The 115,395-nt window shown below is 33.9% G+C and overlaps 16 protein-coding genes and 1 pseudogene across 25 annotated transcripts; 9 read left to right on the forward strand and 8 right to left on the reverse strand.

Moving 5' to 3' along the window:
- Positions 1–6,993: 6,993 nt before the first annotated feature.
- LOC18035797 (probable cadmium/zinc-transporting ATPase HMA1, chloroplastic) lies at positions 6,994–14,879 on the reverse strand. Its single transcript, XM_006425927.2, has 13 exons — positions 14,197–14,879; positions 13,541–13,691; positions 13,277–13,461; positions 12,984–13,130; positions 12,584–12,779; positions 12,167–12,279; positions 11,761–12,002; positions 10,588–10,693; positions 9,346–9,510; positions 8,818–9,034; positions 8,167–8,354; positions 7,996–8,082; positions 6,994–7,695 (listed from the first exon to the last, which is right to left on the reverse strand). Exons 1-13 carry the CDS (start codon positions 14,644–14,646, stop codon positions 7,516–7,518), a joined length of 2,427 nt encoding a protein of 808 aa, XP_006425990.1. The 5' UTR covers positions 14,647–14,879; the 3' UTR covers positions 6,994–7,515.
- Positions 14,880–16,071: 1,192 nt separating this feature from the next.
- LOC18035803 (protein MRG1) lies at positions 16,072–23,555 on the reverse strand. Of its 3 annotated transcripts, none has more exons than XM_024180316.1 (11): positions 23,210–23,555; positions 22,261–22,314; positions 22,048–22,061; positions 21,073–21,261; positions 20,739–20,774; positions 19,943–19,983; positions 19,250–19,351; positions 19,001–19,080; positions 16,832–17,001; positions 16,549–16,633; positions 16,072–16,444 (listed from the first exon to the last, which is right to left on the reverse strand). In XM_024180316.1, the coding sequence occupies exons 1-11, from the start codon at positions 23,311–23,313 to the stop codon at positions 16,354–16,356; spliced, it is 966 nt and encodes a 321-aa protein (XP_024036084.1). In that variant the 5' UTR covers positions 23,314–23,555; the 3' UTR covers positions 16,072–16,353. The 3 variants fall into 3 exon arrangements, with proteins under 3 accessions (XP_024036084.1, XP_006425992.1, XP_024036085.1); XM_006425929.2 differs by having other exon boundaries at positions 21,073–21,218; positions 23,210–23,554; XM_024180317.1 differs by lacking the exon at positions 23,210–23,555 and having other exon boundaries at positions 21,073–21,218; positions 22,206–22,310.
- Positions 23,556–26,568: 3,013 nt separating this feature from the next.
- Positions 26,569–26,913, reverse strand: LOC18035804 (precursor of CEP16). The gene has a single exon (XM_006425930.2). It carries the CDS (start codon positions 26,911–26,913, stop codon positions 26,569–26,571), a length of 345 nt encoding a protein of 114 aa, XP_006425993.2.
- Positions 26,914–30,464: 3,551 nt separating this feature from the next.
- Positions 30,465–32,494, forward strand: LOC18035805 (UDP-glycosyltransferase 84B2). Its single transcript, XM_024180420.1, is given in 3 exon segments — positions 30,465–30,527; positions 30,529–31,066; positions 31,674–32,494. Coding segments are annotated over 3 exon segments (1,422 nt in total).
- A 5,416-nt stretch (positions 32,495–37,910) lies between these two features.
- Positions 37,911–40,497, reverse strand: LOC112096757 (annotated as a pseudogene).
- Positions 40,498–40,559: 62 nt separating this feature from the next.
- Positions 40,560–42,022, forward strand: LOC112096758 (PKS-NRPS hybrid synthetase CHGG_01239-like). Its single transcript, XM_024180421.1, has 4 exons — positions 40,560–40,667; positions 40,754–40,840; positions 40,935–41,903; positions 42,005–42,022. Exons 1-4 carry the CDS (start codon positions 40,623–40,625, stop codon positions 42,020–42,022), a joined length of 1,119 nt encoding a protein of 372 aa, XP_024036189.1. The 5' UTR covers positions 40,560–40,622.
- A 47-nt stretch (positions 42,023–42,069) lies between these two features.
- On the forward strand, positions 42,070–43,067 carry LOC112096847. The gene is made up of 2 exons (XM_024180969.1): positions 42,070–42,118; positions 42,199–43,067. Exons 1-2 carry the CDS (start codon positions 42,090–42,092, stop codon positions 43,064–43,066), a joined length of 897 nt encoding a protein of 298 aa, XP_024036737.1. The 5' UTR covers positions 42,070–42,089; the 3' UTR covers position 43,067.
- Positions 43,068–45,394: 2,327 nt separating this feature from the next.
- On the forward strand, positions 45,395–46,436 carry LOC18035819. The gene is made up of 4 exons (XM_006425934.2): positions 45,395–45,729; positions 45,835–45,939; positions 46,062–46,205; positions 46,290–46,436. Exons 1-4 carry the CDS (start codon positions 45,481–45,483, stop codon positions 46,329–46,331), a joined length of 540 nt encoding a protein of 179 aa, XP_006425997.1. The 5' UTR covers positions 45,395–45,480; the 3' UTR covers positions 46,332–46,436.
- A 192-nt stretch (positions 46,437–46,628) lies between these two features.
- Positions 46,629–48,578, reverse strand: LOC18035820 (cytochrome P450 81E8). Its single transcript, XM_006425935.2, has 2 exons — positions 47,522–48,578; positions 46,629–47,415 (listed from the first exon to the last, which is right to left on the reverse strand). The coding sequence occupies exons 1-2, from the start codon at positions 48,455–48,457 to the stop codon at positions 46,795–46,797; spliced, it is 1,557 nt and encodes a 518-aa protein (XP_006425998.1). The 5' UTR covers positions 48,458–48,578; the 3' UTR covers positions 46,629–46,794.
- A 4,334-nt stretch (positions 48,579–52,912) lies between these two features.
- On the forward strand, positions 52,913–54,665 carry LOC18035827 (cytochrome P450 81E8). The gene is made up of 2 exons (XM_006425936.2): positions 52,913–53,890; positions 54,029–54,665. Exons 1-2 carry the CDS (start codon positions 52,994–52,996, stop codon positions 54,653–54,655), a joined length of 1,524 nt encoding a protein of 507 aa, XP_006425999.2. The 5' UTR covers positions 52,913–52,993; the 3' UTR covers positions 54,656–54,665.
- Positions 54,666–56,222: 1,557 nt separating this feature from the next.
- Positions 56,223–58,887, reverse strand: LOC18035834 (cytochrome P450 81E8). Its single transcript, XM_006425937.2, has 2 exons — positions 57,942–58,887; positions 56,223–57,011 (listed from the first exon to the last, which is right to left on the reverse strand). The coding sequence occupies exons 1-2, from the start codon at positions 58,839–58,841 to the stop codon at positions 56,394–56,396; spliced, it is 1,518 nt and encodes a 505-aa protein (XP_006426000.1). The 5' UTR covers positions 58,842–58,887; the 3' UTR covers positions 56,223–56,393.
- Positions 58,888–66,252: 7,365 nt separating this feature from the next.
- Positions 66,253–75,386, forward strand: LOC18035836 (WD40 repeat-containing protein HOS15). 6 transcript variants are annotated; one of them, XM_006425943.2, is made up of 15 exons: positions 66,255–66,591; positions 66,913–67,062; positions 67,577–67,717; positions 67,838–68,194; positions 68,963–69,057; positions 69,161–69,207; positions 69,994–70,144; positions 71,154–71,217; positions 71,715–71,873; positions 71,969–72,090; positions 72,956–73,030; positions 73,239–73,292; positions 73,398–73,471; positions 74,541–74,615; positions 74,881–75,386. In XM_006425943.2, the coding sequence occupies exons 3-15, from the start codon at positions 67,702–67,704 to the stop codon at positions 75,098–75,100; spliced, it is 1,509 nt and encodes a 502-aa protein (XP_006426006.1). In that variant the 5' UTR covers positions 66,255–66,591; positions 66,913–67,062; positions 67,577–67,701; the 3' UTR covers positions 75,101–75,386. The 6 variants fall into 6 exon arrangements, with proteins under 6 accessions (XP_024035948.1, XP_006426006.1, XP_006426005.1 ...); XM_006425942.2 differs by lacking the exon at positions 66,913–67,062 and having other exon boundaries at positions 67,577–67,722; positions 67,846–68,194; XM_006425946.2 differs by lacking the exon at positions 66,913–67,062.
- Positions 75,387–75,676: 290 nt separating this feature from the next.
- Positions 75,677–77,649, reverse strand: LOC18035842 (pentatricopeptide repeat-containing protein ELI1, chloroplastic). The gene has a single exon (XM_006425948.2). The coding sequence runs from the start codon at positions 77,571–77,573 to the stop codon at positions 75,705–75,707; it is 1,869 nt and encodes a 622-aa protein (XP_006426011.1). The 5' UTR covers positions 77,574–77,649; the 3' UTR covers positions 75,677–75,704.
- Positions 77,650–77,776: 127 nt separating this feature from the next.
- On the forward strand, positions 77,777–81,868 carry LOC18035888. Of its 3 annotated transcripts, XR_002904638.1 has the most exons (8): positions 77,868–77,882; positions 77,964–78,054; positions 78,170–78,214; positions 79,454–79,551; positions 79,850–80,101; positions 80,184–80,783; positions 80,880–80,989; positions 81,564–81,868. XR_002904638.1 is itself a non-coding variant. In XM_024180708.1 (5 exons), exons 2-5 carry the CDS (start codon positions 78,001–78,003, stop codon positions 79,926–79,928), a joined length of 276 nt encoding a protein of 91 aa, XP_024036476.1. In that variant the 5' UTR covers positions 77,777–77,882; positions 77,964–78,000; the 3' UTR covers positions 79,929–80,177. The 3 variants fall into 3 exon arrangements, 1 of the variants encoding a protein (XP_024036476.1); XR_002904637.1 differs by lacking the exons at positions 80,880–80,989; positions 81,564–81,868 and having other exon boundaries at positions 77,777–77,882; positions 80,184–80,679; XM_024180708.1 differs by lacking the exons at positions 80,184–80,783; positions 80,880–80,989; positions 81,564–81,868 and having other exon boundaries at positions 77,777–77,882; positions 79,850–80,177.
- Positions 81,869–88,080: 6,212 nt separating this feature from the next.
- LOC18035890 (zinc finger protein 7) lies at positions 88,081–88,743 on the forward strand. Its single transcript, XM_006425951.2, has one exon. It carries the CDS (start codon positions 88,084–88,086, stop codon positions 88,693–88,695), a length of 612 nt encoding a protein of 203 aa, XP_006426014.1. The 5' UTR covers positions 88,081–88,083; the 3' UTR covers positions 88,696–88,743.
- Positions 88,744–99,667: 10,924 nt separating this feature from the next.
- Positions 99,668–102,231, forward strand: LOC18035901 (probable indole-3-acetic acid-amido synthetase GH3.1). Its single transcript, XM_006425952.2, has 3 exons — positions 99,668–100,071; positions 100,170–100,271; positions 100,408–102,231. Exons 1-3 carry the CDS (start codon positions 99,752–99,754, stop codon positions 101,780–101,782), a joined length of 1,797 nt encoding a protein of 598 aa, XP_006426015.1. The 5' UTR covers positions 99,668–99,751; the 3' UTR covers positions 101,783–102,231.
- Positions 102,232–103,859: 1,628 nt separating this feature from the next.
- Positions 103,860–106,352, reverse strand: LOC112096839. Its single transcript, XM_024180905.1, has 9 exons — positions 106,247–106,352; positions 106,090–106,160; positions 105,966–106,014; positions 105,809–105,870; positions 105,615–105,714; positions 105,473–105,520; positions 105,176–105,324; positions 104,871–105,063; positions 103,860–103,876 (listed from the first exon to the last, which is right to left on the reverse strand). Exons 2-9 carry the CDS (start codon positions 106,158–106,160, stop codon positions 103,871–103,873), a joined length of 678 nt encoding a protein of 225 aa, XP_024036673.1. The 5' UTR covers positions 106,247–106,352; the 3' UTR covers positions 103,860–103,870.
- Positions 106,353–115,395: the final 9,043 nt, after the last annotated feature.

Raw genomic sequence — 115,395 nt, forward strand, 5'->3', positions numbered from 1 at the left:
ATCATGTATTAACTCCTATTTCTTCTGCTTTTCCGCCATCTGTGTTCAGTAGGAGGAACAAAAACTACAACCCGGAAATAGGAAACTTAAGGACTGATTGTTAAGGGCTTCAAGGTCAACTCTGTGCAATTCAGGAAACATTTATTCACTAACTCAAGTATGCATTGTGTTATGCCCCATACCAAACTCAATCCGAAGATATAAACGACCCACATTTTAAAACACGTCTTAATCTCAATAGGATAAAGCAATGCAATTTTTAATTCTTGTCAAACTCAAATCCTACCAGATAATAGATAAAATTTTTCCAACTTAATTATATTTTTGATTATTTTCTCTTGTATAAAGAAGTCACCACTCAAACATACAGTATCAATAAAGGTACAAGTATAAAAGAGATGCGGAGAAATAGTCACACCAAAAGAGGGGATACTAGATACAATATTTTTCAAGCATTTTCTTTTACTCTCTTTCTTTATCTCTCTTGTTATTCATTTGTTATTATGTCGCTTTCGATTTTTGACTTTAAGTATCGGAGGGTCTATGCCTGTAACCCCTAGCGACCCCTGATGAGTTATTATTTTATAGGATTCCGATCATCAAACTCTTTATTTCTAAATATATTAAACTTTCTTACAGTATGTTATCTAAATAAAAAAAAAAAAATCTTTTACAACCCTTATTGTCGACCTAAATTTTAGTACCAACACATGAATTTTACCTCAATTTATACAAGCAATTGACCAATCCAACATATAAGGATCTACCACTCACTATTAAATAGCTACAGTCAACAGCAAAAAGAATTGGATTAAGGAGAAGAAATGTCGTTACAAATGCGCAGCTGGTGTTCTCTTTCTGCAATAAGGCGAGCCTGTCGCCACAACCCCGCCGAGTCCATTACTTTGACTCAGAGTGCCTGATCTTGTAGACTGAGATGTTATAAGAAAAGTAAATATCAAATTAATTCAAGAACAATGGCTTGGTTTCGTACTATTCTTTCTTATAAAATGGCAAGTCATAGAGACAAATAAATGCAATCCTAAATCTTTTATTTTCAGTTTGCCATTCAGTATCAGCCAATAACGAGTCTGCTCAAGATCATCAGCCACCAAGTTACCAAAGCAACGGCTATGATGTCTTATTATAACACACAACCAACCAGCCCATAAAAAACTAGTTAATAACTAATAGACAACGGTCGCTTCAATGCCGTCCAGCATCTAAATTAATCACGAGCGTGAGTTAAAATGAAAAAAGCTCAAAAAGATTGTCGTCGGGATTTTATATGGTACAATTTCCTCTGCAACGCAGCACAGTTTACAAATAAAAATAAAAATCAAACTTTAAAACGAAATACCTGAGCACACTTGGAGGCATGGTAGGAGTTAATTGGCTAATCAAAAGTTATTACAATTTCGCAAAATTTCACAAATTTCAATAGGAGATTTTTGAATTAATTGATCGTTTAAGCTTTAAATAATAACAAACCAATCTGAAATTAGAAAATACGAGTAACTCTACAACGCTTTTATATAATACATATATACGTACATATATGGTACCATGGATGCATACGGATTACAGAGAGCGTGAATCATGGGATGGCGAAGGTAAAGGCATCAATATTATTATTAGGTAATATCATGCCATAACGAATCCCCATGATAGATGCTGTCTTTTTCGATAAACTGAAAATTATTCTAAAAATAATAAACAAAACCGAAAGCGGCAATTGCGTTATAGCTGGCAACACTCCTCTCGCTCCACCATGTGGCATCCCCAATCCATCGACAGTCGTTCATCTCGGTGAGGAAGCCAAAAAAAAATTATTTCCTCTCTTTAATTCAAAGCGTGGGGCACATAACGGTGACGTATGGATCTGCCACGTAAGGCGAAAACGACAAAATGCCGGTGGGGGCCGCTTCAACTAATATGATTACGTGGTGAGATGCCGGAGCTTGTGTGAACTAATAAGATGGAGCTTCCCAACTAATAAGGCTTATTCAACATGTGGTTCAAATTGCACCTGCTCACTTCGCGACAACTCGTGCTTCGCGTGCAGTAAAATTGGGGATATTAATAAGTCAGGAGAGAGAAGTGAGGAGATCGCTGGCCGGTGCAGGGCTTTTCGGCCTCATTTTCAATTTCACCCTTTTGCAATTTTTTTTTCTTCAAATAAATGTCTTTTTCTGCGACGATGTGACAATGAAAACAAGAATTAATTTTGATTTCAATTAATGAGAGGATGGTGGAAAAAAAAAAAAAACATGGGTGTGTAATTTAATAATTTAAAAAAATTTACTTGTTATCATTAAAATGAATAATCTTATGCTCGAGAATTTTTGAAAATTGATTAAAAGTTATTGTGCATGATTCTTAATAAACGACGTTCATTTTTTTAATAAATGAAGCAATGAATGAAGAACTTCATTGCTGGAATCGTACAATTTATCACTGCCATTTAATTTTTTTTGGGGAAGATATTTGTAGACTTGTATTTGTGGGATCTGCGTTCTCTCAAATACCAAGAAATTAAAAACATCGGTCCAATTAAAAACAAGGATCAATAAAGAAAATAATAACTTTTTTAAAAATATATAATGTGATGGATATTTTGAAAAATGATTTATTTTTTGTGGAACATTTTGCATGCCGGCAAATTACGGAATTTTCTGCCAAGGATCGAGTGAGTGACAGCCCAGAAAAAGATAAATGCCAGGAAAACATCCTAGAGTAGAGTAGAGTAGAGTAGAGGCTATGTAATGATGTGGACAATCACGTGAGTTAAATAAAGTAAATCTGTCACCGTACTTCCCTAGCTTCCTCCGGGATTAGTCCAACTAGGCAACTACCCATGCGGTACTTATTCTGAATATTGCTCTCACGTATCTCGTTAAGGCAATTACCACTTTCCATTTAAGGAGACTCGACCTTCGGATGAAAGTCACGTGCGTCGAATAAATCTATTACTTCATGTATATATAAAACAGCTGACCCTACGTCCACGTCTATGTAAACTTTGAAGTTAATTTTTGTTACAATGTGTGATTTGCTTTTAAATAATAGTCACTCGATCGTTTAATTGTCTATTAAGTACTATAAGAAATCAAATTTATTTTTATTTGTTTAAAACATTTAAGTAATTAAACCAACTAATAACATGCACCTATAGTCACTAGATTTTAAAATAAAGAAATATATCAATAATGATACCACACATTATAGATTAGTCTTTATTATGTTATCCCTTGGCACAAGTGAGACATTTGAAAAATTATAAATAAGTAGATATGTTCTATGTAATGAATAAATAAATAATGCTCTAAGTTGAAGAGGTTGGTGTCACACCCCAATTTACATAAGTTCGTCTATTAGATTAGACTACAAAAGTTGCCGCTACATATATTATTATTATTATTATTATTATTACAGACGTTTAATTAATTTTTGTATTTTCAAATTGAGCCTCTGGATAAGAAGGTACGTCGCCAGTCCCCTACCTTTGAACCGTATTTTGAAGCCTTCCATCCATCATTCTCATAAATTAGAATCATTAAAAAAGGCAGAAGAGCGGACACGTACCCCCTGCACTTTTCAAAAAAATCTGCTTCGCACCCAAATTTATTGCGAGCAAAATCTCGTGGATTGGCATGGCAGTGCCTACCACTACCAAACAGAAAGCTGTCGTCAAACGACCTTTTTTTTTATAAATAAAAATAAAAATAAAAATAAAATAAAACAATGAGAGAAAAACTAACAGATGTACAAAACAAAACAGACTGGTATTAGGTAATTGGTTATGAAACTACGAGTACTAACTAACAGCTACAGTGCTGTCTTTCATATCTTCTCTACGGGTTTATTATGAATTTTTTAACATCATTTTCTAATTCTTAAAAATTTAATTTTTAAGTTTTATTTACTCTTAAAATTTGGACCAGGAAAATCCGGCGGCCTGTGCATGGAGATCGGAAGCGACAAATATTATCTGGTTAGGAGAACGAATAGTGGCTGCCACGTGTCGGTGAAGATTCTTTAAGGGTGGTGTCAGGTTTACAGGCTGTACTTGACCAGTCATGCAGTAATATTACAGTCAAGTCCCGGAGTTTGCCTAAATTTTATGTAAACCACATACCAAATCATTCAGTTAAATTCCTCATGTTTGAAAATATCTCGCGAGCCCACCGGCACCCAAAATTGGGCAGAGTAGTTATATTCCTCTCATGATACAATTGATTTACGTTATACCTAATAAACATTTAATTGTAAATATACCAGTAAAAATAAACGTTACTTCCTCAATATAGCGAAAGACAAAATTTTCAATAATTATTTGCAGAAATTTTGAGAAAATCTTTTGTAAAACGGTTGGATTGACACAATCACTTACGTTGTATTAAGAAATAGTAAAAATAGACAAATTTCATTTTCATCCACACATAACTATGGGTGATAATTCATGTCGTTGTGACAAGTCAAATTTAATCTATTATGAATAAGACACATTTACTAATTGTGTCAAAAAATCAAAACGCTAATATTATTTATTTATTAACACATTTAATGTCAAAAAGTAATTTAAAATATATTAATAGTATTCTTAAATATGTTGACATGACAAAAGTACCAAATACATTTATGGCATAAATAATTGATTTAGGGCTAAATATAGACATTAGTTATTCTTTCAATAATATTATTATATATTAATTGATATTTATGTCAAAATGAGTTAACATTTAGGCGATGGCACGGATATGGTACGATAACAACTTATATTGTTAATCTATTTAGTAATAGTGTTTATTTAAGTCAACCCAAATTTGGAAAAATTATGTCAAATCTCATCATGTAATCATGTCACGATCTATATTGCTACATCTACTCACGACCATTAACATTTCATTTTCTTGCGCTCCAAAAACTTTCATCAATTTCCCTTGAAATTTGATTAAAACGTAGACTTTGCTAGTTTTGAAACTTGTACTGCGTTCTTTCTTTCTTTTTTTTTTTTTAATTTTTTAAATTTATACAAAATAGTTCACCTAGATGCTAATCCAAGTTAAATTTCAAAATGATGAGGCAAAAGCCAAAAGCAATCACCGCTCCACCTCCGTAACACACTAACTTCTTAGCAAAGTGAGCAGTGATTGGATGGGGGAGCGGACGCTCCTTGTCCTACACGTCACGAAGGAGTGGGTAAGGGGAAATACTAAGGAAAATGCAGTGGAGATTCTTAACGGCCGAACCGACAACGCTACTGAGAATCACTGGAACTCGACGTTAAAACGTTAGTGCTCTTCGATAATGGGAACTGTTATGGGTGGGAAAATCAAAGTTTATTTAGCTAAGTTGTATTGTTTGGTTGCCGAGAAAAGTTCTGATTGAAGTAAAAATCAGTAAGTCTCATTAACAATGAATCTGATTACAAGGCGTTTTATATCTACATCTGGAATATTCTATACACGCCAAATGCATGAGCTTAAGTAACATAATCGTGCTAACGAACTGAGCTGAATAACAAACCTATAACTAACTCGCTGACTTGTACTGCCACATCACCATCCTTAGCTAACTGAAGAGTATATTCCCTGCATATTCCTTAACAGGGAATCCTGTGGGGATTTGGGAGAAAATTGTCCGCCGTTGAAAGGATCGATGACCGATGTATCGGGTGTGCCCGTGGCCGTCACTACGGGAGTTTGTATATATATGAATATGAGGCCCGGTAGTCCATCGGGCTCTGACGTCAGCGATTCTAGCGCGCCTGGTTTGTCATCGAATAATAGTTATAATAGTAGTAATATATACAAACCTGTGGCGAGATCTGGCGGTACCAATGTTAACGTTAATGTGCTGCCCGAGACCGAGAGCGAGACGACGTCGTGGTCCGACGATCTTGTAACTTCACTGTGTCTGTCCCTTCCGGGCGCTGACAAAGTCAATGAGTGAACTTGGGGAGGAAATTCAGAAGCAGCTCCAGTGAGTAATGAAAGTGGGCCGCCGAAGGGACTAGTGGATGGTAAGACAGAATGTGAGGACTTACGTGGCGGCGCTCGAACAGCAGAGAGGTGGCGCGTGCTTTCCGTGGATTTCTAGGAATGTTGGTGTCTAGATCGAGGATGGGTTAGTTAGTAATTAGTTGATGAAGTGATGAGGCAGACAGTGCGAGGGAGAAAACTGAACTCTATTTTATGCTATTTCATTTGTGAATAATTTATGAATGTACAAAATAGGGAGATGGAGTTGGAGATGAGTAAATGAGTGATTGATGGTGGTCTTATGCTAAGTTTCGTATACATTTTTAACTAACAGTTTATTTAAGTTGATTTTTTGTAAGTTGAGTTTTCACAAAAAAAAAAAAAAAAAAAAATTGGTTATTTAGGGGTTAACCAAAATTTTTTATTAAAAATTGTAAAATTATTTTAAGAGACAAATTTTTTAAAATTATTTATTGAAAAGAATAAAATAATATTATCAAATAAGTAAATAATATTTTAAATATTTTAATATTTAAAATAATTTAACCTCTATTATCAAAATTTTAAAATTTGAGTTATTACCTTTATTTAATTTTTAAATTTCTATTAAAAAATTTAAAAAAGAATTTATGAAATTAAATAAATACTTAATTGTCATTACACAAACCATATCAAAGAGGTACTTAGCTTTACATAGAAGAAAAAGAATAAATAGACCAAAAAGGTTGAAATTTCTATGGATCTATGGACTTCCTTCCTTTGAATAATTTATAGATCAGGACATAAACATGCAAGTTATGTCCTGTTAATTAATTCAACTTGCCTTAAAGTTCTAATTTCTAAATGGCGTGTACATTTTTGCGTATTCCTCCTTTTCATTGTTAAAAGTTATTTTATTTTGCATTTTTATCATGTTTCCCAATCGGGGACGATGATATGCACCAATAAAAAATCACAAATCGGAGTCAAAACAATACAGAAAAAGTACCAATAGAAGTCTCATTCTCTTTCATTAATGGGTTTAAATAAAGACACAAAGATCTGAATTAGTTTGTTTATTGGAGCCGATGGCATTCCATATGGGAAAGTAATGACATCCTGATGAAATAGTTGCAACGTACATAAGTGTGAAACAGAATAAAATACCAATTTTTCATTTGACCACATCTGCGAGCAGCTGATTAACTAAAGGTAGTGGTTGCTTGCTTGGCGGTAGAAGTTACTTCGAAGATGGTAGGCGTTAGTTGATCCTGATGTCATGGTTGTTACGGTATATCGGTTAATGGCACGTTTATTAACAAGAGGCACCAAGTCCCGACATATTAACTTGAATGGAAAAACGTTTTATTAGATCGTTGTAGTCAACTTGTTCCTAATAAGATAGATCCTGTGCATATTTGGATTTCGAGACCTCTTTTATACACGATCGGTAAAACATATCGGATCATCCAGAGCTTGCTTATGCATGAAGTAGCTACATAATGATTGGAGTAGAGAAGAGGAGCAGAGGAGGATTACAAAGGGCGTTTAGTTACAAAGATGCAGCCGGCATGGTATTTGATCTAGCATCCTTTTTCTGCAGCACAGAATGCTTAGATTTAAATTGGTTGATGAGATGTTGTATATCCTGTCGCCAGGACCACGACGGGTCATTTAGAGCACGTACTGAATTGAGGCAAACAACAAGAGTGCCGCCTTCATGTAAAAGAACCTGCACGTAGGCCAAGAAAGATTAACCAGAGAGCTATAAGTTTTGGTCAGGAGAGAAACGAACTTGAAAAGGAAAATTGCCTTCGTGATCAAATAAGGAAAAAAAACATAAGTTTTAGGGAGACCATGGTGGATGCATCTTCTTTACATGATAACACTCTCGCTTCAATCAACCATTTTCATGAAAACTTTTAACCATATTACATAATCGAGGGTCTTTTTTGGTGATCAGTTTAACCAAACCACCTCAATAATTTTAAGGAAAGAGGTCCCGAAAGCTAATCATTAGATCGATTCATACCGTCAACCAAAGGGGTAAAAATCCCAAGACCGATGGAAGAGATGCCAAAATTATACAGGATAAAGCAAGGGCTACATTCTGCTTGACCTGCAAGCACACGTTCTCAAAAGATCAATAATATGAAGGGCAGAAATTACTAAAAGACTCAGCAAGCCATTTGTTAGCAAATACCAGCGAAGTTGTTTGGCGAGACTTGGCAACACAGAATGGGACACCAGAGATATTGTTCCGCAGGAGCAAGACATCTGCAACAGCTATAGCAGTTGCACTAGCCCGTTGAGCAAGAACAATTCCCACAGTTGCAGCTGCGAGTGCTGGCGCATCATTAATGCCTTCACCAACCATGATCAAACCTCCTCCTGCAGCAAAATCCAAATTTTTTTGAGAAAAAACATTTTGGGTTCCATAAATTATAGGACAACATATTAAAATCGCAAAGTAACATCTAGTTGATTTCTCCAATAAATAAATAAAAAATCCAATGGAACATAACAGGAAACCTAGTGGTCAAACTATAGCAGTATATATTTTTTGATTTGAGCTTCAGTACCCTAAGCATGTGATTCCATCTGACAAAAGCCTGGTAGAGCTGGAGATTAGTATAAGCAAAAAATAATACATATAAGTGCACAAGTACTAAGAGGGGAAAGAAGGTGGTGGTCTTTCTTCATCTGTGTTTCTGTTAGTTTCAGTAACTACTAAATGAAACAATACAAAATTAGCTTAATGAATGCTTATTTACATGCTATTATGAGTTCTAGGTAGCCAAAACATAGAGACAATATAATGATCTCGAACCATGATTAAAGCTTAGGAGCTCACCCATATCCCTGGAGGTCCTCTTCACATGATTGAGCTTATCCTCAGGCTTCAGGCTGCAGTAAACTTCATTGATGCCAACAGCATTTGCTACTCTCTGCGCACTAGACTCATGGTCACCAGTTAACATCATCACACGTAATCTTGCATGATCTTTTAATTCTGCTATAACATCTGAAACTCCTGGGCGAGGCCTATCCTCGAGGTGAATCAATGTTACCTATGCAGAGTTGGAGGCAAACATAATCTCAACTCCGGACGTCAAGTGATTCATGAGATACATGACTTCTCATGACCTTTGTAATGATGGGGTATTATGTAGAAATTAAATAAATAAATAAATAATTAGGGAGCATCTACAAATTTAAGCATTTGTATCATATCGATACTTAAATAAGTTGGCACAATTATACAGAAAATTAAATGCAGCACTAAAATTAGGATCACACATTAACTAGAAAAGTTTCTCCATCAGCAAACGTAAACGTAAACAAAATGAGGGAACTAAATTAGCATAAGGGCGAACCACACCTTTTCATTAACAGAAAGAGCAGCATGAACAAAGCCCCTTCCATAAGAAGAACCATTCACAGCTTCCTTGATCTTTCTTGATTCATCTTCAGATTTACAGAGAGAAGTTATAAAATCTACAGAACCCAGAGATGCTTTCAATTCTTTACCCCCTTCAGTTCCTGACTATAACAAAGTACAAAAGATTGTAAATCCAAATTATCATCAGAGCAAATATTGGGGGAAATATAACAATTCCCAGCATGAACTTTTTGATAACATACATATAAAAATTTTTGTTGGTATAAGAGTGCATGGGGTTCATATTAATTACAAACTTCATGTTATAAATTAAAAAATGACAACTCAATTAAATAACATGTATTCAGTTAAAACCAACAGCATTGTCCTTCTAGGATACGCAATATACAAATATTCTTTTATTTGTACAGATTCTTGCGCACAACAGACCTCAGTGATCCATCCCATCTCCTGAAGAACAACCAAATAAAACAACACTGGTTTTGAAGTGAAATATCTGGATATCTCCATTTATGTATTAAGGGTAAATTTCGGATTACTTCCATTGTGAAATGACAATATTCAAAATATCCCCCAAACTATTACAAGCCTCAACTTACCTCTATTTTTTTTAAAAGATAAAGGAAAAATGGGGCACATTGATGCAATTTTTTTGTTTTCTTAACAAAAATGGGGGGTAAGTTAAGGTTAACATAGTTTAGGGTGTATTTTGAAGATTGTGATTTCATGAGGGGGTAATCTGAATTACTTACATTGATAAATTCAGGGAGATTGAATTTAGTGATCTACATGAATACGGAAGTACAAGAGAATGTATATATTTATGTAAAGGAATGGGAAAGATTAAGGAAAAAAAAAGGCTTAAATGATATTTTTGCAGAGATTTTATATTTTACAATAAAGACTCTAAAAGCTTCCTGTCAAACTATAAGATGTTTTCTCAGTCAAATAAATAGACTCAAGTCATAATTAAAGAGATGAAAAACTTACATTGAGAGCTGTAAGTTTCAGTCTCTAATTTGAATGTATAATTACCTTCTCATAGTTTGGGACAAAATTAACCAAAAAGAAGACAAAGAATATTATTGGAACCAGTAGCACCATTCTAATACAAGATTCAAATAAGTTAGAAGGTTGTTTACATTGTTCAGCCAAGATAATCATATATTGCTTATTGAGCAAACATGGGTTAAGGTACCATCAGAATATATTTTTTAGTACCTCAATGCCATTTACAGTTGCTGTGAGACCTCGACCAGGAAAATACTCAAAACGGTCAATTGATACAGAAGGAAGGTCCTTGCCTATACTATGGTCAACCACAGCTCTGCATGAAACAAATGAAGACTGGTAAATTAGTTTGATATGAAAGCTAAAGACTGAAAACATCTAAAATAATAGCCTAAAAAACAATTACGAAATTCCAATTGAATGGAAGACAGATGGATTCATTCAGCACCAATATAAAGCTCATTACATCACATGGTAACAAGGGAAAACAAGAAAATTCTAAAGATTTGATTCCCACACCCGACTTCATCAAATTTACCACACAACATCACCAAATATAAATTGTCCACTCATAAATGGTGGAAAATTAGTTAGACATTCATTCATAGACAATCAAATTTTAAGTCTTTGACATACTAAACAACCAAAGTTAAAATATGTTGAGCCAGAAAAATGTTTAACTCAACCTGTGGGAAAAGTGTTTTCCTAAAAGTTTAAACTGTAGAATTGTTGTAACATTCTTACCAACCTTATAATCTAACAAAGCTCCAACAGCTGGATTGTGCAAAGAGTAATCATATGGACAGAATCAAATACTTGAGCAAATTCAAACTTGAGAATCAGATGATGAGAACATGAATGACCAGTTGCAAGATGATCAAGAACTTCAAAACCACATATTTGATGTTGGTACCATGCATGGTGGAAAGTTCACATTGGCACTTCCATTATAAAAGATTGCAAACCAAGCAATCACCGAAGACTAACTGTATGTGTAAATCATTTTTAATCTAGTTCATAGTAAAAATCACCACAGATGCTATTTCCCAGTAAGATTTTGTATCATGTAGATGGAGAAGGACAAGCATGCAAGTCCTTTCTTTTAATTTAATTAGATTAGTAGGGCTAAGAGTGAGGAAGGACATGAATAACAGAGATGAGTTGAAGACTAGATTGCATTCAAGCACACAAGTCTCCATCCGTTTCGCACTAAGCATTTAGAATGGCAGATGATGTACACAGAAAGCTTTCTGCGCACTTGTCATGCAACTAGTAATGCTGGAAGCTAAGTATTTACAAAGAGTTATCATTCAAGCCACATCATAGGAATAGATTATTCAGGTAGACACTATACATGGAATGCATACTTCTGTGAAAAAGTACCTTCCAATAGGGTGGGTAGTACCCTTTTCCATGGCGGCTGCTACTGCAAGGGCTTCTTTTTCACAATTGGGAATGCAACAGGAGATGTCATGTGTCTTCTTGCTTCGAATCCAATGCCCATAAATTGGTTCAATTGCTTTGAACATAAGGCCCCCAGTTGTTAATGTTCCAGTTTTGTCAAATGCAATAGTGTGGCAAGATGCTAAAGCATCTAATACTTGTCCACCTTTAAGCAGTATCCCCTGTAAAAAGGATTGTGTCATGGCCACATAAGAGGTTCATCTCACCTGTGGAACTTAAACCCAACCACAACTTTTTGAGTAACCTCACTCCACCCTCCAAATGCACAACCCAAAAAAACAAAAAGAAGAGAGAGGCTTAATTATGGCAGTTGAATGATAGGTACCTTTCTTGCACAGGAGCTAATTGCAGTAGCATAGGCCAAGGGAGCTACAGCCAAGGCACATGGTGATGCAGCCACCATGAGCCCCAATGCTCTGTAGACTGATCCTCTGCATGCTACATGATTAAACAAGAGTCAAACAACACTGAAGATAAAAATGTCCAAAATGCCAAATTTTAGTGATATGCTTGAAACCTCTTAGGACATTGGTGAGAAACAGAAGCACCCAGCTATGATAAAGATGGAAGACCAGACCCTTTTTCAGACAAGAAGTATGCATTTATAAAGCTAAAAACATCCTTGTTAAATAGTTCAACCAGACGTAAGGCTCATAATTGCGATAATTGCACAATTAAAATGCTAGATAATTGAAAGAACTGAAGAATATACATAAAAATTTGAGCTCTTTCACTAGATTACCTGAAGTGCCGATAAATGACCACTTGAAAAGAAATGGCCCAATAAGAGCAATAGCCAGTGATAAAACAACTACCACCTTACTGTATTGCTCACCAAATTCATCCAACCACCTTTCAAGCTTCGGCTTGTTCAATTGTGCTTCCTCAGTCAATTGCACAATTCTATTAAGTGTGGACTCTTTCCATGTCTTTGTTGCCTGACAGAAATTTGGAAGGAAATTTTAAAGATGTGTAACCTGAGAACATAAATAAGCACCAACGGCCAAAAAGGATAGAAGAAGAAAAACAACAAGAGCTTTGACTGTTGTGCACTCAAGGGTTTCACAAGAGGTTGGAAAACAAGAACTTCTTTCCACACATCTGCCTCTGGAAGAAGTATGAAGCTAAGAAAATAAATATACCTTCAGGATCATTCTACCATCCAAATTCCTTGCACCACCAGGAATCCTGTCTCCAACCTTAGCCTCTAGTGGCTTGACTTCCCCAGTCAAGTGTTCAATAGTAATTGTTGCAGTACCTTGATAAACTTCACAATCAACAGGCACAGCCTGAATACAGTTCCAGACCAAATGAAGTTTCCATAATTTAGTATATGATTGAAAAGGTTAAAAACTTTCAATTAGAATAGCACAAAGTGATGCTGAAAAGTGCTCTCGTACGGGAGAAAAATGTAATCGTTTCTGTTATCACAGACCTCGCCAGCGCCAACCAAAATATATGAGCCAACTTCCACATCATGCACGGGTACACTTCTATATGCTAAATCAGAGACATCTGGTAGGTTGTCATCATCAACATTTAGCACAAGGACAGAATCTGGATAATTTTCTTTCAGCTCCTTAACATCTACCATTGCGCGGCTAGTGAAAAACTCTTCAGCTGCACAAGTGATAAATTAGTGTACGAAGCATAACTTAGCCTTGAAATATTTGACAATCCCCTAGTTTGAAAAGCTTACCAATGTGGGCCAGATTGAACATTGCAAGAAGTAATCCTCCTTCCAAGGAGTTTCCCATAAATATTGATGCAAAGGCTGCAAAAGCCATTAGCACATGAATGTTTACTTTCCCACCAGCAATATCAGTTAGAGCATCAAGGGATGCTGAGACCTGAGAGGAATCCAATAAAGTATATGGAACAATGAAAATGGTGACAATCAGGTCCTGAACAAAATATGTGACATTCCACAAATCCTGATATAGTTCATTGTAGATAAAGTAAAAATTCTAAAAAACAGAATGAGATTGGAGGAAATATACAAAAGAACTATAGAAGGAATTTTCTAGAGTGTACTCCCAAATGCAACCTAAGAATGTGATTGATCGCAAAAAAAGGAGCACAGGCACACATGATCAATTTCCAGATTCAAAAGCTCATACACCTGAATTATCATTATTAGCACAATGAAGTCCATATAATAATAAACTTGTGCTTACGTTTGTTGGCAGCACAGACAATAAAGCAACGTTATATACTACTATAAGTAAATACTCAGCATAATTATAATTCATGATCAAATACAAATAAAAATAAATTTCAAGTAAGTCCTAATATCTAAATCTAAGTTCCAATTTCCAAAAACATATGAATAATAATAATAATAATAATGCTTACGCCAACAAGAGGAAAAGCAACGGCGAGAAATGCATTTTGTAGAGGCTTAATCGCTGGTTTCGGTAACAAATAAGGACAAGCAGCAGCAGCTAGAAACAGTGCCGCGGCACAGCAACAAAGCTGCAGGTGCTCTCTCAAAAAATTCGCCAAATCTAACCATCTAGTTGCTTTAGCAAATTTAATAACCGCTTTCTGTGGTCCGCTCAGCTCCGAACAATCATTGTGACGGTGATGATGATGATGATCGTGATAGTGGTGCTGGTGATTAATGTGAGGATGAGATAGGCAATTAACTGGTCGGTAATTGAGAGGTTTAAAATTGAAGCGAATTACGGGATGAGTGAAGCTAAGAGTTGGTTTGAGTGAGTTGACTCGTTTGAGTCGTATGGAGCGAGTCGGAGACGGGAAACTCGCGACGTGGATGGTTGAATGAAGAAGAGTTGTTTCCATTGTTATAGAAATTGATGGTGGTATTCAGGTCATTAGCATAGTAGTAGTAGTAAACAAAGCTATTTAATTCGAAATGGAATGGAGGCCAAGGCCGTGGTGCTCACTGCTCTCTTCTTATTGTGTCTGCGTAGTATTTTGTCAATGACTGTTGCGTTTGTGCGTGCTCAAGAGTCAGGGCTCAAGCTTTGGTTGTAGTTGGAGAGAATGATTACACATTATGAGCTCATTTTTGGGCCTGCTTTGTTGCTTGTCTTATATGGCTGCCATTACATTCAATTAAATACTGTGATTGTACTGAATTAATTTTAATTGAATTATATTAAATTATATAATATTATATTATATTTAGTATAATATCATATTAAAATATTTAAGAGTAATAATTAAAATTAATTTAAAAATAATTAATAAGAACATTAGCTATATAGTAAATTAGTGATTGGGCAGTCATAATTATAATAAATAAATATAAATTAATAACACGATTTAATTATTTAATTATTTTTTTTCAGATATATTTTATTTTATCAAAAAGTTAGCAAAAAGAGAGACGAGCCACGAGGCGCTAGAACACCTACGCGCTGATCCTTTTCTGGTAAGCTCCGATGGGGCAAAGATGGAGAAACCAGCAAACAGCCTTGACTGTTTACTAGACATTGTTCCAGCTTTTCACCCTCTGCAATCCTACCTCACAATTCTCAAGGTTGAAGGGAAGTTCATTTTAGTTGGCGTTGCTTCAAAGCCCCTACAATTTGATTCAGCGTACCTAATTCTTTGTACGTTATTGGTAATTTTCATTCCAGTTAAGCTACACAAAATTTGGTTAAATAAATGTTGCTAATTAGGGAAGAAAACAGTAACGGGAAGTTATGTCGGAAGCATGGAAAAGTCGCAGGAATTACTGGGTTTTTGGGGACAGAAGGGTTTGACGTCAGTGTTAGAGTTGGTTAAAATTGATTACGAAAGCGGGGCATTTGAGAAGATGGAAAGAAATGATACGAGGTGTAGGTTCGTGCTGGACGTCGGTGGCAGCAGCAGCAACCTTGGATGATGCGGTTGTCTATAAAACAAGGGCAATTTCACTTCTAAAATAATTTCGAATTTTGGCTTTTCAGTTTTCATTATGCTGAAATAATCTCGATTCATGTCACAAGTTGACAACGGGGTTCCTTCCTGAGTTTTGCTTTTACTCACTTTTTCAGTTGCAGGTAAGTGTTTGCTTGTCCTGAAATTCATCTCCAGTGTGAGTAACTGAATATGGGCATATTGCAATATCAGTTCAGTTTGTTTGTGGTTGCCAATGAAGTCCCAAACATTTGTAAAGAACAAAGGTTTATATATAAAGAACAGGGAAATTCTCTCTTACACTTAAACGTGTGAGAAGAATCGGTTATCTCACGAAATGTCAAAATGCCAAGAGAGGGATAAGCACCAGGAGGCTTCACATTGAATCTAACATCAACTAATCAACAAGGTTTGTAATAAGAAAACATTTGGCTATTGCAATCAAATCTTTTCACGATACAAATAAATCTCACTCACCGTCTGAAAGAGAGAAAGAATAACAGATTCTATAGTTACAACAATTGGACGCCGTATTCTCTGGGTTGTTGACGCCAAGATGGTCATGAAGCTCTATGACTGACTCCACCATCTAATATCGGCAACAATGAGTGTGCAGATGGCAGAGAAGATTCTGCAGAAACATTACTCATCTTTTCCTTTGCCTTTACCTTCAGAAACTCTCGACCCATCGTAAGCAGAAAGAAAGAAAGTACTCTGATTTTTCTGCATAAACCTGCAATATATTGAGCATAAACACATAATATAGTTATATCTCAAGCAATGAAAGACACCAATTGAGCATTTAGGTAACGAGTCTAATGAGTGAGGATTCAATACTTGAGAAAGTCAATCATTTTCTGCTGCAAGCGGATAAGTGTTTCATCTTCGATGTTGACATATGCCAATAGCTCAGGCAACTTAACTGCAAACGTGTGGAAAACTATAACATTAAGTAACTCACATTTAAACAAAGTTAGTTTCATGCCGTGGATAGCATTAAGTTATTTAGATAATCTATGTAGTTCAAAATCTCACAATCTATATAGTTTCATGCCGTGGATAGAATTACATGTAAAACAGCATATTTATGACACTCAAACTGCTCCAAAAGCATACTTACCAAAGAGGCGTAGCAAATGTTCAGCACCATAAATGGTTGATGGAGAAACATTATCCACAACTAAATCATGATACTGTTGGCGCTCTTTCTTGTAAAGGAGCATCACAGGCAATGCTTTGTCGAAGTAACATCTAATGCCTTTCAAGATTTCTCCAATTGAATCAGTCATCCTGAAAGAAAATATGATCCATGTGACCATTAAAAGTGTAATCTTCAGAATTATATACTGGAGCGTTAAAAGTGACGACTTGATTTCAACTTATTCAGTACAGCCAAAACTCAGAAAATAAGTTCATAACACTAAACTTGTGGACACATCTGCAGGCAGTTTACATGAGTAAGCCCAAGAAAACAATTAATGCCTCGGCAACAAAATTATCTGTTCATTTGAATCGAAATGTTTGTGTTTATGTGAGTGCATAGAGTGAGAGGACAACACCAAACTCTGCTCAGGGAAGAGGACAGCAGCATCCTCATAAAATCAGTATTAAATATACAATACCCTTATCTTGATTTCAATTCAGAAATATTCCATTCAATTTAAAATTTGTACAGGCTGACTCTCAATAAGCTGAGGAACCCAGATTCAACCATTTAAATCCATGGATAGGGGCTCCATGTCTTTTCATTTCTCTTAAGAAAATTAATCCAAATAAGCTTCAATTCTAAACATAAGGAAGAAAACAGTAAAAAATAGCGTTGATATATTCACTATGAGAAGGAAGCCAAGTTCTAACTCCAGCAGTAAAGAACAGAATTGATATATACTAAAATCATTTTTCATTAATAAAGCTTCCGTACCATTGAGGTTCACCCAATGTGTGTGTGCGTATCCTTCTCTACAGTGGATGCCCTCATTTTTTTTTTTTTTATGCAGACACACTTTTAAGCCATACGGTTTAATAAAGTTAGATTTTAATGGTATTAAAACGCATGATTTTATATTGCATTAAAAAATAACTCTATTAGATTACACGGTTTAACAGAGTGTCCGCATTAAGAAAAAAACGAAAACGAGGGTGTCCAATAAAAAATACTCTCAATTTTACACTCATTAATATCCATTGGATTTAGTTGAATCAATGGATGAGATTTACTGAAATTAAATATCCAAGAATTTTTTTATATTTCCTCTCTCCATGTGGAGCCCACCCCAAATCTTTTCCCCTCTTGTATTTTCTCTCTCCCTTCACGTGCTCTCTCCACTTCCCTTCTCTTGTTTTTTATAATCTCTACTTTTTTTTTTGTTTTTTTCCCCCTCAGCTACAAAATTTCTTTACTCTCTCCAAATTCATCTCCAGCTCTTTGTTTCATCTATTTTCTCTCTCCGCATACAATTGAAAGCGCAAAATCGCCAATTGAAAGCTCAAGACCGATAACAGTGATTTGACTTGTTCCATTGAGAGATTTGGTAATCGGTGCCAGTGGTTGGATTTGAGCAATTTGGAAGCAACGTTGTTGAGCTTATCAGTTGATAGAATCAAACACGTCAACAAAACTCCACAAGATTGCAAAAATCAAATTGACTTCTTGTCATCCAATGAGTCACACCTTGATAGGCTCTTACTTTTCACCCACTGCACCACCTTTCTGTTTTTGGGTTTCTGGAAGAGATTAAAAGAAACAAGAGTAGAGTGTTGGGGGGTAGGTAAAGAGCACTTGAAGGGAGAGAGAAAATACAAGACAAGAAAGATTTGGGGTGGGGTCACATGGAAAGAGAAAATATAAAAAATTTAGAATATTTAATTTCAGTAAATTTCATCCATTGATTCAACTTAAATCCAATGGATATTAATGTGTAAAATTGAGAGTATTTTTACGGGCCTGCTGACCCACGTGTATGTGTGTGTGTGTGTGTGTGTGTGTAAATGAACCTCTGAGCCCAAAGAATCAAAAGCCTAAGCTGGACGTATTTTCAATATCTTAAAAGATTTTTAGTAAGAAGTTAAAGATGATTCTATTCTCTATACAATTGAAAGAGATGAACACTTTTTATATCTGGATCCAGCAAGCAAGAAAAGAATTACCTTGTCAACAAAAAGATACTGGGTAAATTTGAATCATATCCATGTCACAGTTGGAAACAGATTATGAAATCAACAACTGTACAAATGACAAGCACAGGCACAAAATAATAAAACTACTGTATAGACTACTAGTAAAACTTACATGCCATCCTTCTTTGACCTGTATTGAAGGTACTTCGTCAAAATATCATCAACATTTGGCAAACGTGGAAGTTTAACAAGCTGCAGAAAAAAGGGTAATCTATCAGCAAAATTTATCACAGAATCAGATATATGTATTTTAAACTCAGCTGTTAAGAAAGCTTTCAACTTCCAAGACTTTATATCAATGTTCAAGCACCATTAACATAAGGAAAACAGAAACTTTTTCAACAGTCTGTAACAGACATACCTTGTCCTGCTGATTAACAAATTCCCAATCGTCAACAAGCTGCTTCTTTAGTGTAGAAGGGATTTGGATCTTGACAAGCTTTTCTACAGATACGTTGTCCTTCTAACAAATATAAAATCACACTTAGCCCAACAATACAAGAAAGCACTCTCAAATGGAGCATTTTTGTATGCAGACACATCTTTTGCCAGATTCAACTTAAGTTGAGCAGTGTGACAAAAATACAAGTAGCTGAGTAATTTAATTTTGAACAAGGAAAATCGCATTGCATTCCTTATCATAAATATCCCTATTTGTATTCTGAAGCCTATAATCACATTTGAACTTACAACATATAGATAACCATATCCAAGGGAAGTTAAAAAAATAATATATATAGCAACCGATAGAGGTAGCAGGTGCGAACTGGTGCATCAGATGAACATCCAGAAACTAAGACACAACTGATTCGAGATGCTACATTTAAGCATATAGAAACTAGAACTCAATTTATGCATCACTTTTAACCTCACAGCTTATGTAGAACTACTATACATACTGTGGATTGAAAGGAGTTCAATAAAAGTTAATCATAAAATAATAGTAAATAGGACAGCAGCTCAAATGCTGCAGTTGGCCATAGAAGCAATGGATTCAATAAGTGTCTTCAGAAAACAAAAAGATATATATTAAAGCATTATCTACAAACCAGACCTCTGTGCCTGAGTCACTCTTTCGCTTCTTCCCTTTTGCCACTGCCACAAAATTAGCTTATGTTACAACTAAAGTTCAGAGTCCTCCTATAGCATGTCATTTTCATATTGATAAACAAAAACAAACTTCAAAGCAAGCAAAAGGTAGATATACGGCCGTGCTTCAGCATCCTGTGAAATTTCAGTTTGTTTCAAAATGCATTTAGCGGAAAAGAGACTATATTCTTATCAAGAAAAGAGAAGAGACTATATTGAGTGCCAAATATTACAGAGAATGCTGAAAAATTTTCAGACATTATGGATCTCTCAAGGCTGAAGGATTATAATGGTGAATTGCTTGTAATCCCAACATCTTCAAATAATCTTGTCCCACAGAATGACATAGCACTCCAAAACCTTTGTTGACCACTATATTGAGTGCCAAATATTAATCTGAAGTTAGCATTGAAACTGAACTCATAACAAACATAAAAGCAAAGTATGTTATAATTATCAGTGAAGTCCTGACAACAAACTTAACTAGGTTTTCATGGCTCCAATCAGAATTTGACATCGTGAAATTAATAAGATTAGACACATATATCCATCTCCCCATTGAAGGTTGTTTTTTATTTTAATTATTAAAAGAAATACATTATGAGAATATTATCATGTAAATGATATAGTGTAAGGCAATTGCTTCACACGCATGCATCATGGCAAAATGAGTATCACAAAAATAACTTCAGTAAGATCTCCAATGAATGGTACAGATGACGAGATATTTTAAAACTAAGGGAGAAAAGAAAAGTTGATACCATAGCTTTTGATGTCCTCTTTCTCCACCTTCACATCTACAACATCATAATCAATATAAGCAGTCAATAACTAGCATAAAAGGCACCAAATATTAATTGGTCCGACACTTGAAACTCCCAAAAAACTAAAGTAACAGAAAAGATAATTGAAATAAATTATAAAATATTGAGAAAGGAAAGTCTAGATGAACCTATATTCAATTAGTGTGATGCCATAGAAAAGATAAGCTTGGCCATCTGACACCATATCTAAACATAATATCTAAAGAATGAACTTAGACTTCCAATTGAATGGATTTTTTAAGCGTAAGAGATAAAAAGGCTTTAAGCTAACCGGTAGAACTTTTTTGCTTAGTCTGAGCTGACCGTCCAGACTTTGAACTCCTGTCTGCACCTTGTTTTTTTTGAAGGGCTTGCTGCTTCATGACATTCTCTTCAGTATGTTTCAGCAACCGGTCCACACCTACCCACTCGTCCCAACTGTTGGCAAGATGTCCAAGCGATAGTAATGATTTCTGTATCCCTTTCCGAAAAGGGCAATAAAAATTAATGAAAGCAAATTTTCCTGGTCTCACTGGGAAAAGATTTTTCTCTGAAATAAAATTTCTCATTGTAGTTCCATCCAAGTAGAATTGCCTCATGTCCATACAATGAACTTTATTATAAAATTTTTTTTTTTTTTTGGAAAGGAACTTCTATTGTAAATTTTAGTAATGGGCAAAGTGTATCAGAGAAATATTAGCACATGTACCAGCAGCTGTAGCTCCTCCCAAGCCATCAAAATGAAACTTTCAAAAAGACAAGGAACCAATTTCATATGTTTAACTGATTAAGGAGAGCCAGTAAATAATTAAATGTTGAAAGAATAAAACTGGTGTGACTGAATTTCTCAATTTATTTAATTAAAAAAAATGGATACAAGAAGATGTGATCCATCATGATAGCATGGTTTTGGTAAGTTTGCAAGGTGCAGTTTCATTTAATAGCATTTACCACTTCTAAATCGCATATGAAGATGCAATCTAGAAATGTTTAACCACCAGATCAGGTTAATGTGAAGAACTGACAGTTGATGAAGAAAAGAGAAGCAATTACATTGAGTGTTTCTGCCTAAAAGAGTGCACTTTTGAAACAGTGCAGTCTGTATCATACAGATTGTTAAAGCACTAAATATTTCGGTAATGTTATAGTGAGGAAGAAAGCAAAGGAGAGAAGATGACCTCCAAATCAAGCACTCTGTTGCTCACCATGTTTTGGAATCAGAACTTAAAATATGAAGTAAGACGAATACAACAGAAGGCATACTCACTTTTTGTTCCAACCCTGCAATACAGAAAATGTGTCATCACTTGTATATATGAGGTAATCCTATGTTTCCCCACCATATCAGTGGTTCAAGCATTTAAATTGCAAGAATATCATTGTCTTTACAGCAGTAACTGAAAGACGCTCCCAAAGAAAGTATACCATAATTCAAAGTAGCCAACTAAAAGAGAGAAACGTAGTTGGTGGGAAGACTCACAAGGTAGTGAACATAGTATCTCCACTCTTTTTTCCGAAGCTCAGCTTTTTGAACCTAAAATAATTGAGCACAGAGTAATCAGAGTAGAAACACTAAAGTTGAAATGTGCACAAGAAATCGAGAAAAAGATTAATCAATTGGAAAACAAGAACAGGTTTTAAGATTAAAATTATAACGTTTTACCAATTGTAAAACCAAACATCCACTTCAGCAACATATAATTGGAGGCACAATATAAAACAATTATACTTATGCAGCAGATGCTCCCTTGACCCTTAATTCCTCCTAACAGAATAATGAAGGACAACAGCCTCCACATAATAGCATTTCAATCAAATTTCGGTAGCATTTTCTATATATGTCACAAAAAACTCAAGCTCTAAAGCCATTAACAAAGAACCATAGCTTAATTTTGACTCACATCAGAATATCTAATCTCTCTCTCTCTCTCTCTCTCTCTCTCTCTCTCTCTCACTTACTCACTCACTCACTCACTCACAGACACTCACAGACACACACAAACACACCCACAGGCAAAAGACTCGATATTGGCAAATTTAGGAATTCCAGAACTAAAACAACCACTCAAATGTACTCAGTATAGCCACTGACTCAATTAACAACACAAAAACCTGCAATGGAACGCAAATTAAGCTTTTGGAAATTGATAACATGAATGACGAGCAAAACAAATTTAAGTACATATCACATACCTAATTTATAAACTATGAGCTAAAGATTTATCGAGAACCAAAGGGCTAGGTCGAAGACCCAGATTTCGGGCGTAAAACACAAATCATAACTTCATATAAAGCCAAAATAAATTTAAAAAATAAAATAAAATAAAGACAGTTAAATAACGTTAATTTAAGAAAGATACACGAAGAAGTGACCAAAATAACGTTAATTTAAGAAATACAAAGCAGAAATAGAGAAAAGAAAGAAATGCCTTGGCTTCGTAGATGCAAGGACCATGATAGGCGAGGACTCGCTCGCCCTCGGAGAAGAGGCTGGAATTGGACGGAGGCGTGTCTCTGCTCGAAGTGTCGCCATCGCTGCCGGTATCGTCCTTCGATGAGCTTCCCATTTTGAGCTTATTCGAAGCAGCGCCAGACAGACTGAAGATGATCTCTTCTTTGACTTGTTAATTTTAGCTGCAGGTCATTCTCTTCTGCCGCGACTCGTCGCCCGGCTGTTCTCTATTCTCTCGTTTCGCCCACTGTTTGAAGTGGAATCGCTACGCGGTAGCTGTGATTTAGAGGAAAAATTAGTAGTGAACCCCTCAATTTAATATGTTTTGTTAATTAAGACCTTCAGTTTAAAATAGTTTACGAATGACTCTAATATTTGTTAAACGTTATTTAAAGAAAAAAGTACTAGAATTTATCGTTTTTGTCCTTTTTATTTTTTTGGTTGCTTCGATCTTATGCAATATCATAGATGAAGTAATCATAAATTACGATGGAAAACTGCAAAAGTAAAAAACAATCAATTCAGTAGTCCAACATTGATGCTGGACTTAAAATTTTTTTTTCCCTTGAATATAAATATTTGGCTTAAGTAGATACATCTCCTATAAAAATGTGATAGTTTGATCTAAGTTAGTTCTAATAAATTTATATCGGTAATTATGATTATTAAAAAAGCACGACCAGGTAATTAAAAAATAAGAAAGATATCAAAATAGAAACCAATTTTTCATTACAAAAATAATAGAGATAAATAGTGTAATTATAACTTTAGGACAAAATGGAAGATTGAAGATGGGCGATTACTACTGAATCTATGTTAATTAAATTTATCTATTTTCTAATCCAATCATCAAAACTCAGATTATGCATTGAAGTTTGGTACAGTTGTAATTTTCAACTAGGGCGTAGAATGCGAATGAGGAGAGAAAGAAGAAAGCCATTAAGAACAGTTTAGTGAATGATTAAAAACTACACTAAAGAGTGGCTTGAAACTAATTATATTATATTAGCCAAGTGTAGTCATCGATATGTTTAAATATGAGTATGCATATTAAAATGAGTATACATGAAATCAAAATTTATAGTCGAAACCCTATTTGTTATTGATGTTTGGTAGTTCTATGTTATGAGATAAACATTTTGTGCGAAAAACCTATTTAGCACTTAGACATTTATTGTCAAAAAGTTGTTAAGTAAGCCTTGAACTTCTTAACTAACTTAGCTAAGTTGCTTGCAGAAGAGTTAGATAAAAAAAGTAATTAGTTAAGTAAAAAAAAAGAGTTTACTCATAGGTGTTTAAATTACTCATTACTTGTTGCACGTTTTAAATGGCAAGTCTATTTATAGGGAGACTTAACTAATTATAAAATATTCTAAATTTAAAGAGTTCTCATGATCCAAAGAGAATTCTCATATCTAGTAATTCTTAGAGTGTGCTAGATATTTCTATATATAAACTACGTAGAAATATGTTGATATTGATCATAGAAATATGTTATGAAAGAGGTATCAAGAAAATCCTTCGTTGTGAACACAAAAAAAAAAGCTTGCGGTTGTAGTGTCGTTGAAGGAAAATTATCCGACCAAACTACAAAAGCACGAATTTGCAAAGTCAGATTAGTCATTAGTCAAAGGGTGATCGAGTTGTAGAATTTGAGTTACAAGGAGGTGCAGATATATGTCTAACTTCAAAATCTTGTTGCGTGGCCGCTTCAACGTCGGCTGGACCTCACTAACATTGGCCTTACGAAATTTGAATAAGTGGGATGATGTTACAACTGTACCCACTCTCTTCCCTGATACAAGCCCAACAAAATAGAATATGATATAATAAAATATTATGACTCTGGAAATTAAAATTTCGGCCACCCTGGGGTTATGCCTGCTTGTCAAAAATTGCCTTCGAAAATAATAATAAGGGGACCAAAAACTTAGGCGGCTGTGCGAACTGGACTATATATTTAGCACGTCTCCATCGGACAAATTCATGGTTAGTTAGTATTTAGTTTATTAGTAGCAGCTGACGCCTACATTGTTGGTTCGATATACTCGCGCGCGCACACACATATATTCATAGTAGCTGGACATTTTGACCTAATTTTATACTATATACATACATAAAAACATATATATATGTGTGTGTATTCATTATTATTAGGGCTCATTTTACACGAGAAATATTTAAGGCACTTCATTTTAGCTTCTAAAGACACTTAATTACGATTTATTTATTCACAAAATAAATAAATACGTAAAAAAAATTAAAAGAATTTAATTTATTGAGATACTTTAAGGATAATGAAAAAAGGTTTTATTAACTTCTCCCATGAGAAATTCAATTATACTCGAAAATACTAATTTTTCATTTTCTAAACATCAGAAAATTGAAAATCTATTTATTTACCCCCAACCTAATATGTATTAAGTAATTTTATATTATATCCGTTGTGAATTGATCATTTTTAAATCACCCTTTACTTTTAAAAATCTTAATTTATCTCATTTTTGTTAAGATCGCATAACCAAATTTCATCAATAAACCCCCATTTTTCTCTTATCTTTTAAACAAAAATAAGAATTATCTGAAATTAAGATTACTTTTAAATATACTTTAGAATTTAAAATGTCAATGATATAATTTTTTTTTTAATAAACTGACATGATATATGCGTGTAAGTGTTAGATGAATAAAAACACATAAATCAACCCTTCTATTGACAACAAATAAAACGAGGCATACGACAAGCACAGAATAGTGTCACACAATTCGTATATTGTAGCTTTATGCTAAAAATTTGACTCTATTGTTGTTCTGTTTGTTTGATCGCCTTTCTTTTTGGTCTTCTGAACACATGGAGACTAATGAAATTATAGCAAAGCATTACTTTGTTAATTTTATTCCATTAAAGAATATTCTCTGCTTATTTTCGGCTCTTGATGCCATCAACTAAAGAGTGGCCCCACTGTACCTACCAAAGATATATTTTAGTGAAGGATTCAATTAACTTGAAGCAACAACACACAGGTATTTATATGATGTATGAAACGGAAGGTACACTACCAATCCCATTCACGTAAGCTATAATGAAAACAAAGGATATTACTTAATAAATTAAACATTGAAGCATAGCACCTAAATGATGAATTAGTTTGAAATTAAAGTAGAAGATATTACATTAAATGGCCTGCCTTTGACAGTGTTTCTAAGTATAGACGTTGAACAAAGACTTTGTTCCCAGAAAAAAAATTATATAACCGAACTGAGGATCACAGAAAGAGAGCTAGCTAGATTGCTTCTCCTTGCAACAGGTGTGTGAGAGTAACAGGTAAATTAGGGTTACTTGTGACCTGCACCAGGGCTTGGACCCGACTGCTTAATGCTTCCTAGAGTATGATTGTCCGTCAACTTGTGTCCTTCACCGGGGCTTGGACCCGACTGTTTCATGTCTCCGTAAGTATTCCTGTCGTTATACTTGTGTCCTACACCGGGACTCGGCCCGGATCTCTTGATTGCTTCAAGATATAATCCATCAAACAAACCCTCTAGCCCATCACTCATATAGTTCTTTGACATGGATATGTTGATGGGGCGGGCGGCTTCTGTCCCAAAGAAACTAAAACTCATTGGAAGAAGAAGAAGAAGAACCAAAAATAAGCTAAGAGATTTGATTGCGGTTGCCATTTGCTGAAGTTTAAATGAAAGCGTGTGATATATGCAACATGCAGAACCTGGTGTGCTATTTATAACGGCGATTAGTTTGGCCTTGACTGTGAGAACTAAGATAGTTTTTCTTTGACTATAAATTACGTTGGACTTTAATATTGCACCATTCAAACAAACGTGATAATTTTTATCTCCCTTATTCAAATAAACGTGTGAAAGAATATATTCTTGGCTTGGTAACGAGGAACCAACGAGCTTCTTGACTCGAAGAGCTGGAAAAAGAAAATGAGAGAAATTGAATAAAACTAGAGATTGCGAGTCCAATTTGGAGGTGAATTGAAGAGAATGATATGAATTGAAAATAGAAAAATAACTCAACAAGTAGCATGGGTTCTTTGGTTCATTGGCAGCCATATGGTCAGTAAATGACTTTTTTTCTTTTTTCCATCCCTTACCAATTTCCAAAGACCAACATATATATAGAGTTGTTGGGATTGACAAAAAAAAATATTATTTTAACAAAGTTATTTATTTATCAATAAATGAATAATTTAACAAATTATGGATAAATAAATATTTGTTAATTTAGGAATATATTTTATTTTAAGATGAGTTTTGTTAATACATTGTACATACTTACCTATGAAGGAGCACATATTGTATTTTCTCAGTTCAACAGTTTCTCCTCCAACAGCTATAAACCATCATGCTTGCTAGTTCATTTTAACATATTACATACATATTCTAATATAATATCTATAATAATGCTTATTGGAATATACATCAATTTGTTCTTATTCCTAAATTTGGAATATATTAGAAAGACATAAAGAAAATGTACCAAACGCAATGCATGCTCTACACAAAATTAAGGATAATGCTCTAGTCAATTTAAGAACAAAGAAAAAATAAATAATTTTAGATTCTTAAATGTATAGTTTGCAAAGAGTTGAATTCAAATAATTAAAGTTGCAAAGAAAAAAAGATCCTAAATGTTGTGAATTTTATAATTTATTCATTATTTAATTTTGTATTTGGTTAATTTTTAATTTATATTTTCATTGGACTCTAAACACATTCAAAAAAAGTTATTATCTTATGCGTTTAGCAAAATTATTAATTTAATACACTAACCCAAGCTAGCACCAAAAGATTTTATTATTTAATCAAGGTTATTAATTTATCAAATATTTATTTTTTGAGATTTTACTGTATGTTGAACATTATAAGAAGGATTTATGTGTATTTTAGTTGCTTGTTGTTTTCATTTTTAGTCTAAAGTTTTAATATATTTAGTTGTCAAACAATTTCATCTAAATTAAATGGAAAATTTTAAAATAGTCCACTTTTATTTGAAGTCTGAATGTTGAATATTAAATAAATAAGTAGTTTTAGTATTACAATGATTATTGATGTTATGCTAATATTTATTTTTGTGATGAATTCAAAGAGAAGAAGTGTAATTTATTATTTTTTAAAAAATTTCTATTGATCACATTAATTAACTTGTTAAATTTTTAATATGAAGAAGAAGAGTGTGTGTGTACACAACACTTAAAAGGAATGCGCATGTCACTTTCAAAATTTTTTATTTTAAAAAAAATTAATACTTATAATCATATCAATTTTTTTTAAAAATATGTTTATCACCCAAAAATATCTTTTGGTGATTTTAATTGTAAGAATATTTTAATTTGAGGAAAAAGAATACCTATACCCTCAAAGTCCAAAGAAGTGATCATTTACACCCCCGAGTTTTTAATAAAGAACTTCAAGACTTTGAATATAATAACTAAAAATTTTGACTTTAAATTTTTTAATAAATACAAATAAGTATAATATAAATAATTTAAAATATTCAATAGACTAATAATAAGTATTTAAAGTAATTTTAAAAATTCCAATTATTATATTTATTTTAATAATATATTTGCAATTATTATAAAGATTTTAATTAAATCACTGGGTTAAATTGATTTTACTATTAATAAAATATATCTCACATATCAATAATATTAAAATGATTTTTATAATATTCAAAATAATTCTAATTTTTATATATTAATTTTAATAATATGTTTCTATTGATTATTAAAATTACTTTGATATAATAACATATGTCTAATAGATAGTAAAATATTAAAAAAATTAAATATTGAAATTATTTTAAATGAAAATATTATTACATTTATTCTAATATTATATTTCTATTATTATAAATATTAGAGTCAAATTTTTTGGATTAAAAAAATTAAAGAGAATTATAATCAAAAGGGCATCCTTTATTAAAAACCTAGGGTGCACACGAGTATTTTCCCAACCCTTGGAGCCAGGGATGTAGTCAAAAAATTATTTTAGTTGAGACAAATTCAATTTATAATCCAAACTATGAATGCAGCTTAACTGACCATGAATGCAGCTACACTGGCTCCACTAGTGGGTGTAACTTTTATTTTCCTTTAATTTTAAGAAATATAAATAACATTTTGGAATGAAATAACTTTAAGGGCCATCCACATAGGTAAAGTTGAGTCCCGCCAAAGGATTCAATTTCTTTCAATTCAGCTGAAATATGGTTGCGGCAAATTGTTTGTTTCAAGTTCCTGTCTTTTTCGTTTGGCTTATTGCTGACCCCGAAATATACTGCTGAGAATTAGACACGTGGGGATTCAACTCATTTTCATTTTGCCTTGTTGATGATAAACTGCAAAGAATTAGAGCCAGTTTGTGAGTTGGCCATGCCAATTTATATAGGTTTGGAAAAATGATATTTACCCATCGAACCTGATCTCAAACTCACCAAAGCAGACTTTTGGAGTAGGTTTGTTATCAATTAAAGACTTCGGAAACTTTGTTATTAGCTTAATTTTTATTTATTCTTTAATGAGTTTGGGGTGAATTGGAGACTTCGAGTGGGCTCTCTCCATGGCTCATAAATTTGGCATACTCCTATTAGCCAGTTTAGTGTTTTAGGTTATGGCAGGTGCGGCCGTGCGGGTTATAAGGAAACCATCTTGTTTGGAAAAAGGTCTGGAAATTTTCTTAAAAGGGGCAAGTAAGCATGAAATAGCACAGTAGTTAAATTTTGAATAAGAATTAAGTTCTATAGCGGTTCAAAATTTGAATAAAAGTTAATTTTAGGCTTATCTACTCAAATACCCCAGTATCAACAATCAAGCTGCCAAGACAGGCAAGGGTAGGAATTGAATTCTTTTCCATGTTGTTTGAAATGGAAGATCTCCACTGTCAGATCCTGCCTGATATTCCTTAAAAGGCTTTGCTTCATTGTTGTGTGTGCCCTGTGCAGTGATATAGATGGTAATTTCATAGAAAATTAAAGTTATTTTTATTCAGGTTTTAGAATAATTAAAAACGATAATTCAGAAAATTAAAATTCATTGACGACATTAGGTTATATATGATTCTTTAGACATATAAAATCAGTTTAACTTGTAACATAGAACATTGAAGTGCTTAATATCAGTGCAATTGAACTGGTTTTTCTTTCTCTTTAAGAATCTTAAAATTACCCAATTGCCTTCTTGCTCACTCAGTCACACAAGCTAGCGATGGGAAGCGAAGTGCAAGTACGTGTTTTAATGGTCACATTCTCAACGCATGGGCACTTGAACCACGACTCTCAGGCTCGCAAAACGCCTCGTTTCGAAGGGCCTTCATGTGACTGTCGCCACCACTGAAGCTGCGCGTAAGCACTTGATGCTCAACCTCACGGCTACTCGCATCACCGAAAGCACGGTTCAATTTGTGTTCTTCCCTGATGGCCTCAGCGACGACTTTGATCGCATCAAATACGTAGGTGCCTTCATTGAATCACTTCAAAAGGTAGGGTCCAAGAATCTCTCAAGTATTATTAACAATCTCTCCAACAACGACAAAAAAAAATCCTGCATCATCACCAATCCCTTTATGCCATGGGTCCCCGATGTTGCAGCAGAGCACAAAATCCCTTGTGCAGTGCTTTGGATCCAAGCTTGCGCTGCCTACTACATTTACTATCATTACTTTAAGCATCCGCAATTATTCCCATCTTTAGAGAACCCAAATGAGGCCGTCCATTTGCCCGCTATGCCATCGTTACTAGTAAACGAACTTCCTTCATCTCTCCTTCCTTCAGGTCCCATTCACTTTGTAGAAACTAAAGGGTATTTTAGTTGCTCAAACACCTTTAGCTTCTGCCCAAGATCCAAAATCAGATTCCTAGATGCTTGTCTATAGATGACTTGAAAAAGATTTAATCAAGAACCTCAACTGGACAGAACAATCAATGGTTTAAGAATCAAAGAATCTAATCAAACTAAAGAATAAAGAACAGAAGAGTTTTAACGTGGTTCAGCTAAATCACTTAGCTTACATCCACAGAGGAACAAGACTTCAGGCTTTTATTGAATGAACTCAAGATTACAGAGAATTTACAGATTGTATCTCATGAAAATTAAATTCCCTCATATGAGAGATTAACCCCCTTTTATACTCATGATTCGTAGCCAGCTATCTGCACCAGAATCGGCTCCTTTTAGTTGCTGATAACCTCCTGGAAAACTAATTCCAGATGCTCACGTGCAAGCCATGCTTCATCAACGACTTTTAACGGCTTCTCATTAGAACCATTCACGTGCGCATCATGTGTTTCACTAACTTAAACGACAGTCACTGATACCGTTTTAGTTAGCTTTGTATTTAAACACCAAAACACACTCTTCTCAAGTCATTTTGAATGCCACTGAATTGCTTTCACTGGTTACTTTACACACTTCAAGCAATTGGTTTAGATTTCGTGCAAAAATTGGATAAGGTAAAATGGATTCTGGGAAGTTCTTTCTATGAGCTAGAAGAGAATGTGGTAGCGTCGATGGCTACGTTTACTCCAATTATTCCCGTGGGTCCATTAGTGTCACCATTTATGCTTGGAAAACAAGAAAACGCCACTGCTCCTAGTTTGGATATGTGGAGTACTGCTGAAGAATGTTCTTGCATAGAAATACATCAATGGCTTAACAAGAAGCCACCTTCATCGGTTATTTACATATCATTTGGGAGCTTACTTGTGTTATCGCAAAATCAGATAGACAGCATAGCCGCAGCACTGATAAACACCAAACGACCATTTCTTTGGGTGATTAGGTCCCAAGAGAATAAGGAGGGAGGAGTGCTGCGAGCTGGGTTCTTGGAAGAGACAAAAGACAGAGGCTTGGTCGTAAAATGGTGTTCTCAAGAGAAAGTACTTATGCACGCGGCCGTGTCTTGCTTCCTTACTCATTGCGGATGGAATTCAACCCTGGAAACTGTGGCGGCTGGGGTGCCTGTGATTGCTTATCCGGAATGGACAGATCAGCCAACGGACGCGAAGCTTTTGGTTGATGTTTTCAAGATTGGTGTGAGGATGAGAAACGAGGAAGATGGAACGCTTAGCATTCAACAAGTGCAAAGGTGCATTGACGAGGCAACACAAGGCCTCAATGCAACGCAAATGAAGAAGAGGGCTGTGGCCTGGAAAGAAGCAGCAAAGAAAGCCTTGGAGGATGGTGGCTCCTCTGATGCCAATATCAATCGTTTTATTAATGAAATTACTAGAAAATGAGGCCATTATTAACAATAAGCAAGCATTAACTTCAGCCATATTTACAAATTTCTTTTATTATTGTCTGATTATTCAATATATGTGTGTGTCTCTTTCTATCTTTATTTATATATATGATACAAGAGGACTCTAAAAAAGAGTTAAGGAGAAACTAAACGGGGATAAATCACCCCATACATATCATGAGTAACAAGAGGAGCAGCAACAACTGGAGGGTTATGGAATATATGAAACCCCAACGGAAGAGAGACGATCAAGTTTGCTATAAAATCAACTGTAAAGTTAGTCTTTCGATAGACTTTTATAATATTATAAACCGATTTACAACATTGTAAAATACTAAAAAGGCATTTTACAATATTATAAACTTGTCCCGCATTTTAATCAAGTGCAAAATTCCCATATTGGAAGCTGACTCATATTTATGGAATTTCTTATGTCATAACATCATTTGAAAGCTGACTATATATTACTATATGATTATATTGAAAGCTAACTCAAAATAAATATACATATGTTATAATATTATTTATTTATTATATGACTTGATATGATAGCTTTGATATATTCTAGAATTTCTAAAAAAAATTAGAGAAAGGGTCGAGTTCGCATGAGAGGAGAATAGCTGAATTAAATGCCCAAGCATAGGAAGCTTTAAGGAAAACGGGTTAAATTAGATTATGACCCGTGAAAAAAGGATTATTTAATTAAACTGGACATTAAGACAAGAATAAGGCTTTTGGGCCCAGAAAAGCCCAAATAGTGACATACGACACTCCTGTACGGATTAGATAAGCTGTCACGACTTTCGTTCTTCGTTCCTTTTTGGCTATTGACATAAGCTGTCAAATTAAACCCAAAGTCGTGCGCTATTCGCACCTTTCTAATACTCTTTCAAAATCCTGGAAAAAAAAAATGATATGTTGAAACTCTAAATAATTTTTTTTTTCTTTTTAGACTGAAAGAGTTTAAAGATAAAATTGAAATGAGATCATGACTTTTTCTGTATGATTGTATTCAAACAAACGTGTCCAATTGTCTATTGACCAAGATGATTTGTGTAAAAAACAAGTGAAAGACTTGGGGTCCAAGTTTAATTTAACTGGAATACTTCGATGATTAAAATTTTAATTAAAAAATTATCAATAATGAGACAACTGACCTGTCACTCTCCCGGAATATAGTGTCATAATCACCTCATGTATTATTTAAAGGGTTTCATTTAATTAAAAGCCATAAGCTATTGGGCTCGATTTGATACAACTATGCTGAAATTTGTAGACTTTTAATTGTTAATTTAAAAAAAGTTAACAATTACATGACACTATCACGCAAAAAGAAAAGAAAATAAATAAAGGTAAGAGTTTATAACGCCTAAAAAATTTCATCCACGTTTTTCAGTAAGATTCCCCCAAGTTGCAAAACTCAAAGAACGTACCCGAAACATGCTGCTTCATGTGTTGACCAACCCACAATAATCATTTAATTGCTTTATGGAAATATATATAGCTCACATGATGAGATTTTCGGAAAAATCTTCACAAATCCATAACGAATTAAGATTCGCCAATCTCACGTAGTGATTTAAAATTTTTGTGCATAGCTGGGAGCTTGAAATAAAAGATAAAATTTAAAAAAAAAAAATTGTTGATCTTCCATAAAGATTTTCTTTCGCTTAAAAAAATTCAACAACTGTCATTGACATAATCTTGAAGCTTATACAAATTAAAGGTCAAGTAATCGAAATGCTAACCGGAAAGAGACTTTCATTGGCAGGCTGTCGTTAAGCTAATAACGAATGGAGCAAAATCCGGAAGTGTATCGTCAATTCAAAAAGTTGTGGCGATTAAGAATTCAGTGGGTCAATTTCATGCGTTCTTCGCATCTATACTTTGTTTAATATTCATTTTTATCTTAGCCTTTGCCTTGCCAGAAACTCCATCCATCCAACCAAGTAGACATAATTTTATCCTGTTATTTTTTTGCAATGGTTTCTTAATTTAAAATTTTGACTTTAAAAAATAACTTAATATTTCATCCGTTAAATTCACTCAATCCAATAACGAGGATTTAAAGTTAAAATACGGAACTTATTTCTCCATCCAGAAACCGTTGAATAAAATAAATACAATTAATAGATAGAACTTTAAATTACCTTCTCAAGTAAAAATTTTTTTAGAGAACCCAGACTTTTCCCTTTCAATAAAGACACAGAAATTCCTACACCCTTCGGCTCTTTTCCTATAATATATTATCTACGCACGCTCTAACTTCTTGGAGCTCCACAGGCCGGTCGGTAGTCTATCGTGAAAAGAAATTGCTTAGTGCTTGGGAAGACACGTAAGGCGAAGCATACAGCATTTTCAAACTATACGAACAGGATTTTGATTGGGTTTGGATTCTTAAAAGAAGGATTATCTTTATTAGTTACCTTTAATAATATCATGTACACTTTCGTCGCTTACCATTAAAATGGTATCAAGAATAACAATGGCCTGCATAATTTTTGCATTATTTTCTAGCTGGCTAGTTTCTAGTTTTTTAAGCACCTCCCATTTGATGTCTGGTATTCATTTTTTCTGGAAAAAAATATTCAGCTTAGTGGTTACTTAGGGATCTATTGCGCATTCTGAAATGGTAACAAGATTCTAAAGTCAATTTCTGACGAAGCACAAGCGTGAAAATAAAACTTGGTTCAAACTTCAAACTCAGCATCCGATCACAGACCAACGATATAAAGTTGTTGGAGTCAAATCCTCAAATAATTTAAAAAGAGTCCCCACAACCAAAAAGCCCTTCACCGTCCTTTACTAGCGTGCCTTTGCCACCAAAATCGTTCCTTATATAAAGGACGGTACCCTGTCCAATGGAAATGCCAAGCCGCTCTTTAATTTACGAAAGAGAGAATATTTGAAAAGCAAGGGGAGAGTTGTTGAATACTTGAGTCCTTGAAATTCGGAAGGACGAAATTAACTTCACCATGCAGCAGGCAGCATCAACAATGAGACACCTGCGTTTAGTTCTGATGATCTTGATGATGATGATTCTTTCTCATTCAATTTGTGTTGATTCTCGGGCTCTTCGATCAGGGGGAACAGATGAGAGCTCTGTCGAGATATCTTCTTCATCTTCATCATCATCATCATCATCATCAGCTAACTCCGCCAATAATAAGGACTTGACTGTCCGGGTTTTGGTAAAGGAGCAAGTGTTTACGTTGGCTTCAGGACCTAGCAGGAAAGGCTCTGGCCACTAATATCCTCTGTTATTCAAGACTCCTTTTGTTTAGTTAATTTCATTTCTAGATTTCTGTTTGTTATTGGTAGCTGGTACCGTAGGTGTTGTAATATATGTTTCTAGCTACTGTACAATGGACCAAGTTTTTAGTAACAGGCAGAGAAATTCTTTGATCTTGTCTTTTAATCTTGCGTGATAAATCAATTGTCAGTTTTTGTTATGGGTATCATTGGATTTGATATGTTGTTAGCCGAAGCAAATTTCAAATCGCGCCTGAATGTATAAAGGTATCAACTTGAAGATCGGTTCATCGTTTAAGAAATAGTTTCCAAATTGTGTAGCAACTTGCCAGCAAAGTCACTTATTTCCGATTACTTGCTTCGCTCTAAAATTTTGAAAAGAGGTAGAAGAAAGGAAAAGAAAAAGAGCTCATAACTCAACCCTCAATTATTAAAAAAAATTCAACTCACTTCCCTATTTTTCTAGTCTCCGCATAAAAAATTCCAACGCCAACAGATTTAAAAATTTCTTGGACAAAAAAGGTGTGCTATATATTAATGAAATTGTACCTAAAAATTATTATTTTCCAAACATGCGATGTGATGGAGTATTTAAAAATCTTTTGTGGTGTAATTAGGAGCATCACAATCTAATACGCAAAAAAATGGAATTATTACAGGCAACCTGGCGAGTTTCTGCCAGTTAAGCCAAGTCAAAAATCGATGGTAAGCGTTGAACAAAAAAGCCCCGTGTGACCAAATTTCAGGTTTATGTGTTACTTTGTATTTGACAATGGAATTGACAATTGCCTGTGTATTGTTGGTCGTGCCACTCAAGAGTCAAGACTCCTTGTGTTTAAAAGTTGAGATACTTGGAGATGGAAGGTTCAACCGAGATAAAAGTCGATACAAGTAGGTAAATATTATTTTTAAAGTCAATAACATAGACAAAATACTATCGAATATATAGAATTTTGTAGCTGTAATTAAAAAGCCACGACTACGCTACATTAATTTCGCACTCTCACTTCCTATTGGGATCCATGTTTTGACTGCCCCTCCCCCTGGTGTTGATGTTTACTTGCATAATGACAGCTTAGGGACGGCATTCCCTCGTATTGTTAAACTTTACCTTTGCTAGGCTCGCCTTTCTTTAAAAGCCACGACTAGTATCCATTAATGCTAGGACCCCCTTGCCCAAGAAAATTTCATTGATACCCCTTAATTTATAATAAATTTAATAAAATAATAAATAGAGTTAGAAACTTATTTTATAAAGTAATTAAATTATATGTTTATTAAATAAATTAAAATAGTTATGGGATTAAAATGTTAGTATTGCTTTAACTTATTATAAAAATATCATAGTTTGGTCTAATTGAAAAAAAAAAGATGCCAATATATAATATTGTCACTAGTATTAAAAGGTTACAAAATGATATAGTAACAATTGACAACACATATCATATTCTCTATTATTAAAATAAAGATAATTTCATAAATAATTTTTAATGTCCAAGTTTAATAACTTATATTATAAGCTTATTTGTTACTTAGTTGTCATTCTTTTATTAAATATATGTATTTTACTAAAAAAAATTTATAGTTGCCTTGCTTAATACATATGTTATTTTACTGTTTTACATGGACGGATATTCACACAAATATTACCCAATTAAATTTATAAATTAGTATGGGGTAATAAAAAGTCATAAGTCTACCTTTAAATACTAATGTGTTTGGCGAAAACTAGTTGTAATGATTTGAAGGATAAGTTTATTTTACACTACAATTATATGATGAAAGGTTTATAATACCTTTATTTTCTTATCAAAATTATTATTTTACAATTATAGTTTTATTTGCATAACATCTCAATACTAAATAAAGCCTAAATAAATTCCTATTAGTTTTTTAGCCACCTATGTAACAGTTGAAAATAAAATCTAGTTGTTGTCCTAAAATATATTCCAATTATACAAATTTTCTTACAAACAGAGTATAACTTATCAGTTGCCTTAAAAAGCATACAGAATATATTAGAACTAATAAACAGCGAAAGCAGAAGCAAGCTTGTCCAGATTATATTTACCTAATACGAATTGCAAAGGCTAAAGAAACTCAAATTGTGTAACTTTACCTGACATCTTCAATTCCCAGTTGAGAGAAGACTTTATTTTCTAATGAGAAGACTTAGATAGGTGATCTTTCAAAGTTCCTTTTTCCATGAACTCATACTAGCATCATCTTTAGACCTTTTATTACAACACCCAATTAAGGAAACAAGATGGCGATGGCAAATTTTTTATAAGACAATTATTGCAGTTTGGAATTCTGGAAGCGCTTGGCCTGAGCCTGTTTCGCCTCGTTTTACCGCAACTTTCATGCTGTTCCTGAGAGTTCCTCTGTAGACATTCCCAAATACTCCCTTACCATTACTAACTTTCTATCGAAATTGTGCGTCGCAAACTTAATTTCCACATAAGTAATTTTTAATCCAAAGTTTACATTATGCATTGGGAAGCCAGTTCCCTCAGGGACCCCACGATAAGAACCCCCTCCTTCATGTACATGTAACAGACACCAATCCAAAGCTAAAGGAAATTCATCAGGCTTTTGCTTTCTCCATATCAAACAAAAAACAGTACAATTTCCAATATGCAAATCAGAACCGAACATGCAAGCACTGAGCCAACTACAACCATGAACTGCTTTTTCTTAGGTCCATTCACCACAGGAACTGCACCCGCTGTATCCGGGTTGTACAGGTAATTATCATCACGAATCCAGTTCCTTCCTAGATTGTCATTCTCTTGCGTAATCATAGGGCCACCAACATTGATCCTATCAATTGTTCGTAGAGCCTTCGAGTGAATGCCCCTTTAATAATTAGTCTTAAAAACTGGAGGACTAACTTATGAAGCATTATCATGAATGAAACTTAAGAGGTAAAGGGTCCACAGGGAAGGCTTCAATGGCACTAGCAAACGCGAAAGATGATTCTTGAGGCCTAAAGTAGACGCTATATTTACTGGAGACTGCCTACTGTTTTGGACATTAAAATTATGCATCAGCACAAACTAATCGGAGGTCGAAACGTCGGAAACAGCTTTGAAGAGATTGATTGCAGAGGAGAAAGCAAAGAAATGAAGGCGCATCTGGATGAGTACCGTTACTGCTAACATCAAATTCGTAGGGAGGTGGTTGATTGAAAACTCTTGCTGTTTGATAGAGAACTAATATATCTAGTAACTGGCTGCTGTTTTAAACAGGATAGTTCTGCTTTGAAAAGGAGATGGAATCTGAACTCAGATCCCCACTGAATGTCGGATTGCCGGGATTCATGTTGGTATCTGAACCACAGTTGATGAAGTACTTGTCTGGAAGAGCGTAAGCTGCACAAGTAAGCCCCACTGATAAGACATGGAGGAGAAAAATAAGAGGGGATGAAGATTTAGGGACTTTTATGGTTTGAATCTTAGCCATGAATTTAGTTGGAGGAAAGCTAATCTCTGTGAATTTTGAATACGTAGTGGCTGAAAGATACTTGTGTTGACATAGTTGAAAAATTAAACATGAAAATCTGGGAAAAAAAAACATAATGATCACATAATTTTATGACAGGAATACAAAATATATGCCACGACGATAGAAATTTATGCTCTCCATTAGAAGATGCCCTCGCCCCTTGATATCGAAATAGCTGACTATATACAGGCCAATTATGTAAGCTAAAGTAAATGTGGACCCGTGGAAAACTTAGAAACTGGCTAAATGTATTGAATTTCGTCTTGCATTTGGTGGGTGAAGCAGAAGGCCCCACAATGGTAGGAATTCTACAATAATGGCACTCCTTGCAATCTACTTGCTAATGGGTTAAGGCAGCAGATTGGTCTGTTTGCTTAATCTAGGGCATTTTGGGATGCTATATATTTTCCATCCTATATCCGATTCCTGAAAAGATTAACCGATGATGGAAGGCCTGATCCTTTGAAGGCTTCCAAAACCTGGAAATTGGTAAATACCATATACAGGTTAAACTGATACTGTACAGTGAGGTGAGATTATTTTCTCAAGGATGAAAAAGACTTGAATATCTTCCCTCTTCAGCGCTAGTAATTGACACTATCTGATCCCGGAAATCAAGAGGAGGATGTGGATGTCCGTTAGCAAAATTTCTTTTATTTATTTATCTTTGTTGGGTCTCGTTCAGATTTTAATATTGAGTGGTGATATTTGACCCCTTCATTATATCTCACCAACCCCCACTAATTATTTTTATATTAATACTTATTTTATCCTTATATGAAATGACTTAAAAGGATAAATATATTTTAAGTACACCCACATAATAATTTTTATTAATAATTAATAAAACTAGTCTAATTTTTTAAACCCTAATTTCCTTTAACTTTTTAATTTTTTTTGGTGAGAATTGATTAAACCCTAATTATAATGATCAATAATATTCTTAGCCAACAATTGCTTTGTTAAACGTTCAGTCAAATCTTCTTAGAACAATCCTTGAGAAATAGAAATTCCCTACAAGCATCATAGATGAAACAAAAAGTCATAAGAATGGTCCTTATATTGCCTGATTATTGGTTTAGTGGCATTTAATGAAACAATCTCCTTGTTATTGCTACGGAAGTATTGTTTGTAGCAAATAAGCCTTTATTTCCTGATTCTTGCATGATCCCATAAACTCAACAAGCACGACAACTGAACCTGTAAGTCTTGGAGTGAGAGTTCTACCGAGTGACCCATGGTTGATTGTCTTCTTCTTCTAGTATAGGGAAAAGCGAGTTCGTTTAAAATTTGTATAAAACCCTAGAATCTAACTTTTTAAATTATCTCTTTTCATATATTATATACTCCTTGCTTTTGTAACTATGGAAGAAATTAATTTGCAGTACTCACTAGCGGATGAAGAAGAAGTAAGTTTAAAGTTTTTTTCCCTTTAATTTTTGTACTCTATTTATTTTCAACACCCTAATAATTTTATATTTCTAACAAATTTTAGGATGAAAAGCCTATTAATCACGGAAACAATGTCACAAGAGAATCGAACATTGTAGATGATTGTGCTTGTGTTTTCAGCACTGACAAGGTAGACAGTTAACTTTCACTTTTTAATTTTTTATTATTAATTAATATTATTCAAAGCTTTCTAATTGGATATATTATAATTTTGTTTTGATTAGGTTTTTAATAGCAGGGAAGAATTAATTGAGTGGACGCGAAATGCTGGAAAGAGAAATGGATATGTCATTATAATAAAAAAGTCAGATGTAAGTGCACATGGTAGAAATCCAAGAATAATTTTCGCTTGTGAAAGAAGTGGTGCTTACAAGTGTGTTTCTAGTGAAGGTCAAAGGCCAAAATGTCCTAAGGCAACCGGAACAAAAAAATGCAATTGTCCATTCAGATTAAAAGGGCAATATTTGGCAAATGACAATTGTTGGGTTTTGAAAGTGATATGTGCAGAACATAACCATCCTGCAGCAAAACATCTTGAGGGGCACTCATATGCAGGTAGACTTACTGAAAAAGAGAACAACTTATTGATTGATATGTCAAAAAGTAATGCAAGGCCAAAGGATATACTATATACGATAAAGCAAAGAGATATATATAATGCTACTACTATGAGGTCTATTTACAATGCAAGACATAGATACAAGGTTAAAGAACTAGCCGGTAGGTCAAAGATGCAACTACTCATGAGCAAATTGACTGAGCATAACTACATTGAGTGGTATCGAAGTGATGCTGATACAGACAGTGTTAAGGACTTATTTTGGGCTCATCCTTTTGCAATTGACCTATTGCGGGCATTTCCACATGTGTTAATTATGGATTGCACATGCAAGACCAACAGGTATGCTTTTCCATTACTAGAGGTGGTTGGTCTCACCTCGACTGAGATGACATTTTCAGTATGTTTTGCATATATTGAACGCGAGCGGGAGGATAACTACAGTTGGGCACTAGATAAATTGAAAGGTTTTATGGATAATAATATGTTACCGAGTGTAATTGTGACAGATAGAGAGGTAGCACTAATGAATGCTATTCAAAATGTTTTCCCAACTGCAACTCATATTCTGTGTAGATGGCATATCTCAAAAAATGTTTTATCTAACTGTAAGAAGTTATTTGAGACTAATGAGGTATGGGAATCTTTCATCACTAATTGGAATATATTAGTACTATCTGCCACAAAAGACCATTATATGCAACACCTAAGACTTTTGGAGAGTGAATTTGTTAGATATCAAGAAGTTATTGATTATGTGAAGAACACATGGCTGGATAAGTACAAGGAAAAATTTGTTGCAGCTTGGACTGATTCAATAATGCATTTAGGAAATACAACCTCAAACAGGTAAATATTCATTAAAATATATTCTTATATTTAATTTTATTATTGAAAAAATAACTTTTTTTTTGGTATTTTCTTAATAGGGTTGAGACATCTCATTCAGCATTAAAAAGGCAACTACAATCATCACGAGGAACTTTTGAGACGTTATGGACTAAAATCCATGCTTTAGTAGAACTGCAGCATACAGAGATTAAAGCTTCGTTAGAGAGAAGTTCAACAATAGTGCAATATGATTTCAAACCTTCAGTTTTCAAGGAATTGCGAGGATTTGTTTCACGAAATGCACTCAACATGATATTTTGTGAGTCTAAACGAGCTGATTATATTGGTTTAGATCCATTGGCTTGTGGATGCGTAGTTCGACGCACTCATGGAATTCCATGTGCACATGAGATTGCAAGGTATAAGCGTGAAGGAAGACCTATTCCTTTGTCTTCTATACATCTACATTGGAAGAAACTAGACTTATTACCTACTACCAAAGCTGAAACTACAGATTTAAGTTGTTCAACTGAGATGGAGATGATTTTGAAGCGTTTTAATAATAATGATTACACTGGAAAGTTACAGATTTTGAAGAAGTTAAAAGAACTAGCAAATCCAGCATCAACTTATCTTATTGAGCCAGAAGCTAAAGCAAGAACACGAGGCCGACCTTCTTCAAAGGCAGATAATTCTACTCGTCGAGATCCATCCAAATTTGAACATGTATTATCTGCACTGAATAGTCATTCTCCACATTTATCTTCAAGTAAGATTTCTGTACAATCTAAACTACGACAAAGAAAAAAGGTGCACCAGTCTCAACTTCCTAAGCATTCTTCTTTCATTGATTCATTTCCACAAGGATTGCGGCCATATATACATCATGTTAAAGATGTTGCTGCAGATGGTAATTGTGGTTTTCGTGTTGTGGCTGATTTAATTGGTTTGGGTGAGGATAATTAGATTCAAGTGAGGAGGGACTTAATTGATGAATTAAAAAGCCACTTTGATGACTATACCCAAATATTTAAGTATGCAGGTAGATCTGATGAGATTCTACAGTCACTTTCATATTTTGAAAGCAATCCATCAAATGATTATTGGATGACCTTCCCTGAAGCAGGATATCTTATCGCTTCTAAATATAATGTTGTGCTGATATTCTTATCTCAACTGCAGTGTCTCACTTTTCTTCCACTCAGATCAACTCCATTACCATGGCCCTCTCAAAAGATTATTGCAATTGGATTCATTCACAATTGTCATTTCATACAGGTAGTTTTTTAGACATTTTGTTAATAATTATTATTTCATACCACAACCCTCTAAGAAAAGAAAAAAAAAGATTTTTTTAACACTTGTTAACTATGAATTTTTCAATATTTTACTTTTTTATTACAGGTATTCATGAATCTAGGTTCACCGATGCCATCAATAGCAAGTAGTTGGTTAAAATATCATTCTTCTGTAGCAGAAGGATGGGCAACTCCATATGATAGGAACATTATTGCTTTTAAAGATTTAGTACCTAATGTGGCAAGCAAAGACACAATTGATTTGGATGATCAATAAGTATTTCCATTATTTATTGTTTTTTTAAATGATTTGGGCAAGTTGTTTTGTAATAAGTATTTCAGTTCACATATTATTTAGAAAATACAATTTTATCCAGAGAAACAGCAACAACTTATTAACACTAAGAGGGGATACAAAGCCATTGGTTGAATGTAGTACCCAACTACCCATTGTTACAATATTTTGAGTAAGAGCTATGAAAATCAGTTTATTTCTGCTATTAGATATCATGTCGATGTTTTAATTGCATGGTTTTCTCAAATCCTTAAAATTGATTGTTATTAGAAAGGAATTAATGGGGAAAGGAAAGTCATGAAAAATTCTTCTGTTGTGTTAACTGAAGCCAGACAGCTGTTGGTTTGGAGAAGTTTGTACTATCTGCTGAGTATTTCATTAAGAGGAAGCTATATTTGGATTTTTTTTTTTAGAAGAGCTATATCCAGATGTTGATATAGGAATAAATAAGATTTAATTGGTTTTTACTTTTGTTATTTCTTGCAAGTGTAAATAGGTTAAAAAATTGTTAAATATGTGATATGAGCAAGGAAATTACCATCAGAAGGGTTACTTGAGAGTTACAATAGCTACTTTTGAACCTAATTCTACTTTGATAGATTCATAATGTATGCTTATTTAAGAAATTTGGTCACTTTGGTGGTCAAAATCTACTCGGCAGTTGCAAAACTTCATATATTGTATATAGAAAAAAAAAACAGTAATGATCATTTGTACAGAGAATGAAAGTAATAATTTTATTCATTCAGTAAAAATGACAAACACTTGGAAGACTATTAACAGCTATGATGAAATACATAAATTCTTCAATTTGTAAACAAAAAAACAACCAGTCAAGATACTCAAAGAACTAGAAAAGCCAATACAAATTGAAACTAACTACAATACTTAAATATATAATTTCTTGAATTTGTAAACACCACACCTCCGCATGCTGAAAAAGGTAGCTGCACTTGCAAGAAATTCCAGAACTATCATGTCTACCCCCTTGGCTAATTCTTGTATTTCTATACTCACTTTGGGCTTGATAGACTTAGCATGATACTTCGATTTTGTAGGATTGACTTGGCATGGTTCGTGGTCCAATCCTTACTGGAATTATTAAATTCTTTTCCATGGTTACGGTGGCGATTATCAGAATTTTTTTTCTGTTTTAAAATAATTTTTATAAGTTTTATAAATGGGTGCATGAAGTAAGATAAAAATTATAATAAGGGTAAATTAGGAATTAAGTGGGGTATATTAAGAGATAAAAATTATTTTAAAATTATTAATGGGGTTAATTGAAAAATGGGGGTTTGTGAGATATAATTAGGGGTTAAATATCACCACTCTTTAATATTTTTCGTAGGAGAAGTTAACAAGTAGCTCAAAATTCTTCTGTTGAGTTTGTGATTGCGTGCCGTACTGAGCTTTTAAATGGCTAGAACTAGATGCATGTTAACTAGCCCGAACAGACACTTTGACCCAGTAAGCTGTGAGCCACTAATAATCCAGGGAATTACGGCTCAAAAGCCCAATGTCACCCTGATTCCGCATCTGGGCTAACAATGTAAGCCCAAGGCCAACTTGATATTCTAGAAGCTAGTAGTAAAACCACCCAAAAAGAATCGTAAGACTGGGTCAAAATGGTTTCACTGTGTGCCCCTAGTTTCAATTTCTTGCCATTCCACCTCCTTGCCATATTACAAAATAAAATAATATACATGCATTTGGTTTTGCCGACCCCATCAGGCACTTAAAAGACAATTGCGCCATCAAAACAAGCTAGTCAAAAAAGAATCACGATGGTGTTGGCGGGTGTGGATCAGTGGACGGTGACTAAGCCAAGCCGGAGCGACGAGGTGTTGGACGCAGTCGAACAGGTCAGGATCGCCAATCGGGTCAGGGCTCAGATCGATTCCATGGCCCCAAAACGTCCCACCAAGCCCAACAGAAGCGAACCTGACTCTATTGCCCCCACTAACGACCAATCTGCTGCCAACGGAAACATCCCCGAGCTCGACAAGCTTCGATCTCTTCAGTCCCAATCTCATGTCCGTATCCATCCCGATCTACGTATCTCTCCTTTCCATTTTCATTTATTATTATTTTTTTTTTAATAGTCTAGATGTTTTATTTATTCAAGCATGTATCCGCAGGTTGGGGTTATATATTCAGCAGAGGTAAACAATACGGCGCAAGATGAGTTTGTTGAGACACAGTACTATAAGCAGTTGGTTTCGATTGACAAGGACCATCACACGGTTTTGCTTCAATTAATCTTCATTTTCCCATTATTATTATATTAATTCTTCCTCTAGTGTTGTTCAAACTCCCCCTTCCCCACCTTTTTATCATTGGGTTATTTAATTTTATGATTGAACAGACGGGAACTGGGTTTATAAGAGTCGCGAATGAAGGAAATGGATATAATATTCGTGTGGCAAATGGATGCGACAGTGGCGATAGGCCTGTTTACAAAAGCAACCCTGCAACAAATGACTGGATTCCCAGTGTCGAATACGATCAGGTATTATGCTAAATTAATCAAGGTCCTAAACTAGCGTCGAAAGGAATTTCTGCTAATAGGTGATGATTTCTTTTTTATTTTCAGGGATTCATCTCTTCCAAGCCGAATCGGAGCGAGGGCTGTTAGATATGTGACTTGTAAAAAAGATGTGTTCTTCAAATTTGATGAGGTTGTGGGTTTAGTGATTTTGGTGTGAATGGAATTAATGTGCTTTTACTCCCAATTTTTCTACATGTTGGTGTACTTATCCATTTTCACTGTTGCAACCGAAATTAATGATTAAAAATTAAAAATCACCACTTGCTGCCGTAACGCAGGCGAACTAACCAACAAATGAAATTGACGTGCTGGCATGTTCAATAAATATCGGTAAAAAGAATACATTTAATTCAATTAAATAATATAGAACAGATAAGGTAGGAAGTGTTTTCATATCATTAGTAGTTAAACAAAAAAAAAAATGTAATTCAACAACCGCGACTGTAAACAAAAACCATATTTAATATGCAATAACGTAGCTCGGGTCATTTGTAATTAAAACACAACCAGAACCGAGAAACATCACAAAACAAAACAAATTGAAAAATTCTCAAGTGCTACCAAGTAGAATTTTGTTGATGATGGGACGCGGTTTACACAGAACCTCGAGGGCCTCAGCTTTGGGCATGGTGATTCCTTTCCCTTCGGTCATGTCAATTTTTTGGCAACCAATTCTCTCCCACTCGAAACACTGAATCAACGAGCCCAAAGTCAAGCCTACCAAACGCTGGGCCAGCCCCATCCCAGGACAAGATCTCCTTCCCAATCCAAAAGGCATCATTAGCTTACGGGCCTCGCTTTCGCCATTTTCGAATCTTGCAGGCTCAAATTTAGTGGGCTCATCCCACAGCCCAGGATCCCTGTGAATGGCCCATACATTGACCAATAACGTAGTGTCACGTGGCACATCAAATCCTCCAACGACGCAATCATCAGACGATCTGTGAGGTACCAGGAGTGGAGCTGTTGGATACAACCGAAGGGTCTCGGAGATGATACAATGAAGATATTTTAGTTTGGAAAGATCCGGTTCATCGAATAGGTGTTGTTGACCAACATGAGTGTCCAATTCCGCTCTAGCTTTCTGCAACACATCCGGGTGATTGACCAAGTTGGACATTGCCCATTCCATTGTAACAGCTGTCGTGTCTGTTCCTGCCAGCAGCATAGTCTGTATGTGTGTGTGTGTGTGGTGTCGTTAATTTTGTAAATCGCCGCAGTGTGTGTGTGTGTGTGTGTGTGGGGATTGAAAAAGAGATACAATCGAATCTACTAACCTTCGCAAGCCCTTTGATAGTCTGATCGGTGTAGTAATGTGGTTCGGAGTGTTGCAGAGAAAGCAAATGGTCAATCATGGAATCCGTATTCTCTAAACAAGCCTCCTTTTTATTTCTGCGTTCATCAACCAAACGTTGGAAAAATTCGTCCATTCTTTTGCTAATCTTCACAATTCTTTTCTCATAATTGCTGATCCAGTTCAACATAGGCAGGTGGTCTCCAGGATTCGAGGTCCCACTGAGGGCGAAAGCTTCCCCGACAATCTCCTTGAACCTCCCGGCTTCTTCTTCATCCTCCAGTACGTCATCGCCAAAGTACCGCTTCCCTGCAACTATTCTCATCATAACATTAGTCGTTAGCTCCGAAAACAGTGTTTTCAGCTCTACCTTTGAAAACTCTTCGCGTGCATAATTCGCGGACAGTTTTTTCAACAACCGTTTAATCTCATCTCTTCTGATGGGTGAAAACACGTCGACACGATTTGATGAGAGCACTTCTATGGCAGTGATGCGGCGGAGATTGCGCCAGCGGTCACCGTACGGTGCTTGCACGAGAGTGGTGTAGTTGTAGGAGATGTGTTTGCCGCTGAGAGATTTCGGGCGGTTGGCGAAAACGACATCGTTTTTGGTGAAGCATTCTTGCGCAGCTTCAAAGGATGATACAACCACCACGAAGCGGGAGCCGAATCTGAGGGAAACAATTGGGCCGTATTGTTTCGACAGGTTGTAAAGAAAGCGATGTGTCGGGGGCTTTATGAGGTGAAGATGGCCGATGACCGGCATGCAAGGTGGGCTCGGTGGCAGGTTTTTGTAGCCTCTCCTCCTTCCCTTAAACTGAAACAACTTCATCAAAGCGATTATTACGAATATAAAAGAAACACAAGCGTAGAGAATGGTTGTGTTCTTCTTCTCCATTTGCTGACTGCTGCTGATCATAAGGTTCTAGTGAGTGCTAATTTTGGTGTTTCCAAGGTGCGCTGCTGCTGACTTGCTGTTGCAGAAGAACTAACTAATTGTATTTGCATTGCCATGACCACTAAAATATTTAGAAATTGTTAATTTTTTATTGTCTCTCGTCAAACACTTATCCGTAGGAAAATATACAATAAAAAATAATGCACGTGGCAGTCGCTGTACACAAAATAATGCACAGAAACGGTTCCTCTCTCTCTTGTCCTCTCCGTGGACCCAAGGAGAAGCAAATTATAAATCACTAAACGGTATCAATATGCTGCCGTTTCAGTCTTCATTTTGCCGTCCTTTAGTTCAGTTATCATTTTCCTATTTCTAAACACTTGCAATGACCACAAGAATTTAATACTGTAAAATAAAAACTCAAAAATAATATATTATAGCTGTACCAAAAGCAGGAACATAATTGGGACACAAATCAATCAAATAAAAACATTTCTACATATGATAAATTATTAAAGTTATTTTCTTTTTACTACTAAAATTATTGCGGAATAACATTTAATTGCAACTACAGTACCTTAACATTTTACTACTAAATAATTACAAATTCTTAGATTTTATTATTTTTTCGTTAAAGACTATTAGTTGACCTTTCAAAAATTAATTACACCTTTGCTTTTAAAAAAATAAATTCAAGACTCATTGCATACGTTGGCCTGTAAAAGACTAATTAAAATATTAATAAATAAAATGACTGATTTACCTGGAATTTAAAATACTAATAGTAAGTATAATTAAATTATTCTGCCTACTGTTAAGATGATTAATGATGGATATTAAACTAATAGTCTTTTTATCGAGGGTATTCTCATCAAATCGTCTTAACGCGTTTATATCAATTAGAAGAGATGAAATCAATCGGTTATTGAAAAAACTGTCGACTTATTCACGCCAAGAGTTTCCGAAGATGGAGCTGAAAACATTGTTTTTGGAGTTTACTTCCAGTATTATGTTGAGAATGGTTGCAGGGAAGCGGTACTACGGCGACCCTGTGGAGGATGAGGAAGAGGCGAGGAGGTAATTAGGGAGATTGCAAAAGATGCTTTACGGATCCAGGAGATTAGTTGCCTATATTGAACTACATCGGTAATTATCAGAAAAGAATTGTGAAGCTTACTTTGTGTTGGGACAAGTAGAGTTGGTAAAATTTAACATAATCTTTTATTTAGTACAACACGATATGAATAAATAAGTTTATGTCGTGAAAATTAACACAAATGACGTGTTATTATTTAATGAGTGATTGAGATGTGTTTAAAGTAATACCATCATTAATATGATAGTTACACTAGACCAATAAATGAATGACAAGCCAATTGTCACATTATCTAAATTTAAATATATACATATTTGTATAAAATTTTTGTAAATATAGTATTATTCTTTATTAAATGATGGTGTTCACTTTTAAGAGTGTGACCGAGTAGTTTTCAAGTAGATTTATTTAGTTGATCACCATGGATCGAATCCCTTATTTTTAGAAAAAAAAAAAATAGCAATGTTATTTTTAAATTTTTTTGGAAACGAATGTATATTCATTGCTTGTACACTAGTTCCCATTTTAATTACTCTCATTTCACAGGCAATTTTGGCAAGGGTGGTCTTGTAGAAATCAGACGTACTTTGATTTTCTCATCCACAGGTTTTGTTTTCAGTCCTTTTCGACAACTGAAGCGAAACGAGTCTTCCGCACAAAAACTATAAATCTAGGTATTACAACTTTCACTTTCCAAAATGCCTAACAAAATTATGTGAATTGATATAAGTTGATGAAATTAACAGGATCATAATTCCTAATAGATACAGCTGGCGAGAATTGTCAATTGGTTATAAAACCAGTTTACATGAGTGGGTGTCAGCTGAATTAGCTTAGTTTGTGACAGAGAGTTTTTTTTTTTTTTTAAAGTAAGGGAGTGGGTAAGCCCAAATACAGTTTTTAACTCCTTTATTACTCTTAAGAATCAAATCTGAATTTTAATAAAGGTTACAACTGCACTGCAAGTAATCCGACCACACCTTTAGGGACTAACGGAGAGTTACACCTTCAGAACTTACTGGGTGGGAATCAGTTTGCTGGTCGGGAACGTGGTTTGGACTTTGGAGGACCGGCAAACAGCACTTCAATGCTTAACTCAACTTTCCTATTAGAACGCATGCAAAAAAAAAAAAAAAAAAGAATATTTCTCTCTTTAGAATGTTCACAATCTCAAAAGTGAATTATCCTCTCCTTTCAGTCATCCTCATACCTCTATTTACAAGCATTTCTCTAATAAGACAAGTTAGATTCATTTCAAATATTATTACTTCATCAATGCATGTCATATACCTCTTCATGTGAGCACTTCTGAAGTTATTGTGACCTCGTGTGCTTTATTAATGAGACACATATGATACCAATGGGCCTTTGGTCCAATGGGAGAAGCCTTGCACTTACAATGTTGAGTGCAAGGGTTCGAGCCTCCATAAGAGCATTATGGAGTTTAGTTTCAGTTCTTCCTCAATTATCAATTAATTGAGTGGAGCAGGCACCCCTCGAATATTAGAGAGGGTTTAAAATATCTGGGCATATACTTCAGTGTGTCAATGTATGATGGTGGTCCCAGTTATATAGTATGATTGTAAATATTAATTGTAATGTCTGATGTAATGTCAGTAATATCTATGTATAACAGACTCCAAAAAAAAAAAAAAAAAATGAGACACATATGAGGGTTATCTTCTATTCCAAACACTCTAGCTAACTTCGAAATTCATCCATAATTAATTATTTTTTTCATTTTAGCCCAGGTGGGACACATGGTATAATGTAGGCTCTTCGAAAATAGGACACACCTTATCTCTTTGGATGGTATAAAAGAACTAGGATGAATGAGAATGATATTTAGCGTATGATAAGCATAAACAATTTATTTTGCATTAAAATAATGTAGAACCCAATTTATTTTTGTTTCAATATTTTTAATTATGTTAAAAGTAGGTAGGGAGGGATGGATTTGACGGATTAACCCAAAAATAATTTTTGACTTCTATTTTTTGTGGAATCAAGTTCGGATGGCTAACTAAACAAAAGGACTGAAAACTACACGCTCGTGCAAACCGTTTTTCTTAATTTTATAAATCTAGGTTAATTGGAATTTCGGATGCTTGAATTCTAGCCATACAAATCAAATCAGAGATATTTTTTTTAAAAAAAAAAAAAAAAAGCAGACAGAGATTGATGCGTAGTGTTTCTGGAAATGGTGGTGGTAATGGACCTTTGTAGACCCAAAAATTTTACGTGGGGCCTTTCGGAATATTGATGAAGAAAAATGGTGCCTAAACCGACAATGCATTTGCGGCCTGTAGGTGTAAAATATCGTCTGGTTGAACAACTTTATGACTGCCATTTCATATTTGTCCCTTGCATGGGTTTCGTGTTTGATAAAGGAAAATGCTATTTTACTGCTTGTTCCTATTGGATCGGAATACACCTATGCTTGACATTAAAGAAAAAAAACATGTTTATAATTATCTGAGAAACCATTTTCGGATAATTTTTAAGATTAAAGCACAATGCAGCTTTATCAAATGGGACCTAATTGTTTCACAATTCTACTTTAAATGCTAGTTGGGACACTACTTGGCTACCCTTAGTGTTATTTTTAATGGATATTATATGTATATATATATTTGTACATGCATATATGTGTGGGTATAGACACACACATAAGTATTGAGTTGACATTCATAAATTGAATGATTCATAACTTGTAATTTTCTTCTTTTTTGTTTTTAAAATATAGAGTGGTGGACAAAATTCAAATCAATTTTTTAGTTCTCTCTTTCTTCTTAAATTTAAATTTAGACGGTCAACTAAATAAAATTGCTTGATTCATTACTTGTCAAATTACTTGTTAGTATATGTTACCATCTAATAAAGAAGCGGCATCTCACTTCAAAAGAACAAAGTTTAGATACTATTCTTTTGATGGCATAATATTATTCGAGCCATCTAATAGACCAACATATACTAGATAGTAACGTTAAGAGTTAGATGGTTGTGCTTCTTCTTCTTCTCTTTTTTTTTTCTTTTTTTCTTTTTTGCCTTTTTTCATTTGACAATATATAAACTGAAGAGAAGAAGCAGAGGATGACGTGCACAATGAGTGAAAAATATTATTTTGGTACAAAATTAATTTTTTAATGCATAAAATTAAAAAAAAAAAAACGTAATGGATAAGAAAGATTGTTACATATATAGTGATTTTGATATGAACAAAATTAATGAAAGCTTCACAAAATTAGCACGTTGGTCATGTACGTCAATATATTAGCACGTTGAACATGCAGATGCTGAGGAAATTGTAAAAAATAAGATAAAAGTTTGTCAATTCAACGCCACACTACAAGCGTTGCTACAAAGACCCAACTCCTCTCCACCTACAAATAATTCACCACAAAAACTCACTCGAAAGCTTTATCCTCAAACCAAAACAAAACAAGCGCCAAGCGAAAATCATGGAAGAGACAGCTCTCTACCATTCATCAATTTTTCTCCTATTCCTAATGCTTGCTTTCAAGTTGTTAATGTTTTGGGCAAGAAGGCGCCATAGAAAGCTACCCCCAAGCCCACCTGCAATGCCAATTATCGGCCATCTTCATCTCATAAAACCCCCAGCGCACCGCTTTTTCTACAACTTGTCCAAAAAATACGGCCCTATCTTTTCCCTTAGACTCGGTTCCCGCCTCATGATAGTCGTATCATCAGCTAAAGACGCCGAGGAGTGCTTCACAAAAAATGACATCGTTTTCGCCAACCGACCCAAATCACTAAGTGGCAAGCACATCTCCTACAACTACACCACCATTCTGACAGCCCCGTATGGTGACCACTGGCGGAACCTCCGCCGCATCACTGCCACTGAATTACTCTCCTCAAAACGTGTCAACATGTCCGTAGCAATAAGAAGAGAAGAAATCAAAAGGTTGCTTAAGAAACTGTCGACTTATAATTCGCGCCAAGAGTTTAAAAAGGTAGAGCTGAAAACGATGTTCTCAGAGTTAACGTTTAATATTACGATGAGAATGATTGCGGGGAAGCGGTACTACGGTGATAACGTGGAGGATGAGGAAGAGGCGAGGAGGTTTAGGGATACTGTGAAAGAAGTTTTAGCGGTTAATGAGACCTCAAATCCTGGTGATTTCCTGCCTTTCTTGAACTGGATTGGCGATTTTGAGAAGAGAATTTTGAGGCTCAGCAAAACAATGGACACAATTTTGCAAGGTCTGGTTGATCAACACAGAAATAAAAAGGCTGGTTTAGAAAGCATGGATACTATGATTGACCATATGCTTTCTTTGCAAGAGTCTCAGCCCGAGTACTACACCGATCAAAATATCAAAGCCCTTATGTTGGTAATTTTATTTTTTAATAATAATAATAATAATAATAATAACAACAACAAGTTTGGTGCGGTGTACTAATTTTAACGTCGTTAAAAATTAAAAATGTTTAGTATTTATTTCATGTATAATTTTTAACTTTGCATGCAGACTCTAATAATAGCGGGAATAGACACATCAGCAATCACATTAGAATGGGCAATGGCAAATTTAGTCAATCACCCAGAGGTGTTAAAAAATGCTAGAGCTGAATTGAACGCTCAAGTTGGCCAAGAGTGTTTAATTGACGAATCGGATCTGTCTAAGCTACCTTATCTCCGTAATATCGTATCAGAGACCCTTCGATTGAACCCAGCAGCGCCGCTTCTGATCCCTCACAGATCATCGGATGATTGCACTGTAGGAGGATATGACGTGCCGCGTGACACAACCTTGTTGGTCAATGCTTGGGCAATTCATCGGGACCCAGAGTTGTGGGATGAGCCCACTTGTTTTAAACCAGAAAGATTTGAAAGCAGTGAAAGTGAGGCTCATAAGCTCATGCCTTTTGGGCTTGGAAGGAGAGCCTGCCCAGGCGCAAGCCTAGCCCAACGCCTTGTTGGCTCGACGTTGGGATCGTTGCTTCAATGTTTTGAGTGGAAGAGAATCGGTGAAGACAAAATTGACATGACCGAGGGCAGAGGAATCACCATGCCCAAAGCCGTCGCATTGCAGGTTATGCGTAAAGCATGTCCTAATATACATAAGATTCTATTCGATAGTGATAAAAAGATTTGAAGCTCGCTTTAGTATGTTCTTTTTAACTAAGATTTATACGCAACGTTCTTGCAAAATGGAACCATATAAATCTCTTGAATTCTCTATCATAAGGCATATGCGATTAATAAAAATAATTTATGATTCTCAAAATTAGATTTTGAATAGCTACTCTTTTTTTGTTTTTCAAAATCTGCTATAGGATGGGATAACTTTGTCAAAAGTGATTTTTAAAAAAATTTACTAAACAACTAGTTTAATTTTTTACTTTTTAAAATTATTTTTTTGTATCTCTCAAAAGTAATTTCAAACAGACCCTTAATCATTATAATTTAATGTCTCTTACCGTAGTGACAATTTTATTTATAAAAAAAATGTCGACGCAGAGAACTTTTGTGATATAGTATTTTCATAAATTATTGCAAGATTTCTTTTGTTTGCACATGAATTCAAGCAAAATAATATTAATAAAAAAAATCAGAGACTTCAATTTCAAAAATACACCACGAAAGTCCTCGACTACATTTTTAGTTTATTACATTCAAGTTCTTGAGAATTTAGTAAAAAAAAAAAATTCAATTATATTTATTTTCATGGTTTTGCTTCTAAAACTTTTGTACATTATGTTGTTAGTAAGTGGCTATATTAGCCATTGGACTACAATCAGCAGTTGAGGGTGGAAGTTTGAGTCAGAGTATGAGGACTCCATTCTCCTCTCATAACTAGGTAAATGTAGGTATTTCTCTAACAAATGTGACATAAATAAGAAATATATCTTCCGAATATTAGATTTAGAGGGGTAGATATGTTATAATGTGAGAATAGAAATTTATATCATATCATAATACAATTGATTTGAGATTACTCCCATGCAAATTTATCATTATAAATATCAATAGACATTTGTTTATAAAAATATATCAATATACAAATAAATATATGTGAAGATAAACAAAAAGTGCAAACACATAAATTTTTCTTGTAATTAATCAGGATCCTTTTATTATTTGATATTTTCTTGAACAAAGTGCAATTTTTAATAGTTAATAAATTAAAAAAATAAAAGTAATTAAATTTCTAATTATACCATAGCAATACATGACAAATGACAGATTTTTAAAAATTTAAAAGAGGTTTTTTTAAAATTAAATTCTTATTATTCTTATTTAATTTTAGTTTATATTGAAACGAAAATATATTGGATGTCAAAGATGAAGAAACAACAGTAATATTTTTATTTATTTAATTAAATGATACTTATTGTCTCCTATGAATTTTCAAATTTGTCATCTCCCTGATTAGCGAATGGCCACAGCGCAGGGGCTAGCATCGCATGCTTTTCAACACCGCGACTTTTTTACAATTTAATTGGAGTATTTTTCTTATGTTTCTTTAGATACTTTGTGGTTTTTTTTTTTTTTTTCAATTTAATTCAATCCATTTCATACGTATAAATATTTATAAACTCAACGAATGATGATAATTACCAAAATCAAGCACTCTATTATGAAAGAAGGTTTTACAATCGAACTTTACAAATGAAGAATCTATTAACCAAACATTTAGTTCGCAACTTGAGAATAGTTTGAATGTAACACCTTTTTTTTTAAACTCATAATAATACATGAAAAAGTCGATTATGCAAAAACATACATAAACATCTCTTAGTACACTGCCTAAAATCATCACACAAATGCTTCAACTATTCTAACGAGCACAACATTGCCAAAAGAGAAATAAAAGAAATAACCACTCTGATTTAGTCAAAGAGTTCCGAAACATTGTTCACGATGGGGCGAGCTCTACACATAACCTCCAATGGCTTGGCTTTAGGCATGGTGATTCCTCTCCCTTCGGTCATATCAACCTTTTCTTCATCAATTCTCAGCCACTCGAAACATTGAATCAACGAGCCTAAAGTCAAGCCCACGACACGTTGGGCCAAACCCGATCCAGGACACGCTCGCCTTCCCAACCCGAATGGCATTAGCTTGTGGGCCTCACATTCTCCCTTCTCGAACCTTTCTGGTCTAAAATTGTTTGGATCATTCCACAACTTAGGGTCCCTGTGAATAGTCCATGCATTTACCAATAAGATTGCGCCACGTGGAACATGGTATCCTCCTACAGTGCAGTCGTCGGATGATTGGTGAGGTACTAGAAGTGGCGCTGCTGGATACAGTCGCAGGGTCTCTGATATAACACTCTGAAGATAATGTAGTTTGGAAAGATCAGGCTCGTCGATCAAGTACTCTTGGCCAACTTTACTGTCTAGTTCCGCTCTGGCTTTTTCTAGTACCTCTGGATTATTGACCAAATTGGACATCGCCCATTCTATTGTCACTGCTGATGTGTCGGTCCCAGCTAGCAGCATCACCTGCATGCATTATGCATACACATTTATTAATTTGCTTTCGACCCTTCGTTTATTTATCGGATAAATTAAGCTGATGCATATTATTAATCATCCAATTCAAGATTGTAAATTCAAATTTGAATTTTATTAAAATCTAGAAAAGTTATTACACCATATACCATTATTCTATTAGACTAAAATTTCCGAAATTTAATAAAACTCAAGATCTTGAATATATATGTATACATATATCTGCCAATAGTCAATAGAAGACATGGGTATGTAGTAATTTGATTGGCTAAAGATGTTTGGAACTTTCAGAACTGGGAACATACAAATTCTTCTTATATTATTTTTTCTTAAATTTAATTTATGATACAAAAAGCACCTTCTCACTAATTGCGTTCTTAGAAAAATATTTATAAATTATATAATTATTCTCATTTTTAAATTTCGAATAACAAAATTTTGTTTCTACTTTTGGTTTTATATCTTCTTAAACAAATTTCTTAATTATTCAGAATTAGTGGAGAATTATATGCTATTCGGTATCGCGGCTCAAACAAAAGGCTAGAATCCAATTTCATTTTTTTTTCAAAAACGACGACGTCCGACACCCTTGCACTATCATGATACTCTCAAGTTCGAAGTTACCCGTCCATGCGCGCATAGTTCAGGTCCAAGCTTTCAAGGATAAGCTCGACAAATTAATAGCCGCGATTATTATAGACGCTCTAATTCATGCATGAATCACAAACCACAAACTTCTCCAGGATGTGGATGCATAAATTTTAATGTTTGAGATATCAAAACTTGATCAACTTCTATTTTCTATTTTCAGTTTTTATTTGATATAAAGAGTACTGTTCCAGCAATTTAATCAATTAATTGATTGTTTTAATTTAAAAGAAAAAAAAAAAGATGAATGGATCGAGTTAAAGTTTGACTAACCAGTATAAGGCCTTTGATGATTTGATCGGTGTAGTATTCGGGCTGAGACTCTTGCAAAGCCAGCATATGATCAATCATAGTATTGGTGCTCTCAGAACCTGGCTTCTTAGTTCTGTGCTCATCAATCAAGCCTTGCAAAAACGCATCAGTAGTTCTACTAAACCTCAAAATCCTCTTCTTATGATCACCAACGTCGATCCACTTCAAGATCGGCAAGAAATCTTCTGCATTCGTTGCCCCACCATACGCCGCAGCTTCCTTAATGATCGTCCTAAACCTCCTCGCCTCCTCTTCATCCTCCACGTCATCACCGTAGTAACGCTTCCCTGCTACCATTCTCATCATAATATTAAATGTCAGCTCCGAAAGCGCTGTTTTCAGCTCCACCTTTGAAAACCCTTGGCGTGAACCAGTACTCAACAGTTTCTTCAGTAACCGTTTGATTTCTTCTCTTCTACTTGGTAGAAAAGTACTAAGACGGTGCGATGAGAATACTTCGATGGCGGTGATGCGACGGAGGTTGCGCCAGTGCTCACCGTACGATGCCTGCGTAACAACCGTGTAGTTATAGCCCAGGTGTTTGCCGGTGAGGAATTTTGGACGGTTGGCGAAGACGATGTCGTTTTTGGTGAAACATTCCTCCGCAGCCTCAGAGGATGAAACGACTATCACGAGGCGAGAGCCAAAGCGGAGGGAGATGATGGGGCCGTATTTTTGTGAGAGGCTTTGCAAGATGCGGTGCATGGGCTGCTTTATGAGGTGAAGGTGGCCGATGATTGGAATAGAAGGCGGGCTTGGAGGAAGGTTTTTGCGGCGGGTATACGAGAACTTGAGAGCAATAATAATAATATTGAGAAAGAGGAGCAAAAGAGCTGAGTAGAGGATGACTGTGTTTTCCATGCTCACTTGCTGGCTAGTAATGCTGGCTGCATGCCAAGCGAGTGGATACCATCCACTACTTTATACACAAATTAAATGAATACAGACAATAACGACAAAAGTTGAATCTCGACAAGCTTAGACGAGGGATCCAAGTTTGGATTGAGTTTTCCTGTCGTGCATGATCGCCATGTGTTTTAATAGCTGCTGTGGAGTGAGATTTTTTTTTTTTTGTCTTAATCATTGTGTATTTTGAAAATTACCCCAATTATAAAAGGTACCTTTAAATTCGTACCACAATTTAAATTAGAAGTTCTCGCTTAAATTGGGAGGCATAAGTTTTTCTAACAAAAGCAACTTTTCTACGACTCAAATTGAAAAATAAATCCAGTCAAACCACTTAAAGGAAACTCAATTACGAGTGGAACCAGTACTTTATTAGTTATTGTAGAGTAAGATTTAGTTCGGTGCGGTAGCCGCCCAATCCACGTCTTACACGATTTTCGTGACGTTTGTGATTTTACATCACTTTATCCCACTTGAAATAAAAAATTTCTTTGTGACAATCGCTTTACTTATTATTTATTTTAAAATCCGCAAGCAGATTTCAAATTCGTCCTTTAATCTCATGCCTACCGGAGTCTGGAAGATTCATAATTCGATGGCCATCCAAAATGAATAAGTACTCATCAGCGGAGGCCTTGTAAGTTGTGAAAGATTATTTATTAATTTTGGAAAGAGTTTAATTTAGCAATCACAAATGCCTTTGTGTGTCTTAAGTTTAAATATTTAGAATAATATATAAATATAACTAAATTATTAGATTCAATTCATGTGATAGAAAGAGAGGTTCTTAATCTATTCATTTTTAGTAAGTACATAAATATTATTACAAATAATTAATATATAGCCATGGTAAATTATAAATAATTAAAAAAAACACACACACACAGAGAACAATACACTTAAAACACTCAATAATTTTGCCTATTTGTTTGACGACTGGATCCGTATATTTTCTTCGTGTTACGTCATTGATTACGCAAACGAAGATTTGGATGATGACAAAATATGGGTAACGATGCAACGTTGGATCACAAGTTCACAATGAGAGTGATCGATCGTCCTTGCAATTGTTATTATTTTTCGTTACGCATTATCTTTTTATTTATAATATTTGATTGATAGGAACGCTAATGCTGGCTACGGGTGCAGATCATATCGTGCGATTCAGACAAAAAGCATTTAAGATAAAAGCAAATTTTACTATCTCATTCTTAGGTCCATAACTTTTAAAATAATTATTGTTACTTATATTATAAAAATAATCAGTTATAAAAAAAAATTAGTTAAGTATTTGATAAATTTTGTATTTAAAAATATTGTGAGTTTTGAAAGTAATTATGAAGGTTTGGTAAATTTCTGTTAAACTACTGAGAGAAAATAAATTACTAAAATATATATAATGTATGATAAAATTTATTTATGGATGTAAAAACATACACGTATAATATTTTTAATTGTGTATTATAATAATTTTTACTAAAAAATAATTTATAATAATTTATTTTTTATTTTAAAATAATTGATAATTAAATTTATAATATAGTGAAACAAATTTATTAATAATTTGACCAACAAATTGATAGTAATAAATTTATATTGATGAATTACAATAAAAATTTATTTAAATATTGATTTTATTTCCAATTCAAATAAGGATAATTTTGGTTTAGGTAATAATTTTAAGGTTATTTATGTAATTGTATTAAATGATAAAATTGATCCTCAAAATCCGAATCTAAAAATTATTCATTACATACTTTTCAAAATCAACCCTTCTTTTCAAAATCAGCTGTAAAAGGGGTTGATTTTGAAAAAAGTATCAAATACTAAAATTAGTTTTTAAATTTTCAAAATTATTTTTAAACCTCTCAAAAGCAATCCCAAATGGGCTTTTAAAAGAGTTGGATTATCGACATTCCTCCAAAAATTTTTAAAAACCCTTTTCTATTACAATAACATTGAAGGACAAAGATAATTGCCAATTCATCTATTTTAGTATCTTACCTCTTTTCAAACTCTTTTATCTTCTTCTCATTAAAAAATTTCCCTCAAATTCTCTGTATTTTTATTTTATTCATTGATTAACACATTCTATTCATTATAAAAATCCAATTTGTCAAGCAAAATTATTGTACAATATCAATTGTCCTAATTTTTAGCTTTATTAGAAGGGACCTTCTAGCCGAGGGAACAAAAGATATATCATTAACAAAATTTAGTCACTCTACTTCAAGTGCAATGATCTCATATTTGATTTCTTCTAAATGCTCATGAGCGGTAGTCATGCCATCTTGCACGCCTCTAATGACTTTTTCTAGTATGTTATTATACTATGCATTTGCTTCTGCTTTATTAGTTCCGATGGCTTCTATTTTCTCGTGAGTACTTCTTAAATTTGCAATTCATTATCAAATAAATTTTTTTTAAAAAATCATGATGTTTTTTTTGTAAATTAATTGTTTGAATCTTGGCATTTTTTTTTTCCTTTTGATAATTTTTCCTTCGGAATTATTTCAAACTCATAATAAAACTGTTTACATCATAGTTTCAAATATATTAAATCCGATTCATTAGTTTGTATTAAGAAGATTATCACCCACATAAATTATTTGTGCAAAGATTTATATAATAAAAGTCTAAAACAACTTTAGAAGTGAGAACATATTAGGAAATCGAAAGATTAACAAACTATAGATAAGGGTAATTTTGACATTAAATGAAATATTATTGAAAAAAGAGTTTTGAGAGGATTTTAGAGGGATGCCAGTGATCCAACTTTAAAAAAAAATGGTAGGTGTTTTAGCTAGTATTTGGGAGTTTGATTATTAGTTGGCCTCATGGTTTTTTATTCGAGTAATGCTATTAGAACCCTTTAATTATCCTTATAACTCCGCCTTTATTATGGAATTACATTCAAAGATAATCATTAATTATAATTAAACTCATCTACTATTTCTCTCTCATTTATTGTAATAAACCCACATATAGCAATGGATCTAAATAAATTATTGACCATGGGTTAAATTAAATAATAACAAGATATAAAAACTAAAACTTGAATGTGTAATTTTGTAATTCATTTATAATTATTTTCCAATTGTTATATGTTTTGAAAACATTGTGCAATAGACTCATTATCAAAACTATTAAATATATATTTTTCTACATAAACAATCAAATTATCATTCGTCCATTCTTCTCCGATCAGATTTTGAAGTTCATTCTTCAATTTCATTATTGAAAATATTCTCTATTTTGTGGCTATGGAAACTGGAAGCATGAATGGTAATGTCACCAACAAATATACTAATGGATACATCTTTTCTTTTCTTTTCTTTTTTGTTCTCAACCATTCTTTTAGCAAGGTCACCTATTCCCTTTAATTTTGTAAACCCACTATTATAGTGCATATCTATTATGTATGTTTGAAACTGTGTTTTAAGTACTGTAAGCTTTATTGGAGAAAATTCCTTTGGATAAAATTGAGCCAAACATGCTAAATTGTCCTTATCAAAAGCAGCCAATGAGTCATTTGGACTTAGACATACCAAACAAAGAAGCAATTTCGTATTCATCTTATTGAAATAATTATTTAGCTCTTAAAGTTGTAAATCTAAAACATAAAAAATATATCAACTCGATAATGATGTGTGTTTTAGATCTCTTGACCTTACAACATGATTGAACACACGATAAAAACACATTATTCATGTTAGGGACATCAATATCATGCTTCAAACAAAAAAAAAAAATCTCACAAAGTAAATAATCTTATCTATCATCTCTCATCATTTGTAAGTTTTTCTTACATATTTCAACCAATTGAATGGCATTTAGACTTTACAATATCTTGTTCATTTCTTTAAAGTGCTTGTGAAAACTCATCTGAAAATAAAACTATATCTCTCATCAAATATAGACTAAGTATAAAATTAAAAGATTGTATAAATTCTGCTAAGTAATTTGCTTGAAATCTCTATTCATAGAGTTTTACTTATCTTTTGCAACTATCTCAAGCACACTAAATATATGTGGAAAAAAAATTATAAAAAGTAATGCACCATAATGTGAGCTCTAATGTGTATCATTAAAACATTTCAATGTAGCCTATTTGTTTTAGCCTTGCCTACTTGGTAGATCATCTTTTTCAAGTGCTTCAACAACTGAAAGTGATTGATTTGCTTCTCTTAAAGAATATTTTGGCCACTTACATGAAGTCATAACAATATTACCAATTACATTGAAGAAAGAATTAAGTTCATCGTGTTTCTTTGCCATAGCCACAGTAGCTAACTTTAGTTGATAAGTAAAATAATAAATATAACAAACACACCCATTCTCATTCATAATAAGTGTTTTAAGATCATTGAACTCTCCTTGCATGTTGTTAGCCCCTCAAAATTTTGCATGAGCAATCTAGATATACTCAGTCCATACTTAAAAAATAAATGAAAAAAGAGTTTCCTTGAGCAAGATTGTAGTGGTACTAGTAACACACTTAACACTTATAAAACACCCAATAACAGATTCATTCTTATCTACATATCATAATGCAATAACTATATGCTCCTTCATAGATACATCATGAGATTCATTGATCAAAATAGAAAATAATGCATCACCTATATCTCTAATAATAGTATTGGTGGTTTCAGTAAAACAAGCCTTCACATTATCATTTTGAATTGAATGCGCAATGAACATGTCATTTCTAGGAGCATTCTTCAAAGTAACTATTTTGAGATATTCATTGATATTAGTAGGAAATCTTATAATCTAAAGATAATTTCTTTGGTTACTTGAATTATCAGAGTCAGTATGACCATGAAATGCAAGCCCCTGTTCAAAAAAAAGTCAAGAAACATCAATGGATGCTAACAAGCGAGTTTTATATTTTTTTATATCTTGATTAGAATGTCTGTCAAAAAATATTCGAATATATTGTTTTCATTTAATTTAAAACTTCACAATCCCTTATGGCCTTGTTGTGAGCACTATTAAGACCTTTAATATACTCTTCCAATCTTTTTGAATTCTTCCAATTTGAGAACTCATTTTTTGTAAATGTTTCACACTTGCTTACTCACCAATTTTGGTCTGAAAACATAATAATAACAACAATATGCATAATTCTTTTATATACTATGTTCTAACCAATTTTCATACTCATTGAACCAAACAAGATTAAATTGTCACTTTTGTAGCCCAAATTTAAACTTACAAAAATTGTGGAATTTAGGTTGGCAAGGACCCATTTGTAAATATATTATATGAACTTTATCTCAAACGTCAGGATTGTAAGAAGAAATTAGGGTTGTTGTCCAATATCATGAGGAAGTTTTGACAATTTTAAATTAGACTTATTTCATGTTTTTGGACCACTATCATCTCTCTTTGGAAATTGTGGCATCACTAGTTTTCTTTTAAAATACTTTCCTCTATCTATTTCATAATTATCTAAGGGAGTATTTATATAAAATAACTTTATTATAATTAAAAAAAGATTAAGGTGGCGTTTTTTTTGTCTGAAATCTGAATACACTTAAATTAGTCTGAATTATGAATAGAGTTGAATGTCTGAATCTAAATGATTTTTTTTTGTATGAATCGACAAAAATAAATGTTAAATTGTTTTTTTTAACTTAAAATTTTTTTAAAATTGATATTTTTAATGTATAACTAGTAACTATAAACAAAATCACAAAAATTTGTAAAGGCTAGAATTCAATCACTTAAACTATTACATTTTGCATAGAGATATATTAATACAAGTTAAAATTGCCATAAATTTGATATGTGAAAAGGAATAAAATACTCAATTATTTACTTAATTCGAAAAAAAAAAATCTGAAAGGGATATGCTTACCTCATAGAAAGATGCTGTAGAGACAAACTCACTCTGCTGACCCCACCCAACCCAACAATAACTAAATAAATTAGACCCACCTTTTGCTTTCTTCACTAAGAATAACGAATGAATGAAGAAGCTTGATTGCTTGTAGCTTGCTTTTTTGTTTAACACATTCTCCAATTGCAAGTGTTGGCACCCACGATTCAATAACAAAATATTTTGGACCTTCGGCTTTGATTTTTAAGTCAAAGTAAGAATGGGGCCACCTACAAATTTGATGGGCTATTTAGAATTCAATTGATTTTAATTTTTTTTTAAAAGGAAACTTTTTCCTAGTGGCGGCTAGTGGATCCACCTCTGCCATGCATTCCATTATTTATTATTTTTATTTTATCTGCAAACTCTTTCAATGCATCGACATGTCATTTTTTTCCTACTTTTATAAGTTTGTGACTCCTCATCTCCAATTATTCAATTGAAATAATCTCTATTTCTTTTCTTTTCCTTACAGATTTATAATTCTTATATCTTTCTAAATTAATTAATTATTTTCGTACTTAAAGTCTACGTTTAAACTGAAACATGAATAGGCTTATTTTACATCAAATTTATCATCTAGAAACGTTGTTTGTGTAGAGGGTAAAGAACAAGAGTGTAACTAAAAAGACCCCATTTTTATTTCAGGAGTGAGAAAATTAGGAAAAAAGGTAAGTAGTTTTTGGTAATTAAAACAAGTATAATTGAAAAGAGGCAAAGTCTTTTAAGAGGGAGTTACAAGCTCCATTCTTTGCAGTCCAACAAAAACATTACTCGTTATGCTTGGTTAATGTCTGGGCCCAAACATAAAAGAAAGACCTCTTCAAAGAGGGAAGCTTCTAACACCCCCACAAACTCCTTGTAACACCCCTTTTGAATTTTTTTTTTCTTAAAATACTCCACTTCAATTTATGAAATATTTACTATATATTAAAATCAATCATCTTACCATAGAATTTTACTCTAAAAAGAAATTTTGTTTTACTATTATTTACAAAATCCACAAAAGTCTTAAAATTTTAAATTATTTTTTCTTATTATATAATTTTTATCTCCACAATCCTAAACTCTCATAATTTTCTCAAGAATAAATATTTGTAATTAAAATTTAAAAAATATAAATAGAAAATTATAAAATGGGATGGATTTAAAAATTTTATAAAATAATATCTTATTTAAGTGCTTAACTGAATTTTTATTTAAAATAAGAAATGAATTAATTTGTCTTTGTTATTTAAGCAATTTCAATTGAAAAGGATTGTATAAGAAATTATAAGGAGTGTCAAAAATCCTACTTCTATGAGTAACAACAATTATAAGCTTACATTAATTGAAAAAAAAATATTGAAGGAGGTATTTCAACTTAAATTTTTGATTTAAAATTTTTCATAAATTTTGAACCATTAAATCCATACACAATTTAAGGATGATTTTAAAAATAACAAATAAGATTTAATGATACCATCAAATTTTATGTTCAAATTTTAAGTGAAATGTTGCCCGAACTTAAAAAGGAGCGCACAAATGCTCTTTTATCATACCTATTCTAAACGGCGGTTTCAAAGGCCTCTTCGCCTCTGCAAATATAACAACGGCCACGCTTTGCCCGACTCATAAAAAACCACAGAGAGAAAAAAAAAAAAGCAAAAAAAGAAAAACGAAAATCTCTTTTTGTCCTGTTACTGTTGCTGGAGCTTGACCGCATGATTTTTTGACCGTTTATCCCAGCCATTGATTCGGACGAATTTCGTGCAACGATGAGTTCTATCACTTCTGAAGAGTTGAATTACCTAGTCTTCCGCTACTTGCAGGAATCAGGTAATATCTATTCTGAAAATTTATTTCAAGTTATGATTTTGATTTTTTTTTAAGCAAGACGGATTTTCTTTATCTAGGGTTTGTATTATACTTCCAAGACTACAACCTAATTTGGCTGTTTTAGATGGTTTCTCTTATTCAATCACTGTTGAATTAGGTTAGGGTTGGATTGGGAGAAAAAGGTATAATCTTGGAGATGATTTTTGTATTTTGTACTGTTATGGAATAACGTGCACGAGTGTTTAGATCCATTCATGATTTTTTTTAAGGGTCATTAATATGTTGCCGTGATAATTTTTCATTTTCGTTTGTTTGTTTCAGGCAATGTTCCCCTAGGGTTTGCTATTACAGGATGCATTTAGTTGATTGATTGTGGGGTTGTATTTGTTGTTGATTGGTTTAAGCTGAAGTTTTCGTTAGCAGCAGATATGGCGTGACCATCAATTCCTTTGTTTTTTGCTGTGTAAATATGTGCGTGACGGTGAATCTCGCTTAGTATGAAGTGAAGATTAGTCACTGAATTTCATTAGAGTAGTGAGGCAGCTTGGCTTTCGTATTTATTATGCAAACTTTAGCTTATATTTTACAATGGTAAAAACTTTAGCTTATATTTCAGCCTGTTCATTGGTTTCAGATGGCCAATATATAGAGAAGATTAACAAATTATTGTATCGTCTACTGTTTGCAAATTTTAGAGAGAAGCCTGAATTGCTAGTTCAATTAACAGTGAAGATGTAAATTACTCTGCGCTTGCATGATGATAATGTGATGTGCACTGAAGTAATATACTTAATTGCTAAAAATATAGTCTTGACTAATTTCCATGATTCAATAATGATCAATTACTAATGTTTAAATGCAAAGTGGATTTATATGATTCAATAATGATTAGTTGTTAGTAGAGCTGTAAAATTATGGCTTCTCCATGATTTTAGAAAATTATATTTAAGTATTTTCTCACTTGTAGCAAATCTCACTCCTGCAGGGTTACTACACTCGGCTTTTGTTTTAGGATATGAGGCTGGTATCAACAAATGCAATATTGATGGCAATTTGGTTCCACCTCGTGCTCTGATTACATTTGTACAAAAGGGGCTTCAATACTTGGAGATGGAAGCAAATTTGAGTAATGTTAGAATGCAATTCTTTCGGTTTTGATACTCTCTGTATTCACTTGTGTCCCTATAGGTGTTTTTTTTTTTTTTTTCCATATCTTAGAATTGTGGTGATCGGTGTTTTTTTTAAGCTTGCCAGAGTGATGTAGACATGGATGAAGACTTCTCATTCTTACAACCTATGGATCTCATAACAAAGGATGTCTGTGAACTGCGACAAATGGTGAAAGAAAAAAAGAAAAATCTAAATGGTGACAGAGATAAAGAGATTGATGTTGACAGGGGACATGAAATAGAACATGGGCGGGTAAAAGAGAAGGAAAGACTTGATAGAGAGAAGGAACGTGAAAGGGATAAAGAGAGGGTAGAGAATGAAAAGGAGCCAGAGAAGCAGCATGAGAGTCACCCTGATAAAGAAATGTTAACTGTTCAAGAAGAGAAAGTTAATTCCAAACCCGAAGAAAATGGAGTCTTGCGGGGCGAAAAAGGTTTTTTAATCTTTTCTGTTTGCTTGTAATGATTTTCTCTTCATTTTTCTTGCCCTCTATAGTTGTGGTTTCACCGCATTGTTTTCTTTATATTTTTCTTCAACTGAGTGCATGTGTGATTTATAGATGCTTGCTATTGAAAGTGATTGATGAGTGAGGTAATAGGTCAAGACAGCATATTCTTAAACAGCAAGGAGAAACTGGTCTGTTAAAGAGCAACGTCATAGTCATTTTACATAAAGTATAGTTGTCTGAAAACCTAAAATATAAGGGTGTTTTTGTTTGCATTTGACTGAAAATGTTCAGAGTTTTTTTTTTTTTTTAATGGTAGTATTTACTCGGCTTTGTGATTGACCCCTAAATAAATTGTGAGCTCGGATGGTCCATTGATTGGGGCCTTTAAAATTTTCTTCTTGTTATTATTGAGTTGTCTCTTTAGGATAATATATCTAAAAGTTTACACCTCTATTTTAGCACTCCAAAAGAAAGTCTGGGGAAGTTAAAAGACTGAAGGTGGTCATATCTACTTACTACTGCTAAGAGTTACTGATTATTTTTTACCACTGTGATTATGAGAAAAGCTTCTAAAACTAGGGTTGTGTGTGCATTAATTATTCGGGAACAGATTAGTTACTAGACATTTGTCCCATAGAAGGATTCTGAGTTCCTTTTTCAGTTGGTAATCGACGATTTTACAAATGATTTATGAAAGATAACTACTCTCAATTCCCCTATCATAGTTATGAAATCTGTGTATTTGTTTAATAGGGCCAGAACCAATGGATATTGCTACAACCTCAGCATCTCAGTCTTTTGAAATTCCAAATTCTGATGTGACAATTTTAGAAGGACATACTTCTGAGGTTTGAGCCTTTTCCTGTTCATCATTTTGTTTGATTCTTTATTTGGTTTTTCTTGTCCTATGTTTCAGCTTTATGCTGGATAACAGTGTAACCATGCTTGCAGGTTTGTGCATGTGCATGGAGTCCAGCAGGTTCTCTTCTGGCATCTGGGTGGGTAATTTATTTCTAGATGAGCTTATTTCAGTGGGAATAATTCTTTTATTGTCCTATTAACTCCCTGTTATATGTAACACTTCCATTTTCAGCTTCAATTTCTAATTGTTTGGGTATTCTTTTTTTATAAAGGCTTTTTTAATTCTGTTGCTCCATTTTTTCCCCGGGGGGGGGAGATTATGGTATGGATATTGAATTGCTAAATATTCAAACTAGATAACTATGGTGCCTCTGTCTATCGCAACGGAGGAGTAATTTTTAGCTTTATTTAAATTTTTTTGGGTTGTTATTTTTGATTGATAGAGCACTGCTGTTCATGCCAAAAAACTCAAGCGAAAACAAGTATACTAAGTCGTGCTTTTTGTATTGATTAGGCTTACGAAATTAAATCTTAAAGAATTATTGGAAAGTTTGTACTGTTTCTATTGCATATGTAACATGGCTTATATATTTTTACAAATTCCTATGAGTTCCTTTACTAATTGAGCTTCAGTATGGGTTACTTTCCACCCCTTTTTTAGCCAATTTGAGCATAACTGTCTAAATTTTTGTACTTGCCATTTGATGTTGGAAATGGTTTATGATTTAGGCCTGGAATTTAAATCTTTGTTGTTGGATTTCTTGATTGTTAACTGTCCTGAATTATACGGTGTAATTATCCCCAATATTTTGGAGCATTTTCACATCTGCCGAGGTAATATCCTGCAACTAGCTTCGAAAGGTTGCAGAATTTTATCCTTATTATCCTAACACCTTACATTTGATCCTTCCCTCATCTTCTAGTTCGGGAGATTCGACAGCTCGTATTTGGACAATTGCTGATGGGACCTCCAATGGTGGTGCACAAAATGGTCCTTTAAATGTTCTGGTGCTGAAGCATGTAAAAGGAAGAACAAATGAGAAGAGCAAGGATGTCACAACACTTGATTGGAATGTGAGTTCTGTCAGTCTTTTCCTAAGGTTTTTGACAACAGTTGTTTACTTTGCATTAGTTATTGTGAATATTCATTTTCTTTGAACCAATAACCTTTTGTCAAGGTATCTACTCCGTGAAATTGGCCTTATTGTTGATAATTCTATTGTGCAAGAAATAACTTGTTTGCTTACCTTTTTCCCCTTTGGCCTAAGACATAATTAGAAAGTTTAGTTGATGAGTTCCAATGAAATAAGAAACATCCCTGCCTAGAAAGCAATATTTGTAGCACAGAAATATCCCTGGCGCTGAATAAAGGAAAACTGGTCTACCTTATTCAATTTTCTTGCAGAAATTGCGTTGCTAGGAATTTGGTTATATATTTTATTATGCAACTTTTTTTGTGATGGAACAATGTTTCAAAAATGGAAATACTGGTAATGGAGTTCAGCAAATTAGCCAATTTAATTCTGAATAACACTCACTTTGAAGTTAGTAAGTCAGTCTTGCATACAGTTAAGAGCTTGTTTGATTCAATTACTTGTGGAAAGGTAAATTTCAGCACTTAATTATTTTAAGTGTCTTTGATCTTGCATTTGTTTTCAGCAATTACTTGAATTGTCTATTCACATTTATTTCAACAATTAATGTTTTAAGTTTGTATTCGATTATGGTGATGGAAGGGGTCCCAATGTTCCAATTCTCAGTATTCTTTGGTGTAATGGTGGCACTATGGGTGTGTAGTTGATGATGAAAATTTACAAAATAAAGCAAAACTTTTGCTGTCAACCGGATGTATGCTTTTCTGAGAATAAATTGCTGCTCTCCTTAATCGATATTTGAACATCATGTTCTAATATTCTCCCTTCTTATGAAATTCTTTCTCTCTCTTACTTGCGCTTTCTGTAGAAAATTGTTTTCCAGTTGTCATCTGGGATCCTAGATAGTGCGCCAATACCTGACTATATACTTTTCTTTCTCTTTTATGTGCAATGGAAGAGTTCAAAATTTTTTGCTTACCTGAGTGCAGGGCGAGGGGACATTACTTGCGACTGGTTCATATGATGGCCAGGCAAGAATATGGAGTACAAATGGTAAGATGTTTTTACTATTGATATTGCATCGGTGGGTCATGGTGTTTCCAAAGTAATGAATCCTTTGCTGATCCTAAGATCCATCCTCATATCAATAATAATGATGACTTAACCATTGTGCGGAGAAGATGGTTATTTAGGGACGAAACAAGTGGCTTGATGACACCTTCACTTTTTAATTCTTTTTGCGTTCTATATTCCACCCTCACCATTATGTTTTATGTCCTACGGCATTTGATGAGAAAGGAATATGTATAATTCCATTACCTCCATGTCCCCATTCTACCTACCAAACAAGTGGAAGCAAAGATGCTACTTTTTCATGTCATCTATTCCTTCTAAACATTAAGACTTAAGTATTGGCCAAAATAAAAGAAAATATATCTTTGTGATATAGTACTCATAGTTACGTCAATCTTGCTTTTAGTTTAGTTTTTTTCCCCCTTTACTTTGGAGTCTGCAGCTCTCCTTATGGGTTGTCTTTTTAATTGATCTAGGCGATCTGAAGTGTACCTTGAGTAAACATAAAGGACCCATATTTTCCCTTAAGTGGAACAAGAAGGGTGATTACCTTCTCACCGGAAGCTGTGATAAAACTGCAATAGTATGGGATGTGAAGACAGAGGAATGGAAACAGCAATTTGAATTTCATTCAGGTACGCTGTTTGACTACACTTTGAGTGTCCATGATGTATATCGGCATTACACTCATTTGTGTCGGGATTAAACCTTCATAATTTGTTCTTTTTAGGTCCAACGCTTGATGTTGACTGGCGCAATAATGTTTCATTTGCCACAAGCTCGACAGACAACATGATATATGTGTGTAAAATTGGGGAAAACCGCCCTATTAAAACTTTTGCAGGGCATCAGGTTTGATCTTGCATTCTACCCATCATTATTCTGTCTTAAAACTTCAATGTCGTTACTGAAGTGATATTGTAATCTATTCTGCTTTTCCTCTTCAAGTAGAGTTGTCAAATTTGTGGTTTGCTTTATTTCAAATTCAATCTCTCTGGAATGCCCAATTCAAAGATGGTGCGTGTGTCTGAAGCTAAAACCCAATTGTGTGGTTCTGGTTAGCTGCCTTGCTACCAATCTTGTGTCATTACTACACTAATAGACAATGTCATGTATGGTATGCACAAGCATGTTTTAGGGATTGTCTGCTTCTGTGGACAGTTTGTTCTCCATTTTATAATTCTGTTTGCAACTAATGCAAGTTTCTGTTACTATACGAAAGAAAAGAGAACGACTAAAAAAAGGAAATGATATCACTATGTTTATATATGTTTATATATAGACAATGGTTTGTCTATGCAGTAAACTAAAAATTGAGTTAATTTTCTATGTAATAATTGGGTTGGTTAAGCAAATAAAGGTTGGCAGGTACAAAGGCTTGATTGGAGCATTCAGATACAATGGCTTGGGCATTTTTTCTTTAGATTAAATGGTTCCTAACTGGTGTTCTATTGTTTCTGGTGGATCAATGTTTTCATCAGATCAAAACAGATAAAACATATTTTGCATTGTGCGAGCCTTCCTATTGGGAACATTTTTACTCACTGGAGTGTAGATGTTTTAACTCGCTCACTGACAAATTCTTTTGTTGAAATGCTGATGTTAAACTACAATTATGTTGAATGTCTGAAAAGTATTAAACCTTTGTAGGCCAAAATATTCATATTGAAACCATGTGATGCTTTTTAAGCTAATCTTTTGAACTCTGCAATTTCAGGGTGAGGTTAACTGTGTTAAATGGGATCCAACAGGTTCGTTGTTGGCCTCTTGCTCAGATGACGTCACTGCCAAGGTTATTTCTGCTACATTTCTCCTTAACTAATAATTTTCATTTGGCTACATGATGTAGTTCATTTTTTCACTGCCAACCATTCTGTTTTCATAAAGGGGAGCCTTGTTACATTAAGTATTTTGGCTCCAGTTGTTAGTTGGGCCAGTTGGGCACTAATAATTTCTCTTCCTAGCATTCTCTGAAGTTTGTTTTCTTATTGGATTTTCAGATATGGAACATGAAGCAGGACAAGTATGTTCATGATTTGAGAGAGCATTCCAAGGTACCACTGATATGTTAATTCCTCGATCATTTCTTGTGCATATGTTCATACACGTGCATAATTGTTACCATTATATCGTAATAATTATGAATAATTGTGTTGCAGGAGATATATACTATCAGATGGAGTCCTACAGGATCAGGGACGAATAATCCTAACCAGCAATTGATCCTAGCGAGGTTAATACCATACTTTTTATATTGGATATGTTCTATATATTTTAAGTATTTTGCAACAACCGAACGAGCCAATTTACCACTACATTTGGCATGTAGTGACGTTGAATTGTGAAGAAAATGTAGTTTGACATCATTAAAATGTAGGTTGACATTGTACTGTAGATGATGTTTGTACAAAACTTAATTAGTTATAATTTATATCCATTGAATTTCACTGTTGTGTTATTACCGTTTTGATTACCTTTAGCATGTGTGTGAAAATTTCTCAATCATAGGAGGGTATGTATTCCTGATGTGTGTACTACTTTTTTGTGAATTTCGTACTACCAGTAAGTGCTATCTGTGTTAGCTGAGCAGGCACTTGTATTGGAAAGTCAATCATATTTATTGATTTGGAAATCTCTGACTCTTGCAATTGATTCTTTTGCATAAATGTAGTTTGCTGTCTCTTGTTCTATATATTTTAAGTATTTTGCAACAACCGAACGAGCCAATTTACCACTACATTTGGCATGTAGTGACGTTGAATTGTGAAGAAAATGTAGTTTGACATCATTAAAATGTAGGTTGACATTGTACTGTAGATGATGCTTGTACAAAACTTAATTAGTTATAATTTATATCCATTGAATTTCACTGTTGTGTTATTACCGTTTTGATTACCTTTAGCATGTGTGTGAAAATTTCTCAATCATAGGAGGGTATGTATTCCTGATGTGTGTACTACTTTTTTGTGAATTTCGTACTACCAGTAAGTGCTATCTGTGTTAGCTGAGCAGGCACTTGTATTGGAAAGTCAATCATATTTATTGATTTGGAAATCTCTGACTGTTGCAATTGATTCTTTTGCATAAATGTAGTTTGCTGTCTCTTGATTGAGGAAAGCTGACGTGCTTTTCATATATTTGGAGTGAAATGAAGACTTCCAATGTGGAGATGTTGACATTGTTATACGTATATAGTATTAGTTATATAAAACGTGCACACACATATTAAAATATAACTAGAGGTGCAATATTTTATTATTACAATTGTATTTCTTACATGCTATAGTTTTGTTTTTATGCAGTGCTTCTTTCGACTCTACAGTAAAGCTTTGGGATGTAGAGCTAGGGAAACTCCTCTACAGTTTGAATGGACACAGGTACATTAACTTATGGCTTCTTTGTATGTGAGCAACTAGGGAGATTGGTAATCAATAATGTTTTTATTATCAATAATAGGTCTTATAAACGTTGATAATGGAATAAGTCATTACTTTAGTTCTACTGGTTCTTTTGAGATGAAATCACAAGCAATTTGGATTTGTTTAAGTCTTGGATCCAAATCTCTTTAGCCCACTTTCCTTGTTTTCTGATGAATGATGATTGTGGTTGTTTCTAACAAATGCGTGGATATTAAATCATCAGGGAACCTGTGTACTCGCTCGCATTTAGCCCTAATGGGGAGTATTTAGCAAGTGGATCTCTTGATAAATCCATGCACATCTGGTCACTGAAGGAAGGAAAGATTGTGAAGACGTACACTGGCAATGGCGGTATATTTGAAGTATGTTGGAATAAGGAAGGTGACAAGATTGCTGCCTGTTTCGCCAACCATACAGTTTGTGTTTTGGACTTCAGAATGTGAAGATCTCAATGATGTTGGGACTCAGATGTCCTCCAACCTTGTTGGAAATGTGGGAAGCTGTTCCTGCTTCTTTAACATTCAGTCTTATAACTATTGGGTAGATTTTACATTGCCTAGTAGATTAGGTGTAGGCATTAATTATTAATTCTGATTTGTTGTAAGTTTCAAGTGACGGCTCACTTAGTTGTCAACGGGATGTTGTCCTTTAGGGTATGAATTGGTAACAAATTGTGTACAGAATTATTTGTGCGGATTTCATTAACTTATGACTCGGTGTTCTTTTAAATCCTTTTCTTCTTTGTCTTCTCGTCCCAAGTTTAGTGGTAGCTTGTATAATTTGAGTTTAAATGGTATGAATTAGTTGAAAGAATTAAAGAAATTATATGTCATATGATCTGAGCTTGTTTTGAGCACCGGATCAATGGTCAGCAATTGTTTTATGTGGGTCCTTAGCAATTGCTGACCATTGATCCGGTGCTCGGGACAAGCTCGTATCAACATCGGATCCGTTTACCTCAAATCTCAATACTTCGTTAGTTGAATAATGACTTCACAACATAAAGTATAGACATGGTATTAAGAGTAAAATAGGGCTTCGTTAGAATCACCAATAATCTCCGCAAGAACAAGTACCATTCACAAAGTGGTGAAATCGGTTTCTATCCCTCATCATGATCTTACGTCCTGTGAACTTCGAGATAAGTTTGAACACAGCGTGACAATCAGGACAAACGCGGAGGTTCTTCACAATCTTTATTGAAGTACCTGGTTGAGTACTAATTAGTCCAAAAGCAACGGCCAGTTTCTCACTGTGAACTTCAAGGGAGTTTTGTTTCTGCTTCTCCCCAATATCATGCAACACAATCTGCGTCTGCAGTATGTAACCCTCTGCCTTAAGCCAACCATTGATCTCCTCCAACATCATATAGATCTCTTTGCTCTTTGGATGCCTCAAATCTCCAGCAAGGAACTCATGTACTTTGTTGCTCAATTCGATTGAGCTACAACCGGGCTCCTTCTGCACTCCTTTCTCCTTCATCAAGGTCCTCACCCTTGCCACTCCGTCCCAGTTACCAATTGCAGCATAGATGTTGGACAGAAGAACATATGTCCCCGAATTTGCAAGATTTTGGCTAATAAGATACTCTGCAATTTTCTCTCCTAAAGCAATATTACCATGAAGCCTACAAGCTCCAAGCAAAGTCCCCAACAAAACTGAATCCGGTTCAATCTTCATATCCATAACAAGCTTGTATGCTTCTTCTATTTGCCCGGCACGACTAAGAAGATTCACCATGCAACCATAATGTTCAACTTTTGGTTCAATTGCGTACTCATCTTTCATTGTATTGAAAAATCTCCTTCCCTCATTAACCAAACCAGCATGAGCACAGGCACTAAGAAGACCGATAAAGGTTATATCACTAGGCTTCAGTCTAATCCTACACATTTCATTGAACAATTGTAATGCATCTTTACCAAATCCATGCATTGCATATCCTACAATCATTGAATTCCAAACAACAACATCTTTGTCATTAACCCGATCAAAAACCAGACGTGCATCCTTTAAGCTGCCACATTTACTGTACATATTGATAAGAGCAGTACCCACTTGAACATTAACCTTTATATTCCTGCTATTCTCAATATACGAATGAATCCACCTACCAGACTCCAAAGCACCAATCTGCCCACAAGCAGATAACACAGCCACAGCAGTCACTTCATTAGGCTCCACTTTTTCCGCCAACATTCGTCTAAACAACACTAAAGCCTCATTAGCCAACCCGTGTTGTGCATACCCATCAATCATCACGTTCCAACAAACAACATCCTTTTCTTCCATGTCGTCAAACAACACTCTCGCTGCAGCAACCTCCCCTTGTTTCGCGTAACAAGTCAACATCGTTGTTAGAGAAACCAAACTCCTCTGAGGCATAGTTGCAAACAGTTTCTCCGCGGACAAAACGTCACCTCCCCTTGCATACAAATCAACTAGACTTGTGCTCACGTATAAATCCTTATCTAAACTGAACTTCACCGTCTGCGAGTGAAGTGCTTGTCCGGGTTTCAACGGACAAGATATTAGAGCAGACGAAAAAGTGAACGCATTCGGTTCAATATTGTCAATGAGCATTTGGGAGTAGTAGAAAAGGGCTTGTTCGTAAGAATTGCGCTGCGCATGACAGTGAATGATTGCCGTGTAAATGAAGACATTCTTTTTATGGGTTTGATGAAAGAGAGTGATAGAGTAGTCGAGGCGGTTGAGCGAGGAGTAAGCGCGGAGGAGATGGAAGTTAATGAGGGGCTCGGTGTGAAGGTTATGGCGGTAGAGAACAGCGTGGATTCTGAGGACATCGCTGATTGATTTGCAGTTCGAGATTACGCCGGCGAGTCTGTTTGGTGGTGGAAGGCGGTGGGCTGCCGTGTGTGGTGGCGGTGTAGCCTGTGTAGTGGCGAAAATAGACATGACTGTCGTTGCCTCGTTGCTGGGTTTTCACTTTTCAGAAGGCTTGGAGCCATCCTATTACCTATAGGCTGCGAATTTTTGTGTAACTTGTGATTTTGTTTAATTGTTTGTGCGTGGGCCAGCACCCAGTAGGCACTAACGAGGGCATTTACGGAATTTGATCTTCATTCTGTGTTAGAATTCCAAATGTTATGGCTTCGTGTTAGTGAAAAACCTTTAGCACAGGGTTACAATTTTTACACAAACACATGCTCTCTCCCTCGCCGACCGCCCACTGTGTGAGCTGCCACTAATCGTAGAGACGTGGAGGTTTGATCTGCTTCTTAATCTTCACTAATCATTTGCTGATCTAATAGTTTTTACGTAATGATTTGAGTTAATTTTTCTCAGCTAAAGTTTGAAAGAACAGAGTAAAACTTGGGAAAATATGCCGTCTCTCCAAACAGCGTTGCCTCCTGAACTTGCCAACAACGTTATTAGAGTTAAGTATCTATCATTTCCTTGGTTTTAAGATCACAACACATCTTATTTATAGTCGCACTCTCGGATGAATCTATATTTTATTTATTAATTAATTTACATGAACAAAATTTCAGCTTTACCGAGAGTGCCTTCGAAGAGCTAAATACATTGGTCATCAGGTAAACGCATGTTCTCCCTGTAAATTAACCATTGATTGGAAATAAGCTTATGTATCTTTCTAATGGGTCTGTGGAGAAGTTAATTATTCACATGGGTCCAGTATTCACAATGAGATTTTACATGTTCTTGGGAGAGTGTGGTATTTCGAGGAGTTAGTTCAATTGTTTGATGAAATGTCTGAAAGCTTGTGAACGAGAGAACTTACAGATTCTTGCTTATTAGATATGGAGCTGTATTAGTGTTTTTAATAAGAGGAAAGATTTTGTAATGTGTTATATAGTATAAGCATGTTGAAGCTGCAAATCATTTTTTGAGTCTAGGAAGAATGACCGTTTTGATATAAAGGCAAGTAATATTTTCTTCAGTGGATGGCGTGTGTTAGAGAACATGCATGAGTCAAATAGGATTTCAAAGGATATAATTTCATCTCAGTGTGAGTCAGAAATGTTTAGTTTAGTTAACCAATAAAGAAAAATTGGGATGGGAATGAGGTTGTTCCAGAAATTTGGGAGGAACATGTGGCAATTTGCAATTGTATCATTCATGCACTTCAATTTAAGAAGAGAATTCATGAAGCTTTGGATGTTCTTAAGGAGATGAGTGAGCAAGGTTGTCTCCTAAATGTCATGAATTGCAACTTGCTTATCAAGCATCTGCAGGAGATTTGGATGGAAAACTTTTACAAGCTTTTGAAACCTGAGGTAGCTCCTAGGCTTAGGAGGGAATGGAGAAAAATGAATACATAATGAGTGATGATCATGTTACCATTTGACTCAGAAGTTATGTGTGAACTGGTGATATAGGTATTCAGGAATTTGTGGGAATGACGATTGTTATGGTAAAAGTTAAATATTAGGTGGTATGTGAGTGGCAAATATATGAAGTGCATATTGTTACAAGTTCTTCGGTCAGTGATCCATGCTTTATCATTTCTCAAACTTGTCTGGGAATTTAATCGTGTCAGTTCAAGTGTTGAATGCTGTACTATTTACCAGACTGTAAGTTATTATGTGAAGTCCTTTAAAGACATATGAGACCATGCTTGAATTTGTTGCATACTTTACTCCTTTGTCCATGCTTCTTTCCTGGCTGAGGGGTTGTTTTCTATTCCTAAGGATAATTTGCATGGTTGGCAATGTTTCCATTTACTAGCCTTTCCTTGTAGAATTTTATTAATTTTCTTCATTTCCAAGCAGTTTTTGAAATTAACTCTGTACCTTGCTCATTTAATGATGCAGAAACATAATACAGAGCTTCTTGTTAATATGGTGAGGCAGCAATTTAAAAGGAACAAGCATGAGACTGATCCAGAGAAGATTCAGAAGATGAAGGATGAGTAAGTTTCAGCTCTGTCTGTTTCTAATTATTTAAAATGGCAAGGATGTATGTTCCCAACACACGGCATTATCTTTTAGCTCTTCTCTTTTACACTGGGCAGTTTCTTGTCACATACTTCTCTTTTTCTTCCACTTTTTCCAGTTCTTGTGTAAAATTAAAAGGCTGAAAAGCATGTCCTTTTGTAATAATGATTTTCTTTTTCTTTTTTCTCTCTATTTGATCTGATTTTCCCATAAATTTTCTTTTCTAAGTTTTGCCGGCAAAAATCAAGGTAATTATGTCTTTGTGGTTTGCAGTGCTGCAAGGGGACTTATAAACCATATACTATATGAATCTGAGAGATTGTCTGGTCGTAAATTCAGCAAGAGTTCCTGATGCTGTTTTGGATTCTTCGTTTTCTCATATGTCGGTTTTCATGTATCTTCCGAAGTTTTAGCAGTTTACTAATTAATAAAAAGAGTAGAGACTTGACCGTCCACAGTTCTTCACCTATGGCAAGAGAAAGAAGAGAGCTCGTGGAAGCTTATCAAACAGGAAGCAAATAGCTTGTAATGGATAATGCCTTTATATTCCTTTATAAAATAACATGCCAATTTTTTCACCATTTTAACTGTGCTTCCTTCCTTCCAGCCAAGGGTAAAAGTACATGTTCCACAACTCTATTGATAGAGTTTTCTTAGCAGCGGGCACCTCATCCGTTCATATTCATCTAAAAAATTCTCGATAGAATTTTTGACCCCTACAATTTTTAGCAACCCCCTTTTTTAATTAGCCGGAGAATGGTGTTGGAATCATGATCGTGAATTGATGGGTATAATGTTCCAATTTTTCCAAACGGTTATAATAACTACCCGACCCCAGGCCCATTCAAGTTGGGCCAGAATCACTCAGAGTCAGCCTTCTTTGAAGCTGCCAGCAGCCTTAGTGAGAGACAGTTAGGGGCTCCCGCCTCCCCTTCGACCGACCAACGGAGTCGAAAACGCTGTCGTTTATAATAGGCTTTAAATCCATCTGCCTAAAATAAATTGAAGGACTTGAAAGTTAAACCGACGACGCATCATTCATCAAATTCAACTGGCAGCAGCAAGAAGGAATGGCTTGGCGCTGCGGAACTTCAGCAAGGACGGTGATGTCTAGCGCTAGATCATATCTCCCTCGCATCCGCCCTTCACCGCCACCAGTCCACGCCAGCCGCCTCCGCTCTCGGCTCTCCCTCCCCACCACCACGAGGTAACCCTCCTCAGGCCTCAGGACTACGCTACTCATTCGTAAACAACACTTTGTTTTGTTTAGGTGAATTCATTCTAATGTGACAAGTGTTGGCAGGTCTATTGGATGCACCCAGTCCCTAATGCCGCTTCATGGCGTGGTCGCGGCCACTCGTCTCACTTCTCACATCTCCGTCCATGCCCGTGCTTTCTGCGATTTATCCCAGGGTACCCTGTGTTTCTGTTTCTGTTTCTATTTTAACTGCCTAGATTTTAGGGTTCGTTTTATGCCATTTGTTTGTTGATTCTAATCTCAAAAAAGGTCGGCATCTTTAGCTTTATTGTTTAATCATTTCTACCAATAATAATCCTAAATTATTTTTATGTGTCAAGTCTTTAAATGTTTATCACAATTTCATCTTCTGCCCCTTTGCATAAAGCTTTTTAATTCTGTAATCTTTCGGTCAAATGGTTGAGATTTTAGTTGATCGATGATGTAGTTGAGAATGTACTTAGCTGTTTAGAATGCACCTTCCCTATATATATATTTGTGCGGTTAATTTAGTTGCACATTTTCTAATGATTTTCAGACTTGAATTCAGCTTGATTTCTGCTAAAGTTCTCTTCATGATCTTGAACTTGTATTTTCCTTTTTAAATCTAAATTTATCTATTCATTTATGAGTTGTGTGTGTGGGTGCCCGCGTGTGTGTGGGTGCGTCTGTAATACTCTATATCTGTGTCGTGATGACAATATGGGATGTCTGTGCAGAGCTAATTGTTTGCATTGGTATGTTTTCTAGGTACTTAACTAAACTCTTGGTTGGATCAGCACACAGGTGCTAGTGCTACATCATATGGGATTTTGCAGTACATCAAGCGGGGACTGTCTTTTGAAGTAAAAGGCATTTGAGTTCTCATTTTATTGTAGTTCTAGTTTATTTGAAAGTATGTACTTCACAGTAGTTTTTGGACTTTGTGGAAGGTAACTTGAAAATATTAAGAGATTATATAGGTCTATATTCAAGAACTGTCATGTTAACTATTTATATATGCCGACTAACTGGCATGGCTTGCCAGGATTTTGATTTGCAATATCTTTTTATGCTCCGCTAAATATATATTTGTGTTTTTGTGATTTCTATGTACTTATTTTCCAAATTCTGTATAAATGCCATGCTCTTCAAATTCTGTATAAAAACCACTGTTTTGTATTTGTATGGATGGTGTAACTTGGAATATGGGATACAGCCTGCTTGACACCCAAATAATAAAATGAAGCGGTTTAGGCATTCTTTTTCTTTTATTCTTGAGGATTATGCACTTGTTGCATGCTGTGCCATGGGAAGTAACATAAAGGCTTGTAAGTCATTCATTGTGTTGAGTAATTGATGAATGAGACTGATGTGGTCATAAGAGCACTAAAATGTAAAATCTGGTCATGTATTAAATGAAGACTGCTTAGTGTTCGTGAGTCATTAGTTTCTGAAGGATGGATTCATTCCAGGAATCAATTTTGCATTTTTCCCCTTTTCTCATAAGATGCTCAGGTTTATGTCCATGCCCTAGCTACTTATGGACAAAGGGCTCCTAAATTCGTAATCGCTTTTAATTGTAAAACCATCTAGAAAAAATGAGACGGACCATTTGTGTTCGTCTCGTGCCATGTTTTCCGATAAAATATCGTGTCATAGATCGTTTTCTGAAGGGTAATTTTCGGATACCTCCCCTGAGGTTTGCCCTTGCTACACTTAAAGAGAATGTATGCATATATTAACATATAGCAACCCTGACCGTGTATCAGCGTTACAGCAACGTTTGGTTGTTAAGGGCAAAAACGTAATTGCACGAATAAGAATTGCAAAAACAGAAGCCAGAAGGGTAATTTTTAAAAACCTCCCCTGAGGTTTGGATTTGTTGCAAGTAGATGGCGAGAATTGATTTATTTGTAAAAAATCTCCTACCGTCAGTTAATTTTAACATTGACCGTTAGTTGACCGTGCAAAGACAATATTACCCTTAACAATAGTTTATAAACGAAAATAACTAAAAAAAAAATCAAAATTATTAGTTATTTTACCATCTTTAAATTATTGATATTTTCTTAAAATTCCTATAAAAAAGATAAAATTAAAAAATTAAAAAATACTCTTTAAATTATTGATATTTTCTTAAAATTCCTACAAGAAAGATAAAATTAAAATTTTAAAAATGAAATAGTCATAATCTTTACCTATGATATTGTAAATTTTTGGAATTGACAAGGATAAAATTGTTAAAAAATAGGGTTTGTGCTTTTCGCACCAATAATTTTAGTTTTTTTTAGTTATTTTAGTTTATAAACTATTGTTAAGGGTAATATTGTCTTTGCACGGTCAACTAACGGTCAATATTAAAATTAACTGACGGTAGAGAATTTTTTACAAATAAATCAATTATCACCATCTGCTTATAACAAACCCAAATTTCACGGGAGGTTTTTAAAAATTACCCGAAGCCAGAAAGCAGGAGCTTTTGCTTCCTTTCCCTCTCTCTCTCTCAAAAGAATTTAAAGTGAAAAAAAAAACACTTTCTTCTTTTCTTTGTCTCTTCCCCGCTTCCTCTCCACCCATTTTGTTCTTTTATCAACAAAGCTGAAAAACAAAGGTCACTATTTCTGCATCGCCACCACTTTGTCGTATTGCTTTGCTAGTCAAACAAAATTTTAACCCCATGTTAGAAAATAACACCAATATTAATGCTCCTTCTTCTTCTCATCCTTTCACCTCTTCAGAAAATGGTGCTCTAGTTATTCACGAAAAAAAGAAATAGAAAACCAGCAGGCACCCCATTCAGTTTTCTTTTGTATATGGGTTCATTTATTTTAAGGCGAATTGCAAGTTTTAACTTATGTTTTTCTGTTTTTTGTTTGATACACACAAATACAAGCGCACGCGTATAGATCCGGATGCAGAGGTGGTATCTTTATCACCCAAGACCTTGTTAGTATCAGACAGATATGTATGTGAGATCTGCAACCATGGGTTTCAAAGAGACCAGAACCTGCAAATGCATAGAAGAAGGCACAAGGTGCCACGGAAGTTGCTGAAGAGAGAAACAAAAGTAGTGAAGAAGAGAGTATTTGTTTGTCCAGAGGCAGGCTGCTTGCACCATGACTCTTGTCATGCTTTGGGAGATTTTGTTGGCATCAAAAAGCACTTTAGAAGGAAGCACAACAACCACAAATAAATACTCTCTTCAGCAGTTGACAAGGCAAACAAATATCGTCTGTTATGGTATTGTGCAGTGAAGGCCATTATTGTAATTGCATAAACAGAGCAAACGGCAGTCTAACGCTAATTCACGGTCAGGGGTGCTATATGTCAATATACGCATACATTCTCTCTAAGTGTAACAAGGGCAAACCTCAGGGGAGGTATCCGAAAATTACCCTTTTCTGAAGGAGTCCATCTAACTCCGAAGCAGAAACTACTTATAACAAATGTATATCACAATCGAACACATAGCAAATGTAAGCATGGTTAATTGTGGTAGTATATATTAAAAAACGATATAGGTTAGCGCTTTGGGCTGATGCTTAATAAAGTGCTAATATTCTCTAGCACGTGCTAACCATGCTAGGCGCTCTGTTCCGCACCACTCAATTTCTGTACGGCGTGGTGTTTTGGTCTTTCACATGTTGCAACAGAATATGGTGAGTGACTAGTGTGACTGTGTCTACTACTCAATCTAATTCTTGGGGTTATAATTTATGGAGCAATATATTTAAGAGAACTTGTTCTGAAAGTAAATGGTCAGTCGATCATCTTGTGGGGAGTTAACACTTGCAACGAATGAGATAGCTGTGCCGCCCTTAGTTGGCTGTTGGCTGGAACGAAAAGCCCCACAATGCACTTGGCACTGGATGCCATTGCTTCGTTCTATGTATTTCAATTTTCAAGTATAGAGGTTCTAATTATTTTCTTTGTACCTACCGCCCCACGATTAAAAAGATACCATTTGCCATAATCTTCGTCCAATGTTGTAGTTAGTGAAGTTCAATTATTAGATTTCTTACTTTAATTCAAGAGACTAAACCAAGTTGTCCGGCCAGGGATGGTACAGTCTATAATGGATCCATCTGTTTGGTTGAATTTTCGTGTTGTCAAGGGTATCTATCCATAGAAAATAAAAAATAAATGGAGTTTGGCAACTCTTGTTGACTAACCATGTAACTGACTTTAAACGATAATGACAGCAGCAAACTTCTTTTGCAAGATCTACTCACAATGTTGCTAAACGTGACAAGTGAACATAGAAACCATTTGCATTCGTTACCATCGCCATTACTACAAATCAGATTAAAGGGAACAAGAATGATAGCAACAGCATTTGGTCATTTTCCTTGATGGATTTGGTGAAGTTGAACAAACTTGCTTCATATTGCCGCATCATATCATCAACCCATTAAAAGCCTAGCCTCCCCATAGAATGTGGCCTCATTTGAAATTAAGGTTGAAACTCAATAAAATACTTATTTTATAATTTATGATAAAAAAGAAGTGTTCGGTAAATTTTATAAATGCTGCTTATTTCATAATTTTCTTCATTTTGACAGTAACTTTTAAAAGCAGGTAAATGTTACTTTTCATAAATAACTTATTAAATAAGCTATCATACATTTTTAAAGTTCTTATTTTAACCTTAATATTTAAAAATAATAATTGTCTTATTTTCCCGTACACCATAATATTAAGCAATTAGATATCATATTATCACCGCAATCAAATTACCCCCACAACTACTGTATATTCTCTGTAGTATCAAAATTTTGATCTAATGAGTTCATATTTTTAATATTTCACTTATACTTTCTATTATAAGATTAAAAAATGTTTGCATATAATTATGTAATTTTTTTTGAATTTTGAACAATTTCACATGAAAATTAACCATAACTCTTAAAATTAATTCATAACAATGGTTTTTAATATTCAATCTTTTTTTTTATAGTCACGGTGTTTATTGCATCAAGTTTAATATGAATGTAATGCATATTACTTTTTTATTCTATTTGGATTATGTATTAGTAGAAATTTTATCATATTTTATATAACAAGTTTATTAAGTTTCTTTTTCACTATATGTAATTTTACGTGTTTTAAAAAGAAAAAAGTAAGTCTAAACATCATTAAGTATATTCCAAAGAAATAAAAGGTAATTTAAACTTACGTCTATTTTGGTCATTATATACTAGAACAACACATTTGTCATAAAATTTGCCAAATGCATGTACAGTGCTTTTCAAACTCACAACAATTGCAACAACATAATTTATCAAACACCAAGCGATTTTTTTAATCAGCTGCTTATTGCATCCACACAACAGAAGCAACTTATTTAATCAGTAACTGCAATCCTAAACTAGTCCTATATCAAAATAGGCTCGCTCAAGCTTTACTTTTTCAAGAATCGTTGTAAATATAGAATACAATTTTTGAAGTAAGCTTTTATAATTGATTCATGACCATGGGATTGTCAAATTGAAGGGGTTCTAGAGCTAGCTAGCCTACACCCTTGGAATCAGTACTTCAATGACGTCCACGGTTGTAGCTAATTTGCAACTTTATTAACAGATGCTTCAATTTGATACCTAGATAAGACTGTGCCTTGTTGTGCATCCTTGAGTAATTTCCGTTTTCGAGTTCATGTAATGCCTTTGTTTCAATTTCCAAATGAAGTGGACTGCATTTTACAATTTAACTCATTAATTGTGTTCCAAACTTTAGACAGTTTGGAAATACTGCAATTATAGTTTTTGGCTTGGACAAGATAGTTCAATACTGTTGGCCGCAGTAAACAACTGCAAAGCATACAATGAGATTTTTGGCTATTTATTGAACTGAAACAGGGCAGTCCTCATATGGATTGCCCCACAACTGTTATTTTATCAATGACTTGGTACCTTTTCTATGCTATTTTAATCATCTCTTAGATTACTGAAATGCATATGTATTTGTTTAGCATATCTAGATTGTCCTGAATTTCTTGTTCTTATTTGTTTATGCATTTTAACTCCGTTTCCTAGCAATTTGACCTGTAATATGAAATTAACTGATAAGACAAAGTCTGTTGTTTAAGATCTGACTCCGCTTTCCAATACCACGATTATTTTATCGTAAAGAAAGAAGCTTCAGTCTGAAAGCTGCTTTCATCACCATCCCGTCTGCGGGGAAACTGAGCTTTTGTAAATAATAATAACGGTAACCAACCCCATCTCTTTGCTACTTTTTCATCACCATTATTCTCAGTCACTTCACCTGGCCCTCATGGAAACTACTCAAATAAATCTTTCTAGAATAGAGTTTAACATTCACTAAATGAGCACAAATTCTTTGGTAATGATAACTCCTAGCAATCTAGAGAAAGTAATGGTGTTTGAGAATCAGTGAATGTAAAGCCTACCCTATTGTACTGCCAAAATGGTCCACATCTGATATTATTTGTACTACACCATATCTTTCATAGACCTTTTGAGGTGAGAACAGAGCATCAACTGTACTGTTTTATACTGGTATAAATTAGGAAACCCAACCTTTGAGAGATCAACACTGTGAAGCATATAGATGAGTGGTCCATAATTTTGCAAAATCCTGCATGGGAAGATTGAGTACTGTGGTATGGGATAAATAGAATAGAGCACATGATGCTTGGGACCATTTATTCTAGTGATACTAGTGTTTTATTGATGCAAGTTTTACGCCTTTAAATGGTTAACCAACGTGATTCTTTTGTAGGTAATTATGTTTTCTTGGGCCTGCTCTAAATCCTTGATATGTACAATTGTTTACGAGTTACATGTTGAATTTAGATCATCAGAGTTTATAGCTCACCTTCACCATTAATCATTCCTTCAATTTACTTCGTGTTCACTAATGTTGTTACGTAGTCTAAAGCGTGGCCTCTGAGCAAATTGATTGCAATTTATATAGTTGGACTATTAATTGCTCTAATGTTAGTTAAGCTAAAGCTTCTGTTAAGAAATCATGTATGATGCCATAGAAGGTTCTTTATAAAGGTGAAAGTATGGAATCCATGTGTTGATATAGACCAATACTAAAAGTTGACATCAGCAATTCCCCTCAAATGATCAAGCATCACTTTGTGGGAACACCAGATAGAATTGAGAGTTGATGTTAATAATATCCAAGGCCACTTGCATTTCCTTTTAATGCTTTTCTTTCTGTCCATTAAACTCCTTAGTGATCTATCCCTATTTAAGAGCAGCACAATAAAAAACTCAACTTACATATACCCTTCTGATTGGAGAATAGTATTATTCCCATGACTTACCAGGAGGAAGAAGCTGGTCAGACATCGTGCAACAATCTAGATGCAGAACTGAAAGCAAATGACAACGGTGAAAGCAGAATTAAAGAAGTGGGGGATTGGTTGAGTTTAGGACTTAAAAAAGATGAAGCTCTCACAGCAGCAGCAGCAGCAGCAGCAGGGGACAGCACTGATCGCCGATCAAAACCTGCAAGTGGGAACAAGGTTTTCTCATGCAACTTTTGCATGAGAAAGTTTTATAGTTCACAAGCTTTAGGTGGTCACCAGAATGCTCACAAAAGGGAAAGAGAAGCTGCTAGAAGGTTTCAAAATCATAGAATGATGATGAGTTCAATTGGATTTCTTTTCAATTCTGTCCCTCTTAGATCACTTGGCGTCCAGCCTCACTCTCTCGTTGACAGATCCAGCGGAGCCTTGGGGCCGAATTTAGTAGCAAGATTTGGCGATGCCACCAGCACAGGCTTTGATATGATCCCATGGACGCCATTCATGCTTGAAGATACTATTGATATGTTTTGGCCTGGAAGCTGTCATGTCGATAATTCGTCAAAACCGGCACCAGATTTGCACAATCTCGAGCTCGACTTGAATCTTAAGTTGGGATAAATTTTAAGACAGTATGTATCTATGTTGTCTCTTTCTTTTTCTTTTTTTAACCCCTTTCCCTGCTCGTGTTGAAATTCTTGTAATACGCTATCTATGAAACAAAGATACTAATATAGATATAGGTGTGCGTGGAAGAAGATAGCCTGATAGCCATATTTTTGCAATTTTATCCCAAAATTTAGATCGTACTGAAAGTACGTCGAGTTTTTAAACGGCAGTATTACCAAGTTTGTCGAGTGTCGCAAACGGACCAGCAGTCAACATTCATTTGACCAACAATTGGGCTTTTCCGGCCGACTGTGTATGAACAATTGGGCCTTTATCCAGCCTCCAATTCCCCGGTTCATCCAATAAATGATGGAGATTCGGTAGGGTTTTATTTCCTTCTCTTTGCTGTCAAACGAAATTATGTTACTCGAGTCTTAATTTGTGTCTCAGTAATTAATCTGACGTGACTATTATAACAAGCTGCCACATCGATTGATGGCCAAGTAATTGGATATTTCATATTACTCAATTACTAAATTAACAATATATTTGAGTTTTTAAGCTATTTTCGGGTCAGATCATTAATAACACAGATTTTGCTGTAATCTAAGGTTGTGTAATTAAGTGCATAAGAAAAAACAAAACAATAAATTATTCAAAAAAATTAATTTTATATAATAAAATTATACTTTTGTTATAATTTAACTTAGTAGGAGCTTAAGTGCAGTTCAAGAAAGAATTCAAATGCTGAGACGAAAGGGTGAAAGCCGAAAAAAAGGTCTGAATGTTTTTTAAAAGTATATTTTATACTTTTGTTCAAATACTTCACTTAACATTATGTTTTTTAAAAGTATATTTTATAATTTAAGTGCAGTTCAAATACTTTTGTTATAAAATATTTTTTAAAAGTATATTTTATACAAGTGTTTAATTAAATTATTATTCAAAACAAAAAAATGAGTTAATTTATCTTTAGTATTTGGATAATTTCATTAAGAAATGGATTCTATGAGAAATTTTAGGATTGTAAAAAGGCTTACTCACAATTCATACTCATTTCATTGGGCTTAAGATTCTGCACCATATTTCCACAGCCGTGCCCACAAACATCCTAAAACCCTTGATACCAACTTAGCATATACATTATGAGAAAACAATTAATTTGACCATGTTTATATATTTCGAGAAGTATCGATTGTGTATGTGATGATCTTCTCTGAGTAGATGAACCGAGGGTTCATGCTGCACTTATCTATAAAATATGCAATGTAATATCAAATAAAATAAGAACTAAAAATAAAATTTCTAGATATCATTGTCCGCTATTGATCAAAAGTCTCTGCGAGGAATCAAGTTGTAGCCGTGTGAGGTAAGACAGGAAATTTCTTAACCACGACCAAAGTTAGGCATCAGCGTGCCGGAATAGGATGCTTGGAATTTGAATTTGAGGGCAAAATTCTCCACATAATAAACAAAATTTGTCTACATACGAGGACGAAGTTGCCTCTTTAATTAAACACCCGTGCGAGATGAGACAAGAATCTTGTTAGCCTTGACCAAGAAATTAAGATACATCACACATATGCAACACATTGGCCTCAAAACTCAAAAGCCTATGAATAATGATGATCTCTCTTACGACAAGCCATGTGGTGTTTGAAATCAGTGTTCTTATCATATCCTTTTACTCTTACACATGCCAAGAAGAGCACAAACGCCTTAAAACTACTGTAGATACCTAAAACCCTAACCTAACCGCCAACCTTCGCATTTAGGCTAAATTTAGCTTGCAGCCCTTCGATTTCTCTCGATTTAATTACATCGTATCACCAACCATCATGAAAATCGCCCAGCTAGGCGTTAAAGCATTTCTCAACACGAGAAACAGATATATTATTTGATGAGCCTTTGCCAATTGCCATATGCCCACCGTCTGTTTGGCATACAAATGAGATTTGACTTTTTGTGGAAACTTATTCATGGCAAACGTAATATTATCATTTAATGTTCTATCACTCTTTGCTTTTATTGTAGAGCTTTAATGTTTTTTAGAAATCACGGAGTTTTCGACTAATAACTTTATCAAACAACAGGTGGTTTCATTCTTTTAATTTTTTTTCTCCACCTAACAAGAGGAAATGTAGCTTGTAAAATTATGACAGCTCCATCACTTTTTTCTATAATTTTTTATTTTTATTTTTAATTAATTTTGATTAAAAAAAGTATTCAATTAATTAAATACTAGCAACAAAGTTGACATTCAAGAAATTTATATGTGTTCTAAAATATTAAAAATTTTCAATTAATTTTATGGAACACATGGAGGTTTCTTCAACACCCCCCCCCCCCCCAAAAAAAAAAAACTAGGTGTCATATGTTGTTCTTCTAGTTACGTAAAATAATAATAATTAAGAAACTTGATACATTAATTCGTTATAAGTCGTAATAATAAAGTTTTCTTTATAAAGGGGATCTGTTGATTGTCTATCATGAATAATTGGATTAAATCACAATCACTCTTCATTCTTCACGTGCAACCCATCCGTGTTCCATAACTGTAGAATATAGATGAATTACTGAATTTATTAACTAATTAAAATATTAATGGAGAAATTGATGACCCATCGATATAAAATATATTTGATATGATTATTAATTAAATAAATAGGATAACATTAGCCAGAGTGGGACAATAATTATTAAAATATAACTAGTTAAAAAAGAGAGTAGTAGTCAATTATTGAGTATCAATCTCTTTGAAATTTCAGAAGATAATGAAATATTTGTCAGATGGACCCATATGTGAAATTGTGCGCATCAAAATCCCCAAGGCCTCAGCAATAATCAATTGGCTATGCTCCTAGATATAGTTGGTTTAGTTACAGATAATTTCGTTTAATACCAATTACAGAAACAAACAACTATCATTATGAATCAAGATGATTTAAATGATATATAAATGGAGTCACGTCATTGATCTCATTAACATGAATGAATGAATGAAAAAGAAACAAAGCACGCGTGATTGTCTCCATGATACGCTTTTTAACTTATTTCAAACATGCACTCATGAAAATAAATTTTGAGCCACAGATAAACATGAAGAGGTACATGTTCATCTAGTAAAATAAATAGTGGTAATTGAGGTGGCATTCTATATGTGAGAGATCACGACAAAGCCTGCCACCGGTGTGCTCGTCGTGTAAGTAGAAAAGGAAAGAATGAAAAATCATTGAGTTCAATCTTACTAAATTAGGGCATGCATATATCAATTTGCCCACATGATAGTTGGGTCCCCAATATGAAAGGAATAATAATACTGGTTTATCACCGAACGTGAAGTGATTATCGTATGCTGAATTTCTTCAAAACTAAAGCCTTCGAAAGCAACAGCGCTCCTATGGATGCATGCCTTTTGTCCAGTATCTTTGAGGAAGTCAGATTGTTATTTGCTACCTAGTTAAACCATTTCTTCTAGATATTGCGTATAATTCTCAAGCGAAAATCTGTCACGGGTGCATATATTTCTTTTTGCCTTTTTTAGTAGAAAAATTTAAAAAAAATTCAACTTCTACAGTCTAGAGTCTATACTTAAAATTTTTCAATGCTGATACAGTGTAAGTGTTGGTCTAATATTTACTCAAAGGTGCATCTACGAGTGCATGCATCATTTTTCGTGCAAGTAAAGAACTCAACTCACCACTAAATATAATGATATGAATAGAAATAAAACTGAAAGATAATAGGAAAAGAAAATGCATGCATGAAAGTAATTAGTGTGAATATATATTTGGTAAGAACGGCCAAGCGTATACTTATTGTACAACGACTATGTTTAGCTATAAAAATCTTGTAGGAGTGTACAATGCAATGAATGTTAAAAATAAAAGTTCCCCATGGATTGATAGAGATTGAGATGGAGCGATGACAAATTAATGCAAGTTTTTGAAGTTGAAAATTATTTCATGAGGCTGCATGGCCTAACAGACAACGATATACATGATAGCAAGTGTCTGTTATTTTGTATTTTTCACAGAATTATTAATATTTTTTTATAGAAGCTCGTAAGCCTGATTATAAAATGACCATCAATTTTTCACATAGATTTGAGCTAAAGATTGCCTAAGCTTATATACTAATTAGTTCAAGAACCATTTTCAGCCAACATGAAATAATTTTCCTATTTAACATCCCTGTCATGTATAAGGTGGTCTTTCTTTTACTAGTCTTTATCATGTGAAAATATTATATGGATCTTACTTATGTATGAATTTGATTTTGATAATGTATAAAAGATCATGAACTTAACTCATAAATAAAAGTTACCTCGAGAGATGAAATTTTCTTCTCACACTTATATAAACTAACTACCTATTATTTCTTTAAGATGGATTTAAAATAAGTTGATATGATACTACATTAATTGTTCATGCTTTGGGGTAAGATAGATGAAAATTCTCTGTAAGTCCTTTCGTTGATGGCACAATTAATTACTCAATTGTCTAAGAACATGTGAAAATGACAAGTGCACGGGTGTGTGATTTTAATGTTCATGGAGTTTGAAAATTCAGTTTCAGAAGATGATCGATTCATCTTCAAGTTCAAGTGTCATTGCAATTTCTTCACAAACTAATGAAGTAGCTGCTGCGTACGGATGTTGGAGTGACCTAACTTGTACGACTGTAATTATTACAAGAGCAGATTAGGCAATATGCATTATGCAAGACATAAAGGAAAAAAGTGCGTGCACCAGCAGCCAGTGCCCAGTTGGTCTCCACCACATATAATATGCCTAACACAGGGACCACGTTTCGTGAGTGAAAAAGAAATTATAGGTTGGCGTTTTTCTTGTTTTATTTGCTTGTTTGAGGAACAACAAGGTTACTTATATTCATTTAGTTAATGACATATCTGGGGATGTGACAAAGCTAATCGAGTAATAAGAATCTTATTATATGTACCGCCCCGTCAGTCAAAATTTTTAAGTATGACGAATGATGGGGGTTCTTTTAATCTTTTAGGCAAGCGGGAATGTTTGGGGTTCACCGCAATAATTCCATGATCCATCAAAGGTCCTGAAATTTGAAATGAAGAAATATCTTTCTTGTTTTGAGCTCTCCTTGTGTTGTGTATGGTTAAAATTATTCTTCATTTATTTTATCTTTTGACAACTGACTACTGTACTATCACGTCATGTATTCACTAAGGTCATTCTTCAGATTTTAAACAAGAGAAGAAGAAAAAAAAAAAATAGGATTGTGTTTTAAAATTTGATCATGCTAACGAAAATCACATTAAATTGACGTTAACTTTGCCCTGTCGTTCAAATAATGACCAAAAGCGAAGACATTAGAGGTGGTAGAATTTTAAACCCGTTTAAAACGGACTCCTTTATAAGACTGGCGTTGATTTTATTAGTCTCTTCCAACTAGATAATCCTAAAAAATTAACTACTTGACTCTGTATCTAAAACTCTTCTGCAGAGTATGGATGTTTGCGAGTGGGACTTGATGATTATTTCTCTGATGACTTACAAATTCAAAATCAAATTCTGACCGAGTTATGTTGAGACAAGTAAACAATGTTAAAATCAATTGCTTATCGGCATATAGTCAATATGTTCCCTTGTATGTAGTCGTAAACCGGAAGTCAATTGCGTGAACAAAACAGAGAAAACAAGGTTAGTTTTATGATGTGCAAATTCAGAACAAGAACTCTATACTCAAGTGAACAAGTGAAAGAAAAACTTTAATAGATCTCTTAAAGATATATTTTTATATTTTTGTTGAAGCTTCAACATTAATTCTTGATAAATTAAAATTTAGGATTATGAGGATAAGGATGGGTCACATCCATAATTCATATATTATTATTAGCAATTGTCGCACGGTGCCACTGTTGCACCGTAGGCCGTGTTGATGGCTCCATGCGCATGAAAATTTTATTTTAGAAAAACGTCTCCATAAATCATTTTGATTGGATGAGCCGTGAGATCTGTCCGTTACTCCATTAACAATACGTAAACGTTTGATTCAAAATCAAAATCACTAGTTAAGAATTCAATGATAGTATTAGAGATAATTTTTAATATTAATTTTTTAATCCAATTTTTAATTTTGATTAATTAACTATTGAATAAGATTGTTATTTTATTAACTTTTATGAGTCATTTCTTAAGTAAAATATTCACATTTTTAAATAGCACTTGAAAATATGATAATTTTTTAATGAAAGATTGTCAATTTTCTCTCTATTGAAATCAATATATATCATTTACCCAACTGTTTTTATTATGACTAATTATCCCCTTACCACAATAATTTTACAATATTATTCTCATTTTCAAATATACTTTTATTCATATTTATTATGAATTCAGTAAATTATATAAACAAAAATCTAAAAGCTAAAAATAAGAAATAGAAGTTTGGGAGTAAAAAATTAATAATAAAATATTTTTATTATACTTTTTGTTGAACATCTTTCCTTATAATAAATATATATCTTATATTTCAAGATAAAATATTATGCAAATGACTACCCATTTTCCTTACTTTTCCTTTAAATTTTATCTAGACTATCATCAAAACAGTGAAAAATAAGTGATATATATTAACTTCAATAGAAAAAAAAAACTGACTTTTTTTTAATAATCCCCTTAAGAGAGCCGTACGTGCACATGAAAAATGGTAGCTGTAATGCAAAATGAAAAGGACATCATTGATCGGATAAGTGTGAGGGTCCTCTCTATCAAAGATATTATTACGATCAATGATTTTATCTTTTTCTTAAAACAATAATAACTTTATAAAAAAATCTCTCTTTTTCTCCGAAATAATAAACTCTAGCCATCAAAACTATCTTCTCCGCCACTTCCTTTTGTGAGAGAAGGAGTAAATCATCAATCTTTTCATGCCAATAATAGAATGGTTGTCTTTCTCTCCTTTTTGTGAGAGTTTTATCTTTATTTATTTTTATTTTATGTGGAATTTTATTTCTCTTTTTAGTGGGTTTTGCCCACACTTTGTTGCGGTTATTATTGTAGGATGTCTTTCTCCACTTTCTAAATATATGCCGGATAGAATTAGATCGGAGTCATTGTCTTTTCCTTGGGAGCGAGCTATTGAGTTCGCCATTCAGATGATGAACCTGCTCTTTCAAACATTTTGTTACACCATTGGCTGTGCCTAAGGAGAATTCGTTTTATCGGATTTAGGGCTCTTTGCAGCTATCTTTTCTAAATCCATTCTTATTATTCTTAATTATAAGCCTTCAGGTTATTGTAATCATATATATGTGGCATAAATATATCTCAGTTGTACTTCTTGGTGAGTTTGATGTAGTTTCTTTTAGCGCTAAAAGAATATTTATGTTTAACAAATAATAAGTAAAGATCGATCTTAGAAGCAATGCATGGTTCCAGATCATCATTGATCTTAAACGGAAATCTTTATGATTTAGATTTAATAAATAAATTAAAATAAATTTTTTTTTGAGCCATTTAATTAATATCTTATAATTATATATAGTGATTAATTAACACAACAACTTGCAACTTGGACATCCACAACCTCCCATTCTATGAATGAACGAACACCTATAAATAATTTGTTAAAAGCAATTTCTTTTCACTTCAGAAAGCAAATAATTGCTCCTATTTAATGAAGCAAATAATTAATGGCAGATGCCAATTATACACAATTAAAAGAACTTTTCTCTTTCCCAATTACTTTCACTAAAGAGCTCGATTGATCCCCAATTCACAAAATATATTATATATATATTATGAGATACACGACGCATGTGATGTGAGAATTGATTTGTTGCCCATCACAAATATGTGCAAAGGCTCGCACTCGCCATTTTTCATCGCTCTCAATTGTTTCACAATCGCTTCTTTTTCTTTTTCCTTTTTAGTTTGTATAATTGTTTGTAACAAGAAATTAATGAGAAAATTAAAATAATTTGTTTCATTTATAATTCAAAACTCTACAAGAACTGTGTGCATGATATCTCAAAACAATTCGGTCTATGGGTCAGTTTGAGATTACAATGATTGATAAAATAAGTTGCTTATTCCGTACAAGTGAAATAAGCTGCTAATTAAAAAAATAGCTTGGCGTTTAGTAAATTATTTTCTTATTTTTTCTGTAATTTTGAAAAGCGTGTTTGTTAAATTTTATTACAAAAGTATTATTTTATTATATAATAATCAAAATAGACATAAGTCTAATTCTCTTTTATTTTTGCATTAGGGTTTATTAAAAAAAAATGTAATTTTTCTTTTATTAAAAATATTAAGGTTATAATACAAATTTTAAAAAGGTGTGGTGATTTATTTAATAAGCTGCTTATAAAAAGAAAACCCCTCAAAATAAAGAAAATTATGAAATAAACAACTTTTTAAAAAACATTTCAAGTGTCATTTTTGTCAAAACTTATGAATAAACTACTTATAACATTTGAACCGCAATATCAAATAGGACCCAAGTGATGCATTATTTATTTATAGAACAATACAATTTCATAATTTATAAAATTACTTATTTAATCATCAACCATAAAATGAATGATTATCACGTAACGTTGGATAAAATATCTTAGGATATCAATTGAAGAATATAAAATATCTCTTTATAATTAGATTCATTTAACCTAAAAACAATGAATTAGGGGAAAAACAATTAAATTAGACCGATTTTAGTATATAATCCTTTTTTTTTTGAATTAATTCTTCATATGGAACTCATAAATTAATTGGAGAATATTTTATCATTTTTATATATCTCACATTTTCAAAAAGCTAAAAGAAAATAAACTATCTATTTTTAATTTTATACTTTTAAGTTAGAGGAATGAGAAAGTTCAAATGAATATTTTAAGCCCCTAATTCTCTAATATTAGTACTCTGATGGTCAACCAATAAAGTTGCTTGAAAATTACTCTTAGAAAAATTACAATAATATATACAACATATTATATTAGATTGCATGTATAAAATTTGTACATAACTTGTATTAGTAGTATTATTGTTGAAGTTTTTAAAGTATCACAATTGAAAATTAAATTATGCAAAATCTGACACCAGATATTAGAAAAAATTGAATTTTAATTCTTTTGTAAGATTGTGAGCTAAATTTAAATAAATATCAAACATTTACATCACTTTGTGATATATTTTATTTGATGCAATCAATCCCACAAAAGATCATTGTGAATCAACATCATTATGTAAAACACACATGACAAGGATTAGACGATTATGATATATAGAAATGGTATGAAAATCCATAAGTTGCTAAAATCAAGACTAATATAACAAGCACGAATGGCTAGAATTAACCCCTCCTACTTTGTAAACATATGACATAAACGTTTTGATATTTTTAGTCATATTTATGGAAAGAAGCAAAACTAATATAGCATGCACGAATGACCCAGAAATATGACTGTCAAGTGCATGCAGTCAATTGGAAATGAATCTAAGATATTGCATTTGATTAGTTAATTTAATTACATTTTGAGAGGTCCAAATTGTCATATGTGATTCACATATGATAAGGATCAAAACCATTAAGATATACATAAATAACAAGAATTAATATTATTAATTATGCAATGCACATATGGTAAGATTTAAAAAAACATTATCTCATTCACATATGACAAAAATAACAACCATCGTAAGAATTTAAATATGAAAAAAAAAACCGAATATATTGTATTTGATTATTTACTTTTATCATATAAATCTAATTAATACAAACTTTGGCACATAAACTGAGTTGCGTGCGTAAGTATATTTGCACGTACTGTGCTCGTATTTAAACTACCTAAAAAGTTCCATATTTCATATTGGAATCCCTGTTCTTAATTTTTAACTAAGATTGGATTCTTTGTCGAAAAAGCTTCTTGTAACAAAAGAAAAATTAATAAAAAGAAATGAAGATATCATCCCCTAACTGGCTAGCTAGCTAGAGTGGTAAACAAGTGAGACACATGCATCTCATTCTATCTGCCCAGCACTTTAAATATTATACTCACACATATACACTTTTTCCTTAGGATTCCTTTAATGTCAATGTAAATCACTATGTTTTCAATCCCCAAATATATATTTAATCAAAATTATCATAATAATATAATCAGTCTCAATAGATGGTGAAGAAAACAATGTGTATGTGTGCGTGTGTAATTTGTAACTCAACTGTATAATGATGTAAATTAAAGCAAATGCAAGAGCTCACCTACCCTTGTCATATAAAATTGTTCACCATGATCCTCGACACCAGAACAAGTACAAAACACAAATTCTAACCAAATCAATTTTGATTAAATATCATATCACATCCACGTGATTGCTGCACCATAATTCATCTTTAAATAATTAATTTATCTCTGACAATCATCTTATTATAAAATAACTACAAGTTGTTGAAATCATTAGACAACAAAATTTTATGCCTAAAGCTAAATGATGATAATTTATTCAAAAGGCAATATAGGTTTCTTGTTACATGCAACATGAAATTTGCGTTGTTAATTTGGCCGCCTCTTCACATTCGGCCATCACAGCCGGCACCCATCGCTATCGGAGATCAACAAGCTCAAAATGAAAGAGCCGCGTGGTCCGGCTGACGTCCTGGGACCAAACAATTACGTACCTTTGCTGACATGGATACACACGTGGACCCGACATGTCGGGTCTTTAAAGCGATTCATACGTGTCATGGGCCCAGCTTGTCGGCCTTGTTTACTACAATCACTCGTTAGGACAAAAATATTTGGCAGGGAGATGTCGCTATGACCAGAAACGATCTACCCGCTTCTTTCCAAATACCGTAGTCTACGATGTAAGGTAAGTATGTGTATCGTCCGGCTGTCGACGTGGACATCGATGACGTGGCACTACTGAATGAAGGTAAACTCGTCATTGTTCCCCTATATAAGGGCATGCAATTTCTTGAATTCCTACACACCGCACCATCTATTGAATTTTCTTCTTGAGCCAGCTTTTAGTTAAAAACAATCAAATTTAATTTCTCAAATAATCTTTAATTTCTGAATCATGGCCATTGATTCGGCTCTCCCATCCCCACTTGGGACACCTCTTTGTGAGAAAGATGCAAAAGCGCTTCGTTTCATTGAAGAAATGACAAGAAATGCTGACCCGGTTCAAGAGAGGGTTTTGGCTGCGATACTCAGCCGAAACGGTGAGACTGAGTACCTCCGCCGGTTCAACCTTGATGGCGCAACAGACCGTGACACTTTCAAGTCCAAAGTCCCTGTTGTTACTTATGAAGATCTCCAGCCTGAAATCCAACGTATCGCTAATGGCGATCGCTCTGCCATCCTGTCCTCTCACCCTGTCTCTGAGTTCCTCACCAGGTGAGCCGTGAACATATTTCGAGATATATATATATAGTCTTTATATATTTCTCATTTTTGTTTCTGACTTTTAGTATATACGTTTAATTAAATTGCAGTTCTGGGACTTCAGCTGGTGAAAGAAAACTGATGCCAACGATTCATGAAGAGCTGGATCGTCGCCAGCTGTTGTTCAGCCTTCTCATGCCTGTCATGAACCTGTGAGTGTTTTTTCTACTCTTGAAGTTTTCGTGTTTGAGTTTGCTACGATTTACACATACACACAACCTGGAAATTAAAACCCAGTTGATATTTATTGTTTAATTCTTGATAAATTAATTAATGTGTTGATAACAGTTACGTGCCTGGGCTGGACAAAGGGAAGGGCCTATACTTCTTGTTTGTGAAAGCAGAAACGAAGACTGCCAGTGGGCTATTGGCACGTCCGGTGCTCACAAGCTACTACAAGAGTGAGCAATTCAAGACCAGGCCATATGATCCTTTCAATGTCTACACTAGCCCCGACGAGGCCATTCTTTGCGTTGATTCTTTCCAGAGCATGTACATTCAGATGCTCTGCGGCCTTATCATGCGCGAGGAAGTGCTTCGTGTTGGTGCAGTGTTTGCCTCTGGCCTCCTTAGAGCCATTAGGTTTCTTCAGCTCAATTGGAAACAACTTGCCGATGATATCTCAGCAGGAACCCTTAACCCTAATGTCACTGACCCTTCAATCAGAAAATGCATGGAAAATATCTTGAAACCAAACCCAGAACTCGCAGAGTTTATCACTAAAGAATGCTCAGGAGAGGAGTGGGATGGTATCATAACAAGGATTTGGCCTAACACAAAGTATCTTGACGTGATTGTCACTGGAGCCATGGCCCAGTACATTCCCACACTTGATCATTACAGTGGTGGCTTGCCTCTGGCTTGCACCATGTATGCTTCCTCTGAGTGCTTTTTTGGCCTTAACATGAAGCCAATGTGTAAACCATCTGAGGTCTCCTACACCATCATGCCAAACATGGGTTACTTTGAGTTCTTGCCTCACGACCCAAATTCTCCTCCTCTCTCTCCTGAATCACCTCCACGCCTTGTTGATCTCGCCCACGTCCAAGTTGGCAAACAGTATGAGCTTGTGGTCACAACCTACGCTGGCCTGAACCGTTACCGAGTTGGTGACATCCTCCTTGTCACCGGATACTACAACTCGGCTCCCCAATTTCGTTTTGTCAAAAGAAAGAATGTTTTGTTGAGCATTGACTCAGACAAAACCGACGAGGCTGAACTGCAAAAGGGCATTGATAATGCTTCCTTGCTGTTGAAGGAATTCAACGCCAGCGTCATTGAGTACACAAGTTATGCTGACACAACGACAATTCCAGGACATTATGTGATATTCTGGGAGTTGCTTGTTAAAGATGCAGCCAATTCACCAAGTGATGAGGTGCTGAATCAATGTTGCCTGGTAGTGGAAGAGTCGCTGAACTCGGTGTATCGACAAGGCCGAGTTGCTGATAATTCAATTGGACCACTAGAGATAAGGGTGGTGAAAAATGGGACATTTGAGGAGCTAATGGACTATGCCATTTCACGGGGCGCGTCAATTAATCAGTACAAAGCGCCAAGGTGTGTTAGTTTCACTCCCATTCTGGAACTACTTAATGGTAGGGTGGTCTCAAAGCATTTTAGCCCAGCTGCTCCTCACTGGGTCCCAGAACGACGACGTTGAGGACTGCACCATGACGAGCGTCATGTATGGCATTATAGAATAAAGAAATTTCTAGAGAAATTTTCCTGGGGTTCCAACCAAAAAGGTCCAGCTAGCAGCTTGAGGAGACCGAGATCAGATTCGGAGCAGCCTCTCTCTCTCTCTATGTCATCTCTTTGTTGTTAATTGAACTTTTAAAAGCGTCTTTTAGCTTCTTTTGAAATTTGATGGTAGTGTGTGTTTGTGCAATAAGTTCACATAATCTCCCTGTGCGCGTGATGTAAGTGTCTATGGAATGTCGATGGCATGTCGTTGTCGTCGTCGTGTCTCTTTTAATTTTCTTTCAGCTTTCTGAAAGTTGAGGAAAAGGGGTTGGAAGTGCTTGCCATGAACAGCTTTAGTTCCATGTCCTGTATTTAATTCTGGCAAATTTGTAATTAGATCCGGTGATGCTTTAAATTATTAATTAATGTATATTTTTCTTTTGTACTACTGTAGGCTTTATTTGCATGGATTTTTGCGCACATGCTAGTTATTCCTTTGTTGTTGTTATTAGGCTTTCATTTTGAAGTGACGAGTTCATTACCTCTTGCGCTTATTACTAGGTTTCTATTCACGTCTCTTTTGTTTGGAATCATATACATCACGTTACATATACTTGTGCTGCAATGGTTATTGCTCCTGTGGCTATGACAGCCTCATTCGGTGCCTCTCATTTCACATGAAATAAATAAAGAAGTTTATTCACTCAGTAAATATTTTTTTTTTAAAACAATTCATTCAATAAAAGAAAAAGATTCTCCAATAATTGCAAAAATTAAAAATATGACAAGCCAATAAGGTGACTTGGATCTGAAGGAATTTAATCAGTGACATCTCTTTATTCTTTTCTGAGTAATAACGAAGGTTACGAGAAGCACGGTGAGCGAAGATAAAATTATGAAATCCTGATCACAAAATTTGCTCAATTGGTGTAAAGATTGATGCTCAGTTCTTAGCTAATAAAATGTGGTATTTACTTTAACAAAATGTCTCATCCTAAAATTTATATGCTTGCACCATAGGCGCATATATTATGAGGGCATGTATTATCGCCTTAAACAAATACTGGGCGATAGAGAAATTAGGCCTCATTCCCTCTCGTCTCTACGTACATCAAGTACAAGTACAATAATATATACTGCATATAGATCGATTTCATTTTAATTAATCACTTGCCACCCGTACAAGTTACTTCATTAATTTATAACTAAAATTTCATAGAATTGGTCGTCTGAGGCATAAAGATTTCTCTTTGGCAATTTCTCGCCGGTAGGAAAATTAGAACTGCCATAAAGAACTTCGCGAGGGTCTCGAGGATAACTCAAATTCAAAAAAAAAAAAAAAAGTGTTTGCTGTAGCGCGGGGGAAATCACATGCTAATTCAGCTTTCTAATTACTTAAAAGCTTTCAAAATCCGGCTTTAACATGACAAGGCCGGTGGTCCTAAATTGGCTTACTTCTTAAAGTGACTTTAGTGCTTGCTTAAAGAATAAAAGTGAAACTTTGGGGGCGATAATGTTCCTCAAAGTGAAAATTTCCCTGTTAAAGTAAATCTTTGAATGTCACCCATGTCAGTTTAAACCCTAACAAAGAAATTCAGTCATCGCATATAAAGTTGGCACCATTTCCATCTAATGGTCTTGGTCTGAACACAGGTTGACTAAAAATACTAAATACAGAACTTAACTTTTAAATAATGAGTTGACCAACTCATTATTAGAAAGTATTATTTAGTTCCAACAATTGAGGCCACAAAAGCAACAGTATTTGTTTCAATTACCATATAATTATGATGATCAGGCGGCGCCTAAGGCAAACAATTAAAAGCTTTGATTATCGACAATGAATTGATCACCTTGTCTCCCTGGACCAAGACCTTGGTATCAATACGGAAAAGGCAAGCCACGATCACGGTACTGTGAACAACTGCCACGGCAGGCTAATGTGGCGTCGGCGACTTTGTTCTCTTCATGTTGATCAGCAGCCCTCCTTCCCTGTAGTCATTTAATTAATTTGGTCTCAGCATTATCAGGACCAAGATGAAGTACAGCTGGTTGCGTTAATTAATTAAGCCTAAGAGATTTGAAATTGTACGTCAGAAGTCCATGCATCCAATTTGGTAAAACCATATGCTTTATGATAACAATTTGCTAGTGTTAGGCATTGTAATCCACGGCACTAGTAATCTAATTAAGCAGTTTCCTTTATCATTGGAAATTAACATGCCTATGATATGATATATAAATATACATGTATGCGCGCACGACAAACTGTGCTAAAATAATAAAATAACAGATTTTATATCAATTCTCTTACAATAGAAAAATGAAAATAAAGAAAGCATTGAACGCATACATTGTCGAGATAATATAAGATCACTGTTATTTAAACAAGAAAAATTAAGTAAAAAGAAGACAAAATTAACTATGACACCATAGGTATAAGAGGAAAAATATAAAATAATCAATTAATGTTATGACTCCATGCGGTATTATATATAGTTCATTCTATCTTCTTTCAGTATCTTTAGTATTTTTCTAATAAAATGCTATATTGGTTCAATTAATGTGTCATATGATGTGACATTGTTATAAATTATCATGTGTTACTTTTTCATTTTATTATTGCATGGTGAATTGTATTAATTAGAATACAACTTTGTACATCAACTTTATAAGTATTGAATTATTCGAAGTCTTCAATGCTATATTAGGGATGACAATTTTTCCAGATTCAATCTAAAATAGATATTTGTATCTAGAAAGTAATCGTCACGAGGTGATACTTATAGATGTATACACTCTCTCGGTTGGATTATTTTCACATTTACCACTCAGTCAATTAGCTAAAAATCAAATACACAAATGACATGAATTCAGCAAAGAATGGAGTATACACTGGAAGTGCCAAGCACCCTCAGTGTTTTACTCAACTATTTTACTTCTTAACAGACTTCTGTAGCAAACATTAACACAATCCAATTCCAGTCATATATATATGATTAAGTGTCAAAAGGAAATAGCTAGTCAATCAGGAACATTAGTTAAATGAATGAAATCGGTTGTACCTGTTGAATATTATTCATCCCTTGAGAAAAATCAGCGTTATTGAAAAATTGGTCACGCGGCAGTTGGCGGATGTAGCCATTAGCCTCAGGCCTAGAACTGCTGCTCACTATATTCCCAGTTGGAAATCCAGTGCCATAAAGATTCGGCAATGCAGTTGGAAACACTTCAGCAAATGGTTGTGATGACTCATTTCTATAATTCAGAAAATTCGATGATATTGTAAAAGGTACATAAAAGTATTGAGGAACAAATAAATATTCAAATAGATGGTAATTTTGACTTGTTGAATGTAGAAATTAAGAACCTCAAGTGCTGAAATTGAGATGAATTAGAAAAATTTCTGGCATTCAGAAATCCAGCATCATACTGTTGTGGCCAATTACCCAGGCAATAATTTGAACTTCCCATCATGAAACCACTGGCAGCTGCACTTTGTGAATGCATTGGCCGTTTCTAATTGCCACAGCAAAGGAAAATGGTCAAATGTAATTTCTTTAATTATTTATGATAAAAAAATCATAGCAAAAAATTATATATGCCTTTTGATAAATTTCAATTTGGGAGATTGCCAGTTTCTTGCATTTAATTTTGTACTTCATACCTCTGAATTAGACGTTTCTTGGATGCTGTTATTAGTTTCCAAATTTTGCTGAGTTAACATAAAAATAGCAGTAAAATTATGTTAAAAAGATGCATTATCTGATATACAAATGTATTTTGTGGAAACTATAAATAGATCTTACCTTACGAATATAGACAAGTTTCAAGGTCTCTTCCAAGAAGCCCTCAAGAAATTCGGCCTCACTTGCTGATTTTATACAGCTTGGACTTTTTAAAAAATACCTGTGACAGTCAATTTTGCATTGATATTCTCAAAATTAAAGGTTATAATGCTTGGAAACTTAATGGTGCTGTGTGGTTGTAGTGATATGCATACTGCAATTGCTTCTCAACTTCTTCCAATTCGGCACAGAGCTTAGTGATTTCATTTTCAATTTCCTGAAATATTTCAAACATATTCATCAACTACTTCACCGCAGTGCTTCCTAAAATTAAATAAAAAATAAAATAAAGTGATTGACTCAGAAACCTACCTCTAACTCAGAATCAACACTCATTTTCCGGTCTCTGCCGCCGTTATTGCTAAATTTTTTAAAGATAAGAATTAGCGAAAAAATATTTTACAAATTCAAAGAACTAAATAATCAGATGACAAACCAATTAGTTGGAGCTAGGTGGTGGTGGAGCTCAGCTTCAAGACTCATCTGAGCAATAATCCGGCGGACCATCTGATTGTAATTTCACATTACGTCACATGTCTTATAAATGTCAAATTAGAATTTTTAAAATGTTACAGTAGTTTTGAGCTTGTTACCTCTTGATCACGCAGCCTTTTGTCATTGAGTGATTCAGGAAAAAGTATCAGTGGATTCAAGTTAAAATGAATTCAAAAAAAAAAGAAATAGACACATCAAAGTTAGTATCATGATCAATTATTTTTCACAATAACAATTTCATAAAAATTAATTACTTGACCTTGCGAGTATATACAATTTTACTTTTAAAATTATAAAAAATATCATATTATCCTTCTCCATTTAGTGCTTGTCACGTGGATATACATATTATCATGATTAGTTGAATAAAGCACATGGCAAGCACTAAATAGAAAAAGAGCAGTGCTCCAGGACCTCTCTAGACTTATCTCATAATTTTTTTGATATTCTACTTTACACATAAGAAACTACATCTTATTAGAAAAAAAAAAAAAAAAGGAATCTCAAGACATTGTATATCACATGTGCTTCAAATGATTAAATACTTTTATAAGTCAATTTTGGATTTTAAAGTAATATCATGAATGAACTAATAAGCCTCTGAAAATAATTGCTTACGCTGCACGTTGATGATGAGGAAGATCAATAAAATGCATAAGAATTTCGTCCAACCTTGATCATAAAATAGAGTAAAATTAGCGAAAGGACATCAAATAAGATTTCAGGGGGAACAAAAAAAAATCCTGAAATCTTATTTGGGCGTGATATACATCAAGAATTATAAATCGAATTAGAATATTGAAGGAAAAAAAAAACTAAGTGTACCTTTTCTTTCCATCAAACAGAATTAATTTTCCAGCTGGGGAAAAAATGATGAGAGCAACCTCTACATCACAAAGGGTTGAAATTTCATAAGCTTTCTTGACAAGCCCACTTTTTCTTTTGGCAAAGGTAATATGCCTATATGTTCTGTTTTCAATTTTCTTAATTTGTAGCCTAACTCTCCCCATTTTCTTTTCTTCTTTCTTCTGCCTCAAACTCACACTCACACGGGTTTTGCTTTTAATTAACCCTAATTTTCTCTCTTAATAAACCAACATATAGAATGCAGTTTGAGGATAGCAGGTCCACAAAATAATTAATGTTTCCACACTATCATTATCTTCATAGTTGTCGTCCTTCAATTACCATATGTGAACTAATTCGTGTAGATTTTCTATTAAGTAGCTATTATTAAAGACACAAAACCAGAGACTCAATTATCCAGATAATGCCAAATGGGAATTATACAACACTGACTTGTAATAATCATTTGTTTTTCCGCATCTTTCAGACCAGCAGTAAGCAAATACAAATATGAACACGATTTTAAAGCACGTGAGTATAGGAAGAGTATTATTGTAGTCTATATAAATTATCTGCTTGTATAGTAAAAAAAAATGAAAATATCAAGAATGACATTTCAAAAATATATGCATGCGTTAATTAATTTTTTGAAACGAAAAATCATTAAATGATTTTCCATAATAGAATTCAAATACTTTTTTATTTTTAGAAATATTTATATTGTTTTAGGTAGGTTGTTATTGAGGTTGATAGTTGTATCTTAAAAGTTATAATTTTAAAGTGTTTGTAAACATTAGGTGTTGTAAATCGAAAACTAAGTTGATTTGATCAACCACTTTTATGATGAAAAAATTATAATATTTTTACTATTTTTGACAAAATTATTGTTTAAAATTATGTTTACAGCATATTATTAACTTTTATTTTATATTTACAGTTTTTTTCCACAACAGGTATATCTAAAAATCTACACCACTTTAATACCAAATAAGATCTTGGTGAAACCAAGAAAAACAGATTCTTGCCAATGAAAGCTGTGGTCGAGTTGCACACAGTTTTTGGACAATGTTTTGGAAGTGTTTCATGCTTTCATTGCCAACTCAGTATATTGTTTTCACTCAAATCCAATGATATGTTAAGTTGTCACAAACAATATACATATTTATAGTTTTAAGTACCAATATAAAAGAGTTTTGGAAAATTTACCATTTAGCCACACTCTAACTTTCACTTCTAAAACAAAACACACACACACACACACACACACACAAACATCTCTATTTTTCTTATAGTATCAACCATTTACAAGGCAAAACTTAAAACAAACAAAACTCAACTAAAAACCCCAAACACAATAGCCATAATATGTCTTCACACTCTGACAAAACACTCTCCATTTTATCCATCTCACATTGATAAAAAAAAAATTATTATCCAAATATCACCCAACGTGGTTCCATTAAACTAGAATATTTATTTAAGTAATGACAACAAAATCAATCAATAATGTAAAGAACAACAAAACGTTAAGGTTATTAATTCTTCAATTTTTAACTTTTTTCATATGAGTTCATAGATTCATAAATTAGAAGAATTCCGACAAAATCCAATGAAATTGAGTGTTTAACAATATTGAAGATGAAAGCAGAATTTGGCCGACAAGTGTCTATCGCCCAGGCGATGCAAATGTCATCCAAACTGACAATTACCCCTTATTCGGGTGATCGGCAATTGTTGCCCAAATTATTCTATTGTATGTTAGGTGACTGGTGCCGCGTCGCCTAACACATAACTCAAGTTTGTAAACAATTAATTATTTAATTGATATAATAATAATAATGTTCAAAGTACTATTTCTGAAGTATTATTGTTGTCTTGCATCAAGTTTAATAGAGTCAATTGTCCTTAAGATGTATTTTGATGGAGTATGAGAGAATTTGACAGATGGTTCTATAGATTATGAGAATGGAAAAGTTACTACATTTTACTTCCCAAAAAATACAATATTTGAACAATGCTAATGGTTTTTTATAGCATATTTGAAATTTATCTTTTTTTTGGAACTTGTAATGTTGTTGATGGTAAAATACATATAATTTTGAATGACTTTAGGTAAGGACTTTTGGATAATTTATTATCATTATGTTGGTAATTAATGGTGTCTTGATACTGATTAAAAACCAAGTCGAAATTTAGTAATGAGAAGACGAAACAAGCAAGATGACAACTCTCGAAAACTCGGGTGATGTCCCTGTCATCTGAGCAACAGACATGTCGCCTAAGTGTCTTGAGCACAAGAAACATGGGCAACCGGTCTATCGCCTAGTTTTTTCGAGGGTTATCAATTACTTGATTTGGTGTTTGCTATATTTTTTATGCAACTCTTCCATTTGTTTTACTATGTCAGTTCCCTGTTATGACTCTAAAATTCATTTTGGAGCCTGGTAAGCTTGAATAGAAAGAATCAGGGCATTTTAAAATCAATCAATGATTTTTTCTATTCCAAAAGTGAATCACTTTTAAATGTTAGACAATTAAAATTCTCATTAATGTTTAAAAGTACGTCTTTCTATGCGATATCATATGTAAATCAATATTCTTCCTAAGCAATCTTCAAAATAACTAAAGCTCGAACTTTATTGTCATAGCTATCTCTTCTTGTTCGACATATCTAACAATTAAGCTAGGACAATAACTAAAGCTATAAAGATTTCCACGGTTTAGCCAAGGCTTAGCTCAAAACCCCACTACTCGTCATATTCGCACTTTCTTTTTCATTTAAAAAAAAAAATGAAAGTAATGAAAGGGGAGACAGCATGTTGTTGCTTATTTCATTATGGATAACAACATGTTGTCACCATAGGCTAATGCCCACGCCCACGCTTTTTGTTCACGCTGTTTGGACGGCACGGGGAGAAAAGCTTCAAATTCGAAGCAAAAATTCAAAACATTCACCAAAAATTCCAAACTTCAAGCTTCACATTTAGTTACACAGTTTAGCAATCTATATGTATATGCCATTTCACAAGCCCTAATCGTAAAGAATTTCGAAATTTTCATGCCTAAAACATATTTATGTCAACAATAATACACGACCAAGCAATTTACACAACAAATAAATGGACAAAACCCATGGAAATATTGATGAATATCATGAAGTGAAACCAAGCCATTGTAGAAAGAGGCTGTCAAATGTGTAGATCGCGTGAAATCACCATTGGAAGTGAAGAAAACTACTGTTGGAAGTGAAGCTGCTGCTTATGTGTGATTGGTCAAAGTGGGCGATGGGGCTTGGGGTTTGGATGAAGTAGGCGATTGGGTTTCAGGTTTGAGTGAAGTGAGATGATCGGTTTGGCTATTGCTTGGATATTGAGGTTTTTATTTTTTGGATAAAGTTTTAGGGGTATTTGGGTCCAAAATGCTTGAAAATTATTGATGCTGTAAGAAAAATGGAGGTGTGCCTTTTTTCAAAGTAAATTTTTCAAAAGTTTTAACTTATTGTTTTAAGTAGGTATAAGAATATTTGAACCCAACAAAATACTCATGGCATCTATTTTTAAATAAATTTTTTATCACTAATTAAAATTATTGTTATGGAAAACAAAAGATGTATATGAAACATTTTACTAGTTTTAAAAATAATTAACTATTCTCTATCTTCTTTTTGGTTAAGAGAGAGAAGTACATAAGAATTTCCGAAGCTCATTTTTTTGTATATTACTTTAAGGGGTTGTTTGATTTTTATCTAAAGTCTGAATTTTACTTATTTTCAAACATTTACAATTTTTAATTTGTTTGCTTTTTATCACTTATGTCGGATTTTAAGATGTATAGGTATAAATGAAAAAAGTTAAATATTCTAACTTTTATCTGAATGGCAAAACAACTTATTGGAACTTTAATATTCTCTCTCATTAATACTCTTATTAAATAAATTATTTCCTATTATATAAATCATTATTTTAGTACTTTCTATCAACTCTTTTTTTTTATTATATGCATATATTCAACTATTAATATTTTTTAAGTGAATGAGAATTTTAAACATAATAAAACTTTAGGTGAGCGTTTTTTATAATAGGTCGATCTCTTTATATTTATCTTTACTATTTTTATAATAGATTTTGAATCTTATTTAATACATTAATTTTAATTCAAATGATTAAACAATTCTCGATTGCCTTATGTAATTAATGAGGACAATTATCAATATAATATACCAAAAATAACATTATACGTACATATATTAATGTAAAAAAACACATGTATTAGATATATATTTTATTTTTTATGCTTTGTTAAGGTAAACATTATCTATTATTTTTAATAATCAAATAATTTATTTATAACTTTTCATGTGTTTAACCAATAAAATATAAGTATTGTTAATATTTATGAGGTTATATATGTTTTATTTTTGAAAAACAAACAACTTAACCCTTATATTCAAATTTTTTTAAAAAAATGTCATTTAAATATATGTATTCAGACCTATTCATACTTCAGTTAAATTCAAACCCATTTAGATTTTAAACTAAAAAAAAAATACACTACTTAAATTTTTTCTTCACTTTCTTTCTCTCTTGGACTGTTCATTCCTTTCCAATAGTTTGTTCTTGTATCTTATGCTTTCAATGTGTGGTATTATATATTTCAAGCTCCTCTTAATTGATGTCTCTTTTAAATTCATATATATATATATATATTCAGTTTTCCTTCATTTTTCAACAGATTTGCATTCTTGATAAAATCATAATATAATTAATTTATGTAGTAAATATTTTGATTTTTAAAAAAAAATGGCTTATGTTTAACAGATGAGGATGCTGGTTGAAGTGAAAGAATTGGAAATGAAATTCAGATTGGAATCAGCTGAAAACCCAATGAGAGTTATACTGTTAAGTTAAGCTTTTCCACATTCAACCAAAAATCTCTCCTGCTCAAGCTTGGACCAACGTTGTGAATTCTCTTGTGAATTAAAATTTTAAAATCTCGTATATATATTTTTCAGTTTTGGACCAACCTTGTGAATTCTGTGACTTTTAGAGTGGATTGTCGAGGGAGCCTAGGAGACAAACTTCAATGGGCTGGCCTGTCCAAAAGACGGAGACTCATTTTAAAATTGGTTTGATCTTTATTAATTATATATTTACTATATAATACATTAATGATTTATTTGCTTCTTGAACTAAAGAATGAGAATAATTCTTATTCTTAATTAATAGTATTTACTTACTAAAAATATAAATAAATGGAAATGAATTTTGGGCGGAGCCTACAAATTTGAAAATGAGGAATAGGAATCCTAGAGTATATTTGGGATTATTTTATATTATCAAATAATCCATTTTGGGATAGATTTTGAAATAATCAACTTTATAAATAATCTAACAAAATGTTTGGTAAATTAAGATTATATCATAATCACTTATCATATAATTCGACATGCACGTTTGGTAAACTAATCAAAAAAGGAAATGTGTAAATTGAAATGTTGAAAATGAACTAATGAATAGTTGGTTATATTAAAAAGAAATAAAATTTATTTCAAAGCAAATTACTCTAGGTAATTAATGTCTGTGTTCAACTAATAGGAACCTTTAAATTTAGCCACAAACGATTCAACTAATTAATTAATAGGAGCTCTTGGGCTGAACCAAAGTTGGTTGGTGTGAGAGGTTCGGCACTCTCACTCCTTAAGAGAGGTCAGGGGTTCAAGCCCCGCTCTCGTATGAAGTCACCACTTTGGCCAGCACTTTACCCCTTATGGGCTGACTCGATGCAAGCGAGGATTAGTCTAGGTTGTGGTATGAGCTTAAAGGTGCCTCTCACAGTTGGGATCCACTTAGAACCACCTTGTGGTTCAGAGAAAAAAAAAATAATAATAAACATATATACTTTTGACTTTGAGCAGAGACACAGTTAATCGTCGTACCAGATTACACGTATCTTTCCATCATACAATGCAAGTCCTCTGAATCTGATGAACTATTGCTGCCGCAATTTCCCGACTCCAAATCATTTTCACGGGTTCAGCCGCTGTTACTTGCATTTTCCATGCTCCTCTCGTCATCCAAATCCGCAGCGCATTTCAAAATTATGAAGAGTTGACAATTGAAATAATCTTGTTGACAATCTTATGCAGCATTGTTGGAAAATAAGACATTAAAGTCCTGGTTAGGCTGCTGTATGTCGAAGATTGATCCGCAGAGTTGCCGCATGCATTACATTATTTTCCCTCATTTTCTTACACGCACCCTTTTTTGATTTTAATAGACTTTGAAGCCAGGATTTCTCTTTACTCATGCCTGCATATGATGGCTCAGCGAGGAAATGGGAACAGCGGCTGCCCATTAATCTGATGGGAGCTAGAGGTACCCAAAGATTCATAGTGAACTTTGATGGGAGCTTCCCGCTGATTTAGCGTTTGGCGGGTGATAGGGCCAGTAGGAGAAATGGATTACCGGGGTGGGGACGAATTCCTGAAATTGCAAAACCCCTTCAACGCTTACTCGTCGTTTAGGGGGTCGGTCAGGAAGGCCTTCACCATATTTTTACATTTGTTATGATTATCTCTATTTTGGGTATTCAGGGAATCTTCCTTATTTGACGAAATGTTCCTATTACGTCAATGTCAATTGGATCAACGTTATTAGCTATGAATTCAAACTTTTAATGAGGTGATGAACTTGGAGATGTATTAATTAGACAAAAATAATGATCGATTGTAGTTTATGGCGATGATAGGAAGAGGATGATCTTGTTCAACAGTGTGTTGCATTGACTTATTTTGATAAAAAGGAAATTATTTTTACACCATCTTTCTGTTGTCATATTACATCTAACCACTATAAAATTTTGATACGTACTTTATACCACCTTTGTTTTTAAGTTTATATTAATCAACCACTTTGACACTAAAAAATAATTATTTTATCCCTAAATGAATTAAAAGACCATTTTATTATACCAAATTTTAAAAAATAAAAATTATAATTATAAGAATATCCCTAAGTTTAATAAAATAAATAAATCTTAAATTCAATATGTTAATTTTTTATAATTATAATTTCATTTAAAAATTATCATATTAATTTTTTGCAATCATAATTTCTTTGAATTTGTATGCAGAAGTTTCTCTTAATGTTAATTATAGGGAAGTTAACAATAATTATAGGGAGTTTTTCTCTTCACGTTAATTTTTGTAAACTTCCTTATACTTAATTTAATTACAAAAATTAAATAAAATTATAATTACAAGATGTTATTTTTATAATTATAATTTCATTTAAAAATTATCATCTTAGATTTTGATTTTTATTTATTGAATTTAGGGGTATTCTTATAATTATAGTTTTTTTATTTTTCAAAATTTTGTAAAATAAAATAGTCTTTTGATTTATTTAGGGGTAAAATGGTTATTTTTAATGTCAAAGTGGTTGATTGATACAAGTTTAAAAACAAAAGGTGGTGCAAAGTACATGTTAAGATTTTGTGGTGGTTAAATATACATATGACAGAAAAAAGGTGGTGCATAGATAATTTCTCTTGATATAATTTTTAGGTAATTGTTCTGGTTCTAGTTCGACTGCTATTGTTTTTGGGTGAGGGTGGGTAGATGACTTAGTCCTCTAATGGGAAGCTTATGTGGAAGAAGAGTAGAAGGGTGGTACAAAGATAATTCCCTTGATATAATTTTTAGGTAATTGTTCTGGTTCTAGCTCGGCTGATATTGTTTTTGAGTGAGGATGGGTAGATGACTCAGTCGTCTAATGGGAAGCTTCCGTGGAAGAAGAGTAGAAGGGGACCTACCCACCCTCAACCACCCAAAAAAGGAGAAAAAAGTATATTTGATAATTAAGTTAAACAACTAAATGTTGTCGGAAATTACATTATATCTTAATCTCTGGAAGTATGTAACCCAAGCCAGAAGATGAGAAGAATGGCATGCCCGGCGACCATCCTCGTGCTTCTGCAATGACGAGCAGGTTCCCACTCATACCAGGCCTAGCCCGTTTTAAATGTCTGAGTACATATTAACTATTTGAGTAATGCTCTTTACTCCCATTTAAAATCTTTATAAAATCTTTTTTTTAATCAATGATTGTTTTAATGGTAGAAGGTGGCCTTTATTTTTCTATATGAAATCTAAATAGATCTAATTAGTTGAAAGTCTGAATTTAAATAATATATTTATTTTTTTGTCTGAATCGCTTAAAAATAAATATTAAGTTGTTCGATCTTTTCAACTCAAAAAATTTGAAAACTAATATTTTTACATTTATGCCTTTACAAATTATAAATGTAAACAAATAATAAATATATCAAAGAATATAAATAAGGTAATATATTATCATAACATAAATCATATTCAATTGAATAGGTTTCTTTAATATTCTAA

Source organism: Citrus clementina, unplaced genomic scaffold, assembly GCF_000493195.1.
Source record: "Citrus clementina cultivar Clemenules unplaced genomic scaffold, Citrus_clementina_v1.0 scaffold_7, whole genome shotgun sequence".
NCBI classification, from domain to species: domain Eukaryota; kingdom Viridiplantae; phylum Streptophyta; class Magnoliopsida; order Sapindales; family Rutaceae; genus Citrus; species Citrus x clementina.

Coding starts and splice junctions, on each gene's coding strand:
- LOC18035836 (XM_006425946.2), top strand. CDS start 66,531: ATGAGTTCTATCACTTCTGAAGAGTTGAATTACCTAGTCTTCCGCTAC. Junction 71,218..71,714: donor AAGAATATGGAGTACAAATG/GTAAGATGTTTT, acceptor TAATTGATCTAG/GCGATCTGAAGTGTACCTTG. Junction 74,616..74,880: donor TACAGTTTGAATGGACACAG/GTACATTAACTT, acceptor TTAAATCATCAG/GGAACCTGTGTACTCGCTCG.
- LOC112096758 (XM_024180421.1), top strand. CDS start 40,623: ATGGAAGAAATTAATTTGCAGTACTCACTAGCGGATGAAGAAGAA. Junction 40,668..40,753: donor CACTAGCGGATGAAGAAGAA/GTAAGTTTAAAG, acceptor AACAAATTTTAG/GATGAAAAGCCTATTAATCA. Junction 40,841..40,934: donor GTGTTTTCAGCACTGACAAG/GTAGACAGTTAA, acceptor TGTTTTGATTAG/GTTTTTAATAGCAGGGAAGA.
- LOC18035819 (XM_006425934.2), top strand. CDS start 45,481: ATGGTGTTGGCGGGTGTGGATCAGTGGACGGTGACTAAGCCAAGCCGG. Junction 45,730..45,834: donor CTCTTCAGTCCCAATCTCAT/GTCCGTATCCAT, acceptor ATGTATCCGCAG/GTTGGGGTTATATATTCAGC. Junction 46,206..46,289: donor CCAGTGTCGAATACGATCAG/GTATTATGCTAA, acceptor TTTTATTTTCAG/GGATTCATCTCTTCCAAGCC.
- LOC18035827 (XM_006425936.2), top strand. CDS start 52,994: ATGGAAGAGACAGCTCTCTACCATTCATCAATTTTTCTCCTATTCCTA. Junction 53,891..54,028: donor ATATCAAAGCCCTTATGTTG/GTAATTTTATTT, acceptor CTTTGCATGCAG/ACTCTAATAATAGCGGGAAT.
- LOC18035803 (XM_024180316.1), bottom strand. CDS start 23,313: ATGGCGACACTTCGAGCAGAGACACGCCTCCGTCCAATTCCAGCCTCT. Junction 20,775..21,072: donor TAAGCAAAAAAGTTCTACCG/GTTAGCTTAAAG, acceptor ATGATGTTGTAG/ATGTGAAGGTGGAGAAAGAG. Junction 16,634..16,831: donor ACATTTGCTACGCCTCTTTG/GTAAGTATGCTT, acceptor ACACGTTTGCAG/TTAAGTTGCCTGAGCTATTG.
- LOC112096847 (XM_024180969.1), top strand. CDS start 42,090: ATGCATTTAGGAAATACAACCTCAAACAG. Junction 42,119..42,198: donor GGAAATACAACCTCAAACAG/GTAAATATTCAT, acceptor TTTTCTTAATAG/GGTTGAGACATCTCATTCAG.
- LOC18035797 (XM_006425927.2), bottom strand. CDS start 14,646: ATGGAAACAACTCTTCTTCATTCAACCATCCACGTCGCGAGTTTCCCG. Junction 12,003..12,166: donor TTAGCTCCTGTGCAAGAAAG/GTACCTATCATT, acceptor TCCTTTTTACAG/GGGATACTGCTTAAAGGTGG. Junction 8,355..8,817: donor GAGGACCTCCAGGGATATGG/GTGAGCTCCTAA, acceptor ATTTTGCTGCAG/GAGGAGGTTTGATCATGGTT.
- LOC18035820 (XM_006425935.2), bottom strand. CDS start 48,457: ATGATCAGCAGCAGTCAGCAAATGGAGAAGAAGAACACAACCATTCTC. Junction 47,416..47,521: donor CTATCAAAGGGCTTGCGAAG/GTTAGTAGATTC, acceptor ACACACATACAG/ACTATGCTGCTGGCAGGAAC.
- LOC18035890 (XM_006425951.2), top strand. CDS start 88,084: ATGACTTACCAGGAGGAAGAAGCTGGTCAGACATCGTGCAACAATCTA.
- LOC112096839 (XM_024180905.1), bottom strand. CDS start 106,160: ATGGTCCGCCGGATTATTGCTCAGATGAGTCTTGAAGCTGAGCTCCAC. Junction 105,715..105,808: donor GAAGTTGAGAAGCAATTGCA/GTATGCATATCA, acceptor TGACTGTCACAG/GTATTTTTTAAAAAGTCCAA. Junction 105,064..105,175: donor TCTCAATTTCAGCACTTGAG/GTTCTTAATTTC, acceptor TCTGAATTATAG/AAATGAGTCATCACAACCAT.
- LOC18035834 (XM_006425937.2), bottom strand. CDS start 58,841: ATGGAAAACACAGTCATCCTCTACTCAGCTCTTTTGCTCCTCTTTCTC. Junction 57,012..57,941: donor TCATCAAAGGCCTTATACTG/GTTAGTCAAACT, acceptor TAATGCATGCAG/GTGATGCTGCTAGCTGGGAC.
- LOC18035901 (XM_006425952.2), top strand. CDS start 99,752: ATGGCCATTGATTCGGCTCTCCCATCCCCACTTGGGACACCTCTTTGT. Junction 100,072..100,169: donor GTCTCTGAGTTCCTCACCAG/GTGAGCCGTGAA, acceptor ATTAAATTGCAG/TTCTGGGACTTCAGCTGGTG. Junction 100,272..100,407: donor CTCATGCCTGTCATGAACCT/GTGAGTGTTTTT, acceptor TGTTGATAACAG/TTACGTGCCTGGGCTGGACA.
- LOC18035804 (XM_006425930.2), bottom strand. CDS start 26,913: ATGGCAACCGCAATCAAATCTCTTAGCTTATTTTTGGTTCTTCTTCTT.
- LOC18035842 (XM_006425948.2), bottom strand. CDS start 77,573: ATGTCTATTTTCGCCACTACACAGGCTACACCGCCACCACACACGGCA.
- LOC18035888 (XM_024180708.1), top strand. CDS start 78,001: ATGCCGTCTCTCCAAACAGCGTTGCCTCCTGAACTTGCCAACAACGTT. Junction 78,055..78,169: donor TTGCCAACAACGTTATTAGA/GTTAAGTATCTA, acceptor ACAAAATTTCAG/CTTTACCGAGAGTGCCTTCG. Junction 78,215..79,453: donor CTAAATACATTGGTCATCAG/GTAAACGCATGT, acceptor TTAATGATGCAG/AAACATAATACAGAGCTTCT.